Source organism: Oreochromis aureus, linkage group 17 (genome assembly GCF_013358895.1).
Source record: "Oreochromis aureus strain Israel breed Guangdong linkage group 17, ZZ_aureus, whole genome shotgun sequence".
In the NCBI taxonomy this organism is placed as follows: domain Eukaryota; kingdom Metazoa; phylum Chordata; class Actinopteri; order Cichliformes; family Cichlidae; genus Oreochromis; species Oreochromis aureus.
This window is the reverse complement of record NC_052958.1, coordinates 9,883,506-10,013,670: the sequence shown is the minus strand read 5'-3', so window position 1 is coordinate 10,013,670 and position 130,165 is coordinate 9,883,506. Positions and strand designations below refer to the sequence as shown.

Genomic DNA, 130,165 nt, shown 5'->3' with positions numbered 1-130,165 from the left:
AAAATGCATATGCAGGGGCCTTTAACAAAAATGTTTGAGTATCTTAACAAGAATCAACCTCCTAAATGTATAGTTCCCATAATTGTATTAATGTTCTAAACATAACTGATTTGAAGTAAGTCACTACTGAAATTAACTTATTAAATTAAAGAAACATCATCATTTCAAAGCACATATTTAAAGCATACTGTTTTTTAATTGCCAAATAAATGACTGACTTATATATTTTAGTCAGTTTAGAGGCTGTCCCACATTGTCAGATGATCTGGAATGTCAAATATCATGTTGCAAATGTCACACATGTACGTAAAAGTAGAAAGGAAGCAGAGCCTACAGGCCCCTCTTCTGTGGGGCCAGCTTCCAGTTTGTCAAAAAGGTAAGTTTTAGGCATGATGCAAAAGGCAGAGAGGGTGTCTGTCTCCCCAGTCCAAAGCATATAGTTTGGGATGTGCTCCCCCTCCCTCAGCTGGTTTCTGCTGGAGCTTGCTTCCTATTAACAGGGAGTTTTTCCCTTCCCAAATGTCACCAAAGCACTCGCTCATAGGTGGTGGTGATGGTAATCGGGGGCAGGTGTAATATGACTGTTGGGGCTGTCTCTGTTTTCTTGGGATAATTGTATGGCTGTACTTTACAATAGAAAGCACCTTCAGGCAACTGTTGTTGTGATTTGCCTCTTTATACACACACACACACACACACACACACACACACACACACACACACACACACACACACACACACACACACACACACACAACACAAGCGCCAGTCTTTTGGCTCACACTGCACAAACTACAGGCACAACATTGGAGACAAAGTTCTGGTTGCTCATGACCCATGACTCCTTTACTCAAGTGTGCTGTACGTGGCTGTGGAGGAGCTCTTTAAGCTGTGGAACGGAAAAAAATCCAGTGAAAAGTCCCACATTTATGCATCCCTTCTCAGTTTTCAGTGGGCCAGACTGGAGTCTGTGATGGGCCCCTGGGTCTGATGTTTGACTCTCTGGTCTAACTTGTCATGAATGCGGCAGAACGTCAACTCTCCGTATTTGCTTGTTGTTGTTGTTTTTGTTGTTATGTTTTTGTTTCCTTTGCCTTCTCTTTGCAGATTGTGTGTGTAAGTGTGTGAGAGAGAGATCAGTGGTTACAATAGGTATTCCCTCACAGGTCACTGTGGCTTTGGAATTACGGCAGACTGGGGCACATTGAAGTAGAATGTGGCAGACAGCTAATAAGAGGAATGAGATTTCAGATTGGTTGTTGGTGATTTTAATCAAACGGAGGCAAATACAGTCGGAGCTCAGGAAAACACGGCCATGCAGGACACTAACGATACTTTGGGAGGTCATTTCAGTCCACGCAATCCCACATTCACCTGCAAAGGGGGGGGAACCCGTAAGGCAGACGGATGAGATAGGGTTGGGTCGCACGGGCTCCCCCTGCATTTATATGTGTGTATTTGCACAGGGATGGACACAGTGCATTTACAGGGTAGACATCCAGCAAAGCCAGAAGGCTTAAGTGACTTTGCAGCAACACGGAGCCGAGCCCTGGCACCACTGGAAACCCCTGCACACGCAAACGGCACCAGTGGTGTGATGGCAGCGTGAGCATTCAGACATGTGCCACAGGCAGATGCTGGCAAGCTCATGATGAACCTGATTGGTGGGGGTCTTTGTCCATTTCCCCTGGCTGAACACGCTGCTTTTCAAGAACTTTTATTCACACTGAATCCTCAATGGCAGCTCATCGCCGGACCCAAATACAGCCAGTCCCCAGTCGGGCAAAGAAGACGTCAGCATCCCATCTCAGTCCGGTCTCTGTGAATGGAGTGCACACATGCTGAGCTGTTTAGAGAATCCTACAGGAGACGGGCAAAGACTTCAGAGTCAACGTCTGAGTGTCAAAGCGTGACGTGGCAATAAGGAGCGCAAAGCAGTGCCTGAGCCTCCGACGCTTACTTATTTGTCTGATACTCGTGTGAAACGGTCACAATTTCCACACTCTGCCACACGTTCAGCACATATTTGTGCGTGACATTTGCCAACGTCTCTTTGTGTCTGCTTCCTGTAAACAGGCCGAGTCCAGCTGACACTGCTTTCCTGATTAGCCGCTGCACTGAGACCAAGCCAGCGGCCGAGGCTCTCAGAGGCTCTTCGGGGAAAAAAAGGGATGCTCTACGGAATCCAGTCGATGCCTCATTTGTGTGGTTTGTGACACCCAGTTTTGTGGGATTGCGTGCACTGAAATGACCTTCCAAAGTATTGCAAGTGTCCTGCATGGCCGTGTTTTCCCGAGTTCCTGCACTGAAATTTCCAGTCCTTTGATTAAATTCACAAACAACCAATCTGACATTCACATGCTCTCCCCCCACAACCGGGTGAAGGGACACTTTCTCTCGGTTGAACACGGAACACACACACACACATACGCATGTACACTGACACAGACCTACACTCACCGCCCCCCCCAAATGCCTTCAAAGCTTATGTCTTCTACGTTGTGAGATGTGATGATTCATGTGCTGAGGTGTTTTTTTCTGTTCTCAAACGGATCTCCCTGTTGGAGCTCAGTCTGGGGGGAGTTCTTTTTTTCTCCTCGTCTTTCCTCATGTTGTGCATTTTCCATTGTTATACCTCTCTGACCTGTCTACCCCATGTGATGTTTGTGTAATGTATGTATGGTTGGAAGGGTAAGATGGCGCTGGCATGGCTGGCAGCCTTAACCCAATTTCCCTCTGGATGAATAAAGTATTATCAATCAATCAATCAATCAATCAACCAACCAACCAACCAACCAACCAACCAACCAACTAACTTCTCCTGCTGTTTAAAAAAGGCAATACTTTGAGTACAGTCGAATTAAACTACTTTTTCCGTTTGCTGAAGACCATTTATAAGACCACTGATTGTTCTAACCTCCTAGGACCTGGCGTCCACATATGTAGACAACACATTTTGAGTTGTCTAGACCAAAATACTAAATTTTGCTCTACAAGGGCCTAATTTCCACTTACGAGGACATTATACTGCCACTGTTCTCTAGAAATTTAAAACGAATGTCTTCATATGTGGATCTCATTTTTCCTCGAAACAAAAATCACGTATAAAAAAAAAAAAAATCAGTAATTCTATGTTTTTACACTCATTGTCCCAATCAGCCCAAATGGCAAAGAAAAATTAAAAATGCATGCCATGAAAGAGTTCGGGTCTTAGGAGGTTAATATTGGAGTAATAGTGCTTTTACTGGAGTAGAATACTTTTGTCTTTCCACCTCTGCTGTTCAGATAAAATGTCCTGAGGCCAAAGGTGATTGAGTGACTGACGGCACGTGAACGACAACAACAGCAAAAACAGCAAGCGATTGAGTTGAGACAATTTGAGTGCCAGAAAGCCATCGGAAGACGTTCACGAGCGTTAACACGACAACAGCCGATGGAGTCCTTTGAGAAAGGTCCAAGTGAGAGTCAGGTGGGCAGAAGGAAGGACTCTGCAGGGCGGCATGGACTCATCTTAGAAGTTAGTTTCTGCAGACACTCTGCAAAACTTGCAGTTGCAAAAAGCGGCCATTGAGAAGAATGGAATAGAATAGAATAGCCCTTTATTGTCCTTGTGCAAGCACAGCAACATTACGGATGGTGCAGGAGTATTTTACTCCTGTGCAGGAGTAAAATACAAAGAGTAAGACAGCAGGAATAAATAACAAACAGTACTGATTCAAGGGGACTACTTTCTACTCGAATGTAAATGCATGTGTGTTTTAGCAATGCTATGATGCACAGCAGATGGACTCACTGAAGGTTTGTGGACAGGTTTGTAGAAGATATACCACCAAATGAGTTCTGTTTTCTTTTCAGTATGCACCCTATCAACAGAATTAAAATAATGCAGAAAGGGCATTTATATCACATGCATTGCTCCTTGAAATGTTAAATAATTGAAGCATTAAGTGTTATTTTTTCCCCTCGCCCTGTCCAGGCAGCAACTTTTTTCATTTACAGAACATTTTCTTTTGAACACTTTGTATTTGTCCTTATTTAAAATTCTACTGAGCACTCAAGTCTTCATGTCTCACAGTGTTAATCATGACAGCTGCCTGTTGTGCTGATCAGGCAGAAACACAAATGACCTTCAGTATAGTGTAATCTAATTGTGGTTCTGCTGCTGCTGGTCCCAACTGGAAGAAAAGCAGATTTTTTCCTTTTTTTTGCTCTTCTTCCTACATGTCTATACAATAGCCTCCTAATTAATCTGTATTTCCCATTCATTTTCTCCACTGTTGTAGGTCTGTATATCCATTTAGAGCCAAACTCTGCAATTAATCCCCAGCACGAGCTTCAGCTGTAGCAGTGATTTGTGATTTGTTTTCTTCCAGGCAGTGGTGTCGAGATTTGACAGATGCTTTCAAGATTTAAAGCCCATCTTCAAACACCATGCAGGGTACAGCCAGAGTGCCGCTGATAGAGTCATAGCTCTGATTTAGACGCAAACTGGGCTTAGTTAATTAGAGAGTTAGAGCATCCCCTAGCATGAATTTGTTATGAAGAAAAAGGATTTGAGTTAGATTCTGGATAGAGATGTTTAAGCACAAAACACTCTGTTTCCATATGGAAGCTTGGTTGTTGCACTGTGTTACATATTGAGATGTTTCTCAGCCCTGTGCACAGACTATGCATTGGCATTTCTAAGTATATTGTGTGGTGTGGCTGAGATGAACACATTTTTTTTTTTTTTTTCAATGTTTTAAGTCGACTTTTTATTCTTTTCCTTATTTTTCTGTCTTGCATTTTTATGCTGGTGGATGCTCACTGGTGGTGCTCACCGCCACAAATGGGGAAAACACGTGTTGATGCAATAATTTCTTCTAAGTAGCTTGTTTCAGATCGGATATAAACTAAGGGGTGCACCAAGTCTCAAATATAAACTAAGGATTATTTTGAATGTAATCATGTAAAGCTACTCCAGTAAAGTCCAAGAATAAAAGCATGGAGGGGGACATGAGGACAGTAGACTCACCCATACACAAGTTCTCGTTTCTCTTCAGCACTCTGACAAATTCTTGAAATTTCTTTCTGGCACAACCAGCTACTTTCTCCAACAGCATCCCCTTCATCAGACCACTGCCGCTGACCTTCTGTCCTTCCCTATATCTGTGAGGGATCGCTTTGTTTGCAATCAGGCCAAGAAGCCAGCTCCTGACCCCTCTGCTGTCGGGCCTACATACCAAAATCCAACTCTTTTTCTCAAACTCTTCAGCATGCCTTCTTCTAACCAGCCTTCTCTGTACCAGCCACAACACAACCTCCTTGACCCCAATCAGTTAGGAGTCAAGCAAGCACTCGCACTTGCTCAATTTCAAAAGCGCTCCACTCTTCTCGCACTGCCTCCCTTTTCCTGGTCCTCATCCTTGTTGACCTGTCTGCTGTGTGTGGCTCAGCCAGCCACCAATTACTTCTTGTTCCAGTGACATGTGCATGAAAGCAGACCTCGAGGTTTGAGGACTTAAAAGAATATGGTCTCTCTCTACCTGGCTGACTCCTTCTATCGGGTTGGGCTCCCTCAAGTGCTCAGTCCTCAGCTCTCCCTCCTGCCCTCGCTTTCCGAGTAGTGAGCGGATCTTTTCTTCTCAGGTAAAAATTTCATATTATGTCTCAGAGTGGAAATGTTTAAACTGACAGATTATACTAGGCCCAGGTTTTTCGCATGCAGAGGTGTTTGCACACAAATAAATAAAAGCAGCACAAGAGTGACCAAAAAGCAGTCACAGGGGCCACAGCATATCAGAAAATTCTACGAGATATAAATACCGCTGCACGTGTAAAAGTGGCTGAATGTTCAATGAGTAATAATGATTGTGACCGTACCTGCTGCCGCCATAAAAATGCATTTGGATACGTGGCTGTCCTGTAACAATAAGTCTGCCACTATTTGGATGTTACGATTTGTATCTGGAGTGGAAATGAGATTTATATAGAATTTAAAGTGACTTTTTAAATCTTAAATTAGGAGTCTGCATAGTTTCAGTATGTCCCCATAATTCAGTATTATCATTAACCTTTAAAGACTGACGTACACACACTTTCACCTTTATTCTGTTGTGTAATTTGAACAAAGCTTACACACAAAGCTTGCGCTCTGGTGGATTCAACAAAGTCTCAGATGTTGTTTTTTTTCCCCTCTTGGCCTCTGCATCTCAAATCCCACATTTTAAGAACATTTTTAGGACATTTTTTGCTCAACCACCTCTGATTTTCATGAAAATTATATGGTTTTAAACTTCGACATGTATAATGATTGCTGTGAAATGTTAGCTTTACATGTCAGAATCCTTTTTTTAAGGCCCATCCATCCCCTTCCAATTTTAAACTACCTGCATATTTTTTCCATTTTCAGCACCCAGTTTGTAGGCACGCACATTGTCTTGATGGAATCTTAAAAGTCAGATTGAGCTTAAAATGTACTGATAGATGATACGAAATGCAACAACCACTGAGATTAAATTTGCTGTCCAAGACATAAATATAGCAAAACAGTCAAAACTAATGAAAAAGGGAAAAGCAGTCTCACATGAGTAGTCTGTAAGGCCAAGTTACTGTTTGATACATGACCCTGATTGCCCAACCCTAACCCTAACGTCACGACCACCACAGGCAAACAGGGATTAGGCAATCTGCATGCTGACCACTAGAATGACAGATGCAAGACTTTTAAAATATATACCTGAAAATCATACATTGTTATTGTTATGCCTGTTTTGTTATATTTTATCTTTATCTACTGATTCATTTTCATATTAAGAAAAGCCAGTGAAATTTTCAGGCTTTTATCTTTAATAGTTTTTGAAATATTCACATTAAAACATTGCCTCAGCAAAATAAGATGCTGGGAGCGAGTTGACAGACCATTAAAAAAATGCATTCTGAAAAGTATTTGATAAATGGAGCCAAAATTGCCACATATATCTCCAAATCTTATACCATAAAATGTTTAGGCAAACTGGAGATGGTGAAGCAGAAGATCCACAGTGATTTGAGATTGCTGTATATTTGAAATCAATTCAGGGATATCTTAGAGTAGATTTTGCTTTGGGCTTTATACCTTGGGCCACTGAAGATGATGCAAATGCATGCAAATGCACCAGTTATACTTAGGTTAGTTGACGAGTTCAACAAAACGGATTTTATTAGTAACTGGATAAATTATTCTTCCCTCCCCCAGGAAAAACTGTGATGTGTAAATCTGTAGCTTTACAGCTAAGACCACATTTTCTACATCACACTTTTTTTTATTCCTAGCTTCAATTCAGGTGAGCTGGTGTCTGCACAGCCTTGAGAAGCTCTGCTTTTTCTGAGACGTGTCTTTTCCCTTTGTCGGTAAAACCTTTGTCCCACTTTCATAAGATCTCTCTGTTCTGCCTCAAGACAAGTGTGTGTGCACACACAACACACCCTTTCAGCCTAAGAACAAGTGCCCATGTGTTCAAGCAGGATGAAGATCTTTAAAAGCTAAGCACAGCTGCAGGTTATACCACCTAATGAGCAGGTAGTGCCTCCAGCATAGCTTGTTAACAATAGCTGCCTCTAAAACCAACACGAGTTAAGTTTTTGATGAATTACTGCTTTTATACCAGTCGAAACAGGATAAGCTGTCGCTCAGCAGTCAGGTATCATTTAAAATTTAACAGACCAATTATGATCTAAACTAAATTTTACTGTAAATGTGATTAGACATGCCTCAGAAGATTCAATGTAACTTTAGTGGTTTCTTAATAAAGGTTACAATTATAGATTTAATTCATAGTTTACTCAAGAGGTCAAAGCATAAACTATATGTTGAAAGCAAGATCAGCTCAGGTTTCTCATGCTGCTTTGGACACGTGAATTTTTTAAGCTCTGTTGCATCATGACGTTTTTCACAAAAGCTGTTTTGACAAATACCAGGTAAACACAGGTGTTGCTAAACACATTAATGAAAGCTCTGTGCATAAACAGATATTATTGTAATTAGTAACACCTGTGTTTGCCTGCTAATTTATGTTAAAACAGCTTCTGTGAAAAACGTCAATAACAGCTAGATTATGCAGAACAGAACATATAAAATTCACATGTGCATTTACAGAAGATACTTGCTAATCACCTGAACTACATCAATAATACAGCCATTAAAACAAAGATTTCCTTTCAGATCAAGAGCAATGATTCCGAACACTTAGGCCATTTATTACTCCTCTCCTAAGAGACAACCAAAGACATAAACAATGCGTGCATATAAAGAAGACATAATCACTAGAACACCTTTGTGTTCACTCATTATAAATTTTGCTTGTCAGATAATTGTTTTGAGGCTAAAATCTGCAACTAAACCCCACAACCTTTGTTACACTTTTTAAGCCAGGGTGTAAGGACTATCCAAGCAAAAGACGCTAACATTGATTTCATTTTGTATTTTAAGATGAAAGTTAAACCAGTTTAAATCGTGTCAAGGCTATGTTTTCAACTAATCTCAGAATTCTAAGTTGAATTCAGAGTTAACTTTTGAGACTACTTAGTAAGTCGAAATTTAGATATCAACTCTAAATTTCTCATTATTATATAAACATTTTGAGATAGGCAATGTGGAATTTTTAATCATTATATAAGAATATTGAGATATTAGCCTAAAAAAAACAAACACCAGTGTGTAAAGACTTCCCCAACACATCCACCCTGACACTGCTGTTGATCAGCTATGTGCAATATCTCAGTCTTTCCATGTTCTGTGCAATATTTTTGGCTCAAGTGCAATTATTTTGGTCCCAGTCTGTTTCAATGTTTCCTACACATACACCATGTATATAGTTCCACTCACACATGTGTATATATATATATATACACTGCTTTTTATTTTATTCTATTTTTTTTTCCACCTTCGATGTATATTGGTTTCTCTTTTTCTTACTTTAGCACCTTTGTGGTCCAGCTACCCAATTTCGCTGTGCAAGAAACTGCACAATGACAATAAAAAGCTCTCTAAGTCTCTAAGTCTCTAAAATCAGTATCAGTAACAAGCTTTCATACAATTTCAGCCAGGTTTAAAAACAAAGGACTTCTTTCAGATTTAAAGCAGTGATTCAGTTTGGCACTACATGCTGCCAAACATAAGCAGCTAATGTAACATTTTCATTTCTCTCAAAATTTTAACTTACTTCTGAGTAAGTTAACTTTCTTAAATATTGTTACCTAATTTGAAATTTCCTGTTAAGTCTAAAATTTGAGATACTAATCAATAAGAAGGAAAAATAGTGGCAAATGTAGCATGCTAATGCCTTGAACTGAAGGTGTTAGAATGCTAACGATGCTATTTGTGGTACAAAATGAGCCTGAAGATTTCAAGCTTACTTTTCACTATGGCTGTGTCCAAATTCATGGGCTGCATCCTCCTGAGGCCGCATTTGTAGACCAATTACGTCACAGCGACGCGCCGAAGGCTGTCCAAATTCGTAGACTCCTCCGAATGCAGCCGACAAATGCGTCCTCCTTTTCCCCGAATTTGAAGGATGGGTCGGGTGTGTCCTTTCGTGGCCCACCATATCCCAGAATTCATAGCATGCCCAGCCAAACTCCAGTTTCCGGCAATGGCGGCCGCTACTAAGTTTTAAAATTACTTTTATTAATCTTTCTGGGTCACAAAATAAACTTTTAACATATTTTCAGGCGAGAATGTAGCTGTGTAAACTTGAAATATCTGCTCGGTTTATCAAGGTATCGCATATTTGCAAAAGTGCTTCGACGTTTTCGGAGACGTCTGTTACCCACCAGCTTGATAGCTAGCCAGGAGCTCGAGGGTCACTGAAGCCGCCGAGAACGGCACAACTCCCGGCACATCATTTTCAGATCACCGCCGACTTTCGCTACTCAGGTTAAACGTAATATATAAGTCACTTAGACAACCTAAAAAGGATATTGTTTGGCTTTTTTCAGTGTTTTATTTGTTCGTGAGTAAATCGGTTTGGCTGAGATTAAAGTTATTAGATTAGGTTAGATAAAATAAAACTTTATTAATCCCCCGGGTGGTTTTCACACAGCTGAATAAACGTCAAACAGAAAACTGATTAAACAGAAGTGTGAGATGGTCGAGAATTTACGCCAGTGTCCTGTTATATTTTACATAGCAAGGAGCAGACGGCTGAGTTTATTAAACTCCACCGAGACAGCAGTGACGTTAATCAGAAGGCTAGACCGTCCAATTTCACAGCCGTTTACTTCCAGCCTACCCGATCTTCTGAGGACCCGGCCCACGTAGACCGCGAAGGCCGGGTCCTCAGGAGGATGCAGCCCATGAATTTGGACACGACCTATATCTTATTGGGCAGTAAACACTGCTTCACTTTCGTACTTTTCATTGCCAAGTGAGGCTGTAGCAAATAAGCTGCTAATCTTAAACATCTAGCATACTCAGTATTTACTATAACCCTGCCTTTCTTGCTGTGTACTTTATTCCAGACATTATTAAAAGATCTGAGGGGTAAAGAAATTTCTAGTTTCAGTAAAGCATGAACTTCTGGGCTGGTTTATTCACGCCAGTGGATAGGAGTTTCCCCTGGGTGCTGACATCCCTGACAATAGCCTCAGTGTAAAGCAAAAGCTGGCCTCTCTTGTGCCTGTTTACCACTGCTGCAGCTCTGTGAATAAATCCTTTCTTTCTCTGTGTATTAGACATGTTCAGTTGAGATGTGTCAGTGTGGCCCACTTCCCCGCTCTACTCCAGCAGCAAACAAACCTCATGTTTCTTGGCACCTGTTCTTGTTGGTTACTTGGACATATATTATTTCTGTGCTGGTGTATAAATAACATGGGCTTCTTGTATTATCCATCATTATGACATTATTTTTCTTTAAGTCTGCTCACCATTAGCTAAGACATGAGGAAGATCTTGTGATGTAAGAAACTAGACCATTTCTCAGAAGCGCATAAGCTGTGAACAGACAAGGAAGCTATTGTCGAAAGGATTTGGATCTTTCTTAGCTTTTTCAACTCCTGTTAAAACCAGGGCTTGGAAATTGTGGTATTTGTCACCAAAACAGTTCAAAGAGCTGGTGAATTAGGGGTGATTAGCAGAAAGAGACGATAGTATTGAGATGGATTTAATATGAGAGGCAATCCTTTTTAAAACGTGCAGGATGAAGACTGAAACATGAATTTTATATTTATTAAAAGACAAAGTCAACTTGAGTACAGTGTTTGAGCTTTATCCAAGTAACCAAAGCTTTTATGGTACACCACTGCCCCCTGGAGGATAACAGCCTGACTTCATTTTCATGCCCTAAAAATGGGCTTCTAGTTCTGAAATAAGCATATTTCTATTTGACAAGTAGACTCATTAAATTATTAAGCATGTTTTGAGGATGGTGATGGATTTTCTGTCTTATGTTACATGTTACCCACAAGCTTGGATCATAAGATATGCTCTTTAAATCTGGTCTCTGCTTAAGATGTATAGAACGTGTGTACAAAACCTCAGCATTGAACAAGAAAAATACATTCATATTAGTCCTCAAAGCAGCATTCTGGCATGTCGTGCTACATTATAGCAGAAGCACACTATGTGTCTTTTCTTTGCTCTGTGCAGGGCGGTTTTGTAGATGTAGACAGAATCGTTGTCACTGAGCTTTAATTGCTTTGTGGGTTATTGTTAATTTGATTTAGAAAATGTAACCACCGCCTGAAATCACATGGGGCTTTGATAGATTTCCCAGTGAATCCCTACAGGAATGTTGCTCTCAAAAATAGTCTGAGTAAGATCAACATTTCTCTGAAAAAAATGGTTTGACAGGGTTTTCTTACCTCTGAGTTTTAACTCTCTCTCTCCCCTATATTTCACGCACCGTCTCCTTCTTCTCATTTCTGATTTATTTCATAAGGCAGAATATTGAGAACTGAATGATATGCAAAAGCTGTGCACGTACCCCCTCCAGTTTTGACCTTAAAATCCTTGTCCGGGAGGGCTGATGTTGATTGGCACCCAACCTCCCAACTCCTCCCCCCTTTAGCTGTACCGCAGTGCAGCTCGTGCTGGCAGGCCCCTGCAAGGTTACCGCTGCTTCACCGAGAGGGCTGACAAATGAACATAGAAGGCAAACATCTGAGTATTTCCTCCCACTAGCACTTGCCCCATCTTGCACAATTTATTAACGAATGATGGAGCGGACCATTTACTGTGGTGTTAATCTTCCTTTGTTTACCGTCTGCAGTTTTGTCATAGGGAAATGAAAGCTTAGGGAATACATAGCAGACTGTGGTCATTTGTCATTCTGTAATGCAAAGCTATACTGACCTTTTTGTACAAAGAAAAAAGTCATGTAAATATTGTATGAGCTGTAATATTCTGATATGTTCTTAAATAAATGAGGGAGACAACGAGCAGTAGTTTGATATATTTCTGGTGACAACTCAAACCAAAGGTGAGAGATCAGTTTTCTTTTCTTTTTGTACATAACAGTTTAAAAGTGGCCCAACCAATCTTACAAGCTGATAATGGAAAATCAAAAATATATCAGTGTGTCTTGTCTAATATCTACCAAGATATGTGCAAACTTTCTAACACAGCATAATGTAGAAACTACTATAGAACAATCTGCAAAGAACAAATTCAAGACATTTCTTTGTGACCAGTTTCTGACCGTACTCTAAAACACATTTAGAAGAAGTTGGTCTCTCATTTTAACTCTAAAATAACCACATATCAGCTCCATAAATTGGTATCAGAATTGGCGTTTAGTGTAAAATATCTTCTTTGTGATGTGCACCTTGGGCGATCGTGGCTCAAGAGTTGGGAGTTCGCCTTGTAATTGGAAGGTTGCCGGTTCGAGCCCCGGCTTGGACAGTCTCGGTCGTTGTGTCCTTGGGCAAGACACTTCACCCGTTGCCTACTGGTGGTGGTCAGAGGGCCCGGTGGCGCCAGTGTCCGGCAGCCTCGCCTCTGTCAGTGGGCCCCAGGGTGGCTGTGGCTACAATGTAGCTTGCCATCACCAGTGTGTGAATGGGTGAATGACTGGATATGTAAAGCACTTTGGGGTCCTTAGGGACCAGTAAAGCGCTATACAAATACAGGCCATTTACCATTTACCTTGCTAGTACCAGGTTGGAACCCCATTTGCCTTCAGAGATGCCCGTGCAGGACAGCATGTGCAAATTGTAGCCTCAGTTTCCTATTCTTAGCTGACAGATGTGGTCTCCTGGTGCAGGTCGAAGCAGTCTATCTGTTCTCCTCTGGCCTCAGACATCAACAAGGCATTTTCACAGAGAGAACAGGTTAACAAGCAGTCGTGGTAATGAGTCTTTCAGCGCATTCTGTATTCTTTAATGTACAACTTTATTTGGTTTGTCTTAAAAAAAAAGAAGAACTTCTTCATTGATGATCTTCATTTTAAAGATTTCATTTATCTTAAAACATTGACTATTACAAAGCGACAAGCTGCCATTATGGAAAGGAGGGGAAAAAACCCATACAACATAAACAGAAAGAAAAACTTCAAATTTCAATAGCTGTCTTATGATTAATGTATTTTTTGCTATAAAAAAACGTTCTACATTCATCTGTCATTTTTACCATAAGGCACTACAACAATGATATGCTACACAAGGATTATTAACAACTAAAAGGTGCTTTAACGGTCATAAAAAGTGTGGTACAGTTCTTCATGAATCAGCAGGTTTACCTCTTTTTAAATAAAACATCTCATTCATTTTGTGGTATCAGAATGATACATTTGATAACATGAATCCAACTAATGCAAACAGTACGGCAAATAGCTGGAGAGAGATTTCCAAATAAAAACAACCAACCAAAAAAAGTCTATCATTTAAAAAAGAGTTTCAGTGTAGTTTCCAATGTTTGGTTGTAGCATGACACAAAACCCCAACAAAACAAAAACAACAGCCATAAAAAAAGTCGCTACATGGATACAGATGAGATGAAAACTGCGCCAATAGTGTTTATGAATCGACGGCTGAGTTTCATCAGGAGCTCAAAGCGCTTTTTATCCTTGAATTGACAAAATCGCATTTCTTGAACCCGCACTGTTGGAAAAAGTGTAGATTAGCGTGCTGTATTTCAAACGTTCAAAAAACATAATCTATGTCTTTGTACTGAACCGAACTAAAGACTTAAATATCAAAAAGTTATTTAATGAACTGAATGATGCAAATGTGCAGTTTAGTGCTGTGCAATACTACAAATTTTGATATCGATCTGATACCAATAAATACAGGGGCAGTATTGCCAATATCAATACAGATAGCGATACTTTTAATCTATAATGGCAGCTTATGTAAGAGAGAGCAGTGTGGCATGAGTTATTCACAACCACTAAAAATACTGTGATTTTTACTTTTCTCAATAATTAGTTAATACAAACGTTTCAGCACGTTCAACCTAGTGCATGTTTGAGGTATATCTTTCACTTGGCTACATACTTAACATAGAAACAAAGTATCAGCCCTGTCATGCTAGTATTGATGTGACACCAATATCAGCTTTGGCATCAATACTATTGATATTTAGATCAATCCTCCCACCTCTAGGGCAGTTTTTCTGAAAGACACAGCTGAATAATGTAACATGCAGCAATGTATCAACAACTAGCAGCTCAGTTCTTTGTCTAAATTAAACAACTTATAGTGGAAAAGAAGCCATTTCAACCCTCTAAGCCTAAAACACATTTTTAAGTGCTGAGACAGAAACTTAAAGTGCTCATAATGAAATGTAAAGACATGAAGAAAATCATGTGCAACATGATATGATAGGATGTGATATGTGCAGGAACTCACTTTCTTGAGGGTCTCGTGGACTTCATTGTGTTGCCATATTACGTGCAGCAGAAGGCACGCTGCCTTTTGCATACGAGTGGGTCTGTAATGCGGAGAAAGAAAAGGTAAAAATAATATCACACATGCTGTTTTTCTGAACCGTGAGTACTTTTACTTTTTATGCTTATGGTAAAATTTGGATTGACTCCAAAAGTGGAGCAATCCTCATAGATTCCTTGAGATTCCAGATTCCTGTCTGCTTGGCATCACTTCAGACAAAATCTAATGTGCTTTTCCACGCTTTTTAAAAAATTCCAATTATCTGATGACATGCCGTACACGTTCATGCATGAATTCTGGGCTTTACCTTTTCCTGCTAGTACGATTCTAGTATTTGTTAGTATGTTAATTAGCACTAATAGAGAGGTATGCGTTTCTGTGGCATGTACCCATACGACCTACAAAAGCAGACTCCCTCATAACTTAGCGCTAGCCTGTTCATGACTTTGCATGAACTGGCTATAGCATTTACTCACATCAGTTTTTGAATTATCCACTTTTATCTGAAGTACCGAGACTCTGAAGAAGTTACTTTGTGTTATTGCTACCTAAAGGAACTAAATACAATGGATTAGGTAAATAATGATATAAAAATAAACAAAACAAAATAACAAACAAAATAATGGCATGTATATCATTATTTTGCATTGAACATTGAACTTCTCAAGTCTTGTATCTGAGTGGTTTAGTAAGGTAACTAACCCTGTCTCTGTCTTGCTGATGTTGATGATCTTTGGGATGCCGCGGTTTTCGATTATTCCGTTGGCGTTCTTCGCATCACTCTGGCACAGGTAAGTCAGGATTTCACATAGAGAAATCGTCACCTCACTAGTCTGGTTGACATCGGTGCCGTCAAAGGGCAGCATTTTCAGCATCTCTGGCAACACCTGGTTTGCTTTAGGAGTAAAACAAGTCATGTAAAAGATCCCTTCAAAAGTGCGGTTTGTGGTCATGGTGGAACGATAATGGGAAAAGCTTAGAGGAGACATCAAAAGTTACCAATGGCAGGGTGAAGTTGATCGTAGCGTGAGAGGTTTTTGATTAGAGATACAGCAGTTATCTTTAGATTACTACTTTCACCGTTTAAAATTTCCTTAATCATCTCAAGACCATTTTCCCGCTGAACAATGGTAACGGCAACGCTTCCATTTATCTGCAGGCCACAGAACAAACATTTTAAATATGTCTCACATGTATAACTATATAGTACATATACATGTAAATATAAATGTGCTAAACAATACTAAAGCATAATGATCAGTTGGCCAAAACAAAAGCTGTTAAATCTGTTAAGCTGTCAAACAGTATTCCAGACTAATCTACCCTTCATTTGACTCATACATACATCTAATAAAGTGTCGGAGACACAGTAAACACACCTGCCTCTTTTCTGCTTACACATTGAACCTATAAATAGATTAAGCTGAAGTCCTGAACATCTTACCTCGTGTTTTCCGGCCGTGATGTTCTGCAGAGCCCCAAGGGCAGCCTCCTTGATGGCGTCACATTTACTGCAGGCCATCAGTGATATGTACATCCTGACAGTGATTATGTCCCACAGCCACTCTATGCCATGGGGGTTGGGGTTGGGCTCCAGCAGGGGGTGCTGATGCACTGCATACTGAAAAGAAGGAGTTTTCGAGACACAGACTTCAGGTATGTGGGTCCAGTGGGTTCAAATTTACAACAAAAGGTGGCTAACTGTGTTAACAATTGATTATATTCAGTATGGACGTCTAAAGACTGGTGGTGCATCCATTTGTCCACATTTTCATATTGGAAGTTTAAATTTCTGGCAACAGTTTTAGTGTGAAAGAACCAAATCCATGCAGTCAGATTTCCTGTAGAAGGCAGAATAAAAATCGCTGTTAGAACAGCATATTGAAGCCCGTAGTTTTCAAAAACTATGCTGTCATTAGTTACATATACATATAAACTCACAACGTTTTTAGGCAAAAAATATCAACTTCCCATTACAGCAAATACCTAACCAACCAGTGAAATGGCAGCAACCGTGTGTATTTAGGCATGTAGACATAGTTTAAATGATCCGCTGAAGTTCAAATCGAGCTTCGGAATGAGGAAGATAGTTGATTTAAATGTCTTTGAATGAGCACGGTAGTAGCTGCCAAACTGGGCTGGTCTATTTCAGCAATTACTTATCTTCTAGGATTTTCCCACACAACCATGGTTTACAGAGAATGGTCTAAAATAGAGAAAAATATCCAGTGACCGGCAGTTCTCGGGGCTAAAATGCCTTGTAGAGCCCAGACTTGTTGATCTCAGAGGAGAATGCTTCGAGCTGATAGAAAGGCAAAAGCAAAATTTAAATAACCACTCATTACACCTAAGGGTGCAGAAGAGCATCTCTGAACACGCAGTATGTTGAACCTTAAAGCAGATGGCTGCAGAAGACCACACTCCCGTCAGATAGGAACAGGAAACTTAAGACTACAATTCACATAGGCTCATCAAGATTGGACAACAAAAGCCTGGAAAAATGCTGTCTGGTCTGATGAGTCTCAATTCAACTCAGATTATAGGGTAAGAATTTGGCACAAAAAACATTTATACTCTCTTGTATAAATGGTTCAGGCTGCTGGAGGTGAATGTTTCCTGACACACCTCAGATCTCTTAATACCAACTGAGCATTGTTTAAATGCCAACAAAGACAAAAAGTTAAAGAGGCTTAGTGATATTTAAGATAACACTAAGTGTATTTAAGATGACACTGTTTTCTTAAATAAGGACCAGACAAATGTTTTGACTTAGTAATTTTTTATGTGATCAGCAGCCATTAATCCAGTTATGTCCTCATTTATGTAGGATTTATGTCAGCAATGAACTTCGTAGACAGTGTTTTCTTATTTTGCACCTTGGTCATGGATAACCCTGAGAGCACATAAAAGCTGAACGCTCTTGTCTGCCCCGGAGAGTTCAGACTTCTATAAGACTTCTGTAACTGAAGAGTATAACTGCTACTCATAAGCTGGACCTCGTATAGCATTTTCACTCTGACTTGTTTTATTTTTGCTTTGTTCTGACGTTAGATTTGATTTTGAAATTGTACCACTAACATCGTGCCTTTTTGGCCAGGTTTCCCTTGGAAAAGAGAAGTTAATCTCAAAGGACTTCCTGATTAAATAAAGGCTCATTAAAAAAATGTCAGCAAATATCAACAGGAATTTAACTGATAGCTCAGGATGTGTGTTTTTAAAGCAGCTTTAGCTGTTCGACCAGATGCAAAGTTGCAATCCACCTCCTCTCCACTTCCTCCTTTAATGCTGTATTTGACTTCATTAATGTCATGTCCATTTGTCACTGTTGCCTGCTTTGTTGCTACACCCATGCAACTGCACAGAGGTGTCAGACCAGAATTGTAGCATCAAATGAAATTACTGCAGATGGAAAAAAACAATCATCTTTTGAGAATTGTGCTTCTGAATGTCATGCTATGTAGAGCTATGGCTAACTACATAGATAATAGCATAACAGCAGCAACACTGGTGCACCTGGTAAAGCAGTAATGTATAATGCATGATTTGTTTGGATGTTTCTCACCACCAATCTAATACAAGAGAAAGCTAAATGAGCATGTTCTAGTAAGGATGATTAAAGATGCTCGCTCACACTCAGATATTAAACCATAAGAACATCTTTTGTGTTGTCAGGGTCCATTAATGTGTAAAGAGATTACCTCTGTGATCTTGGCACTGCGGTAAGAAAAACAGCCCGGAGTCTTTGGCTGCGAATCCAAGTCTTGGCGAGACTCTCTGAGAACCTGGTCGTTTTTCTTTGGAAGCTCTGACTCAATCTGATAAGACAGGTTGTGCAGGATACAGACGCAGTTCTCCGTGGGCTTCAGAGCAGATTGAGATGTAGATGAAGAAAGAAATTAAAGATTGTCTGGCAAACAATTTAATAACATACGGGGACACAACAGAAACATAGAAGGGAATTCTAAGAATTCAGGCAAAGTTTACATCAGTTTGAAAGTACAAGCAAAAATCATTTGTGAACATGTAACAAAAGTGTTGTGAATCAAAGCACTCTGCCGTGATGCAGACACAGTGAGGACAAATGTTTTCACTTCACCTTGTCATCCATCTTGCGGTTAGCTACGGTTCCCCGGATGTAGTAGATCAAAGAATCGATGAGATTGTCACAATTCCTCATTGCTTTCCTGACATTTTGGCCTGCGGAACTCAGATTTCTAGAAACAAAAATGTGCCAATTAGATAAGCCCATTTTAATAAAGTCAAAAGTGCTATAAAATATTTTTCTGTCATCCACACAATTGTGCATATTAATGGATGCACTATTTTGGACATCTTTCCAATGGCCGTGGCAATCACAGAAAAATTATATCACAGACTAGTAAGACTAGCCTGTTCTTATGCAGCCCAACCAACAGAGGGAAATAAATATGAAAATTAACATTCAGTATCCCCACAAGAGGCTCTTTGTGCAGCCATGAGGAACTCCCTTATTTCATCCACTGGGAGCTCAAAAGGCTTTAGAACATGATAAGGAGAACTCGATAACACTGGGTCAGAGAGGACTGAATGATTTCAGTTCAGCAAAGCCGGGGAAAGAGAGAGCTCGATGAATAATTGAGTCTTTCACTCTTTTCATCTGGCTATAGTTGCCAGGGGAGCAGTGGCTCTTATATCTCCTGCTTTGCAAACAGAGAGATGATGTGTGTCTAAACAAGTCCAAGGCAGAAGTACGAGGCATAATCTCAGACCCCAGTAGATAAACTGTGGTTTGACATAATCACATGATAGTAAAGAAACTGTATAAAAATGGATGGTAGTTACTCTTTTGCTTATTATAATTTTAGTGACTAGGCAGTTTCAGACATTTTCACAGAGCTGCTAGATGAACCCCAGATGTTTCTTAAATCAACCATCATACAGTTCTTCTGCCCTTTGCACGCTCCTTCAAATTCTTGGTGATTTCCTATGTTATACTGTTCACCTTTCTCCATCGGGGTCTCTACACACACCCCTCTAATCTACACCAATGAGAAAATTGAGAATAGCATTAGTTCAGGTAGACCAGAGAGCCAAGCCTAGTTTCCTATCCTGGTAGATCAGCAGTCTACTTTGTCTGATGGGTCAGCTGATACTCTTTGTTTAGGTTGCTTTTGCATCTTCAGTCATTTCCATCCCACATTGTAAACAAACAGTAAAAAACTAAAAATATGCTGGAGCACAGGTACCCTTGCACTCACATATGCTATATACAAAAGAGACAAAAGACAAACATAACATAAACTCCTCCATGCATCTGTGTGCTAATTACAACCATACACTCATAGTACCATCATAGAGAAATGTAGCCAAACTAATATCTTTGTTAGATGGCATAGAATACAAAACAGGCGAGCCATACTCAGTTGGTGTGACCACTGTAAACATAGAATTAACACTGCACAAGCTGAGAAATGACCTTTTTTTAAATTTCAAAGAGACATATTAGAGGTACTAAAAATCTTACTTCCCAAAATCATTGCCTTCATCAGTCATGCTACTGCGATCATTGCAGATGCACTAAGCCACTATAATAACCAAATAACTGGATGGTACATGCAATAGCTTACTGGCAATATGAGAGTTTAACCAGTTCCAAAAAAAAAGCTGGAAAGCAGTTTAAAAACACAAAGTAACTATGGGCAGATCTAACAAACACAAGCCCCTGGTCTTACAAAACACTACTACTCCAGGTTTTCCATTTATGCCGATCCATCTGGAGGCCCCAGATCTAATCTGTCACACAGTACAAATCCCTGGAGTTTGAGGATGTAGGTGATAAATTCACAGCAGAAGAACCTTTTGTCCTTCAGGAATTAAATGCTATGATTCCAAACAATATCTTTTGATCTGCTGAAATCTTCGACCTCTTCTGTTTAGAATCCGCAGATTAAGTGACACCTACAGGAGTTTTTGGTTTATCCTAATGAAAAACATCCCACCAAGTACAGTTTTTTCGCAGCTAACAAGAGAGAACCTACCGCAGGCAGCCAGTGGCATTGATGAAAGTTTCATCATCCGCTAGCAGTTCATCTTTCGGATTCTCGCCTTCAAAAATGCCAGAACCGGGAACGAGAACGGAGCGGCTGAGAGTGGATAAGGCACGTTCTGGAAAAGCCTCCTTCAACATGTCATGAGAGGAGAGGTTCCACAAAAGACCTGTGAGAGAGATTGAGATTTACTTTTTTGCAAGGAGATTCATCACAAAAATATAAATAAGCTAGTGCTGTATTGCATATACGAGTCTTAGAGCATGATTTCATATGTATCAAAGGCAATGTTTATTTAAAGAGAGCAAAACCGGTTTTGATGAGATGATGCTTGAAATTTGCAAACCTAATCAGATTAAAATTAGGACATGTAGCGTGTTTAAACACAAACTAACCCGTAAGCTGCCGCCTGGTCTCCTTATCACGGCTGCTATTCAGTACAGTAGGAATGAAAGACAAGCCTTTGTTTTCCTCAACTTTAAGCTTATTTTTATCGTTCTCATAAACAGCATTGCGCAGCGCCCCGGCAGTGGCACGTTGCACTTCTTCGCTGTCATTGTTAAGTAGATACAGGAGCTTCTCAATCCCGTTCACATGGCAAATCTGGAGAAAAAAGAAAAAGCAAGAGTGGACTAACGATTGACAAATTCACGTATCAGGATTTATAACCGCTCTGCATCCTTAAAACATAAAATACAGGTGATTAAACATACCTTGTGTCTAGCAACGGCACTCTTGAAACATTGATTTTGTATGAAAGTGGTTGCATAGATCAGTGTTTCCTCTTCATTCTGGGTCAAAAGCTGCACAGCCTTCTCCACTGTCATCATCGGAGTCTTGCTTACTGACCTCCTGTGTGAAAATCCACAAATGTTTCAAAATGTAGATTATCAATACAGGATCATATTGAAATAAAGAATGTACAGAACAAAGGTCTTACAGTTTTGTGACATTCTGCGCCTGCATCTGCTTAATGGGTAACTGCATTGCTGCCCGCCTGCCAGCATCCGTCTCCACACTGCTGAGAGAGGGTGAGTATGTGCTCACTCTGAAGGGTTTCTTGTGGCCCCTTTCCCTCAACTGCCCTAGCAAGAACGAGCCATCCTCAGGCTGGATAAAATCAAACGTGATATTACCATTTCGTCTCTGCACAGTTGGTTTCACAGTACTTTGTCTGTAAGTCTGAAGGGAACCATATTCTCTATTTTTCTGAAATGCAGTATTTGCAGATACAGATTGTGATCCTACGATCTGTCTAAGCGTCCTCTGCCGGACGGTCCCTCGTGCAGGTGTGTATGCACACCTCTGTGTGCTACGAGGTAATACTGAAAAAGCATTGTGGTGAAAGGAAGGCAACTTTGCTAAGTGAGTGCCCACTTTGGGTGAATGGCTTGGTCCTGGAGGGGTGTGAATCCCAGAATGGTAAGTACTGTATTTAAAGTGCCTATGAGGTTGTGCTGGGCTTGACTGAGCGGACACTTCCAGCCTCCTGGCTGGATTGTGCTCATGGTCGCCAGAGAAGGATTGACTGGAGAAGGTCAATCTATTTACCTGTGAGAAGGAAAAACAAAAACAACTTTAATACACTGGCCTGGTTACCCTGCTCTTTCACTGTATGGGACTTTATACTTGCATGTCATTATAGTCAGAAATACACAGCACTGCTCAGCAACTACCTGTGCAAAAGGTCATTATGATGTCTTGGTAACCCCATCCCAATGCATTTATCACTGTGCACCAAACTTTAGCACAAAGGAATACTGATGTGGTTTAAAATATATGACTTATTTTTTTAATGTGTTATTGTCGTAATCAGATCTATATGTTGTATAGAAAGAGAAACATTAGTCTCCACAATTAGAATCTATAGTAATTGCCTATTTACACAAGCTGCTACTACATGTATTTTCTTTACAATGGGTTGAAAATAAGGAAACCACTCCCCAACTTTAAACAAGACATAAGGATGTTCATAGACTTTTGGATTCATTTATTATTTGTATTTATTTATTTATTTAATTTTAGTTCAGCTTTATAAATTGTGTGAATGACTAAGTTGCTATTTGGGGTGTGGCTGCGACGACTCACGATGTCACTATCAGCTAGGATTTATCTCAGTGAATCTGAGTCACTGAACTGGAACTCTGATGTTAGAGTCACACATGGGAAAATAACACCTGGAGAACGCGGCATGAGCAAAATTATTATGACTGTGTGCAATAAACATGCAATTTCAAATGGGTGCTTTGAAGACAGGGAGCAGTTTTGCAACCACTTGAAGTCAGCTGTCGTTTGCAAAGTGACTTTGGTGCAATAAAATGTCAATAACATGAAAATCAGTCTGCTATCAATGATAGAGTGAATTAAGTCTAGTTGGCAATTACATGCAATCTGTTTGTGATAATACGGTGATTAACTATGATCAATTAGCAGAAATAATAAATCTGTTACTGTCGACATTCACAGAAATTCACACTGACTACTAAGCTTTGATTATACTCTGTTGCAGACACGAAACCCAATTGCTGATTTGTGTTTCCTGTTATACTCCTTTCAAGCTTGTTGCCTGAGGTGTAGTTTGTGCACAGTAATGTCAATTTTATGTGGACTAGTCTTCACGGTCACAGGCAGGCAAACAGATGTCCCTCGCACTGAACATCTCATGCCAGAATTTACTTAGACCGAAAACTCGCAAACTAGTACAAGTATAATCAAGACATTACATGCACAGTTCAGCTAGAAACTCATAGATCTGAAACTGAAATTGAAAAATTCCTTCACAAATTATTGTGATTGTTATTATTGTATAAATCTATTTTTCTGAAATGCAGTATTTGCAGATACAGATTGTGATCCTACGGTCTGTCTAAGCGTCCTCTGCCGGACGGTCCCTCGTGCAGGTGTGTATGCACACCTCTCGGTGTGCTACGAGGTAATACTGAAAAAGCATTGTGGTGAAAGGAAGGCAACTTTGCTAAGTGAGTGCCCACTTTGGGTGAATGGCTTGGTCCTGGAGGGGTGTGCATCCCAGAATGGTAAGTACTGTATTTAAAGTGCCTATGAGGTTGCTCTGGACTTGACTGAGCGGACACTTCCAGCCTCCTGGATGGATTGTGCTCATGGTCGCGAGAGAAGGATCGACTGGAGAAGGTCAATCTATTTACCTGTGAGAAGGAAAAACAAAAACAGCTTTAATACACTGGCCTGGTTACCCTGCTCTTTCACTGTATGGGACTTTATACTTGCATGTCATTATAGTCAGAAATACACAGCACTGCTCAGCAACTACCTGTGCAAAAGGTCATTATGATGTCTTGGTAACCCCATCCCAATGCATTTATCACTGTGCACCAAACTTTAGCACAAAGGAATACTGATGTGGTTTAAAATATATGACTTATTTCTTTAATGTGTTATTGTCGTAATCAGATTTATATGTTGTATAGAAAGAGAAACATTAGTCTCCACAATTAGAACCTATAGTAATTGCCTATTTACACAAGCTGCTACTACATGTATTTTCTTTACAATGGGTTGAAAATAAGGAAACCACTCCCCAACTTTAAACAAGACATAAGGATGTTCATAGACTTTTGGATTCATTTATTATTTGTATTTATTTATTTATTTAATTTTAGTTCAGCTTTTTAAATTGTGTGAATGACTAAGTTGCTATTTGGGGTGTGGCTGCGACGACTCACGATGTCACTATCAGCTAGGATTTATCTCAGAATTTACTTAGACCGAAAACTCACAAACTAGTACAAGTATAATCAAGACATTACATGCACAGTTCAGCTAGAAACTCATAGATCTGAAACCGAAATTGAAAAATTCCTCCACAAATAGTGACGTTAATCTCTGGTGTGCCAATCAATCAGTCAAACTGGTCTTCTTTTTCTAGTTTCCAAGTCTTTTTAATACTCTGAGCCATAATGTGATTTATGTGAAAAATAATATGTTTTGATGTGCAGTTAATTAAACTAATAGCCTGTGCAGGAAGTCTGTGCTCCAGTTCTGATGAGTAAAATGCTAATATTTTATTTGCATGACACTTAGCATTGGTGTGTAACGTAGCACTTGCTCTTGTTCAAATATGCTTTTTTTTCTTGTTTCAAGCATCCACGCACATAAAGTAAAAACTGTTGCTTAACAGATAAGATACGAAAAGAATACAATGATTTATTATTTAATAGCCTTGGATTCTGTGAGCATGCATAAAGCAGCAGCAGGATACCACACAGAAATTTGCCTGTATTCAAATTATGGAGTACAATATTTAGAGTGCAGTACAGTATGAGGCCACAAGTTCAAGTAGTTTATCCTTTTATAATCATTCTGTACAGGGACGACTAAAGCAAGCATACTGAGCTGAATCTGCTTAATATCTGTGGAGGAATCTGCATGCTTCAGATCTGTATTAGCTCTAAAAAACAGAAGCGAGATGAATATTCTAGTGATCGATTAAGATGACAAATTTCCCCAAAATGTTTAGGTGCATGTGGTGATGCATGAAGCACTAAAGAAGAATAAATAAAGGATAGTCTTACATTCATGTTTCTTACAAGTCCATCTGCATCATCAAAGCTCCCCGTTTCATATTTCTGTGTATAGACACCACCTGAAACAAGTCAAAAAGGTTTGGTTAGTATGGTAATTCCCGCCACACATTAGTGTTCTCATATCTGGATCGTGATTGCAGTGAGATTAAATGGATTTGACATTAAATGCTATCTGTTAAATAATGTTTTGTGACACAATAGGCATGTTTTTATTATGTATAATTTAAAAAGTTGTTGAACTCTGAGCAGGTGTAATGTGGTTTCCTTGTTGATGAAAATACACCTTCCATTTGGTTGACATCTGGTGACTGTCACAGCAGTAGAGCATGATTCACTTTATCACTATCAGTAAGTGACCTCTTATGCCCTGTGCACAGAACTACAGCGTATGCCGTCACAGAGCAGCTGTATTTGTACTGACATTAGATTACACACAGGTGCACTCTATTTAGTCATTAGCACTCATCAGGCAATGTCTATGGGCAACTGACTGCACTCAGACCAAAGGGGGCTGAATAATTACGCACAGCCCACTTTGCAGTTATTTATTTGTAAAAAATGTTTGGAATCATGTATGATTTTCATTCCACTTCTCACGTGTACACCACTTTGTATTGGTCTTTCATGTGGAATTCCAATAAAATTGATTCATGTTTGTGGCTGTAATGTGACAAAATGTGGGAAGGTTCAAGGGGGCCGAATACTTTTGCAAGCCACTGTATTGTGATTCTAGGAGAGACGATTCTTAGAAATTTTATTATTATCAGCAGAAAGTTCAGCAGACTTGTTTTTTTTTTTTTTTACCAAACTAACAAATACTAAAACTATTTCCCAAAAATGTAATTTTAGTTTAGTTTTTTTAAGTTCAGAAAATTGTTTTGCTACTTTCAGTATTTTTTATTTTTTTTTGCTTTACGTAAAATGTTTTTTCACATCTAGCTTGACTTTGTAGTTTGTCGTTTTAGTTAACTATAATAACCTTGTAAGTCAGTAACAAAAACAGTCAGCCATGTCAATACATGTAATCCATCCATTTTTTTCTACTTATCGAATTCAGGGTTGTGGTGGTGCTCACCATGAACCCATCACCAGGCTATCACAGGGCTTATCCACAGAGACAAACAACCATTCAGTCACATTAACACCTGCGGCAAATTTGGATTCACCTGTTAACCTTGCAAGAATGTCTTTGGACCGTGGGAATATCTACCACAGCCACAGGCAGAACACGCAAACTCAAAGAGAAAGGACTCGGCCTGCCGGTGAATCCAAACCCAGGACCTTTTTGCAGTGAAGTGACAGTGCAAACCGCTGCACCACTATGTGTCTAAGCTTATATTACATATCATGCTGATAATTAGTCAGTCCCACAAAGGCTTAAGAGGAAGCCAGAAAATAAATTCTTTCATTTTTATTTACAGGGTATTGTTGACTCATGTGGTTAACCATCCGTGTAAACACACCTAACAAACCTTTTAATAGTCAGTGATGCTTCATAAATTCATCCAAACCTGTCCAGATACAGACAATATTACTTTTTATTCTCTATCGTCTGCAAAATTGAATTACCGACCTCTTTATTTTTGGCTACCAATACTTAATAAATACGCACACGGGGCTGATCAGTGGGTGACATAGTAATTCTGGCAGGTATCACCTTTAGGGAACTGCAGAAACCTGTTAGACAACAGGACTAACTAGGAAGTGTGCATTCCACTTAGAGAAATGTCTGTGTTTACACTAACTAGACTTCTAGTAGGCTCCACTTAATGCAGACCACAGCCTCGGGACAGACAAAGCAGGGTCTGGCAAAGGAAAAGGGTTTGGTAGTTTATGATAGGGGTTTCCAGCTTGGACCCTTTTGAAGGGGTTTAACATAGCCACCAGGGTGGGAAACGAGGAAAAACTCTGTACTTCTATTATTATTATTAGTCATATTAATATTGTTTGTTGTTATTATTATTTAGTAAAGCAATTGATAGCTGACTAATCTACCTGTACAAATCCTTGACATTCTAAAGTTTAAATATTAGATATGAAATGTGGGAGGAAGTTATCTTTGCTACCTCTCTCATTCACTTCATTCATTAGTACTACTTCATTAGCTTGGCTTACGTGCACCCGGTTTCTCCCAAATGAGTCAAACTATGATGCTAATTCATTTTCAAAATGAACATTACCATTTGACTGAGTCTTTTTAGATTTCCTGGACATTGTGAGCTTAACCTGCCGTTGAACCCGCTGGTTCCGGTCCTCATCTGGCTGCGTTGAGGATCGCAGATCGGCCGGCAAAGCCAGGCTGGTGTCATCCAGCACAGAGGAGTCGTGCGCAGGCAACACCGACTTAAAAGACGGATCATCCATTGTGAACAACAAAAGAGAGCAAAAGAAAAAAAAAAACTCGCCAAGAGTCGAGAGGTCAGTTTTTCCTTTTAACCATATGAATAGGGATCCTGGAATAATAGTCGACGCTGCTTTGTTTCTCCCACTTTCCCTCAGCTAGGTCCAGTCAGGAGGGCGGGGCTAAAGGCGCACCTGAGGTGTCAGGTGTCACCACGAGGACACATCAGGTAACAATGTATGAATGTAGCTGTGTGCTTTAATTATTTAATTTTATTTCCCTGCAGACTGTTTTTTTTTTTTTAATTCTAGCAGTGTTTTAGTATATTTAAAGGTTTAACAGCCGTTTTAGAATTGTGAACCAAATTACTCAACACCAATCAACATTTTTAAAGATTCAGCTAACATTACTTGGAAAAACTGATATATTTGTCCAGCAGAAGTTTTGCCTCTGTACACCACCATAATGGATTTTAAATCAGTCGATCATCATGTGATTATATGACTTTCAGCTTGAACTCAAGAACAAATGTCTGCATTAACTGTGCAGGAAGTGCAGCCATTTTTTTTTTCAGAAGTTCGGGAATAGTTCGAGAGACTCAGGTCAAGTGTGTCATATTTGACAACTTTTTGAGTGAGTTTTTTAATATCTCTACATCATCAGTGTGATAAATTGCACACTAAATTGCGCAAAAATGTCAGATGTAGCCAAAATGACACAAATTAAAACTCATTTATGCAAATGAAAAATAATGGATTTCCTTTTTACGTTTGTCAGCAGGTTCAATAAACACTTGAAATAGTTGAAGAAGCTACAAACACTTTTTTTAAACAAAAAAATTGGATTTTCTGGCCATTATTTAACGGTTCAGCCTTCAGGAGGATAATTTTAAATATGGGGCTTGTTTTTAATAGTTGGATGAAAATCCTTTGTCATCAATAACTGCCTGAAGTCTAGAATCTATCACATCAGGTGACCAGGCCATACAAGAGCATCCCACTTCTTTGCCTTGACACAAAATTCATCCTGCTTCTTCCATCATCAGCAAACACTAGTGGCCCATTTCTACTGGCAGCCATGTCAGTGCCCTCACACGGTCCTTTATTTTCCCCTCCAGAACTTTGCTCACTCTTTCAGATGTTTTCTGGTCTACTCTGTCTGATCCTTCCTTCCTGAGCTTAACCAGTGTTTTACAGCTTGCTGTAAACCACTCGTGAAGATGTCTCTTTATTGTACACCTTGGCAATGATAGAACTCAAGATTATTGTTTACTTGGTTAGATGTTTTTTTCTTAAACATGGAAAAAATCCTGTCACCATCCACTTTTATTAGCTGAAAACGCAAAATAAACCTAATTTGGGCCACCTTCTCACGCACAGACGTCTTTTTGGGTGACTAATTTAAAACGCTATAGAACACAAATTCAACACTTCTGTTAAAACTCTTGAATTAATTTTGAAATTCTACATTTCAATCACATATTTTTACTCCTCTGTGATAGTGTAGAGAGTCAAAAAACAACAAAAATTGCGTATTAGTCCAACAAATTATGGACCTAACTGTTAGTACGGTGGGGACTGTGTCAGCAGTATATCTCTTTGTGATCTGCACTGCGCTGTTGTGTTCAAAGAAAACTGCTGTTTGATATGAGGAACTGGGTCCAGCAGATATGCCCTTCCAGACAAAGGAGCCGGCGTTTGACTTTCACAAGTTGTAAATTACGGCTTCCAAAAAATCTTTTACAGCCTTGACTTTGATCAGCGAGAGCTCCCTCACAATCATAAAAAGCCTGAGATTTAATTCTGTGTGAGGCTGACTCGATTCTCAGAGACATTAGCCTGTATTCAGCTGTGTTAAACCTTATGGTAAAGCTGCACTCAAGGCTCAGGTACTTTGATGAAATGTGGATTTGCTGTACTCTCCAGATTGAGGGGCTCTGTAATCGTCAACCGTCGTGAAATTTGTTCTAAAGGTAATTTTTCAGCTCCTGTCACTGAAAACTGGCCTACTCCAGTATATCAGCTAGTAAACACACATGCATACGCATACACACACACACACACACACTTGATTAATTTGACAAATAATTCTTGCATATAAAAACATTTAAAAACAGTATATGCTGCAATCAGTCAAATAAATCCTCAACAACTGTTGAAATAAGATTTTTCCTCTTTAATGCACTCTTCTCCAAAGGTCTTTCCTTTCCAATTCTTTAACCCACTTTCACATGAAACATTGCTGTGCATATTAAGATAAACAATAACAAATCTTTAGTTTGCCTTGTTTACAGTAAGACCAATCACAGATCAACAAAGACCCGAGCATCCAACAGCATCTCAACAAGCGGAGGGAGGAGATGTGACTGGGAGCTGTAGAACATCAGGATTAATGGATTAAAGTTGGGCTCACGTTCAGATTGTGGTCTGACTCAGTCGCACATGTTCAACTTCAAAACGGCGCGAGGTAAAGAATCACCGACTCATGAGAATCTGAACAATGTAGGGTGCAGTTCGGATTTAGAAAGATATTTTTCACATTATAAAACAATCATATTCTGAAATCACACAAAGATTTTATCAAACAGTCTTTGAGATGTTTTTTTCCACCCTCTCACTCCACGATATAGACAATTAAAACACTAACATCAAGTTCTTTTACCTCCCATAAGGATACAAACTGTTTTCCTTTAATTTGGCACATCATATTTTAAAAACAGGCTGAGACTTTACGCGAGCTGAACCGCTGTATTATTTTACGATACTGCAGATAAGGTTTTGTGAAAGAGCAGCATCTACTGGTAAGATAAAGTCAGACATGGCATTAAATCTGAAGATATGACTGAACAAAAGCCAAGAATGAGAAACGCCTGGATTGTACCACCGTTTTCATTTCCAAATGCATTCATCTGATCTTTGATGTTCGCACCAGCCCTCTGCATGTCTCATACATCTACATTAAAAAAAAACAAAAAACAATAAATCCTTGTTTACTCTGGGTCAATACTTGTGTGACGTCTGTGTTTCTTAAAAAGGTTTTCATCTTAAAGTTTCAGATTATCATCCATATAATCTCATTCTGTGCTGTCAGTCATTTTAATACAACTATTACATGATGTACCCCCCTCCATCACCTCAACACAAAAACCAGCCGACCTTCACATCCTAAGCCGGTGGCATGTCACTATGTTGTGATACAAATACCCTGTAGTGTGCGTACTCAGTGGGTGAGGGGCAGCGGGGGGGTCAGGGAGAGTTCCTGCAGGTCTTCTTTTTCTGCCATTTGTACATTATTAAAAAAAATATATAAAACATTAAAGAGAAATTACAGCTTCATTTAGGTTAAAAACACATTGTCAGCGGTTCTCCTCAAAGCTATTTACAAATCGGTGTGTGGTAACTAGTCGTCATTCAGCCGTCAAAGCAGGAGAGAGTGGGAGTCTGTTTTCAGGGAGGAAACGTGAGTTTTAAAAGCTGGGGTGAGCCACTTTTCTTTGGCCTTTGAAAAGGAAGATTTTTTTTTTTAAATATATATATATATAGGGGTATTTGGGCAAAGGTTGTGTTGGAAATGGTAAGAATTATCGCAGATTAAAAATGCACTATTTCCTTCTTTGAATCAAACTATGTCACTAGATCATTTTACCTTTGCTTTGCATCAGTTAACTCACTGATCCAGTAGATATTCCCCCCTCCCCCGGCAGCATTGAATAGACCAAGACATTAACAGATCAACAGAAAAAAAAAAAAATGTCATTGTCAAGTCATTTGATGCATTAATTGCAGCCCTATGCAAACACAGGACAAAGCAATCATAGTTTATGTGGAAATGTAATTAGTGGACAGTTTCTTCAAACAGCACCACGAGACAAGAGAGAGAGAAAACTGCTGCTGGTTAAAGGAAAAGCAGACAATCATTCAATTGTTTTCATTCAGCATAAATCACAGCAATGCACTTCCCTCCCTCCAAACATCTCAAGTTGAGCCCGGCCACACGACCCCAGCAAGGTCGCAATTTGCACTTCTGAATACTTTTCATTGGGGAAACACCGAGCACTGATAAAAAGGTATGCGGTCATAAACTGACATCAGAGCAGTGTGTTTGATCAGTCAAGGTTGGCTGACACTCAACTTCGCAGACACTGGCTCAAGTTTAACTATAAACACAGCAGTGCTATCATTCTGTGAGGGTGATCTGATATCATCGTGTTGGTGTTGTTCCCAGATCATCATGAAAATGTTGTTCCAGGTTCAACATTGCAAGTGACCAATCACATTGTTGTGACGTTATTCTTTTGCGCGCCAAGCCATTCGTGCATTTATGAAATTCCAATGTTGCAAGGACAATATCAATTCTGCTTACCGTTTATTAAAGGGTTAAGGTTAGGATTTGGCTCAGGGTCCGTTGATCGGCGGACAGAGGCGCTTTCTCGCAGCTTAAGTACAGTTTTTTGTTTTACGGCGGTTTTTCCCGAAGTCGCAAAAGTATGACATCACAACATTCTCATTGGTCACTTGCAATGTTGATCCTGGAACAACATTTAGTATGATGATCTGGGAACAACACCAACACGACAATATCAGATCGTGCCATTCTGTGACATGACCATGGCGATCATCATATCCAGTTTAGGCTCACTGAGGTAGAAACTTTTTTTTTGTTTGTTTTACAGGTTAATGGTTAACTGAAATACTCCAGTACCTTCACTCCAGCTGCATTTGTTAACACCAACATCCAAGTTTAAGTGAAAAATACTAATTTAGATCAATTAACTGTATTTTGTCATTAGTTAATGGTTAACATGGTGGAAAAGAAATCACGCTTTTACATTAAAATACAACGTGTCAGTCTCTTACCAATTAACACTGTCGACTACCCTTTATTAGAGTTCACGCAGCATATTCGTTCAAATAAAATGACGTAAAAAGGACCATCAGTGAAACAAAACAACCCCAATACCACATTCATACAAAGTTTCTGTAAGGCATTCCTTCACGAGGTCACTCGTACCAGCAGAGTCTGCAGCTTCTTCGTCCCAAACTTCAGCTCCTCATTCTGACGTTTGCCAGCAAAAGAAAAGTGTTCAATTTAGCCACAATCACAGTTTCTCTGCCAGAGTGTTCCCAGCTTCTCCTGCTCAGTCTTTAACACGGCTCTGGCAATGGCTTTGGTCTGTCCTGCAGCTAAGATTAGAAACTATACATACAAGGAGAGCCACAACTCTGAAAAAGTCTTTAGATTCATGCATGAGACTGTACAGACATTAGGTGAACTGTCCCAGCTAGACAGGACAGGAGGTTGAGTTGCAGTCCTATCTGCAGGAGGAGCCCAGCACGCTGCCCGTCGAGGGTGTGGTGGGTGTAGCGCTGTAATGGGGGTAGTTGTCGTTTGACGAGGGGCTCGGGAGGATGGAGTTTCCGTTGGTGGGGGAGCAGCTGAGCTGGAGCCTCCGCAGGTACTCGGCGTGAACGGGTTTGTGGCTCTGCAGCACTTTGATGGCCTCTTCCACGGTGAACCACTCCCGCTTACGACCTGCAGAGGGAGACAGAGAACTGAAGATCAAGTTTTCTTAATCACCAGCAAAGTGCACTGTCACACAAACTGTAACATTTGTGCAGAACAAGTCACGTAACCCCTTCTTTCCCTTTTCCACAAGCTGATTTGACTTCATATCAAAAGACAAAATGGACTGTGAGCTTTAATAGCTTCTGCAGGTTACCCCATCTTCACTTGTTAGAAGAAAAAAAAAAATAAAAACAAGGTGATGCTGGACTGAAACATTTCACAGAATGTCACAATGAGGCAAACAAGCTGCATGCTTAATAGGACGCATTAAAGTAGGATGAAGATACAGTATCCATATATATCTATAGTATCTTGAAACTCAAATATATACCTGAAAACCTTCATATATCCATATACAGACCAAACTGACATATTCTATAAAAGGTTTTCAGAGTTCAAAGCAAGAACAGAGGGGATACATTAGGCTTTGGATTACACAGACTGGATACTGACGTCCACCGCACTGACAGCTGTAATATACTGCAGCTAAGTACCACTGCAGTAATGATCAGTGGCCTAGATTTATAGGCACCTGTTGTAACTGCCAGTGCCTGTGTGGTTTCTGTGCAGTACTCTAGTCTTCACATAAATAAAAAAAATACAGAGTATGGTGTAAGCAGCAGCACTCAGAACAGCAAGTATTGATGCTTAAGGGGAGGACATGAAGCAAAACTCTACCTATGTTGACAGAGTCTTCCCAGTCCTCCAGGGTTTCCGTCACAGTCAACACGTACACGTACGTTCGGTGCTTACGATCTTGGTTTTGCTTTAAGAATCAGAGATAAATGTATATTTAATTACAATGCAGCAATGCAATAAATCATGCAATTCACACCTACATTTATTTGCCAATTTTAGAGTAAAAAATTGCAGATTTTATACAATTTGCACATTTTGTCCTGTCCTGTGAAAAGCTTACCTCAAATACACCAAGCAAGCGTCCTAGTTTGCCCTTCACACCGGCCTGAGGAAAAGATAAAGGAGAAAAAAAAATCATTTATTTCTACTGGCTGTAGTGTTTGGGAAGCACAGAGTATACTTCTTTGTTGGAAGGCTCAAGTAGCTATGGCCTCTGTAGAAGGTCAGTCACAGAGATGAATAGAAAGTGAAAACAACAGAAAAGCAGTGTTCTGCATCAACACAGTGGGAACTGTGTGTCGCGTTTAAACATTCAGGACAGTCCAACAAATAACTGCCCACAAATAAAGAATACATATATCAGGACTGAACAAATTAAACCCCTATGACAGTTTTTGCAGAAACTGGTAGCAAAGCTACGAGCTACACAGAGTCAAAGGTCAACATATGACATCAATATAAAAGATTTCACTGTCATTTATACTGTAATGGGCCATCACCTGGGTAAGAATACAACAATAATAATAATAATAATAAAAAGAAACTCGCTTGAATTCTGCAGATTGTTATTACAGTAATATGAGAGAGTCCCTTTCATAACAGTCATTTTATTAATTCAGATGTACTCAGTTGTGTTCACAGGCCTCAAATTACTGTTAAGACATATGACATCTGCTCAAGTGTCAGTCTGCCCCACTGATGTGTCCAGAAGGAAAGGCTACAGGGTTTGTGAATGCACAGGAATCCAGTGAAGAGCCAAGTTTAGACCACTGACGTTGCTGAGAACACAAGGTTCTCAACCAGGGGGAACTCTGAAATACCATCAGGCTCCTCACTCACCCAGCTGCTGACACTGTAGCCCTTCAAAAACCTCTCACCCTTAGCTTACTTACAGTTTCTAACCATGCCAAGTCCAATTCTTTTTTCTGGATTTTTACTGATTATTTTTTAAAACACTACAGATGTAATACAAATGATAGCGGTATTGGGTGCCAACTGTGTCTCTCTGCACCAATGCACAAACCTATTTCACTTTATAGACTTCAGACTTGACTTATATAACATTAAAACAAAGTCAGGGCACAGATTTATTTACCTCCTCAAACACTTCTCGCACTGCTGCACCACATGGCTCCTCCTCTGGCTCCATCCCTCCTCCGGGGACGATCCACTGGTCTGGATGCCGACTGCTGCTGACCAGCAGAACCTGTCAAAGAAAAAGAAAAACTTTAGGAAATGCAGACTGAGTTATTATTTTTACCTTAAACCCCAATAAACCAAAGGAGTTAAAGCACACAGGAGCAGAGTTTCAGTGGCCTATATTGCAACTTGAGGACATGAACCATGGGACCCTTGGGACTCAAAACATCATAAAAAAATGACTGATGGTTGGAGTTGCCTTAGCGTCGCTCACAAGATGCCAAAGACAGGATTTACACTCACTCGCAGAACTGAACGCAGACAGCTGTGGACTGTAGGGAGACACAGGTGGTCCTATTTCACTACTTTCTGATCTCTTTAAGAGGATCCATGCACATTTAATGCTCTTAGTGGAGTGACTCCATACTCCATGGTGGAGCGTCCCCATGGTGCAGTGATTAACGCTTTTTTTCTTACGCATGAAAAATACCTGATTCAAGGACCAGAAGACACCACAAACCAAGCCTCAGGAGCCACAAACTAGTTCATAGATGAGATGATTGCTTTGTACCAATGTGGCGACCATTTAAATAAGGGAGCAGGTGAAAGTACTTTTAGTGTAGTCCATATCCCCTTGACTTTATACAAAAAGTTTTTTTTTTAAAGTACATACAGGCTATATGTACTTTTTTTATTTGCGTCCGTCAATCTGCAGTCTCTCGAACAGTCACCAGGGGGCCATTATAAACTGATAAAATGATGTTCACTTTGAAGTTAAACATCAATTTGGAATAAAGAAAGTTAAGAATTGCAAAAAACTAGCAAAATACAGTCTACTGGAGGCATATCGGTTACCACCAACAACTTAGTACAACTATTAGCTTGTCAGCTCCACTTTCTCATTTCAAGAGATCAAGATGGTGCCAGTTAAAACACCAAAACAGTAAACCAGTGGGTGAAGACATGTTGACAATAAGGATGGCACGTACACATCCACACACAAGCAAGCACCATCTAATAATGGAATTTACATCACGCAGACAAATTGAGTTGCATAAAGATGCTACATATATTTAGATAAATATATATTCCTTTGAGCAAATAATCCATAGTTTTTACTCGTTTATTCTTTCTTTTTTTTTCCCCACCGGTTCATGTGGATGCCCATTCTTGAAAATACTCAACCCTAATTAATACTACCGTCCCTGTGGTCCCGACACAACATGAACTCAGCGGACAATGCTTGTAAACTCAGCTGGGGGCCCCTAAAATTCTGCCAGTGCTCCCCCGAGCGGCCCGCTGGAGTTTGAATTACACGACAGTTGCAGTGTCCACTGATACGCACAGATCAGATGTGCCTGTGTGTGCGGTTTGCGGCAGTATCCACATAGCAATTGAAAGACACACGAAAACAGCTGCGATGAACATTATCGCATTTTGCATGAAGCAGTGTCATCATCATTAACACATACAGCCAACGCGTGTGTTTAAAAAAATAAACACAGCAGGATTCTGTCACAGTCTCTGATAGTTCATTTAAGCGTGACTGAGCACATTTTAGCATTTTTCCTTTTTCTGTCATAATCCAGCATCAACAAACAAGCGGGGGAGCCGGTCAGGGCAAAGGGGCCAAACAGTGAACGTCCATGAATTAGTGTGAGAAATCTGTGAAGCAGCATGTGCAACAGATGGTGAACAACGCAACTTAACTGACTTCATATGCAGTAATCTGTGAGAGAAGTCAGCCTGTCGCTTAATCCCACCTCAGCTTTCGTATGGCTTCCCTTACGTTCTCTAATGGGATTTTAGCCGCGGCTACACGAGGCCTTCTTCTAAATTGCCAGGGCTGAAGACCAAACAGACTGTCTGACTGATACGGCACATGACTGGAGCCCTGTCTGTCAGTTGCCGGCTGGCGTCTTGCTCACATGCCCAACTCAACCACCTGCTTATTCCGGGATGATGCAGGTTAGGGTGGGGGTGAGGGGGAACCGATGTTAAGTGCATGTGTGCAAAGATTTCCCTAGTGATGAAAAGGTTAAAGAAGAAACATCACATAACAGATGTTTATCTTATGTGACAGGTGTACGGCTTACATAATGTACAGTAAATGACGCGTTAAAAGAAGAGGCATTTACACAAATAGTACAAGCAGCGCCGGTGCAGGGCATGCCGTTCTCTCAGGAGGGTGCAAACTATAAGAAATGTGCAAAGCTGAACCTGGTAACCTGCCTTGGTAAGCTCCCTCAACAACAGGAGGGCTTTTGCCAGTGAGATCTTTTATTGTGTTTCTCAGTGTGCAGCAGTGTTTTATTTGTCCTCCTTTATAAATGTGAATGTCACCTGCCAGAAGTCATTACTCTGCCAAGAGGTTCCACGCAGGCTCACCGACTTCACGGGTGTGCCAAAAGGTCCTCACTTCTTAACAGTGCGTGTGTGCTGAACTGCAGCCGGCGAGGATTAAGGGGAGATCGCTAAGCAGTGAGTGTGTGATGTATACAAAACACGGTGTTTCCGGGGCAGCAACAACGAAGCTGATTTTAGCGTTTAGTTGTTGCTGAAGAGGAAATATTATTCATCCACCCTAAGAAAAGAGGGGTAGGGTCAATTATGGAATGTAGAGACTGGAATCTACATATTACAAACCATCTTTAATTAAAGAGGTTTGCTTCTTCACATGAACCTCTGAGATGAACACTGCTCCATATTTCATACAGAAGTGCAGCAGTGGGGCACAATTTCACCTGTCCAAGGCCAAATATGGACCTGCAACCTCTTTAGGCCATTCACCTACATTCAAGAATTTAGAGAATTTCCCAAACTGAAGTCCTTTTGATCGCAATAAAAAGAAACCATGTTACATGTTGTAAAAGAACAGGCAAAATATGTCCATTTCTTTTATATAATTATCATTATTACACTTTTATTTGAACTGTTTGTTCATTTATTTTCAGTAACTTGCAGCCCTGGCAGTCACGTGAACTGGTATTCCCATTATCAACTAAAAAAATAATAATTATAGTATAGATTAACTAAGCTCCGCCTTCTGAGCTGTATAACAACCCACCAAACAAAAAGACCAGTAAGTACAAAAACAGCACACAAGCTACAATTTAAAGAGGACAAAAAACTCAAAAACAAAATAACTCACACCAGGATGGCAGGTCAACAGTCAGCTGACGGTGAACTCTGAGCACTGAAAACCCACTTATGTTTAGAAAGAAGGTCAGGCTAGAGGAGAGGCCTCTGGGCAGAGTTATTACAGTTCCTCCAATTTGATTTTTTTTTTTTATTTTAAAAAATAACAAACAAAACTAGACCGATTTTTCCAGGGGAAAGAAGTCAAAAAACAGGCAGGGTATTTCAAGCCATCAAATGACTATATAAATAAACTATATTTATATAAATAAACTTACTTAAAATGGGTCTTTAGGGGCGGAATAAGCATGTAACCAAGATTGGTCAACATACAGTTCAAGCAGGGAGTCTTTCTTACATTAGTTAACAGAAACTGTTATTTTGCATAACATAAAAAACTGGAAGACTAAGACTGAAAACATTTCCTTCATGTCTGTATTTTATTATAGTTTTTTCCACCAATACGTATTTTTACTAACATTTCCTTACATTGTTTACATTATTTGGTTCACATATGTGTTTAGTCTCTGCCATATATATAAAAAAGAAAATAAAAATTGCCTTGGGGGAGGGACTGTTTACTGCTTTTTCCCCCCTTTGACTTTGTAAGACATCATAAAAGCATATTCCAAGTTTTAATTCTTTTATAGGAGAAGGAAGATTGACAAACCTCCTTAAAAGGTGGCAGGGCAACATTATTGATAATTGATGTACCACATGCATGTTAGTATCAAAAAGAAAGTATTATGTTTGGTAAATATATGCCAGTGGTGACACTACAAACTACAACTACAAAACCCTACAGTGTAATCTGGCGTGCATCTACCTGGAAATGTAGATAAATGGAAATGGAACAAATGGAACTATTGTGACTGGCCTGTTCAAGCATATACATTTCCAGTTGCTTTTTCGCCACAGTGGATCAATGAGATAAGATTTACCACCCTAGCATGGGGAATAATAATCAAGCTTCGATATAAGGACTCACATGTCCTGGAGGGACATCGCCAAACCAAAACCACTGAAATGGATGGGAGGGAATTTACAAAGAGGCAAAAAAGGAGGGAAAATACATTTGGGAAGGGGAAAAAAAAAGACAAAAAAACAGAACCCAGGAGGGGAGAAAAAAAAAAAAAGTCGTAGGATTTTATTTGTTTCTATCGTGGCTGGCATCACATATAAAACAGTGGGACATGACCACAAGGTAATTAACACCATGCACAAGCATGAATGGTTATATAGCTTACGACATAACCCCTACAAAGATTCACCACAGAAATCCAAATCAGCCATAAGACATGAACTGTTTGGGCACTGGTGGATGCAAATTTAGCAGCAACTTGCTCAAGGCTTTTACCATGTACATATAACACTGCATGTTTACCAGTGGCATACCACTTAGTGTTCCACCAGTGTGAAAAAGGAAACAGGGTGTGTGTCTATAATACACAACAGACAAACAGGATAAATCAGTCATTAGCTAACGTTATGTGTAACTTACACAACAATCAAGCCAATGTTGCAAAGTTACACGAGTCATCTTTAAAGACTTCAATGTAAAGACGTGTAAGCTGTAATGCCCAGAAGTCACTGATTACACAACCTCTCTGAACACTAGTTAACTTCATGAATAGGCAACCGATTTTTAGAACCACTGTTAGTTAAACAGAGTCTGTCTGCTGGCATGGCCTCAAAACAGGGACAGCGGGGAGGAATATTCTGGAGGACATAAACACCTCCTCCCCATGGGGGACCGACCGCCTGTAGCTGTCAAATAAAGAAGGCTCCACATGCCAGGCCGGCAGCTGGAGGACAGAATGATGTAAAGTCACAGACACCAAAGAAGAGGAGCTCAGGAGACATGATTGATGGTGTTGAGACAGTAATATAGTGGCTGCATTATACGACAACTAATAAGAGTCGTAAACAAGCGACTTCAGAGGAAAACAGCACAAAATGCGAACGCAGAGACTTCATTCTTGATGTTAAGACGTAGCGTCTTCTCAAACTGATAACCGGCCACAACCATTTCCCATGATGACAGCATTTGTTACTTGCTGGGATACTTTCAATATCAAACCATGGGGTACAATCTGAGAAACACGGAGGTTACTCCTAAAACTGTTATTCTGATAACACTTATGGCATTACAATTCACTGTGTTAAAAGCCTCTGACAGCAACTGCTAAATTTGACACGGGGGTGGTGGCTTTCAAGCAAGAATACCATGTGACATCATCACCTTATAAAACTGCTTTGCATTTATATGAAGTCATAGTTTGTGACACTCAGGTGAACGCAAGAATATTTTCTTCACTCTAAAGCGTCGATTATACTCCATTGCGCACACATTTGAGTAGCTGTAGCTCAGGGCCAAACAGCCAAGTAGTAATTCCTGTTATATTTCTAAAACGTTAGCTTAAACTTCACCACCTGGAGCGCACTGTAATGTAAATCATCTGCGAACAAGTCAGCACAGTCACGGAAACCCCCCAAAAATTAACCGAAGAGACTCTCGTGCTAACCATGAGATAATGGTAGGTCACTGGAACCCAAGAGCTGAATTCTGGCTTCCACAAGGGGTTGAGCAGGTAGCTCCCCTTGTTTGATTCGCCACCAGTTTTACTTCCCGACACAACCCCTGAAGAGATTTTTGTCTGTGCCTGGAAACGAATAAGTGACCCTTCGCTTGCCAAGTGAATGTGTTAAACACTAAACCACTGGAAGCACATTAAGAAGATAAAGAAAGTAGAAAACTAAATTAGCAAATCTGAGCAACTCTAGTTCAAGTAGTTGAAGATTTTATGGCCCAGCTAGAAAGTATTGTACAGGCCTTTCTGTTAGACCAACAGCGTCAGACAAAAGGCTGAAGAAAGAGGGAGGACCAAAGCAAAACAATGAAAATTTCCGGCTGGAAAGCCAAAATGGACTGAAGGTGACTGTAAAATAGCCATATTGCAGCTTTGAGGCAGCACAGACATTACATAATTCAGTGAGCACACAATTTGATTGAATTATACCAAGCGACGACCACTGGGGAAAACAGTGCTGAAATCCTTTTACTATGATGCATCACACTTACCACACATGTTAGCACACTAACATATGTGGCTTTCATATTACTGACATGTTTAGACTTAAAGTAGACACACATAAAAACACTGGCTCTTCTTGCTTAATTATTCGTTTTGACAACTTCGCACTGTGGTGATGAAATGTAATTTCACCAGCTCAACCAACATGTCTGTCTCTTTGAATTGTCAGCTTCCCATTTTCCACTGTTCGAAGTTAAACTATTGGTATCACAGAGTATCTAGCCTTAAGGGCCCTGCTTTCTCCTTTCCCCTCCAAAACAAAAACAGCTGAGCAGATCTACAGCTCCTGTTCCACCAAAGTTAGGTATCCAATGTCTACATATCTATATGTAGTGTATATGTGTGTTACTACAAATCCTACACTACATGTGAATCCTCTTCAAAAATCACCATTAGTGCCAACCCAGTTACAATAAGAGCATCACATCAGTTCTCTTACTTAAAGCTGAGTCATGTTTGTGGTTGCGAGTCCAGACATGCTTGTTAAAGTCCTGAGGGTTGTACTCACCTACATCCTTCTGTTGTCACAATATTACAGTACACTAGTGCAAGTAAAAATGGCCAAACCAAATCAATTCAAAAGAAAGCAAAACTGCATCTCTGCATAGTATCTCTATTTCTTTTATGGCTACGCAGTTAAAAAAAAAAAATCTTACATAACAACAGCATACCATGTCCACATGTGCAAACAAGCACATATACTGTTTGCATGCTTGTAAAATTCCTGATATGGTGTGTTTAACAGCCAAACACTGGAGAGCCTAGGCAGAGCTCTTAGTGCCTGTCTAGTGACAGCAGACAGTGATGTCTTTACTGCACATTGTGTAACACTTTGTTTATGCCACGCCAAAAAAGGGCTAAATTTAGTCAAGCCAGAATATGCAGGGGACAGCCGTGACTTTTGTCACTTACTGGTGAAATATTCATGCATGCAAACCAGTTAACCAGACCCGTTAGCAGACAGAGACATGATATAAGGTCAATTTTTACAGCTTTTGATATTTATGGGGGTGTAGTTACAAAAATATTTCAAAAAAAAAAAAAAAAAAAAGGGGGGGACAGCCACCCCACAAAATAAAAAAATAAAATACAAAAGAAAGCTCTGGTAGTTTAAAATCTGGCGGACGTCTCACTAAAGCCCTGCTTTAGGTTACCTTAAATCTCCTTTGAGGTGGGTCTAAAGCACTGCCCATCAGAGCCTGTCACATCCATTCATTATTTACATGTGATGGTCCCTTTAAATCCTAATCAAGAGTATTGCTACGCAGCAGCCCGCCCAAGGCCGGCGGGATGCAGCATAACCGTGAATGAAGCTGCTCGGTCATGGACGCTCACATTATTGTCATATTAAAATGAGTAAAATGACCCCACATTTGATGGATATATTTAGCAGTAGACCTGTGGCCTATATTGTCACCCCCCACTCAGCCCACGCCACTGTTAAACCCTCTACTAAAGGAAACGTACAAGTGAGCGCCTCGCCCCCCTTCTGCTCGTTGCTTCAAGCTAGCGAAAAGCTAACCGGAAGTTACTTTCAAAATAAGAGCTCAGCCTTACTTGAGAGGGCAGTTTCACATTGCGCTGCTGCCCGTGTGTTTTATTTTGAAACAAACATACTATTAGTCGTACAATGCTAGGTGAAGGTTGCTCGACAGCACCGCTTTTCCCCCCTTTTCTCTACGTGCTCCTCAAACTAGCCTAAACTGGATGGCCCAAGGCACATCAGCAGCACGCAAACACAAAAAAAGACAGCGGCTTTGCCAGCAAACACATAACTACACCTAGTAGGCACCACCATAAATCAAAGCCCGTGTGTCTTATTACGGATCGTTGTGCGTTTTGAAAACGAGCATCCCTGTGCACGTTGAATGGCTGCTAGATGCAGATTGATTAGGCCACAAAGTCACTGAACACAAACGCTGCATATTGTTGATAAGATGCAGGAAAACACAGCGTCACACTGGGATAACCTCTCTTACCTCTTCTTCACGTTCATTCTTGAAACACAGACATGCCGCTCTCTTCTTGAAACCGTCGCCATCGTATGTCCTGGTCTGGTTTGGTTTGAGCTTCATCATTGATTTGGAAATGTGCCTCCTTGACGAAGAACCGGCAAAAAAGCAAAATAAAAGAAGAAGAAAAAGGTGGAGGGGGTGTCCAATTAGTCAACAGCACAGCCGCCGCATTGTACTGCTCTATGCACCCGATGGGCAGATCAGGAACGGAGGATGTAGGAAAGACCTCGTCAGACAATCCTGGATTTAAGCTTGTCCTTGTGAAAATAAGCACAAATCAGAGCCTCTGATGTGTAAGTCAAGCCCCCAGATGCTACCTGCGATCTCCAGTCGGCAGTGTGTGCGCGCAGTCCCGCAGGGTGAGAGCTTATGTAGAGTGCAGCCTACACAGCACAGCCCTCCTCTGGACCCATTTGCGTATGGCCGCTGACTCAGTACAATGAACAAGCAGCCCGGAGTTTCGGAAATACAGATCACTCCTCTGAGGAGGGGATGAGCTAATTGGCTGGGCTTGTGTAAAGTGGGCGGGGCTAAGCGTCTACTCAAAACATAGATTTATACGTAAGTTTATAATTTTGTTTCCAGTGGCACAAGAGGGAGCTTTTTTCAAACGTCCAGTCTGTGGTTCCTGATGAGAATTTTAGGAGGTCCTGGAGATCATTTGTTGCACTGAAAAAGAAAAAAATCATATTGATAAGGACTGGCCCATATCCTAATCCCACAAAACCAAATCTTGACCAGGCAGAGTATATCTACATATTTTCTGGTACCTTCTCCACAGACGTTTCTTTTTTTCTTTCTTAAAGCCCAACACAGACACAAATGCAGATGACATGACCTCAGTGTCCGCAGTAGCTACAGCCTTGATGTTGGTGTGGCGGAACTTCAAAAGGAGAGAGGGGGGGAACAAATCTGTCAGAAGACAAGATAACAATATTTATGCTCGGGTGGCAGTTTTACAGTCCATTGCAGACACAAGGTAAACAGTATTATATACTCAGACTCATGTGCGAATGAGAACTGAGGAGGAAGTAAAAGTACTGTTTAAAATCTAACTGAATTAATGGATGACTTGTCCTTGACAGAATCTAATTCTATTAAAGTGAAATGACATTCTTGATCTTTTGAAGTATGATATTTTGATAGAGGACATTACTGATTTCTGACCTTTACATTTTCCTGGTATTGTTCATTGACTCACTGTGTTCTGATCTGGGATATGCTCTGCAAAAAGCTTACTCTCATAAAAGACAGACTGAAAGTTTAAAAGACAATATTTTAAGGAAACACTCAAATTGTGAAATCACAGTTTTAAATCCCCCAGATATGTGCTAATATGATTAGCACCAGACCCACCAGACCTGGAGCTCTCCTTGAATTATCATGGCTCGGCTGAGCAATACCACCTCTGAGATCCAAGAAAGGGATGGGATTTACAAAGCATTTTCCATGATATAGTCAGCTGTGTCAGTTTTATTGAATTGGATTTTATAGGTTTTCTTTTACAGGTTCCACCTTTTGTACAGCCACATGTAAGAAGTAGACATTCTGTCTACTTCTATGTGCCTTACACAGTCTTCTTGCTGTAGTAAGTTGCTTTTCTAGTTCAAACAAACCAGCTGCTTAAAAACCTCTTAGATTTCTTCTTTTCGACAAAAGTGTGCACAAGATCACGTACGACACATTCTGTCCAGTGTTGGGAAATCAGTGAGCTACTCCCTGCTTTCACTGACTTTATGTCATTACAGAGGTCATATTCTGAGTGTGTTATTCCCACTCAGCAGGAAAACAAACATGTAGGTCTCAGAAGTATTTTTCTGAGTTACTTCTGAAAACTGGAATTAGGTGTCTTGATGTTGCAACTGTTTTTTTGTCAGAGGTTGTGACAGCAAACTCCTGACCTGTTCTTCCTGGGAAGACTATCAAATAGCAGTTGCTCTCATGTAACTGAAGGGTTAATTTATGTAATTTCAAGTGAAAGCAAAACAACATCCTTTGCCTTTGTCAGCAGGGTGGATTTCAGCAGTTTCAACAGCACTGTGGGAAGTGCTAAGTTATCAACTAAGTAAATGTAGTCACTGTTTAAATGATGTCTTTTAAACTCACTCTAGATAATCAAATTACAGTCTAAGGGTGACAGAGTAGAGCACATGTGCTGATGGCACACATTAACTGAGGGGAAGCCTGGCCTCGGTTTACCTTTGACCTGCAGGCCTTCATGCTGTAAGCCTGCAGATAACAACATCAAAAGCAAAGTGAGCTCCAGAAGATAAAAATCCATAAATTAATGAAATTGATCAAAGGGGAACTGGGACTGCAATATCCGACTTGTTTGTGTAGATTTGTGGAGATAGTCAAGTGAATCTTTATTCTGTCTTTAAAGTTTCAGGAGATAAATGCTGGCAAAATGAAATTGTTCAATTCAATTTTCAATTCAATTTTATTTATATAGTGCCACATCACAACAACAGTCGCCTCAAGGCGCTTTATATTGTACAGTAGATTGTACAATATAAAGCGATAAAAAAAAGTTTTCTAGCAGTTAGACCTTTGTGTAGTCATTAGGTCGAATACTTTGGCATTAAAGGAAATGCTACTTTAGCTTTCACGTGGCTTGCCATTCAAGATTTCCTTCACTCTTGTACTTTCCCTCAAGCGTTGGTAACTTATGGATGCAATGCAAAAACATTGGCCTCATACATTCTTGTATCCCTCAGGTTGCACTTTGAGAAGCATTTCATTTGTTATAAACAGTTGGAGCATGCTTAAGTTCTGCATCCACTAAGATTGCAAACAGGCTAAATACTACTTCTGATAAATACTTTTATATTTAGCTTTTTAGGTTTGTCCATGGACGTTCTGATGTAGAATGATGTAGTAGAACGTGAGGCAGAGCCCTGAGATATCAGACCTCCAGACTGGATTCAAGAGACATACACTCCCTCTACTTGTGCACTCACATATTTTCACTTCCCATGTGTTTATAAACCACTACTGCATCACAGTAGTGAAGCTGTATCTCCTCTCTCTCATAATGTGTGTCGGAGGGTTCTTCCTGTTAAAAGTGAGTTCTTTCTTCTCACTGTTGTCCAGCGCTCTCCTCATAGGGGACTGTGCAATTGTTGGGTTTTCTCTCAAATATGGTATGGCCTTAACCTTACAATATACAATCCCAATTAAAAAAAGTTTAAATGCTGTATGAAAGTGTCAATAAAATCTCTTAAACTCATATTCTATTCACAACAAAAGATAGAAACATAACAAATCTTTACACTGAGAAAATGTAATGTAATGCTCAACTTTCCTGGCAGGCAGTGCTGTTGAAATACAGAGATAGATACAGTGTGCTGTTTAATATTGTCTTCCTGAAAAATACAAGGTCTTCCCTCAACAAGATGTCGCTGGAAGGGAATATATGTTGCTCTAATACTTGCACACACCTTTCAGCATTGATGGTGCCCTTCCAGATGTGTAAGCTTCAAACTCCATAGACAATAATGCACCCCCTTTTCATTAGAGATGAAGGTCTTTGAATTAAATGCTTAAAACGAGCCAAATATTCCTTCTCTGGAGGATGTGGCATCCATGTTTTCCAAAAAATGTCCAATATCAAATTATCTGACCACAGAACAATTTTCCACTTTAACTCAGTCCATTTTAAATGAGCTTTGGCCCACAGAAGTTTCTGAATCATGCTCACATGTGGCTTCTTCTTTGCATGACGGAGTTTCAACCTGCACATGTGGATGGCACGGCATCGTATTATGTACTTTAGATAATGAGATATTCAAAGTCGTTACAATTTTGTTCACAGTCTTCAGTGACCTTTGTCAAGAATCTCTGCCTCTCTAAGATGCTCTTTTTTGAAACCCAGTCATGTTTCTGAGCTGTTTCAAATTAACCTAATTAGCTGCAAAATGTTCCTTCAGCTGTTTCGTTTTAGTACCACTTACTTTTATAGCCTTTTGTTGCCTCAGCCTAACTTTCCTGAAACATGTTGCTGCCATCAAATTCAAAATGAGCTAATATTTTTCAGGACACAGTCAAATGTTTCAGGTTAAACAGTTAATATGTTTTCTGTGTTCTATTGTGAATCATTGCATTATATTTTTATATATATATATTAGACTTTTTGAGGGAATTGTAGTTGTAAAGCCACTTTAGGTGATAGCTGGGAATTGGTGCAGCATAACCACTATTCTGTTTCTTTCAGTTTGCTGATTTACTGAAAATCATTGGGTGTAGTTTTGAGATTGTGCAGAACTAACTGATGAGCTCACTAGTGTCATGAGACTGATACTCAGTGAAACAGGCTAATCCTGATAATCCCAGTGACCCTTTTTCACACGTTTTCCCCCATGAAATTGGGAGGGGTGTGGGGACAGAGAAATCTTGACTCCCCCTTCCATTTAACCTAGAAACCTCTGTGTGGAAATAAACAGGTAACCCCCCGTCATATTATCATTCAAATCACTGTTGTCATCAGTTGCTTCAGATGTAAATACAGCATCAAATGCAGGTCATCGTGTTACTGCAAGTCAGACGGCATCATCATCTTGTTTTAGCAATGGTTTCATGGCTTTGCACTGATCTGACCTCCTGGACCATAATTGCAGAGCAATTCCAACATAACCTATAAATAATTTAAAAGATAATCATTTATTTGCCATATGCTATTTAAAGTAATGGGTACAAATGGGAAAAAGCATTGTAGGGAACATGTGGATTTCTTTAAATAGTCCAGATAACTGCATATCCAATGGCTTAAGTGGTCATCTTAAGTTTACAAATGACTGCAGAGTTTCTGCAGGTTGTCATTTGTATCCATACCATCAGGGTAAGGGAGACGTGCTAGAAACTTAATGTATTTATAGATTCCCGATGTCATTTGCATGATATATTATAAGTGATTTATAATGGACTAAAATTAGAAACAGACCAGCTGAACCAAATCTTGCTCCCTAATATAACAACAGATGTTATCATCCTGATGGCATCAGTGGAAAATAAATCTTTCTGTCATCATATACTTAAAGTGGTTTATCATCGCCGTCTTGCATAGCAAAGGAGGGCAATTAAGAGGTCCCCATTTAGCCGAGGTGTGAGGGGAATATATGGATCCGGTTTCTTCTGGCTCACGCTGAGACAGATGGATGGACACAGAACTGACTGTCTTCACTTTATCAGGAGAGTCTGCGTCAACACAACTCCATATAGTCATCTACAGCCACAACATGCACACATGGATACACATGTCACATGTATTTTTTTTACAAAGAAATAGTGTATACATGTTGCTACATCTATAGATGCACACACATACACCCAAGCTCTCACACACCGAGTCCAATCTGCCTCTTCATTTGCCTGTGATCCGCTAAGTGTTTGCAGCCAACTGTGATTATGCCTATAAAATCCTGAGCTGATTAGCTCACCCATAAGTCTCTTCTTTGACCTCAGCGCTGAGCCTTCAGTCATGAGCCATGTGAAGGACTGGCTGCTTGCCAGATAGCACAATCCTGAAATGATCTCTAATATAAAAGATGGAGATGTCCTCATCCAGATAAAGACAATGAGACATCATTTATCCCTTTCCTAAGTTTAGCTCATGGATAATCGTCATGCTGCAGCTATCAGGATAATTTTAGGTCCAGCCATCTGTTTTCCCATAAGGTCTTCATTATTGAACACTTAAGTAAAATGAGGTTTTTGCAACACATCCTTCTCTTAAATACAGTCATTATTACAAGCAAATATGCAACAATAGTTTTCAGGTACTGAGCGTGAAGTGAACGTTTAATGAGATGAAACTCATCTGATAAACTCCTGCTGGCTGGCCAAGGCTGACAAGATGGATGTGTGCTGCTGTCAGCTGTTGAATATTAGCCTCTGCAAAGGTAGATCTATGCTGTTTCTTCACCAAGGCAGAAACCGAGAACTTGAATCTGACTCTTCCAGGCTGACGTCTGGTTCATTAAAATATAAATTTTAAAATTACATACAGTGTTGTGAAAATGTATCTGAACTGCATATTTGTCACATTTGGATGTTTCAGATCTAAAAGCTGATTATACTATGGGGAAAAGCTGCCCAAACTTAGCAGGCAGTAATAGTAATGATAGACCGAAACCTGTCTGACAAAGTGGAGTAGACTAAAAGAGCTCAAAAAGCAACACATCATTTCACGATTTAAAGAAATTTAAGAACAGATAAGAAACAAAGTCACTGACATCCGTCAGTCTGGAAAAGGTTACAAAGTCATTTCAAAGGCTTTGGGCGCTCCATGGTGAAAGTCATTATCCACATACGGAAAACTTAAATTACTAAAATCAAGAGTGCATCAACAACTCATGCAGGAGGTCACAAAAGAACCCAGAACAACATCTAAGGCCATGTCCACACTAATACAGTTTAGTTTGAAAACGCATCTTTGTCTCTCCGTGTTGGCCTTCCGTCCACACTGAGACAGCGTTTTTGGTCAAGGAAAACGCTTTTTGAAAACGCTCTCCAAAGTGGATACATTTGAAAATGCTGTTTTCGCGTCGCAGTGTGGACTGCGAAAACGGAGGCTTTCGAAAACGATGACACATTTTAGTCACATGAGGCAGCCATGTGACCAACTCAACTAAGGTGGCGGACGGCATTATATAGCAGTTGTTTTGTTTGCTCTCAATTTTGAAAGCCCTATTAAAGATTAATATCAGTTTGTACATGCTCCAGATAGCTCCAGATAAAACTCGGCACTTTTCCTCGACAGTTTGCTGCGATGTTTCAAAGAGCCGGAAAGTAAACAAACGGCAGACGGAAATGACACAGGTCGAATCGTCTTACGTTTCACGCATGAACAGGAATGTAAAGTTTTCAGTGTGGATGAAAACAATTGAAAACGATAGTGTGGACGCGGACCGTTTTTAGATGAAAACGCCGTTTTCAAATTTATCCGGATTAGTGTAGGCGTAGCATAAAGAATTGTAGGCCTCACTTGTCTCAGATAGGTCAGAGTTCATGATTCAACAGTAAGAAAGTGACTGGACCATCAGTTCGTACCCTGAAGCTCAAGTGCACTGGGGTTATGCAGTTGGACAATAATCCAAATTCACCACTAAATAGCTAAAAAAAAAAAGTATCTTTTCGGAAGTTGGGAATGCTGCCACTCCTAGGAGTGACTCCTTAAAACTTGAAATTTCTGACTTATTTAGTAATGCACCAAAAGTCTGGACTTAAATCCAACTGAGATGCTTTGGCACAACCTTAAACAAGTCAATAATACTTAAACCTCCCTTGGCTAATATTAATATCTGTTTCATGATCTAACCATCTAAGGTTGACAAATATGTAAAAAAAAAAAAGAGAGAGAAATCAGAAAAGGGCCAAATACTTTTTCACAGGCCTGTAAATGTCAACAACCACAAATATTGAAGTGATTGGCTGAACTGTGTGAAAATGTCTGATATGGTGAGGTGTATGCTAATGGAGTGGGAACTCTTCAAAGTGTATTCCTCTTACAAAGTCTCAGGATTATTCTCTGATTGTGATTGCTCACTATGTTGTCAATGAGCCTGTTCTTAAAAAGTCGTTTAAGAACAGTAAATGTGTGAAGAAACAGTACTTCACACATTGTGGCCAACCCGTTTCACGGTTCAGTCATACAGCTAGCTCTTTGGTATGTAACGAGCACAAACATCTACTCCATTGTTGTGGGATAGAGAGTTTGCTGTAGGAGCAGTAATGGGTGTTTACAACAATTATGCAAAAGAAATTCGCAGGTCAGCCAAGGTAAAAGTCCCTCTACTCCCACCCCACCTTCAGCACACACACACACTCTCGCACGCATAAATAAACATCTTTGTCTCCAGAGTAATTTAGTACCTCTGGCATTACCTGACAAGTAGCTATTATGTGAACAGAGTCACAAATAAGGCAGCTGGAGGTTTGCTATGCCCTGAGAGAAGTCTGTCTATGTACTGTGCTTAGAAAGGGGTAACATAAGTTTCTCTAGATGTAAGTGTATGTATATGTGCCTTGGGTGAAAGAAAAAAATTTCAATTCCAGATCAGAGAATTCCAAAAACTTTTGATGACTAAGTGGAAAAGATGGGCACACACGAGCCCTTTTTTATGATTCGTAATCTGTCCTTTCACAGAATAGTGGTTTTTGTTGGGAATGTCACTTTTGTTTATGTCTACATAAACAAAGGAGATGTATAATATGTAATATATAATCTCTCCAGGGTACACTGGAGAGATTATATATTTCATTTCACCCAGAAATGCCTGGAATAACCCATTAAACCTGCTGTCACCAAGAACCAACTTTAGATAAGAAGCTGACGGATGGATGCGTGGATGGATGTGTACGGTGACTGAAACCCAGCTGTATGAGTTTTAGCTTTAGTCTGATTTAGCATGATGTCAAGAAGCCAAGAGTTAAAGACGAGTACACTCTCTGTCTTGTTCTGTGGTTCCATGTTATTGTATGACAGGAAGTCTGGATGAATGAAAAGTGCCCTTGTGAATTCTTTTATTGTTATTTGAGGGCCACCACTGGCCCGTGGGACACAGTTTGAGAACCCATCTTTTAGATTAAACTGGGTGGAAACATAAAGGTGCATTGTTGGTAATGCAGCAGAATCTTGAAGGTTTAAGGTTATGTTGACAGTACACTGATAAACTGTTTGCAGTAAAAGCCAAATCCACATTACCTGGATTCAGAAAAAGTGGAGATATCTTCCAGGGCGCAATGAAGCTTTAAAAACAACACCTGTCATTAAAAGTATGAAGCTGATATGGCATATGTATAATAAAACACAGCGAAGAAGACAAAGTACAACACTAGCATTTATTAGGAGTTATAATTTGAGCCAGTGTATGAAAAATGTTCCCCAATTTTACATTTTTATCTCCCTCTTTAGTCTCTACTAGCTTCTTAAGAATTTGCCTGACTTCCGCTGGGTTATTTAGCTTTTAACTAACTTGATCCATCTTATCCTTATCGGATGGTGGTGGGTTGGCAGTGTTTTCTGGCCAAAGACTTACGCAATTGGAAATTTAACAAAGGAAAGTTAGCATTGTGTAAGTGTGCAACTTTAAGGCCAAGCCTTTTTGCAATCTTCACCCAAAAATCACATCAACATCTCTCCTCCAGTCTATACAACAGGATAAATACAGGTCTCAAAGCCAAGGATGGAAGAATGACTTGCTTGTGAAGGCTGAAGGGCACAATGGGGACTTGTGGCTGCATATTCGAACCTGTCATTATGCTAGCAGTGGATAAAGCAGACTCAGTGAGAGTAAACATCACTTATGATGAATTGCTCAGAAAGACACAGAGAGATCTTGCCAGAAGATTAATCTGAAAAAGAATTATATATTAGGCATGGTAATTTACACAATGTGTAAATAGTTTTTCATGCTCTAGAGCATCAAATTGAAGATTCATGAAGAATAAATACTTCACAATGATGTTATCTCACTACGTTAAACTGTTGAGGCTACCTGTGACCAAGTGTTTCTCCAACAATAATGCCTCTGTCTCCTCGAGGTAGAGCAAAAACACAGACACTCTATAATCATGTGAAGATTAGGCTTTAAAGGGGCATAAACAAACCCAGACAGTGACAGCTTGCCCGAATGTGGGAACGTCGACTGAAACAAAACCCCACAGCCACGATGACACACAGCCTGACAGAAAGAGGCAATCCACCCAAACAGCTCAGAATGCGACTGTGACGAGGGCATATGGCGGTAACTGACAGCAGGGAAGAGAAAGCCAAAGTTACTCATGACCCTTAGGAGTCCTGTGAGTCAGTAACTTGAGCAAACTAAGTGCATCATGTTTCAAAAAGTTGGATATTCAAACGGATCTTCATCATGTGTTCATCTGGACTGCGCTGATCTTGTGAGTTATGTTGAGAGAACTCGTCGACCTTGTGGGGTTTTTTTTACAACGTGAGCAAACACCAGTTTATTGACTTAACCCACTTAATCCCACTGGTCACAAAAATGACCTGTAAAAAAGAAACATTCAGCCATCAGAAGTTTCAAAGAATGTTTCTGAATTATGCATCAATAAATTTTAAGCAGGTACTGAAATACGAAAGTGTTTCAGTTAAATTTATGCAGTGTCATGGTTGGTTAAACCATGAGAATAAGATGGGTGCAGCAAAGCGCCCAGATGAAAGGTTATTAAAGTATGTCACTATAAACATGTGGCCATTTGTTTTGGTACACATCAGCTTTAAGGTGTCCAGTATTAACGTCTATGTATGTTCAGTTCTTCACCTTTGTACATCTTATCAGCAACAATAGCAACCAGACTCATGATGCAGTGTACCTGTGTACATACATGCTCATACAGAGGTATAGTTCTTGCTTGCCATCACAATCACTGTCCTCAGTGAGTGCGACGGCTGTGGTTCAGATATGGAGCGTGAAGGGGACGTATGCATGTTGACATCCTGGTTGTTGAACTACTGCAAACAGATCGTGACAGGAAAAACATTGTCAGTGGTGACGATGCCCCCCTTCTCCCCCATACATCCCTCCCCTCCCCACTGCTAATAATGAAGAGATGTAAGCCTCTACCTACCAGCCAGAAGCACAGCTGTAGGTGGTCCCTAAAATATATCTAACTCCACCACTTTGGGAAGCGACCCCTGAGTGGGCATTTCACTCTATTCGGTCTCAGATCAGGAGGAGCTAATTGTCACCTCAGGCACTTCACACTTGACTGTAAACCACCTCAGTGCAAACTGAAGGTCATTGCTCAATTAAGCCGACTAAACCACATCATCTGCCAAAAGCTGAGGTGAGATCCTAAAACCTCTGAACCCAACACCTTCCACGCCTTGGTTACGCCTAGAAATTCTGTCCATAAAAACTATGAATAAAATCAGTGACAAAGAGCAGCCTTAGTGGAGGCCAACACCCACCAAGAATTAGTCTGTTTTATGACTGGCACTACAGTGAAGGGATAACTGGAACGGATAAAAACTGTCCTAAAACTGTGATTACTTCAAAGGTTTACTGATGACATATAATCTGGATATTCTTATGTTTGGGAAAGATTCTGGATTAAATGGGTTACAGGCTGCTGGGGGAAACAAAACACTGACACACAGTAGGAAGTTTTAAAAGATTTATGGAATTTTTAATGGATAATATTGTGTTGAATTTTCATTAAAGTAACTGAAGAAGTAAAAGAAACAAATCCTGTACTCACGTGTATAATCAGATGTAATAAGTGGTTTTAAAGAGGAAAAACATGAGGAGACAGGAGGTTTTCCGTGCAGAGAACATCAACAGGAAAAGTAGGTGGTCTGTATTGTCATTGTGTGATCCAATGTTTTGCATTAAAAGTGCTCTATTAAAACCCTATGATAAGTCATGATGAGCTAGGAATGTGATCTGTCAGGCCTTGCTTTGTAAGGAGTGGACGTTAAGTTGGTGACAATGGATGAATTATTATGCTGCACTTCAAACAGTATCATCTTCTTTTGTTTTATTCACCTCCTGACAGGCTGGGCTGAAAAAAACAGCCAGGCCTGTCAGAACATGTACTCTGAACATCCCAGGGTCATCAAAAGCCATGATATTGTTCATCCATCGGCAAAACAAAACATCCAGACTGACAGTATGCCATGAAAATTCTGATGTTGATGAAGAAGAGATAAAAAACCTCCTTATGTCTATTATTTGCACATTATCTCATCGGTCCTTTCTGTCATAAATGAATATTTAATATTCACTGAAGCTTTTGTAGTATTTTGCCTCATTTTGGAGTCTTTTTTCTGTAAACCTCCGTACCGTTCATGTCTTTTCTTTTTATCGTGACCACATGTTCCCAGAGATCCTGGGCATCCAAAGCATGTGTATTATTTGATTAACCTCACATCCTTAAAATTCAGTTAGTCAGTCAGTTTATAAATGTCATTTTATGCTTTCCCCGCTCCAAAATGTTTAGGCACAATTGTGAGCAACCCAAAACCTAATGCATTTTGTCTGGTGATAAAATTAGTAAATATCATCACAAACTCACTACAGTGAGAGTTAGAAGCAAATGTTTAAATGTCTCAGATATGCAAAAATGATCATCAATGTATGTTAACCTCTGCAGAATTCATGTAACTATGAGGTCTTTGCTCAAATCAAATCAAACATAATTCAAATCATATCATAAAGCAAATTTAGAGTGAAATGAAGCATATCCCCAACGCTAATCTTAAAATAAATACAGCAGTATAGATACAAGGAATCAAAGTTGCTCCACACTCCACATGACAAGCCCCTGGCCAGTGGCCAGCTTCTTCTATCTTGACTTGAGATACAAGAGATTTCTGATCCAGCAGTTACAGTACAGTACATTGCACCATGACCTGACAAATATTCACACTGCAGCAAAATCCTCCCTCTGTAGATGTATTCTTTACGTCTCAGCACCCATCCAGCGTCTTCCCCTTATCCCTTCCCCGAGGCGCGGTGCTGTTTTATGAATGAGCTGTTATGCAAGAAAAAGTGACCTGAATACAGACAGACAAAGAGGAGGGAGGGGGAGAGGAAGGGAAGGGAAGCAGGACTAAAAGTGCTGCGTGGCTGCATTTCAGGTGACATCACTCTGTTACAAAGAGAAAATACCAAATCATATGATTCATTACGGCTGTAATTGTTAGTACTATTCGGGCACTGTTATAAGTACGTGTTTCACAGGCTGGCATAATCCTGCTAAAACTGGAGATTTACTGATGCTTATCAAGACGTTTAAGGTATAATCATCACAGTGACCTGATAAAAACCAGCACAGATTTCTGTGGTTGTCACTAGATTTCTGCCAGGATGCAGTGACACCGGGCTTGGGTCCATGCATCTATTAGTCAAAGGGCAGCAGTTGCTCTTTAAATACAGTTTTTCATTGTAAATCAAAATTAGTGAGAACATGATATTTTTTCCTTGAGAAGATAAAGATTTGTTTGTGAATATGTGGAAATAGATGAGAAGTCCAACCATCCTTTTCTGAACCGCTTATCCAGTTCAGGGTCATGGGATCGCAGGGGCCCATTGAGTCAGAAGGCAAAAGGTGGGGCGCACCCAGGCCATGTTATCAGTCTATTGCAGAACTAAGATGAAATGCTTTGCTCCAAAATCTTCCAAAAGGAGTATTTGCTTACAACAACTTAGATCTCTGTGGATTTTAGGATTACCAAGAAGACAATAAAGCTTCCAGCTTCAGGTTCACAGACATATATCAAAAAACATCCTGCATGGCAGCAGCCTCACCAAAGCTGACAAAAAAAGCCCTTCAGTGTGTATTAGAAACAGCACAGGGCATTATTGTCACAGAAATGCCATCACAAGTGCGTCCTCAAAGCACTCTCTGCATGATGAGGACAGAGGACATCATAAAAGACATTCCACACCCTGGACACCATCTGTTTGAGCTCCAGGTCAATCCTCACATGCACAACCGGGCCGGAAAAAAACACTCTCCAAATTCTGCAGCATGATTGAACTCTGAGTCTCCTCTATCTGACACACTTATGTTTTGCTATCATTGGAGTGTGTCCAACTTTTACTCTTTGTCATGCTTATGTGTACAATGTGATCCCAGCTCAAATACACTTGATACTTTTCTACATCCTGAAGAGCTTAGTTGCATTCCTCTTTTTCAATAGCCGTACTTATACTTAAAAAAAACACTTGATTTGATTTATATCTCTGTATCATTGGTCTCTTTCTTGTCATGTCTTGTTCCTGACTTATTTATTTATTGAAATATGCACTAAAAGTGAGGATGACACAGCTGGCTCTTGTATCTTAGTAAACGGAGACCTGCTTTTTCTAACTTCAGTGCTTTTGCACTTGCTACTCTCCCACCCATCCCTCTTAACTTATCTCTGATGATTACGAGAGTTCTGGGTTGAGTCACTTCTCTGTGCAGACGTTTGACTGTTGCGCACTTAACCTTCTCTAAAAGTGACAAACACATTTTACTATCAGAGCCGAAATATTAACTTAAAAAGTGATTAGTTGAGAAAATGACGGAAACATGTTTGATTATCAAATATTTCTATAATTTTCTTCTTAGTGAAAACGCCACAGATTCTCACATTTCACCGTGAATATGTGGATTTTTTTTTCTATTTCGTTTTGATTTTTGTTTTTATATATTTATTGTTGAACCATTTATTGGATGGACTGAAGTAGAATGCCATAAAGGCCAGGTACCTGTGGTTACCAATGTTATGCTAAAATTTTCCTAAGTTATAAACATGGCAAACAATATAGCTGCTAAATTATTCGCATGTGTCTGTGCCTCACAGACACACTAGCACTGCTGTAGACCATAGACTGATAACAAAACAGATACGGCCACCAAGACATCACCCAGTGGTTTGTGGACTACTTATCAGAAACATCCAGTTGGCATTTTTGTAGTAGCCATTAGGCCATTTACTGAAACACTAGAGCAGCACAACTGCATGGTCATATGATAATAATTAGCCAGACATGAATCATACTGCTTTTTTGTCGATTTTAATCTACATGGGATCATAAATTAGAAAACTAAAATCATGTAGGGTTAAAGAATATTAGAAATTGGAGATCATGAACTCATTACCTTCACCAAAGAGGTTATGTGATCAATTCTGTTAGTCTGCCTGTTAGCAGGATTACATAAAATGTTATGCAGCGATTTCCAAGAGCATGTTCCCAGACCTTGGGGTCGGCTCACTTTAAGAAGGGATCATGCTTTTGGAGTCAGTGCAGGTCTGGATTCAGGAATTTTTGAATCATAACTTCCCAAATACATACTGAATTAGAATATGTAAAACTGGGAGACGTGCTCTTCTCAAGAAAATATCTAACACATTTGGATCAAGCTATAATTCTGTATCCAGGCACTTGTTTCATTTTTTGGCCAAGAGCTATGCATTCTCGGACTCGGAAGAATAACTCAGACGAATAACCCAGACGAGTGACAACTGTTAATTGATATTGAAGCAATAAGCCAGGACATAGGGGAAGGCCTCACTGAGGGTCAGCAGCAGCTCCCAGTCGATGACTAACAAAGAAAAGGGACTGGGAGCGTGGGGCATCGAAACAAGAGCAAATGGGTGTGTGCACTGATAGACGTATAATTGGAAGAAGAATATTTGACATGTGGTTCAGCTCCTGATATTCACATATATTATTGTATATTAGTTGCAGTAGGACTTCTTCCTCTCAGATGTTGCATATTGAAGATACTTCAGCTTTATGGTTACTTTTACATCCATCTTTTATATACAGTCTATGCTGCAGTATCCCTTTTTAGTTCTTTCGTTAACATTTTACAGCTTAATCTGGAAGAAAAATCTGGATTAATCTGTACAGTAAAAATTGATTTTTAGGTTAGAAATTTAGAATATCACTCCTTATCTCTTTCTACAAGATGGTCAAAGGTCATAGGTCAGCATCTCAGGTATGCAGGAGCATACAGATAGCTGATAAAATGCAGGCAGGTTGAACGTTTCGTCCACTGACTGAGATTTGAGCAGTACAATGGGGACACGGAGGAGGATCAGTCTTATTGATCCTGAAAGGGTGAAACATGGAAAATCACTACAGCTCAATTTGTCAAAACAAACATTGTGACTGCTAAAACCTCACTGTCAGCACTGTCTGGCAGGTTATCGATCAGCACTGTCACCACAAGCATGACTCCCTCTGATACAGTAACACGTTATCTTTTAGCACACAGTTGTAGGTTTGTTTACCAGTCTGGGTGGAGGTTACCCTGCCCAGGCCCCATGAAGAAATTCAGTGAATGGAAGCTATTAATTATTTACATTTAGCACTGCTGAGTTGGACTACCAAGCCCCTTCTGATTCTATCTATAGTCTATGGGTGGGTGTGTCTGTTTATTATCTGATGAGACAAATTAATTGAACTGGCACAATTTCAGGGTTGAACTGTTTTGTTCCATTAACCTCAGCTCCAGCCGCAGGGATCTGTGTGTGTTGGAAATGATGAGAAGTTAAACAAGTTCAGGCTCATTTCTGAGCCATGCTCTCCTGTGTCAGTGTCCATGCTGGCATAAATGTTTTTACTATTAGTTAAAGTATAATGGTGTTACAGGTCACACAATATTTCACAGCCACTACTGCTAAGTCAAAATGGCATCAATGCACTGGTATCTTGGTTAAGATACCAGTGCATTGATACCTTGCGCTGAATTTATCTTGGTTAAATTCAGCGCTTACATTTTGGAGCCTCAGCAATCATTTCAAGACACACACACACACACTTCACTCTTTCTCTGCAGTAGCTGTTACACGTAGAGAAGTGGAAGGATGGCCTGCGACAGCCTTGTGAGTTATGGATGAAAATTCCACAGGAATAGAAAAGCAATCCGTGCCACTACCTCACACAAACACGGAAAGACTCATGGCTGCAGATATGAGAACATGCACTAGCTCTTTTTTACTTAAGTCAGCCATTGAGATGATCTGTTTTATGGTGTGCTCTTTGCACCAGTACAGCTAAATGGTGATATGAATGCATTTGGGTTAACAATTTCTTGAATGATGTGACAGAAAATGTGATGTACACTGTGACAAATAGTGGTTAAAGGTCAAATTTGTGCAGTAATGCACTCTTTTGTGACTATAGTGTGTCTCGATGTGTTGTCATAATTTAAGGAGGTCGAAGTAAATTCAGAGTACATGAGCTCAGACATGAAAATGCAGCATGAGGACTGATCCTTAGGTATAAGTCTATAGTTCCTTAATACATTTTACATTAATAAACTATTGGGACTGGAATGTACTGTAAAATTTACATTCATTGCATACAGTGGATACTGTAATATATTTTACTGTAACTGTTTAGATTACAGTGAGTAGACTTCCCAGCTGCCAGGACTTTGCCATAATTTATGCATAAAATAAATTACAGTAGCTGTTCATGTACTTTGTTAGGTACAGCTGTGCAAATGTCTAATCAGCCAATCAAATGAGAGCAACTCAATGTTTTTAGGCAAGCAGACATGGGCCAGATGATGTGCGGAAATTCAAAGTGAGCATCATCATGGAAATGAACGGTGATTTCAGTGACTTTCAAGGTATAGAGGTTGTTGGTTCTAGACTAGTTGGATTGAATATTTCAGAAACTGCTGATCTTCTGAGATTTCACCCCAGAACCATCTCTAAAGTTTACAGAGAATAGCCTGAAAATAAGATAATATCCAGTGAGCAGCACTTCTTTGGCTGAAGATGCCTTGTTGATACCAATCAACAGTCAGACGAGAATGGCCAGGCCGCTTCGGCCTGAGGAAGGAAGACAACTGTAACTCAAATAAACAACTCTCAACACACTGAAGCAAATGGGCTACAGCACATGACCATAGTGAGTACCACTACCATCAGCTAAGAATAGGAAACTTAGCTGCAATTTGCAATGAATCACCAACATTTCGATGGCAAAAGATTGGAAAAGACTGCCTGGTCTGATGAGTCGTGATTTCTGTTGCAATATTCCAGTGGTAGAGCCAAAATTTAGTGTAAACAACATTGCCTTGTTTGAATGCTTCATGCTGGTGGTGGCAGTGTAATGGCATGGGGAAATCTGGGCACACCTTGGGTCTCCAACTGAGTGTTGTTTAAATGCCACAATGTACCCGAGTATTGTAGCTGACCATGTCCATGCCTTTAGGACCACAGGGAATCCATTGTGTGATGGCTGCTTCCACCAGGATAACACACCATGTCACAAAGCTCAAATCATCTCAAACTGGTTTATTGAACATGACAATGAGTTCACTGTACTCAAATGGCCTCCACAGTCAGATCTGGGATTTGGGAAGTGGTGGAACAAGCTATCCTCATTATGGCTGTGCAGCTGACAAATATGCAATCACGTCAATATGGATCAAAGTCAATGAGGAATGTTTCCAGCACCCTTTTGAATCTATGGCATTACGAATTCAGCCAACTCTGAAAGCAAAAGATGTAACCAAAACAGTGTAGATATACAAGTCTACTAACTGTGGGAGAGATAATACTGACTTTTAAAGAACATATGCATTTATAACTTGGTGGTCTCGAGTTTGTAAATGTCTAATCTGAATATCTTGTTCATGTGTGATGTAAAGTAACGTTGTGTCATGTCATTACTTTGGACCCACTTATGCTAAATTATTCAGAGCAGCCCACCCTGTCCTGAAAATGAAAACCTGCTAATATGCCCAGCTGAAACGTGGGTTGATGCAAAAATGAAAAGAACCCACGAAGCAGCTTCAGGTTCAAAAGGTTAAGGATTTATAAAACCCAATTATTCAAAAGTGGCTTAAAAAAAATGCCAAGTCCTAATTTGTATTCACCTCAAGCTCCTCTAATCACTGCGTTCATTAATATTCCACTGCAGCTGTCTTGTATAACATCTCCTTTACCTAAAGCTCCTGGTTGGTTTTTGGGTACCTGCAGTGGCCAAAAGGAGGGATTCCCTTTTGGGTAGCTGACGTTTGTTTTTCACGCATGGAGGATAACAAGAACAGTTATATAACTTCAGGAGGGTTCAGGTTAGATGACTCTGACTGCAGTCTCCCTATACTTCATTTGCAGTGAGATAGAGAGGAGCCATGGGGAATCGGGAAACCAGAGGAGGGAAGATGTAGGATGAAATGAGGGAAAAAAAAGGAAAAGGGAAGGAAGAGGAGGGGAAAAGATAAAAGGGGAGCGGTGAAGAGGATAGGCAGAATAAAAGTGGAGAATGAGAGAAAGTTGGAGAAGGAAGACAGTGGGAAATGAGAAGAGAAAGGGAAGGAGTAAAAGAGAGAAAAAAAGTTGAAAAAAACAAAATAAAGGGAGAGAAGGGAAGACTCGAGGACAGGGAAGGGCGAAGAAAAAACAGGAAGAAAAGCAGAAGGAGGATGAAATGCAAGTATTTACACAGTGTGGAAATATGAGGAAGAAATGGAAAAGTAAACAGAAAAAATAAAAGAGTGAGTGATTTCAAAGAAAACCAGCAAATTCACCACCTAGAAAACTGAACCATATCCTCCGACTACTGACCGACACGGGGTTTGCGTTTCAAGTTCGTGGTGATTCCGATTACAAGCAACAGTCAAAACAGGATGTCCATCACCTGTTGGTTCAACATCACCAGCATGTGACCGGAATGTTTTCACCTGCAGTCAGCAATCCCCATGAGACATGATCCGGTGTGTCACAGGAGCAGGGCTATGTTTAGGATTTTAGCTCCATGTCCTCTAAAGCAGCAATCACTGTAGACGTAACTGTAGTATTGTCACATGCTTATATCTGTACACTGTACTTAGCGCCAGAATAATGGCCTTTTGTAGTATAGTTGTACAAAAGATTGTAGCCCCAAAGTGCAAAACAACAAAACCAAAAACCAAACAAAAAAGACAAAACATGACATTTTGCACAACACAATATTAAAATACCCAACAAACATGTTTGCTGGGCTCATTTTTCCTCCCATAACAATTATTAGCGGCTTGGTTGGTCTTGGACTAAAAATGGACACCATTATCTAAATCCAAGAGCCCGCTGAAGTTTATTCTGCACTGATTTTTAAAATATTTTATCCATACATTATACTCACTACTAATTATGAGGTATCTGTGTGATGCACCTCCAAAATTTACAGATGCATCTTGCTAAGCAAACAAGCTAGCATTGGCAGCTAACATAGCTTTCCATTGACAACCCAAAAATGGCTATGTTCGTCTTTAATAAACTCACCAGCCACTTTATTAGGTACACACATTTACCTGTTCATTAACTCAAATATTTAATGAGCCAGTCACATGGTAGAAACTCCATGGCATGTAGATATGGTCAAGACAGCCTGCTGAAGATCAAACTGAGGACTAGAATGTGGAAGAAGTGACTTTGAATTCAGTAAGGCTGCCGCTGCCAGACTGGCTTGAATGAATTTCATATTTTACTGCAAAGCTTCCCGGGATTTATCCACAAGATCATATCTCTGGTTTACAGAGAATGATCTGAAAAAGAGAAAAGATCATTGAGCAGTAGTTCTTTGGGTAAAAATGTCTTGTCGATGCCCAAAGAGAAAAGGCAGACTGCTTTAACCATGATAAGAAGACAACAGTGAGTCAAATAATCACTACAAATCACACCAATATATTTAAAAATGCAAATATAACCATTTTTAATAGAGTATGCTGAAGCTCACTTTTTCTGGAGACATGCCTACAATTTTGCATTTGTGATCTCTGCAGGGAAAACATGGCGTAGATAAACCTTCTAAATCAGGGAAACTCATTTTCAACCGTATGTTTCAGTTTTTCTACATGATAAAGAAATCAGAGAAATCGGTCAGCATGACTCTCAGGGTTTATATAGTGAGAAATGAACTTGTAGAATTACAGAAATCTATAACTTAATCACTGTAGGAAAGGCTGGAAAACATATGAAAATACCATTAAAAGTCCAAAATTTATGTCCTCCTTCACCTTTTCCAAAGCCATCCAGTGGGCTGGAATGGAGCCTATCCAGCGCTGGAACTTATGTTTGACACCCATGTTTTAAATGTTCTTTAGAGATGATTTGCAAAGCTAATATTTATTGTATTCTCATAAGTAGTAAAGTCTTTCAATATGCCCTATAAAGCTAGCTCCAACAAACCATAAAATGTGTTCCCAAGTAATACTATGTCATATGTGAGGGGATGATTAACCATGTCTCAGAGCAGTAAACCAGAGAAGGACCCAAATTCTTAAAATCATAATCAACCAAAATTATATATATATTTATAAGAACGTGTAATGCTTTTGACGCCGGCATGTTTGAACTCATATGTAAATGTGAGGCATGTGACAAGTTATAATGGTTAAGACTTTGAAATCTGACTCCGAGCAGAGATTTTCTGAGGATGACCGCTGCAACAACAAACCCTTCCCTTCCCCAAGACAAATGACTCTGTAACTGGTTAATGTTTTGCAGAAGCTACAGATAGCAAGAGGGGATCGTTTACTGCACATTCATTCAGAGAATGGCTACATACCCGCCTGAATGACTCACAGTTGTCATATAAACCAAGCCATGGAGTCATAAAACATTGTGAAACATTTTTTACAGGTGAGGAAACACAAGGCCTTCAAGACAGGTGACTCCTGCAGGGAGTTAAGAGAAACTACTTAATCCATTCCATCAGGAATTCAGATGTTTAAAATACCTGGTAAGATGTGACCAAACTGGAAAGAACACAAATCTTGAGGAAGAACGTCTTTGCTAGTAGCGCCATCTGGTGACAATGGTGATAATATATGGCTGGCTAATACAGCCACAATCAATTTAAATATAATGAATTTAAAAGATTTTCTAGGCTTTATAAGATGCAATAACCTTTGGATTATGTATACAAACTATATGCCCACCTATTTATCACAAATCAACCAATCACATGGCAGTAATTCAGTTAATTTAGACATAACTGTTCAAAATGCACATCAGAATGAGGAAGAAAGGTCATGTGTCCTGGTGTGACAATTTCAGAAACCGGTTGTCTTAAACTGGGACTTTTTCCCCCCACACAATCCATCTCTAAGGTTTACAGAGAAGGATCTGAAAAAGAGAAAATATCCAGTTACAGTAACAATAACTTGAGCAGCCATTAATTACTTTATTAATTTTCAACACATCAAACCTGAAACAGATGGGCTAAAACAGCAGACCACCACTCTGGGTGCCACTTCTGTCTGCTAAGGACATGTAACTGAGGGTACAGTTTGCACAGATTCACCAAAAGTGGACAACAGAAGAGTGGAAAATGTTGGGATCTTGATTCAGGGGTTGAAATTTGGTGTAAACAAATTGAAAAGAGGCCCTTTTATGTTAGCCCCTAATAACCAAGTACCATCAGATGCATCGTCAGTCCAGACGACTTTACTTTTTTGGTTCAAAATATGAATCTGTGAAGAAAAGAGAGTAGTAAATTTCTCTTTCCATAGCAATACTAACAACTATAAATGGCTACCAGCTGGTGAGACCGCAGCACTTGTGCAACAGTTTAAAAATTTTTAAACTGTTGCACAATTTTTTTTTTAAATTTTGCAATATTTAACTAATACAATGTAACGTGCTGAGGGACAGGGTCGTTCCTCACAGGGTTTCTGACTCAGTATTTCTGGGTGTGCCCACAGTGAAATGGTTTTGTGGATGTGCATACTGCCCCCCCCCGAGTTATGAGTAAGAGTAAAGAGTTCACTTTGTGCGACTCGGCATGGTTAAATCTGTGGTTGTCTCCCTCCACTGGACATGAATGGTCCTTCTGCTTGCAAAAAATACAAAATGTCTTAAGGATGGAGTATTCAATATGCTGTTCAAAGACTAGCACTCGGTCATCACAGTATAACTCAAACTTAAAGGGCGTCCAGTTAGGAAGCAAAAACCACTGTGAATCAGTTTTACCTACTGTGGTCCAAAGGAAAGTGACAACATGTGCAGTGGAGAGGCAAGAAAAGCCAGCTACCAGAAAGGGGATTATTTTACAGGTGCTGGCCACAGATCGCTGCTTTCTCTTTTTCCTAATGAATTTTTCTCTAGTTTTGTTTTTTCTCAGTGTGCTTGTCAGATGCCATCCATGTGTGTTGTCACAAGGTTTGCTGTGTCTCCCGGCAGCAGACACCAGCAGCAGGGCTGGTATCTGGTCCTTTGTGGAGAAGGAACACTGCCAGAGCCCTACAAAATGACCTCCAGCAGGAGCTGTGTTTACTTCTTGGGCCAAACTGCCAGAAAATGACTCGGCAAGCTTGTCATGAGGGCCCAGTATCCTTCAGTGCTCACAGATCAACACTGTGCATTGACCAGAGAACACCAGAACCGACAGGTTCTGCTATTGGTGCCAAGAACACGAGCAAAAGGCAAAACTAGAAAAAAAAAAATCAGCCAGGAGGGACAGAAAGAGAGCAACGATCTGTGCCTACCATCTGCAAAATCACTCCCTCTTTGGTAGTTGTGGTGTTGTTGCCTCTCCAAATGCATCTGTTGTCACAGTTATTGGCACTAAAGCAGCTAAGGTTTTATGTTTCCTAACTGGACAGACTGATCTACTGTTGTAGTTCAGTATTCCCCTAATTTTTTGAGCAGATTATAAATGTAAGACTGGCTACAAGATGAACATGAAAGAAACTCATGAGGCATGAGCTTGTTTTGTTTTGTATTTTTTAAGAGTGTAGAATAAATCTTAGCTGTAAGCTTTCAGCTCTGGACACATCCATCCATCCACACATCATAAAACAAAGACTCCTCTTACTTACTCAACTCAGTTTATTACCAGAGTGTTTGAAGAGCCATGTATGCAAATGCACTGAAATTACTGACAGAACTGTTTTTTTTTATTCATCACATGGGGAGTTGATTATTCAGTTTGAGCTCAGTATGTTGATCAATATACTTCAAAAATCCAGTGAGTGACTGTTTTTTTTTTCCTTTAGATTACCATCAAGTCCCTCAGGGAAACAATAAATTAACCAGGTTTTAAGCCGTGCTCCATCTTCCAGGCTTCAGCAAATATAGCAGTTAGAGTTAATATTTCTGGACACCATCAAATCTAAGCAAAGCCTGTGATAATCCAAGAAAAAAAAAAAGAAAAAAAAAAAGCTACAAACAGGTTTCGGTCAGTCCTCTCTCAGATGAGCCACAATGAAGCAACATGAAGGGTACAGGCAATGTAGCAGTGAGCCTTTAACGTTATTTGATCCCTTTTAAAAGGAAAGTTTCTATATTTTCTAAAGTGTTCATCAAATTGAATCACACCCTGGATTTTGTGGGATTATCGTACAGCGTGCATGACATCCATTCTCTTTAGCCAATCAAAAATCCTTTTGAAGTTGAACACGCTTTATTTGTAACATCGCTCTTCCTGCTTCCACAGTGACTGAATTTACCCACGGGAACTGATTAAATGTAAAAGCAGAAAACTCTGAAAACAACCTTGTAATCAATGGCAAGAACCGCAACTTCCCCCTTAAAGAAAACACCCCCCTTCACCTCTGACGTCTAGTTTGAACCGTCCTGTTATCAGCTTGGTATGGTACATGAAGTAACACTGAAAATAAAATTGAAAACAGGCAACACAGATATAGCATGGACAGATAGTTAAAAATAAACATAAAACCAACAACAAGTTAACTTCCTACCCTCTTAAAAAGCTGACGTCATTTTCAACACATGCTACTCTGCTATGACATTTAGTTTCTTTCAACACTGAGCATTCATCTGCCTCCCTTAATGTGTTGGGAATGACTTTTTAAGCCTGTGGAAGTACTCCGCCCACCCTCCCCAAACTAAACAGGGTCTGAAAACTGAGGAGGGAAAAAAATGAAAGAAAGATTGAATCAAGTTTCTGAGACTTCTTGAAGCTTTCAGACAACAGGCTTACAACCAACCAGCAGCTCTTGGATTACTGCAGGAATCCCCATTCATTGGATTCTAATTAGAACATTTCTATTATCTTTTCTACACACCTGATTCCAATGGTAAGGTGTGAATGAATACACAAAACCTGCAGGATACTAGGCACTGACTAAATTCTTTAAAACATGAGCTGTGGCTGTGAAGGAATATGTATTCCCCATTAGCAAACCTGGCACTTACATCAGGGCATACATCTCTCAATTATCCCAGTTTTCTTTAACCTGGATTCAGCAGCTAAACTTACGTTTGTGTGAGCTTGTATAAAAGTTTGAGGAAGCACTTCCTGTGTGAAATCCTTCAGCTTCACCCTTGCTGTGCATTTAAACTGCTGTTTTAGTTTTTCCCCCTTCCAATTGTGTTGGGTTTTTCCCCCCATCCCTCTAAATTTTGGGAACCTACATTATTAATAGTTTATGTGTCATTTACTATTTCTACCGGTGCAGTGCTGAATTAACACAAAAAGACATACAGATGTGTTGACAAATAATGCATGTGTTAAAAGAACGACAGCTTTAATGCATGTACACTTTGCAAACGTACCAGTATGTGGCCTGGTTAAAGACAACACATTGTATTGTGAGTTTTAAGACTGTAATGGGGAGGGTCTCATTCTCTGTCCATGCATTTAAATAGCAACACAGGGGAAAGAAAACAAACAAACAAAAAAAACAAAGAAAAAAGAAAAAAAGGCTAACACACATTTAACGCGTCTTAACATATGCCACCCAGAGGTCTGCTGCTCGTCATTTCTTTCAGATAGATTTGGACTTATAATATTTTTTTTCTCTTTTTTTGTGTCCGTTAAATTCAAATGACAGAATAGGAGTATATTTTGTGGATCACATTCAGACGCCTTGATTCTCTTCTTCTATACTTCACTGTTGCCTGCGTAGAGCCTGGTCCATGTTCGGGCTGGGGAGGAAACAAAACAAGAGGGTTTTGTTTGGTATGAGGGCCATCAGCTGAGTAAATAACAGTAAATAAGTAAAGTGCTGCAAGGTATACACAGGAAGTGTTAATCCCAGAACAGGCAGTAAAAGCAACTGAGAGGTCACAGGACTTCCAAATACAAAATCTAAATATTTAGGCTTTTCATTTCTGTGTTGCTTGTTTTTGATGCTTTACATCCTTTTAACTTTATTATGTTTAGAGTTTGGATTGTTGATAGAGGAAAACAAGGACATTATGTTGAGCCACACAAAGCTGATTTCACACAAATGCATTAAATTATTGATATCCTAAAACAAAACCAAAAAAGGCTTCTGATTTCATTATGTGTTTCTGCTTTTACAGTCAAACCACAAGCAGAATATTTAAATGATGTATTGGTTTGGTTAGTCACAAAGATTTCCATGGAAACTGGCAGAGAAACCCTGTTTAAAAGCCCATCTCAGACTGCCTTTAACAACACATAACAATTTGTTTCATGATTGATTGCCGTGCATACACGCATGCATTTTATTATCTCTCTTATTTAGTGGGTTTCAACTGATACCATCAAGTGAGACACGACCGAGGAGTTTCATTGTCATTGTACACTCAGAAGTGGCGTATCAGCCGAGACAAACCAATCAACTTCTTTTACTAGATTCTCCAAAAAGATCATTACGTGCAGACCTCCATAAGCATCAACTTATTTTCCTGAGCTGATAAACTATGTTTCACAAAATGTTCGGAAAATAACAAATATATGCAGCTCTCACGTGCGTCATCTGCTAAGCAAACTTGAGAACTGTTACTATCACCTTACTTTATTTACAGTAGGTCAGCAAGCTAACCCCTCCCACAAAGTCACCAACAGGTTTGTTGTTTTGTTTTCTAGTTGTTATTTTTCTCCTCCCAGGAAATGAACCATAAAGAAAACCATCATCTCAGCTTTGGCTAATTTGCAGCTATTTGTAAAGTGGCTGACAGTTAAGGTCAGGACCTGAGCTGTTGTTTTTTTTCCCCATCTGTCACAGCACTTCTCACACTGAAACCTGTGACCACCTGTGGCAGCAGAAATACAGTTTAACAAAGCCAATCCCGAGTGATCTAATAGAAAAAATAAATCATCTCCTCACCTGTCTCAATGGCTTGGCTTTCATTTTTCTTCCACTGCTCTGCAACATCATTTGCCAGTGGATCATCTGGATTGGGAGCACTTAATAATGCCTGGATAGATAGCAACACTGTACGGATCTGCAGGGCTGGAGACCACTTGTCTGTGGGAAGATCAGGAAAAAGAGGAACAGGCTGGTGAGTTAAATGGGAAAAGAAACAAATCTGATGGCAAACCTAATTGCTAGTGGCAGAGAAGGAAAGCAGTCAAAATCAGAGCTGTGCTAATCAGAAAGGTAAGGTAAAGGAAAAAAAAAACATATGAGGGAGTAGCAGTCCTTTAGTGCTGATCAGTCTGCTAAACAATCTCTTCTATTTTCCACATTCCCTTGTAAGCATATATGCAAACACAGCCACATGCTTTCCTGATACATTTTATATACCAATTTGCTTTTCATTACCACATAATATCAAGATAATAAAAATTAAATCCATGATTCTATCATTGTATAATAATGCTTATGTGCCCAAATAAATTATAAATACATTTGTTTGCTCAACAGAAAATGCAGAGACTTTGGGATTGTCATCACCTACGCTGCATATGATTGTTAAAATAATCTAAAGAAATCAGTGAACACAAGGCACGAGAGAACTGAAAGAGACTCGATTCTGCAGCAGAAATCAGTGCACGGGCTCAGGAACAACCACTGAGCAAAGTTTGTCTCTGCACTCATAAAACAAAGAGAAATCTCAGCTGTTTAAAGAAAAAGAATTTATAAGCAAGCTGTCGAATGGCAGCTTTCTTCCTGTGGACCTGAATTGTGAAATTTTATTTCATTTTTTTAATCAAATACACCTCTAAAGAGGAAACACCTCGCTTGTCATCAGAAAAGCTGATGCAAAACAAAGGCTTTGTCTCCAGTTATTTAAAATGTTTTGCAGATATAAAACTTAAAATGAGCCTTTAAAAAAGTCTGATATATTGTCTTTGCAACAATTTCACTTGAATAAAATAGTTTAATCATTATGAAATCATCGCATAAAATATGGCTGTATAGTGTTCCAATCTAATGATATCTATCCCCATCCCCCAAATCCTGATCTAGAACACATGTCATGAATTAATCTTCCTTTTCCTTACAAATGCAATTTAAAAACTCATATTTTGACATTAACAATAAATCAGTTCAGTATAACATGAAAATGGTTCGTATTATTTCCACGCCCTACTGAAAGTAATCACCTCACTTCACTCTTCTTTCAGACGATGAGCTCTTTATATAAAACTGAAGGCATACTTTTCTCTACAACAGGCTTTAACATGTCGGACGTTCACTGCCTGCTCATTGTATAAACAGAACAATGCCAATCCAAATAAGTGTTTTCTTAAAGCGTTATTATCTCCTTATACAGTGGATTTCCACTGATACCATCAGGTACCACACATTTGTACTTGGAATTGCAGGTAAATGAACCTGTGACTGCTATAAAGACATAAAAGCCATAAGCTTTAACTGTTTGATGCTCCTCACTTTTACAAAGCAATAAAAAAAGCTGCAATCAAGTCCTCAGAATGCTGTCAGTGTTGTTTCACACCAACATCAACCAGAAAAAGAAAACAGGATGTACATATTTTAAAAAAAACAAACAATCATGTAAATTATTTTTATCTCTTTCTCACCTTTCAAAATGTCTAAACATATTCTTCCCAGTTTGTCAACATTGGGGTGATAGATTTTGGTCATGAATCGCACTTTGGGAGCTGCCATGGGATACTCTTCTGGAAGAAATAGTTCAAGTCTAAATGTGCCTCCTTCAAAGGGAGAATCTTGAGGCCCTGCAATGAACACATGGAAGTAGCGTGCATTCCCTTCATCAGGCGTAGCAGTGATCCCTGGAACAGGCTCTGCCATCAACCGCTGCGTTTCCTGAGCAAGGTCATAGTGAGAAACACAGATGTTGACATTTTGAATTTAAAAAGGAAGAAAAAGTGTTGCATGAAGAACTGTAGGAGGGTGTCAACAACAGACTTTTAAGTGCATAATGGTTCATAATACACAACTTCACCCCGCATAGTCACACGAATATTTTCCACTTTATCTATATACAGACAAGAAAACATTTCCACAAGTTATTTAAAATGGAAACTAAAGGTAGTCAAGTGTTCACGTAGTGCCTCGCACTGACAAATAACTCAGGGGCTCCACTTTATTTTAATCTAAAAAAATTTTAAAGTTCAAGCAATCATTTCCCAATACCTAAAACAAGCCTTCTCTCTCCATTGCCTCCTTAATTTCTTGTAGTCTGTTTTCCTTCCTCACATTGTACTTCTGTTTGTGCTTTAGAGAAGTGGTTCTCATCTTTAATATGGAAATATTTTTTTGGCCGAGTACAAACATTTTATAAAGCAAAATACAGTTGCAATAAAGAGTATGTGAGCCAAAAACTGTGGTTTCAGACTGCTCTAAACAAAACTGCAGTTCAAACCTTCCGTTTACGAGGGGCAGCCAATCAGAATCACATTAGCTTAAAGGGAGCTCTTCAAATAGCTTTTCTTGCCCAAACTCTGAGACATTAACAAACAAACGAATTAGCCAATAAATAATCCCTGTTTAAAGAAGCAACCAGTTATCAGATTGACTGCAGATTTTTTTTGCCTGTCAGTCTGAATAAATTTGTCCAGATTACTTTTAGAAACTGTTTCAGTGTTCCACTTCACTGGGTGTATTAACAGTGTATCTGCTAAAGAGTTTTACCGCAATGAACACTGTGCGAGAATGAACAAGGAGGAAGTAGAGTATCTATTTAAGATTTCTGCATTCGCTTGAGCAGGTGCACCAAAACATCTGCAATAAACAGGAAGGAAACTGATTCACTCTTAGAATTAGAAAAAACAAAAACGTTTATTTGTTGTAAATGTAAAGCAAAATGCCATAGGTTTATAAATAGAAGCTTAGTCCGGTTTTCCCACTTTGCCTACGGTCGTGTTACTGGTTGTGAAAACCTGTTAAACCTGAGGAAGAGCTGCTAGACGTAGCGGAAAAGGCTGATCGCGCCCACTGCCGGGCCTGGCCCAGCGAAGCTGCGGTGAGGCTAATGGAGGAGACCGCAGCCCTTAAGGCCTTGCATTTCTGTTTTAGTTCCATATATTTTAATACAAAAACTAAACTAAACAAGACACGTTGACATGCTCGCGTAATTGGGCTCATACATATGTTTCGTGAGCACAAGGGCAGCGCTTCACATCAGCATCAGGCATGTGTACGAATCGGCAACGCTAAAACTGCTAGCCTAGCTCACTTAGCAAATCCATTCATAGGGCGACTGGGACAAATTTCTACAATCAGTCGGTTCATACTGAAAATGTAAGAAAGCAATAACTTTAACATTGCAAATTAAGCGAGTTAAGAATTCCTCACGTATAAAAAATTAAACCATCGTCACAGTAGAATTCACTAAACGGAAGTGGCAAACAAAACACAGACAAGCGAGCTAGCTCGACAGGAGCTAAATGTGCTAGCCTTGCTAACGCCAGGCTACACGCGAGATGACTGCACGTCTACGTCCATATTGGGACTGAATAACCGCTATAAAATACATTCAACGGCTCATTGTGATATATACATATTGTCCGATACCAGGAGTACCTTTACAATCCTACGAGGCAGACCGGCCATCTTGTGTTAGCTATTATATTTTTAGCCGTTGACTCGCCTTCTCTTCAGGTTGGATTGACTGAGCTGCTGGGGCGGGGACAGATAACTCACGCTTCCGGTGGCTTCAGATGACGTAGACAAGTTTGCTGACGTCTAAAGACTTCCATGTAAAAATATAACTGCTGCAATACTAAATAAATGAACAAATAAAACATATTATGAATCTGAAATTTTAGTTAAATGTTTCCAAAGGGTCCTGAATATATATTTTTTTACTGCTGCTATTATTATTTTAAGAAGACAAAATAAAAGGGCCATTCTACAATTGCAGGACATTTTCTGTCACACCCCAGAATTTGAAAACAGTCTATGCACAAAATACTAAAACTTTAATTTGTTGTGTAAATCACAGGTGTTCTTGTTAAAATAGTGGTTCAAACATATCGTTTAAAATACATAACAGCCTTGGAGAATTCCCCAAATCCCAATTTGTCCCAACGTCTTGAGAGCCAAATTGGATGTCAAGTATAAGATTTTTAAAAGTTATGAATCAGCTTTCTTTATTTTATGAATGCATGTCTCTTATAATTGGGTAGTCCCAATTATAGGGTAGTCCAGTTTGTTATCTTTTCTGACTGGATTGTATGTATTACTGTAACTAATGCAACCCTATTGCCATATTACCAAAGGAAGCTAAATGAATTTCAAAGATTTCTTCCTTTATTTATATAACTACATTCATCTTTGACTTTCACAGTCCATTACACTCCACAGGTCACATCTTTTTATGAGAAAACATTAATGCTAGCACAGATTTGCAACCTTGTTATTTATACTTGTTTCAATGCAAACTGCCACAGAGGGGGCCATCTACCAACTGGAAGGTAGATGGTTTGATCCTCAGCTCCTCTAGTCTGTGTGTCAAAGAATTTTAGGGACTAAATCCTGAGTTGCCCTGATGCATCTTTTGGAATGTAAGTGCGTGGACAGCAGGTTAAAAAAACTACAGCTTGTATCAATATATGTATCTTAAAATAAATTGGTAACAAATGAATGAAGTATTACCTGAAATTGAATGAGTGTTCAGTATGAGAGTCACTATGTATGATATAAAAAGAACTTATTAAACAATATTTCTTTAAATCTGTTTTTTAATGTTCCTGAGCATTTGTAACAGGGTTATGCCAAGAATAGCACACAGCAAATAAAATATCTCATAAAAAGTACACCTATGATGCTTGAGATGGATGTATACATTTTTGATTGTTTTTCTTAAATACATAACAGAAAATTATCAACTAAAAGAGAATATTGCAAAAAATAAATTGCAGAGTGGCCCAAAATCTTGAATTAATACTAAAATTTTAAAACTGCCCTTAAATGGATAAGTGTTTGTTTTAATATTTCTCTCCATCTTCCTCACAATACTATATGTAATGTGTAATAAAGAAACACACAAAGAAAAACTCATTTGCATAGAAAACTAGAACTACCACCTCTCAGCTGCATGCTTCCGCTAAGCTCTGCACTACAATTTACATCAATGTTTGTTCAAACTCGTATACAAAAGCGGCCAACACAGCAAAACCATCGGCCTGTCCAGCCTTGTGCTGATGGATTCTTTGGGTACTGTCAGGTGGAGAATTCAGCTCTGTGGAATGTTATGTAATTCAGCTATGTTGCACTCAACAAGACCGCAAAACCTAAATGTTGTTAAAAAGCCTTAAAAATCAATAAAGACAGTTTTCACCCTGGACACTAGCTGTTTGACCGGTTGCCCAACAGACTGAAGAACGTTTTTTATCCAAGTGCATTGTCCTGAATCAAGCATGTTACCTGTAATGTGGTATGACACCTTCTATTTAATTCTGCTGAAGCCAAAACTCAGAAAACAATCACTGTTTGGCCCAAATGTGGCTCCTCTGTGATCCATTGTGAATAAAACTGCCACATCATAGCCACAGATCTACCAAATGTGGATCAGATGTGAGGTGCATTATGACATTTGCATTAAAACGGACACACTCATCACTTGCCACAACCCGCTTCAAGCGGGTGACATTCAGGCCACAGTTCGCCCACAAAATACAACCAAAAGAGAATGACCTTTTCCCCTCTTCTTCTGCTGCTGTGTTGTACAGGTGGTTAGTTGCGCTTTGAAAGTGATTCACTTTCCCACACACGTTGTCCTTTTTGCTAACAGTTAGGTAGCAGAAGTAGTGTCTCTTTAAGGGGTTCCTATATTTTTCAGCATAGCTGTTCAGCATACCTCTTTAATGAGAACTCAATGTCTGCTGAGCACAAATATAGTAAATTTAATTTTCATTCATTATGTTTACTTTGCTACAATACTGTTTGGTCTGATTTTAGTGTGGTTGCTAGGCAACATGTTGACATCATAAATCGTCATTTATAATTAAAGTTTCAGGGATATGAACTAGATGCTACCATCATGAAATGAAAATGATAGGACACCTTTATAAAAGGTGTTTACATGTGCATAAAGGAGGTTGGTAGGTGGCTGCTAGCCAGCACGATGACATCACAATATCTGACATGGATCTGTACACCTGCACACCTGGAATCTCTGAAGACACACGGGTGTGACTTGCCAGGCTACTCGAGAACCACTGCTTTACATCATCAGTCTAAAGAAAATTCTACGGCAACTGTGAAGTCCAGTGTAGTGGCTGAATCAAAAAATGGTAACTACTAACTTATTATTTAACAGTTTATTTAACATTATAGTGACAACAGAAGAACATCATTTGCTGTTTGGTAGCTATCTGTCCTTCGGTGGGTCCTTATTTATGCGTCGCCTTCGATACCTGTGAACAACAAAACAGAGGCCGATCAATACAGAACAACAAGTACAGACGCATTTTTAAAGAGACAGCACATTTTCTTTCAGCTCCTTTACACCGTTTCACAATCATCCAAAGAATAAAAACAACAGAAGGAGCGACAGAGTGTCCTCATCAAAGTTGGCAACTCATCTAAATCTGCTGTGCTAACACTGTTAAATCAGCAAACCAGAAGAAACAAGGTTGAGTAACCCACTTTCAAGGGAAAATTTCTTCAATATGTCATTTCTGACCAGCTTGCCAGTAAATATAGTCCTGATGAAAAGCTTAAGACCACTTGAAAAATGACAAACAAACATGGTTGGATCTTAACAAGGTTCCAGGTAGAGCTTCAACATGCAACAAGAAGAAATGAAAGTGAGACAAAACATTTTTTGAGCATGCAAAAAACAAAAAACCTGTAACCACCCCAAAACAGAAAACCCAAACATGAGCTCAGTAATAAGTAGCTCCACCATTAGTGCTGATCACTTCAAACATTTTTCAAGTGGTCTTAAGCTTTGATCGGGACTGTGCAATACCAATAATACCTGTAACATAGATATATCCAGATAAGCAATTTTCTATACATAATTCATCTTGTTGATCCAAATGTAAACTTTGGAGGAATAAATCAACAATAAATTACTAAAGGGAGACCAGATGAAGAACGTCTGGGCAAATCTCCCACCAACATTTTCACCACATATCTTTGCCTATGTGAGTGTTACTTGTGTACTTACTGTCCAATTGGATAAAAGCGGTGTTTTGTAGTGAAGAACATCTTGCTCAGCTCCTCTATTGTGGGGCCGTTGTCCTTGAGCACCTCCTTGCTGAGGTGGGCCTTTAAAACCTGGTCGTGCGTCTCGACCTGGTTGGCCATTGGGTCTGGTCTTTCTATAGGCTGCAAAGATTCATTTCCCGTTTTGTAAATACACAGTGTTTTATTGCAATCCTGCAGCTTTTTCACTTGTTGTGCACAGAAAAGTTACATCTTTTCTAATGGCTGTAAGTCTGATACTTCAAGTTTATTTGTTATAAAATAATAACAGGTCTAAAACTATATCCAGAATACTTTTGAAAAAAGCTACACAGTACTGCCTTACCTGGGTAAGCTCATAGGGAATGTCCACAGTGGGATGGTAGCACACTATGGTTTTTCCATCTGAGGTCACACCAATTTCCACATTACTAAAGCCAAAAAATTGAAAAATTAGTATCTATGTCAAAATTATGTAATCTATCATTAGCTACTTAAGTAGTTGTCACATTTGTTTACACTTCATTAGCTGTTCCAACAACTACAAAAATGTTAAATATTTCTGCAGCTACAGTGCTGTGCAAACGTCTTGACGTAACGAATTCTTTATATTTTGCTAGTTAAATGGGAAATATGTACACCAATTTTAGGTTTGTGCAATTCTAATGAGCTTGAAAGTCATTACTTTGTATGACCACCTTTATTCTTCAACACAGCCTGAACTCTCTTAGGCAGCTTTCTTGTAATTTCTTTAAATATTCTTCAGGAATAGTTCTCCAGGCTTCTTGGAGGAAATTCAAAGCTCTTCTTTGGATATTGGCTGCTTTTGTTTCACTACCTGTCAAAATGATCCCACACTGCTTCAATGATGTTGAGGTCTGAGCTCTGGGGATGCCAAGCCACGACTGATGGTGTTCCATTGTGTGTTTTGCCATACTGTTTCTGCATTGGCAGTGTGTTTGGGATCATCGTCATGCTGAAAAGTCAAGCCGTTGTCTATCAGACTCCTTCCTGATGGTATTATGTGGTGGGCCAAAACATTATGATGCTTTTCTGAGTTTGTTTGTTCTATTTTGAGAAGATCCCCAACACCCCCAAACAACATAAGACCCTCCACAGTGGCTGTGGAGATCTGCACATATTGATGGTGATTGGAACAGAAGATTTAAAATTTGAATTAATCATTCCATAAAACCTGATGCCACAAATCTTCAGTCCAGTTTTTGTGTAATTTGGCATACCACAGCCTTTTCTCTTCTTTAAGAATGAAGTGAACTTCCACTGAAACAATTTCTAATGAGGCACTGGTGAACAGTAGATGGATCGACCGAGACATCCTGTGTCAAGTCTTTGCTGGATTTTTTCTCCACTTGTTTAGTTTCATTCGATCTTTTAGGGACACACTTCATCCCTTGAGTTGGTTGCCTTTATAAGGAAATTATGTTTCCTTATGTCAAGCACAAGGATGGGAGTGAATTTACTGTGAAAAAGGCGCCAATGACCAAAGAAAAACTTTCAAAGTCCTTCAGAAAGCCTGGAGAACTACCAATTGAGGCCTCTTTAAAAAGTTACAACAAAGTCTGGCTGCTTGGAGTCAAAATGTAAAGAAATGAAATAAATGGCTGTTCAGGACTTTTGGACAATACAACACGCAGTGCTAATTCTAATCCACAAGATAAGATAATCACTTGTCTTTGTTCATCTCATCTTAATTTGACAAATACAAACCATTCAGGGCCATCAAGAGAAGTAGTACCAACACTGGACTTCTGGCGAGCTGCGACCGAACAAGCTGCAGCAGGAAAACAAAAACAACCAGCACAGATGTAACACAAGTCCAGACAACTAATGACACAAATGGACACGGTTCAACTTCTTAGCTATAAATGAAATTCTGAAAGCTTAGAGACCATAACACAAGGATGGAGACAGCAGCAGGAACTACTAAACACAGATACTAGACATATGATGCTGCTACTGTGCCCAACATGAGTTACGTTTACAGTCACTAGGAAACGTGTAAACTTGTAATATATTAAATTTTTCGCAGCGAGTATTTTATTTTATTTATTTAGTTTTGTACAGACACACTGTGGTTTGGACAATTAAGTCAGACTCGCCACCTAAACTGTCAAGGTTAGCCCGTTAGCTTTCACCGCTGCCATCGCTGTTAACCAATAAATCTGTAAACTCGCGTACACTCACATGACCGCCAACAATGACAAATGAAGCATAAAACTTACTTTGTACACACGATAACCGAGTGCGACCGGAGAGTCGCGTTAGGAGACTGTTTAGTCTGCACAAACGACCCGACGCCATGCTTAATTATTTTGTATGTGCAACACTGTAATATTTCCGACTCTGCTTTCTGACTCGGCTTCAACAGTTCCGCTGCTACACCGATCTCCTTCAGTATTTCTACTCCGACTTTATTTTGAACTCCTGCATTTCACTTCAAATTTCTTTGACATCTAACATCTAACATGTTTGGATTATTTCAAAATCTCCAAACTGAACTCAACTTAATGCTGTTACGTAAAATATTTTTAAATATCTTAGAAATTTTTCGTTTAAAATAAAATACACTGTTGAACCCTGAGATCCTCACAAATACTCACAGTTCGAATTCCCAGTGCACATGTAGTACTTGTGATGCTTTTTACTTTGTTTTTCTTTAATATGATTTAAAAACACTGATTGCTCATAGTCTATTACTACTCACCCTGCTGGTGACTAACAGTAAACTGATTTCACATTTATGAATTCTTACTTTTCATACTTTACATTATAGGTGGTTATTTTCCCATATATTCTTAGTATTAGGTCCAGTTTTTAAATGCATTATTTTTAAGCAAAAAACCCAAAAGAAAGTCTATAGGTTTCTAAAGGTTATGGCCTAATGTACAGTACAACCATAAATATTTAACACTCCACATTTGTACACATCCATCTAGTGGTTCATAAGTGGTTTGAAAACCAAAGAACAAAATCAACACAAATCTAATGAACTGTGTTTATTTCTTGAATATACAACAGTTGGAGGAGTCCATTATTTATTTATTTTTACACTTGAGCCAAATCAAATAACTGTACAGACTTTTTTCCCCCAAAATTTTTATCTATTAGCAGAAAAGGGTATAAAACCACTGTTCAGATCAGTGTGCATGGTATTCTTGAGAAAGTAATATAAGCAGCATATTACATTGGTAATGTACAGAAAAAAAACTGCATGGATTTTAAATTACACCCAGTCATTCAAAATTTGAAAGAAGTCCACTTATATTAATTTAAGAGCAACTGTTCCTCGACTTTCCTGAACATGTCTTTAAATGTTCTTGTCAGCGGCCTTATATGTGGAAAGAGAGAAGCTGAACTGAGCTCTTTGGTTCCTTTGGGCCTGGTTTTCAAAGACTGGCCAGCCTCTCAGTGGAGCTTCCACAAAGAAGCCACAAGCATGGCAGCTTGATGTGTTTCCACATTAGCTCAGTTTATCCATTTTAACCAGACTGTCACTAGGAGACCTCCATGTCAGATGTGGCTGCAGCGCTGGATGCCTGTGATCCCGTACTTGCCACCAAGCGTTCTCGACTGCCAAAGACCTCGGCCACTAAAAGCAGTCACAATAACATTAGAGCACCATTAACTGAAACAGCTTCAAAAATAAATGTTTGCCACTTTACATAACCACAGAACAAGTCGTGCAGTTGCGTTTGGAATTAACTTCACATGATTTACAAATGATTTAACTTTACCTGCTGCAACATCACTTATATCCCAAACTCGCAGACCTTCCTTCTGTCCCCCAAAGGCATAGATGAAGGGCAGGTCGGGGCAACATGATGCGCAGAACAGCACACCCTGATCACAGGTTACAAAGTCAGGTTAAACATCTTTTAACAACAACTTTTTATACACATGGAAAAATAATCCACAACACACCACAAACTTACCATTTTCATATCCCGCGAGTGCACCAGGTTGGGTTTGTTGCCTAAAATGTCCCAAATCTTAACATGTTTGTCAGCTGAAGAGGTGACCATGCATCCTTTAATCTGGCTGCTGAGGGCCAACCCTGCAGGAATTCAAAGGGGGTTAGGCGTGGTTTCTATAGCACAGTCATTACTGTATCTTTTCAAGAACACAAGGAAAGGAAGGCTCCACTTGGTTGGGCGGAATCACAGAGCCTCAGTGTTACCCAACTGTCTTCATGATTTCCTCCAGAAAGGAAGTGGTTTTGAGATGATGATGAAAAACAAGCCAACCACGAGTTTTCTCACATTTCTCTGGTATGTATAAATAATGTCAAGGAATGCTTTCATATTTTCCCAAATGACTCATTACCAAGAAAAACAAATACCACTCTTACAAAAGAAAAGCTTATCTAGAGTTTAAACTGAAAAAAAGGACTGAACACACACACACACACACCTGACACTTCTTCATCGTGTGCCCTCAGTGTGAACACCGGTTTATCTGAGCGTGCATCGAGGCAGTAGACAAAACCATCCTCTGTACTTGCCTGAAAAATAAGAAAAAAACCCCACACATAAAGCACAGAGCTTATGAAGAAACAACAAAATCAACAGAATGAGATACGCAAAGTCTTTTGCATAATGACCACACACCAGCTGGAGTCACAGCTGCTCAGCCGGGTTTTAAAAGGAATGTGATTTAATGCGGTTAAGCTTTGATGCTTTTGTATGATTTTTTTTTTCCATCTTCATCTATTTCACTAGCATAAACCACATCTCCACATGTGATTATGCTGGTCGAGCTCTGAAAATGACCTGGACGTCAGCCAAAAACATCAATGTGAAGCATCAGTGCTGGGAGAAGGCGTAACAGATGGGTCATTCTGTGTCAGCTAAACAAATGACCTGACCAGCTCACATTTCCCTGAAAAATTCCAAGGGAGTGACACACTTAATAGGGAAAATGCCAAATTTATCTCTCTACTGTTTTGTTATGTTATGTTATGTTATGTTATGTTATGTTATAGCATAGCAATATTCCAAGTCAGCACCATTTCAGGCCCAGGCAAAAGTTTCACCCTTGATGTCTGAGTCATTGTTACAGTTAAAAACAATTTGTATGTAAAGAAAATTTAAATAAACTGTCTTACAAACAGTGGCGATGACACTTTGCATATTCAGACATGCCCCCCAAAATTAAAAAATGACATCTAATATGAGCACTGGCACTTTTATGGGAGCTGAGAATAGCACTTGTTTCTTAGAAAACTTGGGATGCTTTGTAAATTGAAATGCATTTTACTGTGTTCTGCACAGCTTGTCTACTAGAAAATCCTGGAGGATGTTTTAAGGACTCACCAGGAAATTGCAGGGTGAAAAGTGGTTCCAGACCAAACGTTCCACTTGGCCACTGAACCTCCATGTCCGATAGCTGCTGTCTGGACTCCGACAATCATAAAGTACAGCTGTCCTGTAAAGAGAACATGTTAAGCCTCCAAACTTTTGTCAATCCAAAATCTGGTGGTGAGGAGAACAAATGACACGAACTTGTCATAAGATCCCGATAGCAAAGTCTGGGCTTCAAACGGGTGGAATGTTAACGTCTGGACCTGAAAGACAAAAATGTTTGTTATCCAGCAGCTCAAGGCTGTAGTTTCTGGGAATGCAACACTCAATATAAACTGTGAATTGTATTTTTATTTCTCATTGAATACCTTATCAGTGTGTCTGCGCAGGGTTGTGGCTGGCTTGCCTTGAGACATATCCCACAAGATAACTGTTTCATCTGCAGAACCGCTAGCCAACACGTTCCTAAAAAGAGGGGACTGTGTTTCAGGAAAGACCAACAAATGTACAAGTATGTACAGTTATACCACATGCATCTAATATAAACCATCTCTTAGCCTCAAGTAAAGGAATTCAAGTATCTCTGGGACTGTTTACAAGTGGAAGGAAGAGTGGATCGTGTGATTGAAAGCTGAACTGGTGCAGCATGTTTAAGTCTGTTGTGGTGAAGAGAGACCAAAGTGTGAAGGCAAAGCTTGTCAGCTTACTGGTTGACCTGCTTTCCTACCCTCACCTATGATAAGAAGCAGGGGGTAGAGACTGAAATAATAAAAGCTCAGATATAAGCTGAGGAAATGAGCTTCATTTACAGGAAATCTGGGCTCTCCATTAGAGACGGGTCAATTTTCCGAGAGTAAACGAAGGCCTCTGTTTAGACTCCTTGTACCACAACCCACAAGAGAATAGGTGGTAGAAAATGGATGAATGCATATTAATGCAATCTGATACTGACCTGACCAGCTGGTTCCAGGATAAATCCAGCACTGCATCTGTGTGTCCCTCAACAGGTTCTGCTGCTGCCCCCTGTTATTTTTAAAAGAACAGACAGAAACTAATTACTAACTCAGTCTCAGCCGATATTAAACCCATCAGAGTTTACTAAATGGACCGGGACTAATATAGTGCTTTCTACTAGGGCTGGGTATCAATTTGATTTCTATAACTGATTCGATTCAATTCAATTTTGACTCAAACAGTCAGAAATATTATAATTATGATCATTTATCAGTACATATTCATATTTTTTATATGTACAAAAACAAAGCTGTCGCTTGTGAGACTTCATTAGAGGTGTAAGCATCACAGCAGATGCCTTTGTGTCAAAGTAACTCAGGATAAAACACAGAAAAACATGAAGGAGATTTTCCTGGCCTGACTTTTTATAGCAGATAACCGCCTTAAAAATACTCTGCAGTAGATCAAAAACTGAAGAAAACCACAAATCAACATATGAATATTACCTGATACTGCTAAAGTGAAGCAGAGCAAAGTTACAGCGGCCGACAGCACTGTACACAACGGTAGACTGGTGCGTAATGAGTAAGTGAATAATGCAGAAAATGGAGACTTTTGATGGTAAACTGGTCTCTGAGTACACTGAGAGAGAGGGCTGTGCAGGAAGTGTGATTTTATCGTGGCGGAAGCAAAACAGCGAAAGTAAGAGGAAATTCATGACAATGTTTTTCAAACGTGAAGCATAGTTTTGATCTTCTTTTGCTGCTGATTCAGTGAATTTTGGTCAGAGAGTGACGAAACCTGCAGCTTTAGAATCTGTGAGACGTCGGCTTTCAGCACCCGACGGCGTGTCTATGAACGTGCTGTCAGGTGAACGGGGGGATCCGCGCTCTGTGTTTACATCTGTTTACCTGCTCTCATTTGCTTATTTAGTTGTTTGGCAGTTGTTGAAATAGTTTTGTGAGTGTTAATCTGAGATTCTGATACTTCTGGTAAAGTACATTTATATTTAAAAATCAATTCAGGATTTAATGAAAGCGATAGTGCATTATCGAAACTAAAATTGATTTGATTCGGGGAAATCGATTTTTTAAAGCCACCCCTACTTTCTACTAGAGATGGCACGATACCACTTTTTTATGTCCGATACCGATACCGATATCATAAATTTGGATATCTGCCGATACCGATATGAATCCGATATAGTGTGTTTTTTAATCAATAAAACTGTTTTTTTAATATCTTGCTGCATTTTGTATAAGTTCATACTCAAGTTTAAATAAACAACAACACTAAAGCTATTCTGTTATACCTGTATGTAAAAAAAATACACTGCACCCAAAATATTTCATAGTTCAGGAACACTGATCAATCTAATAAACTTAATCCTCCCTATTCTGGTATTTTAAAGAGTACTTAGCAGAAATATTAAGCAACCTAACTAATAGGGTTGCAAACTCCCAGCAAAAAAAAAAATAGGAACCCACCCCACCCTCCACGTCATGATGCTTAATCGATGTAATCAACTTTAATTTGATGCAGGGTGAAAAAAAATGCACAGAAATAAATTATTTTTCAAGAATAATTAAATAGATTCAACATCTTTCTTCAACAGAATTGCAGAATTCACAGATGGTACCTTCTCAAAGAAAAAGTACTATAGCTTACTAGGGTATATTAGACTTAACAGTTACTATATACAGTAATGGACTTCTATACATTTTAAATCAGATTAAAACTTTGGGTGTAAGATTCAGATAATTATTTATTAAAAGCTAGGCATTTTAAATGAGAATAAGAAAGAAAAGTATGTCTTTGTGCCCCCTTTTCCCTGTTAATGCCCTATCGGCCCCCCTGGCTAAACTTTGCTAGATCCGCCCCTGCACAGTTACCAGCCGTCAGCTACGTAGAAAAGGATCCTGGTGTAGAAAGTAATATTAAATAAATTCTAACAACAGCTTATCAAGCTTAAACGTGCTGCTGTTGTTCAGCCGCTGGTTTCCTCTTTCTGGTGCAAAGTGGACCAAAAACAGAGAAGAGAGACGGACTCGCGACAGAAAAGCCGATCAGCTGATCGTTAAGCAGTTTCACGATTGAAGTAGCTGCAGGAAGGTGAGGGAGAGAGAGAGTCAGTCGCTCCATATATCGGTTGTTAAGCTTAACATGGGAACGCTTTACAAACATTCAGAGATGAACTTACACACTTGCTTTACTTCTCTCTGGGATAACTTCCTCGGAGATGAAATGCTGGTTTGGTAGCGGCTACAAATACACACAGCCGCTCTATCACGTGAGCACACTGCTCCGACGTGCTACGGTTATGAGCCGAGTTACGCCGTGTCGCAAGTTTTGTGAGGTGTTTTTTTGATATTTAATGGATCGATTACATTTTTTATTTCTCGCCGATATCCGATCCAGTAATTTAGGTCAGTATCGGACCGATACCGATAGTAATATCGGATCGGTCCATCTCTACTTTCTACTCCATTTTAGCAGGAACACTTTTTCCAGTGTTTCAAGCGCTTTTTATCTAAAACTCAAACACTCTCACTCTGATGGGCATCTGAGGGTTCAATTTCTTGCTGAGAATACAACCACTAATTAGGCTTTTACCTTTTTGCTCTTCTTTTTCTTCTTGGAGGCTTTTTTGCTTCCCAGAGAGAAGGCTGGCTCTAAACAGTCCACCACATCCAGATCCCACACGTCTATCTGAGGGGTCATGTTGCCCACAGCTGCATAGTTAGCTGCAGGGTAACACACACACACACACACACACACACACACAGGAGACAGTGTTTGCTAAAAGGTCCTATACAACGAAACAAGAGACTTTATCTACATTGCATTTATTATCTGATGTTTTCTTACATGTTCCTTCTGCAGGATTTGGGTCAAAATTTAGCCACTCCACACACAGTGGATAAGCTGGCAGCAGAATATCGTGATGAACATAAAGAGAGTCCTCCTCTGAGTTGTAAACTGCAAAGTAACACATTTAGCTTATTTTAAGCCACAGCAGCAGTATCCAATGAACAAAATTTCCTTCTATTTGCTGAAGAAAATCCTCTGTTATCTGTCCATCAGGTCAGTAAATGAAGGCATTTACCAAAGATTTCCAAATTGCAGCAATCCTTCTCTGCTTTGCCTGCCAGGATCAGGTTGTCAGTGGGTTTGATTTGAAAGTCCTCACGCTCATACTGGTCCTAGGAAGGAAGTTATCCAAAAAAATTAACACAAATTTCTTGCACTGGAAAACAAATGAGGGGTTTTAAAGTTTATAGCAGCTCTTCAGGCACAACACAGAATGCATGTACTTATTTTTGGAGGCCACTCACTGTGTCTTTGATGGTGATGTAAGGATCCTCCTCATTAGAGCTGAACACTGTGAGTCCAGCCAGGCTGTCACCAAGATTAGCGGTCACTAAAACAGAGGCAGGACACCAGAAGATATGGGATGAAGCGGCAAATCTACTCAAATAACCAAACAGCACCTTGCCCCTTCCTCACCTGTGTCCTCTTCATCATATTTATCCAGGCCATACTCTGCTAGCTCATCCTCTTTTCCTTCTTCACTCTCATCCTGTGGCACTTCAGCAGTATCACGCTCTTCAACAGGTACACCCTCAGCATCTTCTTCTTCGTCCTCAGCTGCCAGTTCCCTAGGGGCATTCAAAGAAGTAAACAAAAAGTACATGACAGCAGGCACAGTGTGATAGGATACACGGGAGCAGTGAGCCTTTAACATACCCCAATTCTTCTTTCGCCTCAGTGATGATTCGCTGGAGCTCCTCCTGGCTCAACTCAACCTGGAGTTAAATTTAAAAAGTGGCTTTATTATTTTAAAATATATATGTAATTTGCTCGAGGTTTAATACGTGTAAAAGTTTGGGCATTGCCATGTTGACAGATTAGCCGCCGGTCGGCTAACATGCTAACGATACTTACTTTATCCGGGGTTTCCTTGGCAACGCCTCGTTTTACCCACCCGATACAAGTAATCTGAGAGCTCATTGCGGACAAACTGTACGTTTTATGTACTCAAAACTTTATAAACTACACACTAAAAGACTATTTAACCTCAGGCATGCACACTAGGGGCGTACATGTGAGTTTCACTGGGTCCTGCGACGCGTCTTGATGGCGTTTGAGGAGCGTTGAAAAATCTGCCTGATCAAAAATGTAGCAGAGAAACTTGACACACAAAGGCTGTGTCCCAATTCAGGGTCTGCACGCTTGAAGTACGCATTTCAAGTGCGATTACGTCACCGCCACGCGACGACGGCTGTCCCAATTCAAAGTGTACTTCAAATGCGTACTCCAAATGCGCCGTCGATTTCCCCAAATATCAAGCGTGGTCCGGTGCACGCTTCGTGGCCCCATATATCCCACAATCCATAGCGCGGCGGTGGGTGTGGATAATTTTGCCGCAAAATACGGCAGAAGGGAGCGGCCGAAGAGTGAACTGTCAAAAGTAAGTACTGAATATGATGTCACTTATTTATGTGCGAATGTTTAAGAACATTAAAACATTACTGTTGGCCACATGTCGGCAAAGTTATGTGACATTAGTGATGTTTGTACTTTCAGCGTCAACTTGGTTTTAAAGCCTCTACTTCTAAATACATATATAGTCGACCTTAATCTTACAGAGAATGTGATGATTTTATGGATAATTAAAGTCAGTCATATATCCACAAACACAACAAGCTGAAAGTCAGTGATGCTGCTCGGTTTGCAGTCCTGAATATCACGGCACAAGCAGGATTCACTGCACTGTTAATGTTAGCTATGTTATATTGCTGCCTCTGTTCGGTGGTGTCGAGCCAAACGGACTTTAACGTGTGTTTGAACGAGCTGACGGTTCACTCGTTAAGCTGAAAGAAAGATGCTTTAATCACAGGAGTCACACATGTGTCCACTGGACCATCTGGGAACTCTTCTTGTTTAGCACTCGTAATAACACAAACACTAAATCCTCCTTCTCTTGTGCTGTTTTGTAGCAGTGTATACACCTGAGACTGTCACCTGTCTGTCTGTCCTGCTCTCTCTCTCTTTCTTTCTCTCTGGTTGTGGAATAAAAGTATGAACATGTATTTATAAGTTACACTTGTGTTTGAATCCTGCAGCTTATCACACATTTGATTTCCATGTGTGACAACTGCAAGTGTCCAGAGTGAGGACAGACTGAGGGACCCACTGCTGCACATCATCTGTGAGGCTTTGCACCCCTGATGATCCACCAGGACAAACTCAGCAGTGTGTGAGGAAGAGGAGGAAGAAGAGCCAGCAGCAGCTGACAGATGGAGAGAATAGACAGACTGTTCCCTGTTTGTGAAGGACTGCTAGGAAAGTTTAACATAACTAATTGTCTGTCCTGAATCAGTCTTATTAGGTAATGTTCAAATAATGTTATCATTCCAGTGTTTTCAGTGTGGGAGAAAGTACTCAGAGCCTTCAAGTTACACACTATGAAAGGCAGCAACAAGTTTAATATTCAGAAACCTAAAGTATGTATCAGCAGCAGAATGGAGCTAAAAATAAATGTTTGTTTCAGTTCTATGAAGCTTTGAGTATTTTGGATTAGTAGTACTGCTGTGTTTGTTGCATCATATTGCTGTAATTGTTTATATGCTTTATATATTCTGAGGTAAGTTGATCTATAGTGTTACATCATATTCTATAAGGATGTTATGTGTTTGTATACTTTCTGCCCAGTTTGGCCCATTTAGCAGAAGTCAGCCTGTTTAAGGCTCTGATATCTATTCTGTACGACTTAACGCAGTTATGACATGGTCTGATTTTCTCACCCAATAAAGGAATATTTAATATATCAGTCTACTCTTCATTCTATCAGAAACAGTTATCACAGCTCATACATTTGCTTTTTACACATATATATAAGCATTGAGCCAAATTTAGTAATGCCAACATATTGAAAGAACAATGTTTGTCTCTTATATATAATACATCTGTATATACACTGTCAGAGATACTTGTCTTTGAGTGAAGATTTAAGGTGATAGGAAATATAAATAACTGCTACTTGCATCTTTGACCCAGAGTTCAAGCTCATATATATATATAATCTGACAATACATATAATATTGTCCATATTATATTAACATTACCACAGTGAGATGACTTTAGTCTCATGAATAACATTAGCTAATTATTATTTACTAACTAATCTTGAAATGACTGTTCAGTACAGAAATGAAGCCCAACTATCATGTTTTACAGTCCCGTGGTCTCAACTAATCAAAGTGATGTCATGACAAAAATGAATGACCAACAAAACATTTTTTCTCCTTCATTTCTGTCACACAAAGCTGCATGAAACATTTCTCGCGGTTAGTATCATGGTTGCTAGGCAACCTGAACAGCGCGACGAAGGCTAGACCGTCCCATTTCACAAGCCTCTCACTTCCGCACTTCCCGTACTTATAGTACGCACCGTACGTAGTACGCGTAGTGTGCGTACTTCAAGCGTGCATACCCTGAATTGGGACACAGCCAAAGACTTCTGAATTGAGATTTCTAAGAGGAATCCCTCAAAAGCAGAATGTCAAAGTAAGCCCACTTCGAAGAAGTTTAATTATACATGTAACGCCTGAGATTTATATAAGAAAAATAGTGTAATTTCAACAGTATGTTTCAGTTTTACTATTTGTTGAAGAAATTCTGCTGTAGTACATGAAAGAAATCTGTCAGCACGACTTAAATAGCAAGAAATAAATAAGCTCTAGTAGCTTTTTTTTTAATTCACAAAAAGAGTTCTCTTAAAAAAACAAACAAAAAACCCCTCTAGACTCATTGTTAACACAATTTCCACAGCAGGTAGTGTCTGTGAAGGTTCTCAGTCATCCAGGTCATCGTAGTCTAAGGAGCCTGGAAAGAAAAGCGTCTGGACTTCTGTAAGTTGCTTGAAGACGTTTCACCTCTCATTCGAGAAGCTTCTTCAGTTCTAAGAGTCAAATGGTGGAGAGTCCCAGATTTAAACCCCCTGGGAGTATCCCCCCCAAAGAGGGACAAAAGGACCCCCTGATGATCCTCTACCTAATCACATGAGCCAAGGTAGCAGGTAGTCATTTGTTTATCAGTTACTTACTTTGGTGTAATACGAATGGCCACGTGGGAGCTATTTATCAGTAGGGAAAACTGTAAAACTTAAATGAAAAAGTAGTAAAAATTCTTAACATTTTTCAAAGCCGTCTAGTAGGCTGGATTGTCTTTGCAGGCCAGTTCAAGCCCCCTGGCCTTATGTTTGACATCCCTGCTGGTTATAGAGTTTATTTGGTCAGGTGACCATTAAAATTAAGGATAATTTAGACAGTGCTGTGAGGCGTTTTAAGGTAGATGCTCCTGCTAAGTATCACTGAGACGTTTTTGCTGAGTGTTTGCCTTTCTGTTGTGATTTAGAGTATAATGGCTGTGTTTAATTTTACTAATGTGAGCACTACACTTGTATCCGTATCAGAGATGAGGGCTAAATGAAAGGTACAAAACCTAAAAGTTTTAATGTCTGAACACGAAATATGCTTTTTATAGATATATATAAAAACAATTTAATGACCGTATAAAACAACAAGACAATAAAGATATTGATATATGATACTGTTACTGGTGATTATACTTACGTTCAGGACAAGGTCGATTAAAAGAGGTACTTTCATGACTGACACGGGATAACATAAAAAGGGCTGAACAATCATTTCAGAATAAAAAATGAAGTGCAGTGGTCATACACAAGACTTATATTCACCAAAGTTTTTTCACAGGATATATTATGTTTTCCCCATTTCAACATATTTTTTATATACAAAACTTGTTGATTTATCTCCTTACTAGAACCCCCACCTCACACAAAAACACATGTAAAGTTTAAAGGGGAAAATCTTCTGCACATTTATGCCGTGCAACATTGTGAGTTCTTAGATCGACCTCTTTAACAGAGGTGACAAAAGCATTATACCAACACTGCATTCAAAAGTGGTGCAAATCTGCATTTTGCAATATTGATGATTATTAAATGTGTGTGAAAGCTGTGAACACCCACGTGGAGGAAGGTTGACAGAGTGAGATGCTAAAGTGAAAACTGCTCCAGTCTGATATACCCAAAACAAGCAAAAAGAATAGCATAACTAAAAAATGCTTAATGTATCCTTTGCTATGACTTGAAAGGTCATCTCTGTAACAGCCATGAAAAATATGTGAAAGAGCTGAAAGAAGGAAAAAAAACGAAAGATTCACAGTTGAAAGCACTGATTTGACGTTCTTACCTGCCTTTTTTCCCCCTTTTGAATAAATCCGGTTGCAAAAGTCAATGCATAAAACATACAACATGTCATTTAGTTTAAAATTTAAAAAAAAATAAAAAAATAACCTATGTGCTAAATGTTACATTTTTCTTGATTTTAGTATTTGTGTTTTTGGTCTTTAACATCAAGATGGATTTGTGGTTTTTTGTAATTTAAAAAAAAAAATTACAATTCACATTTCTTGAGTCAAAAGTTCATATTTGGCATTTTGCTGTTGTCTTTTCCACCTGTGATGTTATCTTTATATTTGAAGGGACAGCTACATTTATTTCACTAGAAAAACAAGACTCTTAAAGTGCGTTTTCACCAGCAAACACATCAAGGCAGTCCAGGGCAAGAAAATAGTGGTTAGGGAAGACTACACATCAGTGGTTTTTCTGTTTTTTCCGTTCGCTGTCCTGCAGCTCCTCAAGGATGGTGTTTCCTGTCAGGCAGTTCATGCTTTCTTAACTTGGTAATCATAATATTATTGTATTATTATTATTATCGAAAGGAGCCAGTTGAGGTGGTTCGGGCATCTGACAAGGATGCCTCCTGGGCGCCTCCTGGGTGAGGTGTTCCGGGCATGTCCCACCGGGAGGAGGCCCCGGGGCAGACCCACGACACGCTGGAGAGATTACATCTCTCGGCTGGCCTGGGAGCGCCTTGGTGTTCCCCCGGATAAGCTGGAGGAGGTGGCTGGGGAGAGGGAGGTCTGGGCTTCCCTGCTTAGGCTACTGCCCCCGCGACCCGGCCTCGGATAAAGCGGATGAAGATGGATGGATGGATGGATGGATATTATTATTATTATTATAGGGTCTACATTACAATATAAAGCCGCTTGAGGTGACTGTTGTTGTGATTTGGTGCTGTATAAATAAAATTGAATTGAATACAGAGAAAGAACACTCTTCTTGTGACACACTTAAAAGGTTCTGCTTTTGTGTCCAATCCGTTTTCATCCACCTCCAAGTCCCTCTTTTGTAAATGCTCAGCTTTCAGTTTCAGTTTCAGTTGCCTTTAAACGTTTGGACACCAGCTTCAGGTTGGTCTCGTGGAGGATCACCTGGGTCAGGTATTTTTCCCGTTTGATTTGTTCTTTAACAGCATACGGGACGTCAGGGATTATGTAGGCCAGGATGAACTTGGTAAAATAAACGATGTGCTGCGAAGACACACACAAAGAAGACGACACCTCCATTGGCATGTTGTTAAATGATCTTTTTCTGACATGATCTGTTGATTTGGTTTATACTCACCTCTACAACAATTATAAAAGCCATTTTGGCAGCGATCACATGCCAGTAGAACATGTTGTATTCGTACTGTTTGGGGTGCCCGGGGGGAAACCGATAATCTCGATACCTGTAAGAGAAAAGTTTTTAGTAGTTTTCGTCAAACCCGCACTGATTTGCCACACATTTGTTTCTGCATTTCTCAGCTTTAATCTTTTTTTTTTTATGACTGCAGAATATAATTTGTCTGTGCTTGATTTTAGGAGTGGAAGTCAGGCCACAGCTGCTCTTCATCCTTCTCCACTCTTTGGTTCGAGCTCAACAGTTTTCCAGCCGTTTCTGGAAAGTTTTGTAGCTCATTTGTGTTCACATGCTGGTAAAGCCCGTCTCGTCAACCTCCAGCATTCCTTGGTCCATTCCTCGGCTCTGATCTGGACTCCGTCTTTGCCCTGCTGAAACCAAACCCTGCCCCCATGCCTAATACCAAAATAGCTTTGGTCTGCATTCCTCTCGTCCTTAGTCTTTACTCCCTCCCTCAGCTTAGTCATTCTCCTTGCATTTTTCAAGGCTACAGATAAAACTTCTTTTCAGTAAATCTTATAACTGTGATTAAATCAGGTTGCCTTGCACGTACTTGCAGGGACTGTTTGCTATTTACTTGCATTTAAACATAAACACATATGTGTGCATAGGTTTCTGCATGTTTATGCATATATGATCTAACTAAGGTTAAATAAAAACTCACAGTCAACTCACTTAATTGAAACCTTTTTTTCCCAAGTTACATACATTCAAATACGCTCACTGGCCACTTCATTAAGTACATATTTTTGGACTCCTAATTAAGGTAAATATCTGATCAGCCAATAACCTGGCAGTAACTTACTGTATTTAGGCATATACACAATATCAAAACTCCCTGCTGAAGTTCAAAGTGAACATCAGGATGGAGAAGAACGCTAATTTAAGTGGCTTTGAGTGGGATATGGTGTTTGGTGCCCAATGGGATGGTCAGAAACTGCTGATCTACTGGGATTTCCCCACACAACCATCTCTAGCTAGTTTAGAAGATTGTGTGAAGAAAATAAAATATTCAGTGAGCTGGAGGTCTCTGGGGAAAAAAGCACCTTTGATGTCAGAGGTGACCAGTCAGACTGCTTTACTGTGCACAAACTAACGATATTGGAAAAACATTTCCTGGTCTGATGAGTCTCCATTTCTGCAGCAACATTTGGAGGGTACGATTATAATTGAGCGTAAACAACATGAAGGTATTGCTCCATCCTGCCTTTTGGTCAGTTTAGGGTGCTGGTGGTGTAACGATGTGGGAAATATCTTCTTGGGACACAGAGCGTCATTTAAATGTTACATCTTACCCAAATATTGTTGCTGTGGTCTCTTCTCATCATAACTAACCCTGTCACAAAGCTCAAGCAATCTCAAGCCTAAAAATGACAGAAAAAAAACTGTACTCAAATGGCCTCCACAGTTACCAGATCTAAATCCTATAATGCACCTTCATAGTGGAGTTGATCAAATCTGCTGTGTGATGTTCTTATGTCAAAATGGACTAACAAACAAAAAGTTTAAGCCCTTGCCCTTCCAGTCCACCTCGCACTGTCTAGAAAGTGTGGAAGCTAATTTTAAATGAAAATTGAACACAACACACAGAGATGATTCAGTCTTTGTACCTGCAAGTGGTTAGGTTGGGAGGCGTGTGGATATAGTCATCATCAACTGTGTCAAAATCGTTGGTACTGAATACCGACAGCGAGCTGTTGATGTAGCCCTTCATGGTGTTTTCAGTATTATTTCCGTAGGGGTACACTGAGAAAGACCAGTAGTAGACCAGCCGTGGGATCATGTCCGACGTGAAAGCAATGATCATGGCCTGTTGAAACAAACAAACATCAGGGCACAAAGTTAATGCAGAAAAAGCAGAAAGCTGGTTGTAAAAGTTAAAATGTGAGACTTTTCTTTTTGCACACGGTACAACGTTTTTCTTAGTTTTTGACAAACATATAGTCATTTTGAGCCTGCAGTTAATAACTGTGGTTCAGTTATAGTAGTTAACTAAACTGAAGGGCTGAGACTGTAATCGCCTGTAAAATGAGTTAAAAAAAACTAGTGCCTGGGTGTAATTATCAGCTTACATTTGTTACCACAGCCAGGATAGTGATGCCTTGAAGAATGGGCTGCCAGGCTCCTATGTGCTGTGCCTTCTCTGGCACAGCACGGCGAAACTGAGTGGTGAGTTTCCAAGCATCAACCCGAATTTCTATTATATTGTTGAGCAGCGCCAGGGCCGGAGCCAGAGGGAAGGAGGCCACAAACAGGGTCACAAAGCCAAATTGGATGACTGTAAGGAACAAGAGGTTTCCCAGTGCACCAGGTATTAATAAAATAATCGATTATTCTGTATATTCAGGTTCTGTTATCAACAACAGCATCTTACTTGCAGCTGCAAATATAACAGACAAAGTGCCAATAATGTATTGCCATCTCACCCATCTCAAGGTATTCATAGAACAGTCCTAATTTTGAGCTGGGTTGGAGCTGGTAGTCCTGCTCCCAGCGAGGAATCACTTTCTCCGTTGTCACACGGGCGCAGCGGCGATAAATTAAATTCTTCAACCACCTTGAAAGGATGAAAGAGATGGCGTAAAGTAACAGTAAGTAAGTATTGTTGCCTATTTATCTAGTCGATTTGAATACTGTTGTAAGCGACTTATTGTGTTTACTGAGCTAAATCTTTCTGTGAAGTCTCGACCTTTGAAAAGACATCCCTTTGTCTAAATTTAAAGAGATGCTCATCCCAGTTAGCAATTTTCTGTTCATTAGAGGTTTATCAGCTGTCCAAATGGTTGACTTTTTAGTTCAAGCTTAAAATACATAATAGATAAAAATGTAGTTGACATATAGACCACATCAGCTCAAATGGGCTGGATTTAATTGAAAAGTTCGGAGAATTGTTGAGGAAAAAGTGGGTCCATTCACTTTTCAAGCAAATGTATGTATACAGTAAAAGGACAGCTTTTTAAAAGATGGCTAGTTAGCGTTCAACCTCATCTCAACAAAAACAGGTCGTAGATTCCGAGTCCTTACGGTATCAAGACCTCTTGGATGTTGTTCCAGATGGCTTTTCCACCCATGATGATTGCCAGCTGAGTCGTCAGCTCGATCAAACAACCACCCGGATCACACTGCAAATCGAAGACACACATTGAGAGCCATGGATATCTAGCTATTTACTTGGCTATGTAAAAACTTTATGGACTAATAGTACCTCCTCATTTCTGTATTTTCCCAAAAGATAAACAGGCTTTCCTGGATAGCCAACTGCTTTCCCCTTTGCAAAGGCGATGTAGAAACACGAGGAGTAATAGTTGACAAATTGAAAGAGGAACATCTTCAGAGTCAAGCTGTTCTCATAGTCCGTCTTGGTTCGTGGAAGCTCTGTTATTGTGTCGGATATGAAAGGACCGTGGATTAGGTTATTTTCCATTGAGGAAAGAGAGTACAGTTGGATGTTTAACTCACCGAAGTCTGTGATCCAGATGGCGACCCGCTCATATAGAGTATTGAGGATCATGATTACAACAAAGCTAATCAGTGATGCTGTGACAGAAGTGGCCATCTGAGGTGTCACATACTCCTTTATTGGCTCAGCAATTGTCAAGTTTGTATGCCTCAGTTCACGAGAAAAAGTAAAGAAGACAGCCAGGCGGTATACAGTGATGGCCACAACAGATGCCAGGATCAACATTATCTAAAGGACAAAATCAGTAAAAATAAATAAATAAACAAAACAAAATTATTACAAATTCTTTCTGATAGTCAAGAGATGTGGGGAAAGACAGCTGGAATAACAGGATGCTTGAAAACATGTGAAGTCAAAGAGGAAACTGTTCCATGTACCCTAACTACTTTTATAGATCAATACTTCCTGCTGAATATTACATTGGTTAAAATGGACATTTTATTTTAAAGCAAAATGTGTTTTTTTGTGAACTGAAACCACATTATATAAATAATAGTATATAATTATTGTAAAAAGGAAGTAGTAAGTGAAATAGTTCCGTACATATCTTGCTGCAGCAAGAGTACTGACAGGGACTAGAAAGAGCATATTTCTCCTGTTTTCCCCTTCATTGGCTTCCTGTTAAATCCAGGGTTGAATTCAAAATCCTGCTCCTCACATACAAGGTCTTAAATAATCAGGCCCCATCTTATCTTAATGACCTTGTAGTACCATATCACCCTATTAGAGCACCGCCGCTCTCGCTCTGCAGGCCTACTTGTTGTTCCTAGAGTATTTAAAAGTAGAATGGGAGGCAGAGCCTTCAGTTTTCAGGCCCCTCTTCTGTGGAACCAGCTTCCAGTTTGGATTCGGGAGACAGACACTATCTCTACTTTTAAGATTAGGCTTAAAACTTTCCTTTTTGCTAAAGCATATAGTTAGGGCTGGACCAGGTGACCCTGAATCCTCCCTTAGTTATGCTGCAATAGACGTAGGCTGCCGGGGGATTCCCATGATGCATTGAGTTTTTCCTTTCCAGTCACCTTTCTCACTCACTATGTGTTAATAGACCTCTCTGCATCGAATCATATCTGTTATTAATCTCTGTCTCTCTTCCACAGCATGTCTTTATCCTGTTTTCCTTCTCTCACCCCAACCGGTCGCAGCAGATGGCCGCCCTTCCCTGAGCCTGGTTCTGCCGGAGGTTTCTTCCTGTTAAAAGGGAGTTTTTCCTTCCCCCTCATAGGGGGTCATATGATTGTTGGGTTTTCTCTGTATCTATTATTGTACGATCTACTGTACAATATAAAGCGCCTTGAGGCGACTGTTGTTGTGATTTGGCGCTATATAAATAAAATTGAATTGAATTGAATATTAGAACAAAATAAATTGGTTTGTAGAACAAACTTTCACTACAATAATTATTTTTTTTCTTTGTGACTTTATCAGTGTCTCACAGCACTGTGGAAGAATTTTGGCCTGCTCTTCTTTACAACATTGCTTCATTTCATTGAGATATGCGGACATTTGCTTGTTTACTGTTCTGTTCAACTCCTACCACTGCATTTCAATGAAGTTGAGGTCAGACTTTGTCTGGGACATTGCGACACCTTGATTCTTTGGTCCTGTGGTTGCAAAACAAGCCCAAATCATCACCCATCCACCGCCATGCTTCACAGTTGGTATGTGGTGTTTGTGTTGAAATGCTGTGTTTGGTTTTCTCCAAACAACTAATAGCTAATGAGCAGTTAATAGTGCATTTAACTAGCAGCACCTGGCTATATATTTGACCTCTTAATTCCTATAGAAACAATAGGGTTGTACATAGTTTTTCAAACACTGTTTCTTTGTTTGGCTTACTTTCTGTTAAATAAATAATAATCATTTTAAGGCCTTCTAAGGATTAGATGTTTTTCATGCCATGCTGTTATGTAAAATAATAAAATTAAAAGAAGGGTATACCTTAAAAGGAGTTTATATATTGTTCTTACTATTCCTGTTGTGTATTTCTTCTTCTTTGTAAAAAAAAAAAAAAGTGTTTCCAAAATAGACACAAAAAAGACATTTAATTCATGACTCACCCAGAATATGACTGTTGTCATTCCTATCGACACACGGACACATCGTCCACAGGCTGTGTATGGCACGTTTTCCTTCACCTAAATAGCAGACATAAATAAAATGAAATTATGAACCTCAACAAGAATATTTGAAGAGGTGAAACTCACTGATGCAATGTAAACGGAGAAAATCAAAACTCAAGCTGAGATTAGCTGGAGAAAAAATATGTGGGATTTACCCCTGTAATGGGGTTTTTCCTCTCATGGATACATTTGGCTTCATATTCTGGGCGAGGTGGCTCTTCCTGTTCCAGGAACTCCACAGTGTCCCACTCGTACTCCAGCTCTGCCTGGTAGCGCTTCCAGAACTCTAGGAACAAAGTCACTGCACAAAGCGAAACAAACACAGGAAACAACAAGCCAGGCAGTTATAAGAGAAGGAAGCGCAATATAAATAGGGTGTTCTACTAATAATACCAAAGATGATGCTAAAGCAAACATAATAACAGAAGCTAAAATCTGGTAGAAACTGTATCAAACTTACCCCAGACTGACATGAAAACTGCAAACACTAACGTTCCAAAGTTATCAAATATGCAAAGATTCTAAAAAAAGAGAAAGAGATTAAATTTCAACGGCAGCTGCAGCTGTGTCACAAAGTAAAACAGCAGCCACACATTTCACTATGCAAATCTGGCAACAGTACTACCTACTGTGAGGTGAGCGCTGTGTTGCAAAGTATACTGAGCAACATTAAAGACAAGTAAAGATGCATTCAAATACAATAAAACAGAACTCACTTTCGAAGTGTTACAGGTGCTGTTTAATGTCCAGTATTGGCACGTGTCACACTGTGGACACATGACTATTTTTCCCCCAATATCAGGGTCGCACACTTCTTTGCTGCAGCATTTCAAAGACACAAGACAGACCATTAAAGAGAATTTTTAAAAAAAATATTTAAAATCATTAAACAGAAATAAATTGTTTGTAGTACCTCCAGGTGCTGGTGTCCCGGGTATAGTACCCGTAGATGAAACAGCCGATCCCAACAACAGCAGCCCAAGTGAGCATTCTCGTGTAGAAACCCAACCAGGCAAAGTAGATGCCAATCTTCTCACCATAGTAGTGCCTGTCAATAAACATAATTAGAGTCATTAATAATTACTACTAATTTTTCTTGAACAAACTGAGAAGACCATTTTTTATGCACAGAAAAAAAATTTACCGTATGAGGTCAAGCGGTTGCATCTTGTAGAAGCTTTTGGGATGAGCCCATTCTTCATAGAGCAGGTATCTTTCATTGGGACACTCTGGTTCTTGGGACTTGACATTGAACCGACACTGCCATGACGAGCAGTGAAGCCATTAACATATCATAGTACAGCTCTGCTAAACAAGACAATACGCTGTATGCAAAATAAAGCAGAAAATGTTATGACTTACATCGTGGATGGGATAGGCCGCTTTGTAAACTCCACCGTCCAGCAGTTTGGTGATGCCAAACTTCTTTATGTTTCCTCGTATTTCATAGGGGGCTCGGCTCAGGATGTAATACGCCTAAGAAAAGAAAAAGAGTCAAAAAGTTATTATTCTACTATTTTATAATGCATTCAGTTTGTCAATGACTTTTTTCTTCATAGACAACAATCTCTGTCAATCTAAAAGGAGTTCTTGACTTTTTCAAATCAAATAAAAAACTATAAGATAATTATATAATTTCTAACAATGGATATATGTTATTTTATTTAAATGAGTGTCTCAAGTGTTCTAAGTTTGGAATCATCACTTTGGAAAAATAAACTAATGAGGAATTGTCCAGTTGCATGCAGTTCTTTCCGTACTGCAGTTGGGAAAAAAACTGGATTTAACAGAGCAGCCTGTGCCTCTGACCTAATTTAATTGACCTCTTTGCATTCAATCATTAGTTATTGTTTATCTCTGGCTCTCTTCCACAGTGTGTGTCTTTTGTCCTTTCTCCCTCCTCTAACCCCCAACCAGCAGATGACTCCTCCTCCTTGAGCTTGGAGGTTTCTTCCAATTAAAAGGGAGTTCTTCAGTCCCACTGTCGTCAAGTGCTTGCTCAAAGGGGGTCATCTGATTGTTGGGGTTTCTCTGTATTATTGTAGGGTCTTTACCTTACAATATAAAGCACCCTCAGGTGTTGTGATTTGGTGCAATATAAATTCAGTTTAATTGAATTAAATTTCCTTTCACTGGTCACCAGAGCAGATCACCTTCCTCCACCTCTACTCCAACATCCTCCTCTGTCACACAAACCCTCTGCATGTCCTTCTTCTCTATGGTTTGCTCTTTTCCTCCTAGCTCCATCTTCAACTTTGTACAATATGTCCACTATCCCTCCAAATGCAGAAACCATCTTCCACTCTAGTTTTGTCTCCAAACTGTTCAATTCTATTCGAGTACTCATTTCTAATCCTGACCATTCTGGTCACTCCAATGAAAATCTGAACATCTTTAACTCTGTTACCTCCAACTCCACCTCCTGTATTTTTGGAAGTGCCATAGTTCTCAAACTGTGCTTCTGTCACAAATCACCCCTGACCCTCTTCTTCACTTGCCTTGTGCACTGCCTGTTGCCTTGGATGCTTGGACCCAGGTATTTAAATTCATGTACATTTAATATCTGCACTCTTAAGACTTTCTCAGTCGCACATGTATTCAGTCTTAGCTCTACTGATATTCATCCCTCTTGTATCCGGTGCGTACCTCCACCTCTCCGGAGTCTCTTCCACCTGTTTCCTTACATACCACTTCAAAATAAATTGTTATGACAGCAAACCATTCTTAGATCATTCACCTAGGAGCATAAAAGTTTTTGTTCTTGGTCCAAACTTGCATTTTCCAGTCCTGCTAACTTTTTCTCCACTATTTTAATGTGCGATTTATGAAAGTATACGTAATATGTTGTACATAAGACTTAAACCACAAATTCATGGAAAAAGTTACATAAAAACGGTTAGGAACCCCCCACCCCCAAATGCCTGGTATACACATTAATCTGATGAAGTTTGACACCTCTCACTAGTAAAATAGGACATTTTAAGATGACTATTATTTCAAATATAGTTCCTTTAAAATTAAGACATTTTAAGGCTGTCTGTGAACCCTGACTTAATAATTTTAACATGAAATCCATAAATCCATTGAGATATTTATGTGTAGGGAGAGCTGTAGGCAGCCTGAACTTATGGCAGCTACATGGAACAACCTACCATCCTGCTCCTCATCGATGGAGTGAAGAAGTGATCTTTGTCCTTGATACAGAAGAGATCTTGTCGATTCTTCTCAAAGGGGGCGGTGAAGAACTCGGACTCCTTACTGATCAGTTTCTCATCGGGATAGAAGTGCTTGGTGATGCAGGAGAAAAAGCGCCACGGGGAGGGGCGGGCCGACATGTCATTGGACTGTATGGGAAGCTTGATATGCAGGACCTCGGCATAGGTGCACAGCACATCCCATGGCATGTGAACTTTCAAAAACACGAGTTTTTCATCTAAAACCTGCAAACAAAGAGAGAATTCAGTTAAAGTAAGAGATGGGGACAGAAACAGTAACTTACAGGCAAGGACATCCACTTACAGATTGTGTGGCCTCCAACTCCATGCCCATCTTCATCAGGTTGTCCTCAAAGAATTCTCGCCGTCTCTAAAGAATAAGACAATAAAAAATAAATATCCAATGCAAATTAATCGCTGGATACAGCAGATACTTTCATGGCCCCTTTAGTTGACTGATTTATTTATTTATTATTCAAAAAGATGTACTAAAAACTCGATATAATACTGTAATACTGCATCATGTTGCTCTCCTGGTGCAGGAACTGCGCTCTGTCTTTGGTGTGCTCATTTGGTGAATAATTTGGGATCGCTAAATTGTCACATTCAGCACCTCATGGACACTTTCAAGGAACTGTTAACGAAGCATAGCTAAAAATAGCTTTAGTCTTTGTTACTGCTAACATTGTTAGCAGAAAGATTACTCATTGAGAAACAGGAAATACCACAATTGCATGCGATGTATATAGACAATCACAATAATTCCATTTAACCAACAACATGTGAAAGAACCACGCCTTCCCAGCAGTCAGAGCAGAATAAGGTTAAGCAACCTGTGTTTGACCAAAGTTATGCTCTGGAACAACAAAGTTAAGGGAGTGACTTCTAGAGACTCTCCGCTTGCTGGATTTTTTATGAACATAATGTTTCCTCAGTTCTAACAGACTTATGAAATTTGATTTCCTGTCATGTGCTAAACAAGGGATCAAAATAGGGAAGATATCAAGATATGCTACAGATTCCAAACAGGAAAGCTCCCAGTAAGCTGCTACAGAGCTAAAGGGGTTGATTAGACAAATGTTAAAGGGAGACAATAAATGCAAGGAGTAATGTAGCAAGTGGAAACAAGGGAAGTAGAACTAAACATAAAGTGCAAGTGACAAGACTATCAAAATGAAAGAGGAAGCAACTAAATACAGAGACAATGACCCTGACATCTGAACCTGACACAGGACGGAAATGCTAAAAAAAACAAAAACTCGAGACTAAACCAAATAACCTAAAGCAGAATAGTAACTGAAATCAGCATTAACGGAAACACAGACCTAAGACTCAAGATATTCAGGAACGAGTCAATCAAGAATAAACAGTCAAACTAAGAAACAAACGTAACATTAACGAATAGAGAGGAAAGCAGGACAGGACTGTGATACTTCCAATAATTTTATAGGCAAATCTTTTCCAAGGAACTCAGTAAAACTGGCTGATCAGCTTTTACGGACGTGGAGCTGGGTTGCAGCTGTATACACCCACTGCCTGTATTCACAGCTCTCATCTCAATCAAGTGGAAAACATGTGGCACTTCTTTTCTAACAACGACATATTCATTTCCAAGCATTATATTATATACAAACCTGATTGTAAACCTGTTGTGAAAGAGGACAAACAAGCCTGGATATGTCAGTTCATCCTTCAGTCTAATACTAATAACAGAAACCAGACCAGGAAGAGTTGTGGTGGTTTAACATTTTTGCACCACAAAATCTAAAAACATAAATTAAAAATTACTCATGACCAAACAGATCTGTTCTGATGGTGAACTTTGAGCATCTAATTGAAAAAATGATGCTCTTCATTTGCTCTCTCAAGGAATTTAGCCAGGAGCAGCACCTCACAGTCAGAATCTAATGCTTCATATCCTGGATAATGAATATTTACAGACAAAGGGGAATAATATGAAGCCACAGACTGACAGACTAATCCAAGTGCAAACAAAAACTCCATTTACAAATAAGAAACAGACTCTGCCATTTGTATGAGTAATAAATCAAACACTGAGAAAATTTTGGCTATATACATTCACATGTATGCACTCTGTGTATACGTTATGATGTTAGATTATTCTATTAGAAGAATGTCGTTATATAACTCATTGGGATAAATAAAATGCAGTCAGATCTTAATTTTAAAATGAAAGCATTCAGATAAAACCCATTGGGAATCGAACCAGAGAGTCACTGGTGAAAAGAATAGACGCTCAGAGATAAAATGTCAATACTAACGCTCTAAATCTAACATCATAACTACACTCTATGGATTCTGAATGCTGGCATAGCAGGCTGTTTGCAGTCCCCGAGCCTTTAGCACCACTGATCACACCGGTCTTATATGACAGGTTGTTGAACTAGGTTGGCATCACTTTTCTTAAATGGTTTTCATTATATTCTGACACACACTTCAGAATATCATTAATAGCTAAATATTCTCACTAGAAGCACTTTGGTCCAACTCTGTCTTATATCTGCTACTCTCCTGGCCATCTACTTAAGGGCTTTAAAGGCATCTCATATATTACTATGTTGACGATGACAACCTTAACATTACCATTAACAGTTGGATAACTTTAAATGTCCTCCATTGCTCCTTGCAATTCTTTTTCACCCTGACAGCTTCTTGAAGGTCAGTAATCACACTGACATAACAGCTAGGCTTGCCCGCACTCACACGTCACCTCTATTCTTGCTTCCCTTCATCAGCTTCCAGTGAAATTTAAAATTGATTTTATCATTTTATTAATGGGATATAAAGACCCGTATATCCAGGCTGCCACATACATACCAGAAACCACCGTGTTTTACAAAGAACTATGCAAATTAAACTTTTTATTACTATAATGTCATCTCTCTGCTATGCACTATTTACTCCACTTAGCACCGTTTACAGTACACCCAGTACCTTTGGATTTAATGGCATGGTGCGTTTTACTAAAATGCTCAATAAGGTTAAAAGAAAAACAAGCTTACCTTGCGTCTCTGGAAGACATGCCTCTTCTCATACTCCTTCTTGTCCTCATCTTCATACGCCAGGACAAAGTCAATCCTCCTTACACCATCATTGAAGAACAGGGAGTCTGGTTTGTCATTAAACTCTACCTGAGGGGAAAAACAAGGCTCAGTGGGTAAATCTACAGGATGAAACTCATACTCCTCTTCCTCCATAGTGTCATACTTGTTGAACATAATCACAAGTAAATGTCCAGCTTGGAGACAGTCGCAGCAGAAACAATGTTAACGCTGACCTGGACCTGCCTATTCAACGTGTAACGTAGGTCAACAAACACTGTAACGCCCTGCTCTCCTCTCCCTCCCCCTCTCTCACCACACAGTCCGACCCACTAAGTTTCAGTAAAGCTCATAATATTATGTTAGGGGTTTAATGTTACTTCATTGTCTGTTGACTCACCTCTTGTGCTTTAATTACATTTCCTCCTTCTTTGATAGAGTGATAAGTTGGTAAAAACTCCTCTGGGTATACTGCAAAGAAAGAAAGAAAGAAGAAGATTGCATATATAAATAGGAATGCAAATGCAAACATGAAAAAAAAACCAGACATACAGTTTTGGACAGACGTTTGCATAAACTTATCATGGGCATGAATATCAGGAAATATGGGGCTTCTTGGACCAATACTTAAAACAACAGGAAAATTGAAGGAATTCTGAAAATCTAAATGTCACAGTCCTGGGTCAGTGGCCAAGTGTTTTGAATTTAGTTTTTTCATTTTTGATTTCATCGTGGTTCATGACTATTAGGGGTTTGGTTTCTGTTTTGTATTACTAGAGCTTTAGTTCTTCTGGCTTTGTGATTTCTAGTTCTTAGGTTTAATTCTGCCCTCGTGCTTATTCTCGTTCCCCTGTCGGTCGTGTCTCATGTCATTCCTGTCCCTGTACTCCGTGTTCCCTCTGTTCAGTATCAAGTCTGTGTCTCTGTACCTGTCCTGGTCCCACGTCTCCTGTCTAGTCATCTCGGTCCTTATGTTCCCTCTGTACCGTATCTCTCTGAGTCCGTGTCTGTGCGTACATGGCGTATTTCCTGTTTTATTTTGATAGTCTGTCTCCTATGCCAGTGTATCTAGTTTTGCTTTCCCTCATCTCATTATGTCTGATTTGTCCCAGCTGTGTTCCTTGAGCGTCTGTCCGCCTCGTAGCTACTGCAGGATTGTTGTCATTTTTTGTGGCTAGCGTTGAGCGCTGGCTAGGGAGCTGCAGTCGAGGGGGTCGAAGCAAGGAGCGGCACTGATTTTGAACTTTGGAGAAGGCTTGGTTTTGACTCTGATTTGCGGATTGGATTACGGATTTTGGCGGTTGGCATAAACTGGTGTGTGACTGGACTGGAATGGCAACTCAGGTAGATGACGATGATGACATGGATTTAGGAGATTGGACACCGGTTAGTGGGAAAGGGGCAAGGAGAGGGAGAAGAGGTAGGGAGGATCAAAGTGTCATAGGAACTCAGGGCAGCAAACGAAGTTTGGAGGGGAATAGTTCGGATGATGGGAGTGTTATCCGGAAAAGGATTGTCAGAGAAGAGTTTAAAATAATATTGAAATTTAGGCCGGAGGATGAAGGGGTGCAACTTAGCCCGATAGTTTTGTCAAGAGAGCTGAGAAAGAAGTTTGGAGAGGTAATGTTAGCCAAAGTACTTAGAGATGGGAATTTGTTGATAATCGTTAAGACGGAAGAACAGAAAAATAAAGTGTTACTTACTGAGAGCATCTGCAGAAAGGCAGTGAGAGAGAGGAAGGTGTTGGGGGAGTCTAAAGTGGTGCGAGGGGTAATCACGGACATTCCAATAGAGGAAGATTTAGAAAAAATTAGACGTAGTATTTCTGGCAGTGAGGTCAGTGGGATCAAAAGACTGATGAGAACGGTTGATGGGGAAAGAGTTGACAGTGTGACTGTAATGCTGGAGTTCCAAGAACCGGTACTTCCTGGAAGAGTTAAAATAGGGTGCATGAGTTTTCCTGTACGGCCGTACGTTCCCCCTCCCCTCAGGTGTTACAAATGCCAGAGGTATGGACACGTCGCAGCGGTGTGCAAGGGGAAACAGAGGTCCCCAAAGTGTGGGGGTGAACACAGGTATGATGCATGTGACAGTGTACAGGATAAAGGTTGTAACTGTGATGGGCAACACAGGGTGACATATGGGGGATGTGCAGTTAGGAGGGCAGCTGTGGAAATAGAGCAAGTTAAAGCAGTACAAAACATAAGTTATGCAGAAGCGGTCAAGAAAGTGAAAAAGGCAACAGATGGGAAAGGACCGGTTCAACAACTTTCAAAGGTTGACCGACAACAGATTGATGAAACCCCTCCAGCAATCACAGTGGAGAGGATGATTTTGTTCCTTGCATATGCAATAAATTGTACAGACCAAGTTAAACACAAAACAGAGAAGATTAAAATAATTGTTAGAGGGGCTGAGAAATTTTTTGGTGTAAAAGCTATTTCCTGGGAGCAAGTTCATAAGAGACTGGGGGGAGATGAGAAGGCAGGAGGACCAGGAGAGAGGACAGTCTGATAGTTATACAGTGGAATGCTAGAAGTTTAATAAGAAATGGTCAAGAATTTAAGGGATTTATTGAGAAACCACATGTTATCTGTATTCAGGAAACTTGGCTCAGTCCAAATTTGGATTTTGTTATTAAAGGGTATGAGGGTATTCGGAGGGATAGAAGGGAGGGCAGAGGTGGAGGGTGTGTTATATTTGTCAAACAAGGAGTTCAGTATAGAGTGGTGGGAGAAGGTTCACACCTGGAGTATATTGTAGCTGAAACTTGGTCAAAAACTGGAAGCATAAAGGTAGTAAACTTTTATAACCCATGTAAAAGACTGTCACTGGAAGTAATAGAAGAACTTGGGGGGCACTTAGGGGGGAAAGTAATTTGGTGTGGGGATTTCAATACTCATAGCACATTATGGGGAGGGTTCAATGATCAAAATGGAGCAGTAATTGAAGAATTAATGGAAGTTAAAAACTTGGTTTGCCTAAATGATGGAAGCAGTACAAGGGTCAACAGTAGGGATGGGACAGAATCATCACTTGATCTTACATTGGTGTCAGATTCTTTGGCGGGTATTTGTTCATGGCAGGTAATTAAAGAGACAACAGTGGGGAGTGACCATTATCCGGTACAGAATGAGATAGCAATGAATGTGGAGAGGTATGATACAGGAGGTGTGCACAAATGGTGTTTTGGATCTGCAGATTGGGAGACGTTTGAACAAGTTAGTGATATGGAGATGCAGCAAATTGATATGAATGTTATTGTTGATGATCTAAATTCATCTGTGTGTGGTGCACTTCTGGTAGCGGCGAACCAGACTATAAAGCTGACGAGAGGCAAGAACAGGAAGATTGTACCCCGGTGGACAAAGGAATGTGATGAAGCGATTAGGTGCAGGAATAAAGCTTTTAGGGTGTTAAAAAGGAATCATAATTATCAGAATTTCGTTGAATATAAAAAATCACAAGCTATTGTAAGAAGAACCATTAAAACTGCAAAGAGGGACAGTTGGAGGAGCTTTTGTAGTTCTGTGGGGAGAGAGACAGATATTGGTAAGGTGTGATCAATGATCAGAAGGATGAATGGCATTACAAGGAAATGTGGGTATCCAGTATTGAGTGAAGGGGAAGTCACAGCGGTGAAAGAAGAAGACAAGGCAGATATGATGGCAAAAACTTTTGTTAAAATCCATAGCTCAAGTAATATTAGTGAAGAAGGTCAAAGGGGAAGAGAAATTACACTAGCAGAGAACAGGGAGATACTGCAGCAAGTTGACGACACAAATGTTTCATTGAATATGCCGTTTACAAAGACTGAATTGAACCGGGCACTTAGGAAATTTAACCTTTCAGCACCTGGAAAGGATCAGATTTGTTACACGATGATAAGTCACTTGAGCGACTCGGCTAAAGACATTTTATTAGAACTGTATAATAGAGTTTGGGAGGGAGGGAAGTTGCCACAAAGCTGGAAGGAGGCAGTGATAATGCCAATACGTAAACCAGGGAAAGACGATACGAAACCAGGAAACTACAGACCAATAGCATTAACATCCAACATCTGCAAAATAATGGAGAGAATGATAAATGAAAGATTAGTGTTCTATGTAGAAAAGAAAGGATATTTGGCTCAGTATCAGAGTGGTTTTAGAAGAGGGAGGGGAACGATGGATCCAGCTTTATGTTTAGAACATGAGATAAGGACGGCACAAGTGAATAAGGAGAGTGTGCTGGCGGTCTTTTTTGATATAGAGAAAGCGTATGATATGATGTGGAGGGAAGGTCTATTAATAAAAATGAGGGAAATGGGTATAAATGGTCGAATGTTCGACGGTTAGACTTTTTGGTGAAGAAAGTACAGGGGACGATTGCAGAAATAGAACAGTGGTCGTATAAATGGGGGTTTAAATTCTCAGTTGATAAGACTAAGTTGATGGTTTTTACAAGAAAGAGAGGTGGGGTTGACGTCAGGGTCAGATTATATGGATGGGAATTGGAAAGGGTAAAACAATTTAAATTTTTGGGGTTGTGGTTTGATGAAAGGGTGACATGGACTATACATATTCAGAAAATAATAGACAGGTGCAAGAAAGTGTTGAATGTAATGAGGTGCTTAGTGGGAATTGACTGGGGGGCTGATAGGAAATCTTTAAAAGCTATATATACTGGGTAGATTAGGTCAGTATTGGATTATGGGTGTAAAGTATATAATTCTGCTGCCAGAACAAGTCTTCATAAGTTGGATAGTATCCAATATCAAGCGTTAAGACTTTGCTCAGGTGCATTCAAAACAACATCTGCAGCAGCACTACAGGTTGAAATGGGGGAAATGCCATTACAAATAAGAAGAGAGCAACTGACATTGAATTCCTGGGCAAGTTTACAAGGACATGGTCACGATCATCCAACGAAAACTGTTTTCCAACCATGCTGGGAAAAAGAGAAAATGCAATTGAAAAGCTTTGGGTGGACAGTGGGACAGAAAGCAGCTGAACTTAATCTGGACAAGGTAAACATAAGTCAAACAGTACCGTTGCCTACAATATCACCATGGATGCTCCCTGACGCAGTAGTAGATTTCACATTGTTAAAGAAAAAGACCAAGGAGAGGGGTTTTATTTTAAATTCGCATACAGTGCAGGAATATATTAATCAGTATTATAGTTATGTCAAAATCTACACAGATGCATCAAAGAATACAGCCAACCAAAGTGGGGTAGCCTTTATAGTTCCTGAATTTAATATCAAGGTGGGGAAAAGGATCAGTGACGATTTGTCAGTATACACAGGTGAAATGGTTTCCATATTGTTAGCAGTCCAGTGGATTGAGGAAACGACACCACTAAGATCTGTGGTGTGCTCAGACTCGAGCTCATCACTGGCCAGCTTGCAAGACAGCCACTCAGACTGCAGACCTGACATTCTGATTGAGATCCAGCAAACATTGTTCAGGCTTGTTATGATGGGGCTTGTGATTTGAGTTTGTTAGTGATGTTATTTCTATGAAGAGTTTTCCCAGCAATAAACCTGCGCTCTGAGTTTAACTCACTAGCCTTGACACTAAGGAGGAAAACTGTCATTGTCACAACTTTGGAAAGACATTTCCAATTAATTGCAGATTCCAAGATCATCAGTTCAAACAATTGTTAGACGTAAGTACAAGTTATTGAGATGTGTCACCACTTTGTCAAGTTCTGGAATAAGACCCAAACTGTTGCCCTCAGATGAAAAAAAAATTTGTTAGGATTTTCAGGAGAACATACAAACCACCAAGGCTAAACACTGCTTTGAACTGGAAACTGCTGGAACTCCACAGTAAAGTCTGTTTTGCACTGCCGTTGACTGAGAGGAGGTTCAAGGTCAACTGAAATTTGCAGCTGCCCACATAAACCAGATTACTTCTGGCGAAAGGTTTTATGGTCAGAAGGGGAAAAGTTGTATAGCCATGACAGCAATGACAACAGGTGTGCTTGGAAGAGTAAAGGTGAGGCTTTCAAACCTAAGAACACTGAACATGCTCTGGGGGCTGTTATGCTGCCAGCGGTACTGGTGCATTACAAAAAGTGGATGGAACAATGAAAAAGGAGGACTACCCCCAAATTCTTTAACTTCACCTCAAATCTGTGGCTGGATTATTGAAACAATTGGGTGTTCCAACAGGATAATGACTCCAAACAAATGCAGTAGCCTGTTTGAAATGGATAAAGCAGGCTAACATCAAGCTTCCCATAGCCTCAAACCTATTGAAAATTTGTGGGCTATGCTTAAAGGCTGGATACATGCCATGAAACCAACAATTTTAAATGAATTCTAGCAAATATGCCAAGAAGTGTAGTCAAATATATATATGTGTAATTTTCATCATGTGTAACCAGTTCTTGTTTTTTTTTAAAGCCATTAAATATGTATGCTGTAAAATCATTTCAGTCAGATAATTCACTGAAAGCCTGAAATTATCCATGTCCAGCCAAACATCCAAATGTCCATGATTAAGTGGATGCAAACTACGTACTGCAGAAGATGCATTACTAGCAGATTATATAGATTTTATATTGTAGCTTTTTTTTTCCAGAACAGACTTGTACAGAGAATGTACTAATTTCAGTTGCATTTATAGCACAAAAGTTATGCTGCTACTATTTCTCTTTTAGTCTTTTATTTGCAGTTTGACCTGCATCTCATGTTTGTCCTAATGCATATCTTTGTCAGCCACGACAGAGAGGATGAGTGTGCCTGTATGCCTGCTGGGGCATGCACACAAAAACAGAGACGGGTGTTTATATGTCTGCGAGGAGATTTTGATTTCATTGGAGTTCCACAAGATAAAATCATGGGAGGGCGCAGTTGTGAAGGCAATGACAAATATGGACAGAAAGCTCTTTTACAGCGTTGTCATATGGTCATAAACCTGTTATGAAAGGGCTGATGTTCATTTACAACTTTAGCAGAGTAGCGCTTTATGATTTACAGTTCAGAATGGTCCTCATATATCTCTATATCCGAACTCTCTGTCACTCCAGTGTCTGAAACAGGCCGTTTTGGGTCTCGTCCCTTTAAGTTATCTTCGACCAACAGGTGGGTGGGGACAGCCAGGACTGTGTGAGGGGATTCCCCTTAAAGTAGAATTAAACAAACATAAAAAACAGAATAAAAGTGTGTGCCCTAAGCTTTTGACTCATAGGGACTGGATGCACATATGCTGACCTAATTTTATGAGACTTTTGGCCATGTTTAATGTGACTATCTCTCATAGTACAGCAAAAATGTGCCAGAGAATAAGGAAAAGCATGTGTGCCCTTTAAACTAAATGTGTCTAAAATATCAGTTTAGCCCATAAACTAGTTAAATTATGCTCTCTAATAGTTGTACATATATGTTTATGCATATACTACTGATTATAACAGTTCTGTATAGTCAAGTACAGTACAGTAACGTATAGTTACACTGAGTTAAGGTCCTACAGTACAAATGGTTTAGTCACCTAAGGTAAACAAAGCAAAAGGTAAGATCCCATATATTATATTAAGAAGGTATCTGCTTATAGGAGCTTATTGTTGATGGAAATATGCATCAGTCGGCTGAAAGAGCAGTTATTCTTGTACGTTTTTTCTGGCATTCCCCACTTTAGAGCCCAGAAACAGCTCACATACTCCACCCAACCACTTTTTCAGATGCTGTAGAAAACAACCTAGGTTCATTTTTAATGAAATCAGTGAACTCTTGTTTGTTTTGCCTACAAAATAACTCAACTGAGCTTCATTCCATATTTAATTCCAGCTTTTTATTCCCCACCAGTCTACAGCATTCTTAAGGACTACTGACCCACTTTTCTTTAACCTTTGTTTTCCACTGAGTTATAGCTAATGCTCCAGCTCTGCAGTGCTCACTGAAGCACCACAGACTGCTTTTCACTTCCTTAAACATAACACTCTCTCGCTGATTTATTGCTTGCACAAAACTTCCTACTCACCACAATTGTTCTATAAATCCCCTCATACAAAATAGAAATTCCGCTGCTCAACATACATACATTCTCACCACAGACTACGTCAAAACAAGAAAATACACATTAAAATAACACTGCAGCCTCTCTCATTTGCATCATAAATCTTTTGTCCCTTATTTCGAAAAAACAGATGACCTAAAAATCTAATATGGGAAGTCTTGCAGTGTTTCCATATAAAGCGGAAAAGAAAACTAACTGGAGACAGATGTTGTTTTCATAACACAGGCCATAGTAACATGCTGAGGGAGCGTGAGGAAGAATCACTGCTCTTAAAATCAACAATTTCTCCTTTGAAAGTCTTCAAGCAGGCTCACGGTCTGACTTCTGTACTACAAAGTCATCCCACAAAGTCGGTTAGTGCAGTGATATAACATACAGCCCGGGTTTTAAGCAGTTCAGGCAGATACACATTCATCTGAAATCGTCAGTCACCGAACACAAACACTGTTACAGGACCACTGCAACCATAACTGATTCAGAAAGTGTGAGTCATTTGAAAAGCATGCCACTGAAATCTTTTATTTTGTCAGAAACCACTAACCCAGTCGCAGGCTACTTCCTTCCTCAGAGTACATCCGACACATCAGTATACAAAAAAGAAAAAAGAAAAAGAAGGCACACGTAACAATGAGAGGAAAAGGGATTATTCCTTAAAAGAAAGAAACTTTGTGGTGCTTAGTTACGTGACCTTAAAGCGTACATAATAATAATTTTGAAGGCCGTAGATGGTTAGAAAAAAAGTCTCTTACAAAATGGCAGGAGTTGCCTTTCTGCATCGAGCTCAGGGGGGGGTTCACAACAGATAAGAATCGAGCACCAGCTCTATTACAAGTCAGGACACGAATGTGGCTGTATGCTTTACACACAAAATAAATAAATAAATAACTAATTATTGGTTTTCATGAAAAGTGCTTAAACCAGATTTTCTCATCTTTGTTTGATCGGTTCAGTAAAACAGGTACATCCAGTGCACACCTTCAGCAACTGTGTCAAGCCTGGACTGAGATCAAACGTCAGGTTTACTGAAGCACAAAAAAGAAAGCTGGGTAAGAAGCCAAAGTGACTGACACTACCTCAACCACAGCCAGTGTGACCATTTTACATTTGACGTTCATTAAGACTACTTTGTTGGTGAATGCACTGACCACCACAGTCCTGTAAATGATTCTAATGAAACGAAGCCTCCATTAGACTAGAGTGCCTTTACAGTGAGATGCTCTTTATGATCTATTTTATGATCTTATGATCTATTATCTAAGACATCAGTGAACAAAGGGAGAAAAAAAACATCTCATCGACAGGTCTGTGTCACTTTAGATGAGACAGACATGATATAGATTTCATAGAAACACTGCAGCAGAATCAACTCTGGGTACAGAGATGAAGACCAGCCCAGGAGACATTCTGTTCAGCAGCGGAGTTATTGTTTCGGTTTGCAGAGTCAGGAACGTGAAAAATCCAAACAACAAAAGCTCGCTGAAAGGTGTGTTTCTGTGTTATCTAGGAATACCGAGAAACTATAGTCATTTGTAATCTTAGGTTCTAGGATATTTCTGTATTGTGCACCACACCTCCACTGGTGCGCAATTGTCTCTCCGCACATGCCCATTCCTGATCAATCTGTAACACTGCACACCGTCATCTATCCTTGAGCAACACTGTATTTGCGCCATAATGGGACTACCACATTATAGAGTAAAAAGTAAATATCTTAACTATACCGGAGTGCAGAATACATAAGAGAAAGGGGACTTTGTTTAAAGGAGTTACAATAGTAATAATTTCTCCACTACAGAGTAGCAAAGGATGAGTAGGTGGTTCCCGGAGATAACGTGGCCTGAGAATATCGACAGCTGCCTCGATAAGGACCCACAGCATCACGAGGATAAAACCCAGACCGAGTCCGCGCTCCGGAATAGCATGCAGACAACTGTTGCAAAAGACCATGTTCTCTCACCAACTTCCTCCTCTATCATGCCCAGCTCTATATCCCCCTCCATGTCGGACTCCATCTCGAGGATGTCGTGGTCGCTCATAGTCCTGCCGACAGCTCCAGTGTCATCACTTCACAAACAAAAAGTTTAAAAAAACAAACAAACTATACAACCAGAAACCAACTAGCGTGCTGGTTCTCACTGTGATTTCAAGGCACAGCCTCCGCGCATTCTTGGTTCAGTTCACAGCGTTGGATCAGTAAAGTTTTTATGCAGTGACTTGTACGTGTGAAACGGGTGGGGCTGGAGGGGGGCGGGGGAGGAGGAGGAGAGTGTTCAAATAAAAGTCGGTTATCTGACGCTGCGTAGCTTTCTTCTGGTTTATGCCCACCAACATTTTCAAAATTAATAATTCTGCGCATGGACCTCAGCTCTCCAGGCCTTGACCAGATACTTGTTGATATAATTCACATTCAGTTTAAGAGAAAATCTTCTATCAGTTAAACAACTTTCTTTAAAAAAAAAAAAATGTCTCCAGTGTTTTTTTTCCTCTCTAATGAAACCTTTTATTAGCAACTACAGTAAACAATGTCAGCAACTAATACAGGGACAGGGGAGTAAATATGTAATGTAATCTTTTATCGTAATGCTCTGTTTCCTTTTTAAATGCTATAAACTGTTTGGAGTGACTGCATTTGGGTTTGCGGATATGATACAGCGCTGTGAAGAAGTAATTCCAGAGCATCTCAATGTGATTTAAGTCCAGATTTTGATCAGATCACTCCAAAACATTTTGTTTAACCTATTTATTTAACCTATTTAACCTACATAACCCAGGTGTGCTTGCGCTTCAGGGGACAAACTGATTTCAAAAAGTCTTGAGCATCATCAAGATGTCTTCTGGCAAATGTGAGACAAGCCTTTGTGGTTTTATTCTTGGAACTCTTCCATGGATGCCATTCCTTCCCAGCCTCTTTCTTATTGTTGAATCATGAACTCTGACCTTAACTGAGGCAAGCAAGGCCTGCAGTTCTCTTGATGCTTTATTGTTCAGCTTTCCAAGAAATGTGGTTAATCATAGTTAACTCATCATTTAACTGGGATTTTACTTTTTTCACACAGGACCAGATAGCTTGGTTTGGATAGCTTTGTTCCCCTTAATAAATGAAATTGTCATTAAGAAAGTGCATTTAGAAATTACTCCAGTTATCTTTGTCTAATATTAAAATTTATTTTTATAATCTGAAACATGTAAATGTGACAAATATGCAAAAAATAATAATAATAATGATAATTCCAGCACAGAAAATTTAGATTTCTCAACAATGAATCAAGGTTTGTGTGAGGTAGAACAGGTGCACCAATGGTAATGGATACGTTTCACAGGAGGAACATTTTCAGTCTTATAGTCTTCTTTAAATTTATTGGGAAAATGACTTAAAAATAGAAATTACTTCTAATTTATTATTATGATTATTATAAGTATCATTATAAATCTTAACATTAAGAAAACTGAAACATTTGGACTTGTAAGTGTTCATTAGGGCAGAGGTTTTTCACATAAAGAAGAAGCAGCTACTTTCAGCCATGCTGGTTCACTTCACACTTTTGATTCAACAGATTTTTGCTTTCTTTTTTTTTTTCTTTTTAAGCCAGTTTGCCAAAAAAAAGAGAGAGATTGCCAATATTTATATGTGTTTATTTTTAAATATTTTTTGCTTATGTTTGTAAATAGACTCCAGTCAACAGGATTTAGGAAGAAGTATGCTGCATGACATAATCCAGACATAATCTTAGAGGTGTATTATTTTCCAGATTTGAAGATGCTAACATTTATTTGAATGTAGGAGGAGCAGGAGGGACATGATTAGAATGAAATGGTAGAGTGGTTAGGGAGGCATGAGGCTGAGATGTTTTGGACATGAGCAAAGCAGGGATAATGGATATATTGGGAGAAAAAAAGGAAAAGGGAAGACCAGAGAGAAGATTCGTGGATGTAGTGAGGCAGAGGTTGATGTGACAGAATAGGATGCATGACATACAGTGAGATGGGGGCAGATTCTTGACTGTGGCATCCGCTCAAGAAGGTGTGGGCAATTTATTTTGACAAGGGGCCACATGAGAAGTCGATACTGTAGATGCTACAATCAGGCTCTACTTGTGGAGACTGGAAAGTAAAAGTATTTGAGGCTTTTTTTTTGTCCATCCCCAGTGGCTCCCTGTGGCTTTGACTAAAACAAAAACAAAAAAACCCCTAGATATTATACTTAAAAATAAAAATAATAGTATTTACTTTACATTTTTTAAAGCCATTAAGCTGCTATATGTTTTGTTTATTTATTAAAGTATCGTATTTTTTATTTGATTTCTTTGCACAAATACAAGTTGGATTGAAAGTGTGCCCTTAGGTTTTTAGGTGGGCTCTTGAAACAGGGGGCTCAAGGTAGGTGGTGGTGCATATGGTACTAAGGTGTCAGAGATGTAGCTAGGAGGAAAGGCCTTAAAAGTTCCAGTATCAAAAAGCTAAAACAGGAGTGATGTGATCTCTGAGTTCTGTGGTTTTCATGAGCATTGCAAGCAACAAGAAAGGAAACAACAAGCCGAACCAGCAACCAGCTAATCTGCTGAAAGAGAAAGGGCAATTCTAATGAATATTAAACTGTCCAAACCTGATGGGGCAGTACTGGAATCAACAGACAGAAAAGAATATGCATGGCATCGTGTTGGTTAATCAAACAGAAAAAAGTAGGCCTTAAAAAGTTTATCGGAATTTGGTGACCTTGAGAACTGGTCTGTCAATTAATATATCTTGAAATGCTGATTTACTCAGAAAAAACTCCAAATTTCAGGATACTTGGTCAGTTAGTCAACTTTTAAGAGCTATATAACTCATAACCTTTGAGTTATGAAATTATATATCCTTATATAGTATATATTCTTTAAGTTACATTTAAGTTTTTAACTTACTGATGACAAAAACGCTTTTTCTTCAGTGGCTTCCACAGAAGATAGAATGAAGAAGAAGAAGAAAACTTATATACAGTGCACATAAAATAAGTTTCAGAAGCTTTCAATAATGGGTTTCACATATTAACACATTCCTTACGTTCACAAGGGATTATAAACAAAACAATGTCAGACAAAGAAAAACAAAGAAAAACAAAACAGACAAATAGGCGGGGGGAAAAAACTATGCGTGTGACTAATAAATCCAGAAGATGGCAGTAATATAGCGCCACCTCTGTGAGCTGCTTTAGAACGTCAAAGAAGAAGAAGAGGCGGAACACCTCTCAACACATTTCCGCCAATAACAAACCTGCTAGCTTGTAGCAACTTGAACTGTATTGTTTGTGCTTTTTTCCCCCCAAGTGTCTGCAAAAAATTGCTAGGCAACGGTTGTTTGGAAGTTGGTTAATTAGAAGACGTTTTTCCTGGAATTACACAAATATTACCATTAAATGTTTAAACCGCCGGTCATAAACGTGAATCAGCAAATAAATGGTTGCGACTGGTGTTAGCTGACAGGCTAACGCGCTGCTCGGTGACATGCTCTTTTTAGCAGGTCGTTGGACGTTCGCGTATTAATTAACATGTCCTGAAACGCGTCAGGATCATCGCGCTGCAGACGGACAGGGGGTTTAACAGTCAGAGTGTGACCTAGAAAAAAAAAGATACCGGGCCTTTTCAGACGATTCATGTTGTTTCCTGACCGGGAAGCGTTACCTTCCCAAGTTTTCCACCAGGTGAGTCAACATAAATGGCAGTAAAACGGAGGTGGAAATTGACCCAACCTGAATATGAACAGTCATAGAGATTGCTTGTAGTAATATATCATCTATGCTGCGTACTTAGTTTAGGTCATATGAGGTCATAAATGTATTCTTTGTAAGGTTAGCGCATAGGTTTATTTGACTCCAAAGACACCTGGGTTATTTTATCTAGGCTTCATGGGATGTTTTAACCAGGTTTTGTTTATTAGAAAGCTTGAGGAAGTGTATGTCCCAATTTAGAGATCATTTCCTGTCTTGTGTCTAAATAAAATAAAAGACAGGACAAAACATAACAGAACAACTACTACTTCTTCTGGGTGGTCATCTTCCATCTCACCCCATTGCTGGCATTCTCGTCTAACATCAACCCTCTGTATCGCTAATCCTGTCTATTGTTTTCAATCTCACTTAAAATCTTAGCACCTTCAGGTCTGCCACCTCCAGCTTGGCCTTCTGTCTTTTTGTTAGAACCACCATCTTTGAAAAATACATCATAGCAAGTCTCAATACCTGTGAACCTATCCTTCTGTCACATCTCACCCCTGATACTCCATCCACTTCACCCTGTCTGCACACTATTCGTCACCTTCCTATTGCACTTTTAATTAAAGAGAAAAACAAAGAGGTTGTATTGGAAAGTGTTGGACTATGTAGAACCACAATAGAGAGGTGTGGCACACTGTCTAAATGTCAAGTGTAGGTGTTTTATTCTGCTGAGATGTGGTAGTTGCAAAAGCCATAGCATAATGTTCACGTTAAGGATAATAGTAGCCCCAGATCATGCTAGAAATAGACCCTTCTTGTATCTAATCTCCTCACTGTAGAGGGTATAGGTTCAGGTTTTTCCTTTAATGTGTCAGCGGCCTACATGTTTCCTAACAAAAACAAACAAAGAACAAAATATATAGACAGCTTAACATTCCTGTCTGTCTCTGTTTTTCTTACGGTTCATCTCACTCTGCAGATTTGCAAAATGAAGATGTTCTCTGTGGCACACAAGACTGTCTTCGTAGTGGATCACTGTCCCTACATGGCAGAGTCCAGTCGTCAGCAGGTGGAGTGTGATGTGCTGACAAAGAGCCGAGCTCAAGGGGTCATTCCTTTGGCCCCGGTGTCAAAGTCCCTGTGGACTTGCGCAGTGGAGTGCTCCATGGAGTACTGCCGGATCCTCTATGATATTTATCCAAAGGACAAACTGGTTAGTGTCTATCTTTTATTGTTTGTTCATCTAAGTGATATAATTATGAGACTGGGCATGCTGGATGTCCACTTTCTAATGTCATCCATGCCACTGACATTTTCTGCCTCCTCTTTATTTTCCAGGTTAATTACATTGTGAGTGATTCAGAGTTTCACATACTGAATAGCTGGAGGAGGGAAGATCAGAGCACTCATGAGGTAATCCACTACCCATTTAAACACAATAAGCTGTCTGAATTGAATTGTAGTTGTAGTATCTAACAACAACTTTGTCACAATTTGGAGACATTTCCTTTGAACTCAGTGTCTCCCATCTTTCTTCACAGCTCATGTCAGCTCTGGCAGCTGTTGGGCCACCAAACCCTCGCGAGGACCCGGAGTGCTGCAGCATCTTGCATGGGCTGGTAGCTGCAGTGGAGTCATTATGTAAGATCACAGAGCTGCAGCATGAGAAGCGCATCGCTCTGATGGACACAGCTGAGAGAGTTGCTAACAGAGGCCGTATTATCTGCCTAACTAATGCTAAAAGGTAAACAGAGGCCACGTGTTCAGTGTTTCAGCTCTTTATTTTGTTTGAGTCATAAGAAAAACTTATACAACTGTATCACTGAAAACCTTGTGCAATGTGAGTTAAGGCCATAATAAAACTCTCATCTATACTTGAATGAAGGTTACCACACAGCTAATACAGTGATGGAAAGCTCATAACAGTCAGCTAGAAAAACGCGGGATACTAAAACATATTGGCTTCACTTATCTGCTGAAGGAGCATGTTTTACCAAATGTGCAAGACATGTTGCACTTCTGGCAAGAAGCATTGTCTGCATCAACTCTAGTGAGGTGTAACCAGGCTTTTTAAACACCTTTTTTTTTTGGTTTCCTCATTGTCGCTAAGAGAAGAGTATGTGTTTTTCCGACACAGGCTCAGAGAGAGAGACGTTTGAATGCATCAAAACAGATGCTGAACAGTTTCCTGAACTACTCTGAGTCATTTTTTTTTTTTCAAAACAGTTTTGTCAGGTAATATTTAGATAATTTTTTTTAATCATAAGAATGAATCAACGGAAGAATTTTGTTTCTAAAAAAATAGAAACTGCATTGTTTTCTCTCTGAGGTAGCATAAAGTAACAAGAGTCAGTAACAAGGGTTAGAACCTGCATGTTCAAAAGCTGTCAGATTGATTGGAAGAGGTGTATGTCTGAGGGGGGCTTACATGGAAAATGGGTCCTTTGTCAGCAGATTTACAAACACATGTGCCTCTGTGCAGCCATGTACTCTTGCAACACTTGTCATTTTACTTATCCATAAATGTCCATAAATTCCTGCTCTTTTTGTGTTTTGTCGTGCAGCGACACACATGTGCGCATGCTGGAAGACTGCATCCAGGAAACTATTATAGAGCAAAACAAGCTGGCAGCAGGCTCAGACAGGTCAGTATGCAGCAAAGAAAGACATGTCCACGTGATCCTGACTTGGTTATAAAAAGTGAAACTCTGGTATTGCCTGCCATATTAAAACTCATTGTTCTGGTTTTTAAGGCTCATGGCCATCCAGCAGTGTGAGCTGGTTCTAGTTCACATCTACCCACAGGGTGAGGACACACTGGTGTCTGACCGGCCCAAGAAAGAGGTGGGTGAAAAGCTTGACGGTCAACGTTTAATTAAAATCAACCACTATAGAAAGTGAAGACGTGTTAACGCTAAATTTCACCCAAACCGCATTTAATCTATCACAATCCAGCTTTTCACTGTGTCCCTCTCTTTGTGTCTCAGATCTCTCCTCTGCTCACCAGTGAGGTGCACAGTGTTCGAGCTGGGAGGCACCTGGCCACCAAACTCAACATTTTGGTCCAGCAGCACTTTGACTTGGCCTCCACCACCATAACGAACATCCCCATGAAGGTAAAGGCCATCTTCGTCCTGCCTTTTATCTGCTCTTGCACATCTTTTGCCAAAATGTTGATTAAAACAACATGTTTGTCTTTCCATGCTGCTAGTATAGAAATCTTTTTTTAGAATACAGTGCACTTCTCACTTTTTTTTTTATTGGACTGATTGGTTTTATGTTTTTTTTATCCTCTTTTCTCACTCATATCCACATTTTTGTTTCTTTGCTTGCTTATAAACTGCGAACCCTTGCTTCACTAAAATAACCCAATGCACTCTAGTCGCATCTTTTGTTTGATCTCATCTGCATGTCGATGTGACTGTGAACCTGCTGCTGGTTTCATGCTGTATTTTCTGTTTTGCTAGCCCACATTAAATGTTTGCGAACAGGTTAGTACTCTGATCACACACACATCAAACTGAGGAAGGGGGCAGAGTTTGCATCATGTAGTGTGTATATTTTGAGCCTTAGGGTCATGAATTTATCCTGATGTGTCAGTTGGATCAAGTAAAGGACGGGCAACTCTGGTCTTACGTGGACTTGCAAAGTTCAAATGTAGTTTTAAAGGGATTTGATTTGTGGGAAAATCTTTTTGGTCTGATTGTAGAGATTATTTTTATGACAAAAGCTAAAAGAAAACTTCAGAATTTGTTGTATTCAAGTGTTCATAAGTGGAAACATCTGTGACCAGCGTTGCCTCTTCTGATTTATTAAATTCTGTCAATGTGTAGATGCCCTAAAAGTTGTTCAAACTTCCCTTGCTCTATATCCACCCCTTGTAAACGGTCTCTCTTCCCGAGATCTTCCATTTAGTGTCTCAGTGTGTTCCATTGTGCTGCTTTTTTTTTTTCTTTGTAACTAGTTTTTGAACGCATCTATCCCTTCAATCTGGATTCCAGCTTTTCCAGCTATCCATGTACTGACTTTTTTTTCCAAATGTACAAGGTTTACCCATTGATAGTAGTGTTGCCCATATTGAGAAGTAAACAAGTCCTATTATCAAACCAAACGTTTTAAACACATTAAAGCATGTTTAAACTGAATAATAATTTCTGCTTTAAAACTTGGGTCATTGAACAAACCAACATTTTTCCTTTCACTTTGTTTGTTTATCGTTTTGCCCTTTGGGACATGAAATCAGCAGTGTCGATGCGTGTTTGTGCATTTGTGTGAGTTTGAACCTTTTAGGAGCTGACTTCACGTTGACCTTTGTTTGTTAATGTCTCTGTGGGTGGACAGGAAGAGCAGCATGCCAACACGTCGGCTAATTATGACGTTGAGCTCTTGCATCACCGAGACGCTCACCTCGAGTTCTTTAAAAGTGGTGAGTGCCCACGTTACATGTCTGCCTAGCTCTAAATGAGCCAGTTAAACAGGTCAGGAGGTTGAAACTGTTGTTTTCCCATTGAAAGAAATGCTGTTGAAACCTCCAAACCCTGCTACACAAAATAAAGTAGTTCAGAAATATTGCAAGAATTAGATGGAGCTTGCACATCCTAGCTTTAGCTGGGAGGTGAGGTACAAGCTGGACAGCTCAATGGGCTCCTTGTTGATGTTTTGAGTTCTTAATCTTCGAAATAAATTAAAAAAAAGTCAATGTTGTGTTTATGTTGTGTAGGAGACTTACACATGGCGGGGACCAGCACTCGAGAAAATGGACTCAAGGAGACGGTTACATTAAAATGGTGTACTCCACGAACAAACAGCATAGGTGGGCAAAATTGCAACAAAGGATCACCTAACTCATTCTTCATTTAAAAGGTTTTACACTTGCAACACCATGCATTGTTTTTTTTTATCTCATAAATCTATAAATTATATACAAAAGTACACAGAAAAAATACCACATGTTTAAACTGAGACATGTTACTGTCTCTTCAAATGAATTCGCTCATTTTCAGTTTGATGGCAGCAACTCGTCAGTGATACTTAAAAGAAAAAGCTGGTTTACAGCTATTTATTTTAACTGACTAACAGGTCAATTTTCAGAACAATTGTAAAAACCTCTACAGTACGCAAGAACAAAAACATTCAGAAAATGTGAAGAAATTTCTGTGCACAAAAGACGAGGCCCTCAGGAACTCTAAAATCACCACTGGTTATTAGCCTTAGGCCACGCTTGGTGATGTTGCTCTTGAGTTAAACGATTTATCCTCATGTCTCATTTAAGCAGCGACATTTGTTCAGTTTATAGTTTTAATGTATTTTTCTGTAAATTTACAGACTAGGTATACACAGTATATTGGCAAATATTGGGATTGTTGACTGATATTAGCATTTAGGCAATTAAAATAGCTTTTAATGATGACACTGGCTGGTCTTAATATGTTGTCACAGTTATTTAGAGCTGGAGAAATCAGTAAGAACGGAAACAATGAAAAAAGAAACAAAAGCAGAACAGTTTCTGCCCAGAATTGTACAACCTGTGCATCTCTGTCACAGTGTCCTTCTGGGATCTTGTTATAAAATAACAGTAATAGTTGTAACAGACAAATAGTATTACCCTCCAGGGGAAAAAAAGAGACATCAGTGAAGGAGGCAATCCTCATGTTGTATGTAGTATTTAATAGTGGTCAAAACATTTGTTTTTTTTTCCACTTCAGAGCTACATTACTGCACAGGAGCCTATCGCATCTCCCCCACAGATGTCAACAGTCGTCCCTCGTCATGCTTGACCAATTTTCTCCTTAATGGTAAACTGGATTCATCACAATTTGTTTATATTTCTTGTTGAAATCCTGTTTCTTGGACTGTTCCTGCAAACCGATGAATATTCGTGTTGATGTGCCGATTAACAGGTCGATCCGTGTTGCTGGAGCAGCCGAGGAAGTCAGGTTCAAAGGTAATCAGCCACATGCTCAGTAGCCATGGAGGCGAGATTTTCCTGCACGTGCTCAACAGCAACCGCTCCACCCTAGAGGACCCGCCCTCCATCAGCGAGGGCTGCGGAGGCCGTGTGACAGACTACCGCATCACTGTATGTACAGCTCCCATCAGCTGTTCAGAAATATTCAGCAGAGTTGATCTGATCCTAAATGGTTTTCTTTTTTTTCTTTTTTTACATATTTTTCCTCAGGATTTTGGTGAATTTATGAGGGAGAACCGGCTAACTCCTGTGTCAGAATCTTCCCATGATCCCTCAGGGAAGCTGCCAGCTGAGAGGGCCAAAGCTCAGCTGGAGCGCCACACTCGATACTGGCCAATGATCATCTCCCAGACCACCATCTTCAACATGCAGGCAGTGAGGCACCATCCAGGAATACTAGTCTTCCTGATTATCAGTGTTCTTTCTTATTTCTACCAAAGACTTGTCTTTTTCCAGTTGGCCTACATCACCCTTTAGCACATGTCTGTGTTGTTTTTGCTCTATTAGGTGGTTCCTCTGGCTAACCTGATAGTAAAAGAGACTTTGACTGATGAGGACGTTCTCACCTGCCAGAAGACCGTTTACAACCTGGTAGATATGGAGAGAAAGAACGACCCACTCCCCATTTCCACTGTAGGATCTAGAGGCAAAGGCCCCAAGAGGTATTACCTCAGTTTTGTTCATTTTACACCTCCCAGTCCTGGCTTACCAGCAGAAATCAGCATTAATATTTCCACATAATTATTATCTCCAGGGATGAGCAGTACCGCATAATGTGGAATGAGCTGGAAACATTAGTGAAGACTCACGCCGGGGCGACTGACAGGCACCAGCGAGTTCTGGATTGCATCATTGCCTGCCGCAGCAAACCTCCAGAGGAGGAGGACCGGAAGAAGAGAGGGAGGAAGAGAGAGGAGAGGGAGGACAGGACAGAGAAAAACGGAAACAAGGAGATGGACGACAAAAGCTGGCAGGACTCAGAGAGGTCAGTAGTGCCCGAGAATCTTCAGTTTGTTTTAGCAAAAATAATTTTGTCTATCATTTCTCCATGTGGATTCACAGCTTATATTTATTGAGCTTATTGGATACAACAGAGGTTCTTTTATTTCTTTCTCCTAACTTTAATATTTGTGATGTATGCTCCTCCGTCTCAAAGACTAAAGGGTTTGATGGATAAAGATGAGCAGGAGTCGGAGGTCATTAAGGATTCCCCAGACTCACCAGAGCCGCTCAACAAAAAGCCTCGCTTAACCTCAGAGGAGATTCAGCCTCCAGAAAGATCGAAAGGTACCAACAGTTGACTCCTGATCTCCTTTCATAATACAATGCAGAAGCGCGGATACATTTTCACTAATTTATTGACATTTTATCACAGTATAAGGCACAATTTTTAAAGAAAATAACACCACCCAAACTATTTATATGTTTTTGGTTCGCTGTGTTTGCAGGTCCTGTCTCACTCCTCACTATGTGGAGCAACCGAATCACTGCAGTCAATTCCAGGAAGCACCAAGAGTTTTTTGGAAGAGCCAGCTCCGTGAACAACAAGTTTGAGTTGTACCAGCACCTCAAAGATGAGAACGGGTGTGTTCAGTCATCTGTGAAAGTGTCATTATGCTGAATGAATACCATTCTTGTTAGTCCGGTTTGTGTTCATGCTCAGGATTTAAAAAAACTTGACATTGTCCTTGCTTACAGGATGGATGTTCATGAAAATGGGAAGGCCACCAGATGATGTTTCCACAGCTCCAGTGCGTCAGCCTTTCTGCAGATGAGATTTTGGACCACAGTGCTTTTAAGACTGCCCAAAAAAGGACATCAAATTAAAATAGACGGTGAACTCTTAACAAGGAATTTCTAATTTTTTTACTCCTAATTTTGTAGTTATGCAGTTCACATGTTGCGTAACACAATAAAAACTGCCAGTAGAGAATGTTGCTGTTGGCTTTTGCACAAATCATGCTCAGTTTTATCTTCTCATTACTTCATTTGTCTATAGAGTATTTTGTTTTTCATTGAGGAAAGATGTCTGCAGTGTTCAGTGTAAGACTTTAAGTAGGAATTCATAATTCATAAATGTGTGTACCCGTCTGTAAAAGCCAAAATCGGAACGGAATTTGGCCATCTCATTTCTAGGTCATCTCCTTCAAAAAGCTCTGGAAAATAATTTTAGATTTCTCTCTGGAAATCAGGCTCTGACCACTTACACTTTGCCAGAATACCGAACCAGCGACTTGAATTTAATCCAGAGGAAGAGCAGGAAAGTCACAATGAGCCAAATCTTGAAAGAAGAATGGGTCCTGGGAGTGTTTTAGCTGTTGGATTGGCTCTAAAAGAAACATTCATTCGAAACAACCTGCACATGAAGACTGCCAGGCATTAGGAAAAAGTGGAAAACCACATAGAGGATTCACGCTGAGGGATGGTGTCACAGATATGGTGACATGATTGGTTTAAAGATGTTATTTAAGTGGTGATTCATGAATCACTGATTCATCTTTTGTGATGGGGAGCTCTGGGAGCATTGATTCTCTGAATTCATGGATCTATTTGTGGAACTCATTGCCAACCACACAGTCGTTTTTATTTGATCAGTGTGGTTAGTCTAATTTGGCCCATTTCTCACAGGCTGTAATATCATAGAAATGAACTGTTAAAGAATCTAGGTTATTTATGCAGCAGTAGATCCACCCTGCTGAAAATGTGGTGCAGATCCAAGATTAGAGGTAGCAAGGTGCTCAGGCCATGTCTGTCTTGGGCCAAGAGGAGGAGATCCTGAGGTGCAACTTGGAGGTCCACTTTTGGAGAAGCACCATAAAGCACCAAACCATACAAAACTAGCCAGGCAGCCACAGAGCATCCACCTTATCTACTTTTGGATCCAAAAAGGATTTAGGTGGGATTGTGAAGTGAAAGGGGAATTCAAAAGTGGTGATCAGAGCTAGAACAGACTGCAATACTGTCAGTGGGAGAGTACGAGATTATGTTCTAGGTTTCATTAAACACAGAAAATAATATTTATGTGAATATGAAAATGTCTTCAGAGAACATGAATATTTAATGGCCATTTTAAAAGGCATGAGAAAGTGGGCATGTTTGGGTTTTGGACTGTTGGACTATCGAGGGGGAAAAAAATCTGTCATTTTAAGCCTCAACTGTTGTCCTGACACGTCTTATATTTACTACAGCAGCATTAGTTCTTCATGTCGGAAAACTGAGACATCTCAGACGTGATTGTGTAGTTAAACTTCTTTACACTGACGGAAAAAAGAATTTCACTGGACCAGCCGACTTAAGACCAAAGAGGCTGCATGAGTTTGATGTCTCTCCTCTAGGCTCCGTGTCTGAATGCAGTGACCGGCTCCTGAGCAGTAGGGGGAGTCATTGAATCAAAACATCCTTCAGATATTGGCCTTCTACTCAGAATTATTGAAGCTGCACAAGTTGCACTCTGCACTGCTTTTTTTGAAAGACTCGTCTTTGACATTGATGTGACTCACACCATTTAAAGGAGGTTTGATGAAGAAATGCTCATTGGCAAGACATAAATTATAGTAATAGTGACCTGAAGCCCTGAATTTAACGTCTGTGTGCAACAACAGAGATGATAGTACTTTGAGAGAGGCTACAGTTGATACCACATTTGGAACAGCAGATGTCTCAGGCTGTTCACTAAAAACGCCAGTCTCTGGGGGTAAGTTGGTTTGACTGTCCTCTATCAGGCCTTCCACTCTGTACATGGCTGATTTTGAGATTAAAGGCTCCAGCTCAGTTTGTCTAGACACGTTCAGCTGATCTAATAATGTGGGCAATGACGCATCCCACGTTTGCTGAGACATCAAATCCTGATTTGTCCCAGATGAAACTGAGGATAGATTATGAATTGTATCAGAGTGCTCATCTGGAAACAGCCGAGGTGGTGGTACATTGTTTGATGATGACAGTGCCTGTCTTCAGTGGGGAGCTCAGTAGAAACACATTCTCTTTTGAAAGTAGATGAGAAGCAGACAGGGTCTTGTGAAGGGTGGATTTGGCAGTGTTTTAGTCTTTGGAGAGAAAATGCAACACTTCAGCTCAGCCCCCTACAAACAGAAAGAGTGTAATATTATATTTAACCCTGGAATTTAGACTTTATAGAGTCAGTGTTTTTACATAAATTAACACAGAGAAATTGCAGAGACTTTTAATTCAACTCGTACACCTTGAGCGATTTTTGGAGTGTTCCAGCTGTTTGCTATTTCATCAACTGCTCTCATGTTTTCTTCGGAAAAAAACAATTTTTTTTTTTAGCTCAACTCATGATCGTACTGTTCTTACTGTTTCTTTTATTATAAACCAACATCGAGAAAGACTGCCAGCTGTTATTCACCAACAAAATGTTTGCTGGGAAGTGTTGGAAGATATTTTGTCACTTCTTCTTTCTTTTTCTTTCCCCCTGGCAAACATTTCAATGTTGAATGCTGACATAACCACAACGTCAATTCAAGGTGGGTCATCCACCCATCGAAATTCCCTAACTCTCATGCTGCCATTATAATTACTAGAATAACAACTCAAAAGTGCAATCACAGCTTAAAAAGTGACTGTTAGTGTGGTGTTGTAGTCTCTATGTGATTCTCAACTAAAGCCAAGACTCTAACACAGTGATCTGTTTTCCACGTGTCCTGTGCATGTCGTATTTTTCTGACTACATTAGGCCACATATGTTCCTCCATTCATTCATCCACTGAGCTCCATTCAGCTGTGGACTCTCATTCAAACAAGGTCAAGTCATTACAACATATGATCTGAATGACTAAGAACCCGGAACAATCCTACATAGTCATATAGAAGTCAACAGCAGCACACTTACCACGTGAACTCACTGTGGATTGGCTCTCTGAGTCAGTGTGGTTTGTTCTGTAAGATTCTGTCTAGAGGGGTGTCCAGAGGGGGGTTTCCATCTTATGAGGTCCCGGGGTCAGACAAGTGGTGAGCGGTTCTCCGCTGACTGCCCTCCGTGGCAGCTTGGAAGTAAGAGGTTGAGGTCAGCGGCAGTGAGGGGTGAATACTGTATGGTCTACAGGATGGAAACAGTGTTGAGAGAGCTTTGGTATTGCAACTTTCCCAGTCATTATGTGAATGTTGGACTTTGAAATTGGAAACTTGAATTCCTGTCTTTTGGGGTACATTTATTAAAAAAAAAAAAATCTTGGGTCTGTAGTGTGACTGCAGTTTCTTCTGTGCAAAAAGTTGGCTGATCGAGAGCTCTTATATTTGCATGGACAGTGTATGTTGGCTTAGCTAAATCAGACAGTCGTTCCTCATCTTAGCAACGAGAAGGCCCCAGAAGCTGAGCAACCCAATCTCTCATGGCATCTTGCTTCTCAGCAAGCTCACCTTGCCTATAAACTCTGGGTTTCTCTTCTTTTAGTAATAAGTGAAAACAGG

At 39.7% G+C, this 130,165-nt stretch overlaps 7 protein-coding genes across 10 annotated transcripts; 1 reads left to right on the top strand and 6 right to left on the bottom strand.

Annotated features, from left to right (window-relative positions):
- Positions 1 to 12,997: 12,997 nt before the first annotated feature.
- pkp2 (plakophilin 2) lies at positions 12,998 to 27,935 on the bottom strand. Of its 3 annotated transcripts, none has more exons than XM_039600584.1 (14): positions 27,613 to 27,935; positions 25,421 to 25,491; positions 23,861 to 24,034; positions 21,811 to 22,421; positions 21,584 to 21,722; positions 21,266 to 21,473; positions 20,862 to 21,039; positions 18,941 to 19,058; positions 18,543 to 18,704; positions 16,289 to 16,465; positions 15,844 to 15,997; positions 15,547 to 15,739; positions 14,806 to 14,887; positions 12,998 to 14,055 (listed from the first exon to the last, which is right to left on the bottom strand). In XM_039600584.1, the coding sequence occupies exons 1-14, from the start codon at positions 27,794 to 27,796 to the stop codon at positions 13,996 to 13,998; spliced, it is 2,511 nt and encodes an 836-aa protein (XP_039456518.1). In that variant the 5' UTR covers positions 27,797 to 27,935; the 3' UTR covers positions 12,998 to 13,995. The 3 variants fall into 3 exon arrangements, with proteins under 3 accessions (XP_039456518.1, XP_031582381.2, XP_039456519.1); XM_031726521.2 differs by lacking the exon at positions 27,613 to 27,935 and adding an exon at positions 25,716 to 25,802; XM_039600585.1 differs by lacking the exons at positions 12,998 to 14,055; positions 14,806 to 14,887; positions 15,844 to 15,997 and having other exon boundaries at positions 15,571 to 15,739.
- Positions 27,936 to 32,334: 4,399 nt separating this feature from the next.
- Positions 32,335 to 44,030, bottom strand: nudt4b (nudix (nucleoside diphosphate linked moiety X)-type motif 4b). Of its 2 annotated transcripts, XM_031726632.2 has the most exons (6): positions 43,902 to 44,023; positions 43,549 to 43,666; positions 35,293 to 35,403; positions 34,258 to 34,302; positions 34,017 to 34,104; positions 32,335 to 33,305 (listed from the first exon to the last, which is right to left on the bottom strand). In XM_031726632.2, exons 2-6 carry the CDS (start codon positions 43,645 to 43,647, stop codon positions 33,085 to 33,087), a joined length of 564 nt encoding a protein of 187 aa, XP_031582492.1. In that variant the 5' UTR covers positions 43,648 to 43,666; positions 43,902 to 44,023; the 3' UTR covers positions 32,335 to 33,084. The 2 variants fall into 2 exon arrangements, with proteins under 2 accessions (XP_031582492.1, XP_031582490.1); XM_031726630.2 differs by having other exon boundaries at positions 43,549 to 44,030.
- A 22,826-nt stretch (positions 44,031 to 66,856) lies between these two features.
- On the bottom strand, positions 66,857 to 73,860 carry ube2nb (ubiquitin-conjugating enzyme E2Nb). The gene is made up of 4 exons (XM_031726546.2): positions 73,714 to 73,860; positions 71,748 to 71,994; positions 70,087 to 70,227; positions 66,857 to 68,935 (listed from the first exon to the last, which is right to left on the bottom strand). The coding sequence occupies exons 1-4, from the start codon at positions 73,741 to 73,743 to the stop codon at positions 68,892 to 68,894; spliced, it is 462 nt and encodes a 153-aa protein (XP_031582406.1). The 5' UTR covers positions 73,744 to 73,860; the 3' UTR covers positions 66,857 to 68,891.
- A 2,579-nt stretch (positions 73,861 to 76,439) lies between these two features.
- mrpl42 (mitochondrial ribosomal protein L42) lies at positions 76,440 to 79,717 on the bottom strand. Its single transcript, XM_031726607.2, has 5 exons — positions 79,569 to 79,717; positions 79,054 to 79,117; positions 77,672 to 77,756; positions 77,309 to 77,469; positions 76,440 to 76,550 (listed from the first exon to the last, which is right to left on the bottom strand). Exons 1-5 carry the CDS (start codon positions 79,645 to 79,647, stop codon positions 76,505 to 76,507), a joined length of 435 nt encoding a protein of 144 aa, XP_031582467.1. The 5' UTR covers positions 79,648 to 79,717; the 3' UTR covers positions 76,440 to 76,504.
- A 610-nt stretch (positions 79,718 to 80,327) lies between these two features.
- pwp1 (PWP1 homolog, endonuclein) lies at positions 80,328 to 87,907 on the bottom strand. Its single transcript, XM_039601423.1, has 15 exons — positions 87,546 to 87,907; positions 87,348 to 87,406; positions 87,108 to 87,259; positions 86,936 to 87,021; positions 86,707 to 86,803; positions 86,469 to 86,579; positions 86,214 to 86,344; positions 83,599 to 83,669; positions 83,015 to 83,111; positions 82,848 to 82,909; positions 82,659 to 82,770; positions 81,757 to 81,847; positions 81,279 to 81,400; positions 81,081 to 81,186; positions 80,328 to 80,935 (listed from the first exon to the last, which is right to left on the bottom strand). The coding sequence occupies exons 1-15, from the start codon at positions 87,609 to 87,611 to the stop codon at positions 80,841 to 80,843; spliced, it is 1,458 nt and encodes a 485-aa protein (XP_039457357.1). The 5' UTR covers positions 87,612 to 87,907; the 3' UTR covers positions 80,328 to 80,840.
- Positions 87,908 to 92,669: 4,762 nt separating this feature from the next.
- On the bottom strand, positions 92,670 to 115,312 carry ano6 (anoctamin 6). Its single transcript, XM_031726507.2, has 20 exons — positions 115,036 to 115,312; positions 105,474 to 105,544; positions 105,035 to 105,163; positions 102,316 to 102,381; positions 101,949 to 102,236; positions 100,159 to 100,272; positions 99,941 to 100,056; positions 99,710 to 99,844; positions 99,513 to 99,615; positions 99,257 to 99,317; positions 98,952 to 99,097; positions 98,734 to 98,811; positions 96,673 to 96,901; positions 96,419 to 96,588; positions 96,238 to 96,335; positions 95,640 to 95,770; positions 95,286 to 95,491; positions 94,824 to 95,023; positions 93,157 to 93,262; positions 92,670 to 93,062 (listed from the first exon to the last, which is right to left on the bottom strand). The coding sequence occupies exons 1-20, from the start codon at positions 115,112 to 115,114 to the stop codon at positions 92,889 to 92,891; spliced, it is 2,700 nt and encodes an 899-aa protein (XP_031582367.1). The 5' UTR covers positions 115,115 to 115,312; the 3' UTR covers positions 92,670 to 92,888.
- A 2,965-nt stretch (positions 115,313 to 118,277) lies between these two features.
- Positions 118,278 to 126,695, top strand: ints13 (integrator complex subunit 13). The gene is made up of 17 exons (XM_031726603.2): positions 118,278 to 118,755; positions 119,747 to 119,980; positions 120,106 to 120,180; positions 120,309 to 120,511; positions 121,332 to 121,412; positions 121,521 to 121,611; positions 121,755 to 121,883; positions 123,109 to 123,193; positions 123,488 to 123,580; positions 124,473 to 124,562; positions 124,668 to 124,846; positions 124,946 to 125,110; positions 125,243 to 125,397; positions 125,490 to 125,720; positions 125,892 to 126,022; positions 126,184 to 126,319; positions 126,434 to 126,695. The coding sequence occupies exons 1-17, from the start codon at positions 118,708 to 118,710 to the stop codon at positions 126,468 to 126,470; spliced, it is 2,163 nt and encodes a 720-aa protein (XP_031582463.1). The 5' UTR covers positions 118,278 to 118,707; the 3' UTR covers positions 126,471 to 126,695.
- The last annotated feature ends 3,470 nt before the right edge of the window (positions 126,696 to 130,165 follow it).

What these genes read in the sequence shown, in the direction of transcription:
- ube2nb (XM_031726546.2), bottom strand. Translation starts at nt 73,743, where the DNA reads ATGGCCGGTCTGCCTCGTAGGATTGTAAAG. An exon ending in TGCCTCGTAGGATTGTAAAG is followed by an intron (nt 71,995 to 73,713) that starts GTACTCCTGGTA and finishes GACCTTGCTCAG; the next exon opens with GAAACGCAGCGGTTGATGGC. An exon ending in AAGCCAAGCCATTGAGACAG is followed by an intron (nt 68,936 to 70,086) that starts GTGAGGAGATGA and finishes TTTCCTCCCCAG; the next exon opens with CCCGAACATGGACCAGGCTC.
- mrpl42 (XM_031726607.2), bottom strand. Translation starts at nt 79,647, where the DNA reads ATGGCGTCGGGTCGTTTGTGCAGACTAAACAGTCTCCTAACGCGACTC. An exon ending in TCGGTTATCGTGTGTACAAA is followed by an intron (nt 79,118 to 79,568) that starts GTAAGTTTTATG and finishes TTCCTGCTGCAG; the next exon opens with CTTGTTCGGTCGCAGCTCGC. An exon ending in CGCTTTTATCCAATTGGACA is followed by an intron (nt 76,551 to 77,308) that starts GTAAGTACACAA and finishes TGTTGTTCACAG; the next exon opens with GTATCGAAGGCGACGCATAA.
- pwp1 (XM_039601423.1), bottom strand. Translation starts at nt 87,611, where the DNA reads ATGAGCTCTCAGATTACTTGTATCGGGTGGGTAAAACGAGGCGTTGCC. An exon ending in TCCTGGAACCAGCTGGTCAG is followed by an intron (nt 83,112 to 83,598) that starts GTCAGTATCAGA and finishes CCCTCTTTTTAG; the next exon opens with GAACGTGTTGGCTAGCGGTT. An exon ending in TGCGCAGACACACTGATAAG is followed by an intron (nt 82,910 to 83,014) that starts GTATTCAATGAG and finishes TTTGTCTTTCAG; the next exon opens with GTCCAGACGTTAACATTCCA.
- ano6 (XM_031726507.2), bottom strand. Translation starts at nt 115,114, where the DNA reads ATGAGCGACCACGACATCCTCGAGATGGAGTCCGACATGGAGGGGGAT. An exon ending in GCACCTGTAACACTTCGAAA is followed by an intron (nt 99,318 to 99,512) that starts GTGAGTTCTGTT and finishes CTCTTTTTTTAG; the next exon opens with AATCTTTGCATATTTGATAA. An exon ending in GGAAAAACCCCATTACAGGG is followed by an intron (nt 98,812 to 98,951) that starts GTAAATCCCACA and finishes TCTGCTATTTAG; the next exon opens with GTGAAGGAAAACGTGCCATA.
- ints13 (XM_031726603.2), top strand. Translation starts at nt 118,708, where the DNA reads ATGTTGTTTCCTGACCGGGAAGCGTTACCTTCCCAAGTTTTCCACCAG. An exon ending in GACCAATTTTCTCCTTAATG is followed by an intron (nt 124,563 to 124,667) that starts GTAAACTGGATT and finishes GCCGATTAACAG; the next exon opens with GTCGATCCGTGTTGCTGGAG. An exon ending in AGAGGCAAAGGCCCCAAGAG is followed by an intron (nt 125,398 to 125,489) that starts GTATTACCTCAG and finishes TATTATCTCCAG; the next exon opens with GGATGAGCAGTACCGCATAA.
- pkp2 (XM_039600584.1), bottom strand. Translation starts at nt 27,796, where the DNA reads ATGGATGATCCGTCTTTTAAGTCGGTGTTGCCTGCGCACGACTCCTCT. An exon ending in GTGCCGTTGCTAGACACAAG is followed by an intron (nt 21,474 to 21,583) that starts GTATGTTTAATC and finishes TTTTTTCTCCAG; the next exon opens with ATTTGCCATGTGAACGGGAT. An exon ending in ATCAGCAAGACAGAGACAGG is followed by an intron (nt 14,888 to 15,546) that starts GTTAGTTACCTT and finishes TCCGCATTACAG; the next exon opens with ACCCACTCGTATGCAAAAGG.
- nudt4b (XM_031726630.2), bottom strand. Translation starts at nt 43,647, where the DNA reads ATGATGAAGCTCAAACCAAACCAGACCAGGACATACGATGGCGACGGT. An exon ending in AGAATGAACGTGAAGAAGAG is followed by an intron (nt 35,404 to 43,548) that starts GTAAGAGAGGTT and finishes TTTCTTTGACAG; the next exon opens with GTTCTGCTGGTCAGCAGCAG. An exon ending in GGAAGACTCTGTCAACATAG is followed by an intron (nt 33,306 to 34,016) that starts GTAGAGTTTTGC and finishes CTCCCTCTGCAG; the next exon opens with GTCGTAAGCGGGAGTGGTTC.